Source organism: Elephas maximus, chromosome 3, assembly GCF_024166365.1.
Source record: "Elephas maximus indicus isolate mEleMax1 chromosome 3, mEleMax1 primary haplotype, whole genome shotgun sequence".
NCBI lineage: Eukaryota > Metazoa > Chordata > Mammalia > Proboscidea > Elephantidae > Elephas > Elephas maximus.
The window spans coordinates 103,582,561-103,726,739 of record NC_064821.1 but is presented as its reverse complement, the minus strand read 5'-3'; positions in this window follow the sequence as shown (position 1 = coordinate 103,726,739).

Genomic DNA, 144,179 nt, shown 5'->3' with positions numbered 1-144,179 from the left:
ACTCCTAACCCCTATACCTGTGGATGTAATCCTGTTTGAAAATAGGGTTTTCTTTGTTACATTAATTAGATCATATGCAAGTAGGGTTGGTTCTACATCTAATCACTTCTGACTTATAAAAAGAGTAGAATGGACACCGACACTGTGGGAAGACAGATTCCATTGAGGATCATCTATGAGCGAAGGAATGCCGAAGACTAAGGGACACTGGGCCTAATGACAAGGAAGGAATCAACATGGCTGAGACACTGATTTACATATTTCTGTTCTTTAAAACTGCTCGCTTGTGGTATTTCTTTTATAGCAGCTCTAAACCTATTGTCATCGAGTCAATTCTGACTCATAGCAACCATACAAGACAAAGTAGGACTTCCCATAGGGTTTCCAAAGAGAGGCTAGTGGATTCGAATTGCCAACATTTTGGTTAGCAGCTGAACTCTTAACCACTGTGCCACCTGGGCGCTATAGCATCCTTGGTCAGGTCCTGGTTCTGGTTCTAGTTCTGGTTCTGAGTGTGTATGTGTGAGTGAGATATGAGAAACCAACCTAGTGTCCCCAAATCTTCCCCTTTAGGTTGCATACTTAAAAATTGGTCTTCTGTAACATTGCCTGGCCCCAGTACCGGCTGGAATTTGCAAAAGAGAAGGAAAATGAGATGAAATCTCCTGTGTACAGATCTTTATGTCTCTCTGGCAAAATACAAACCTACAAAAACAGTGTAAACTGGTTGCAGACTATAGGGGAAGACAGAGGCAGAGATAGGAAACCCCCAGTCCTTCTGGACTCAGAGAATGATCCATATCCCTTCAGCCCTTTACCTCCACCTGTGCCCCTCTTCCTTATCCACCTGGAGGTGCAGGACTGATTTCCAGCTTGGCACCGGCTGCTAGAGCCCCACTGGCTGCAAAATAAGCGGCCCCTGCTGCAGCCACTACCCCTTTGGCAGAACCCTCTGCCACCCCTCCAGAAAATTGCTCACCTGTGCCTCGTGAGTCAGAAACTCCTGATCCTGCCCTGTGAGTAGTTTCCCCAGCACACACCTGTAGTGAGGTGCACGTCTCCTCAGGGCAATTTCCTCTGAGACAAATGCCTACCAGACCGGATCACAATGGCGAACCCAGAGGGTTTATCTTGGTCCACAAACTGTTCTCCACTTCTGGCCTATACTATTGGAAGAACAATCTTCCAGTGCATAGAAATGACCCAGAATACACCGAAGGTCTGTTTGTGTCCATTTTTGCTGCACATCACCCTAATCGGGCTGATTGTCAGTCACTTCTAAATAGTCTTAACTCCAGAATAACAGAGGATGGTCTTAGAAAAGGCACATGAAGAGGCTGAGAGGCTACACAATCTCAACCCTCAGAACAATATTCAGCTCCCAGCTGCCCAAGCTATACTTGCCATTGTTCCAAACTGGTACCCAAATGACCAGTTAGGGGAAACGCAACTAGAACATTACTGCAACTGTCTAATAGGTTTGCAACAAGGGACCCCAAAACAAAATAGCCTTAGAAAAGTTCAGGATGTGCTGCAAGGCCCCAAAGAAAATCCCTCTGGTTTCCTAGAACGGGTGTCTGAGGCTTACTGACAGTTCACTGATTTAAACCCTCAGGACTCAGAGAACGGGTTAGGTTAATAAATATGACTTTCATCAACCAGAGTACCCTCAACACCAGGTAAAATCTTCAAAAGTTAGAAGGAGGTTTGGGAATGAATAATTCACAACTTGTCGAGATTGCCTTTAAGGTTTCCAATAATTGAGACCAGGTATGGAAAATGAACGAAAATCGGGAGATGAAACAACAAGCTGCATTCCTGGCAGCAGCTCTTGGAGCTAACCTGCCACTCAGACAAACATCCAGTGGAATAATCCACAGGGTAAGTCCCTGTGGGCCGCAGGGGGATGGGTGGTCAAACCAAGCCCTCCAAAAACTAGGCCCCTGACAGTGCACCTACTGCAAACAAGAAGACCACTGGACACCAGAGTGCCCCTCATAGCTGGCACAACCTGAGCAAGAGCCTAAGAAAAAACCTGTAACGCAGCTCCCACTGTCAGCTGAAGACTCAGACTGACGGCATGCAGGGACTCCCCTACAGCTCACTCAACCAATCCTCATCTCCCACGAGGAGCCCCGGGTTACAGTGATTATGGGGGGACAACTTACTGGATTTTGGTGGACATGGGTGCAAGCTACTCAGTTTTAAACACCCTAAAAGGACCCTTTCTAAAAGAAACATGACCATTACTGGGGTGTCTGGAAAACCTGCCTACTGGTAAGCCATTCCTTTAACCTGTGGACTGTCAGGTCAGAGGTATAGAATTGACTCACAGCTTCTTGTATGTGTCTGAAAGTACTAATCCCCTTTTGGTGAGAGATACATTAACCAAGTTAAATGCTCGAGTCACCTTTTCAGCAGATCATCTCCAAGTAGGAGTGGAATCGAATAAGGTCTGCGCTCTACAGGTGGCCCTTTTGCAGCAGGCTGCCCCCTACAGATTCTCTGCTCCTACCCCAGCACCTCTGGAACCAAATCAATCCCCAGGTTTGGGCCACCAGAATTCCTGGTAAGGCAAAGATGGTGACCCTTGTTCAGGTAACACTTAAACCGAGCCACACTATCCCATGTCTCAAGCAGTACCCTTTGAAGCAAGAGGCTAAACTAGGCTTACAGCTTCTGATAGAAATCTTCTTGGCACATGGACTTATTCATTCCCATGAATCTGCTTACAACACCTCTATTTTGCCCGTAGTTTTTTTTTTTTTTTTTTTTTTTAAAGCCAGGCACTAAGGAGTATAGATTTGTGCAGGACCTATGGGCAGTGAATCAGGTAACAGAAGACATTCACCCAGTGGCACCCAATCCATACACTCTACTGACAGTCTTGTCAGGAGATTATGTGTGTTTTACAGTTTTAGACTTAAAGGGTGCCTTTTATTGTGTCCTTCTGGAGGAAAAGTCCCAAGAGATATTTGCCTTGGGATATTTGCCTGAAGATCCCAACTTAGAAACTAAGACTCAATACTGCTGAGCTGTTTTACCTTAGGGGTTTAAGAATAGCCCCACTCTTTTTGGGGAGGCACTAGCCAGAGACTTTTGGGACATGCACCTCAAGAACAGAATGGTCTTCCAGTACGTAGACAACATTCTCATTGCCAGTTGCACCAAGGAACTCTCTAACAAAAATAGTTATGATACTAAACTTTCTAGGAGACTGGGTATACAAGGTCTCACAGAAAAAGGTCCAGACCTCTGCCCCTAAAGTAAAATACCTAGGGTCCAAAATATCACAAGGAAAAAGAGAGCTGTCACCTGACCGAAAATAGGCAATGCCCGGGAGGCTTCCCCAACCACTAAGAGATAGTTGCGCAGGTTCCTTGGGATGATAGGGTTTTGTAGAATCTGGATCCCTAATTTTGGACTCATTGCCAAACACCAGGCTGTCCAAGGGAGTGATTCAGAACTCTTGGTATGGACACCAGAACGTCAGATAGGTTTTCAACAAATCAAAGACAAGGTGATGTCTGCCCCTGCCCTAGGGTTGCCAGACATCAAGAAATCTTTCCAGCTATACACACAGGAGAGGCAAGGAGTTGCCCTTGGGGATGCTTACTCAGACTCTAGGGCCATGGAAGCAAACAATTGCATACTTCTTCAATCAACTAGACCCTGTGGCCCAGGGCTGGCCCACCTACCTTCAGGTGGTCACAGCTACATGTGAACTCCTGACAAAGACTCTTGGCCAACCTACCGTGGTCCTAATTCCTCCACTGTGTGCTTCCCTTGCTTGAGCAGAAAGGTGGTCTGTGGTTAATGGTGGGATGACTCAGCAAGTACTAGGCTATCCTACTCGACAGTCCTGCTGTGATGCTGAAGACTGTCTCCACCTTCAACCCTGCTACCCTCATTAGAGGATGGGAACCTACAACACGACTGTGTCCAGGTAATTTAAGAAGTGTGTTCTAGCAGACCTGACTTGTCTGACCAGCCTCTCACTAACCCTGATTTAGAGCTGTTCACAGATGGAAGCAGCTTTGTGGAACAAGGAGTCTAAAAACCTGGCTACACCGCAGTCACCCTCCATGAGATCAAAGAAACCAAGGCACTGCTCAAAAGGCAGAACTTATTGCCTTGATCTGGGCCCTCCAACTGACCTCCAACCAATGAGCCAATCTATATGCAAATTCTAGGTATACCTTTTTGGTACTTCATGCCCACGGACTCCTGACTTCAGGTAAAAAGGAAATAAAACACATGGTGGAAATCAGCCCTCCAAGAAGTAGTCACCCTACCAACAGAAGTGGCAGTCATGAACTACACCTGGCACCAGAAGGGAGAGTCACATAATTCAAGGAAACCACACTTTGAAAAAGACGTTGGCCAAGCTTTGCCAAGAAACCAACTTGTCCTGTATCAAACTACTGCCAATTGCCCTGTTGAGAGTCTGGGTGGCCCCTAGAAGCAGAGTCCAATTGAACTCTTATGAAATGTTATATGGGAGGCCTTTCCTTAAGGTAGCCTGGCTGTTAAGTGCTTCAGATGATCCTAAGGTAATCTAAGAACTAAATGTTTCCAGATATCTTAGGTCACTACGGAAACCCTGGTAGCATAGTAGTTAAGTGCTATTGCTGCTAACCAAAATGTCGGCAGTTCGATTCCACCAGGTACTCCGTGGAAACTCTAGGGGGGCAGCTCTGCTCTGTCCTATAGGGTCACTATAAGTGGAAATCGACTTGATGGCAATGTGGTTTTTATTATTTTTAGGTAACTATATGAAACCTTAAAGGCTATTAACCAGCATGCTACTAGTTGTCTGTTCTTTCCCACAGATATCCCTCTTGATCCTTTTGCACCAGGAGACCAGGTCCTTGTAAAAAGGTGGAACAACCATGACCCCACCAGCCAGCTCCAGTCCAAGCAGACTGGCCCCTACCAGGTTCTACTAGCCACCCATTCCTTGAAGATTGCTGGAACAAAGCCTTGGATTCACCACACCAGAGTGAAGTGAGCACCCCTCAATCCAGACAAGCTTTTGAAGACCTCACCTACTGGCACTAGTCAGCAGGCTGTGGTCCATTTGTGGGACTACAAAGACAACTAACCTGCTGAGCCAGAGTGGGAGTGCAAGCCACCAGAGGACTTCAAACTACTCTTCATAAAGATAAGTAACATTCTTTTTCCTCCTGCCCCCACCTGATCCTAAACAGCAATAAACAAAAGATGCTAGGCAATTCCGCAGTCTTGGTCCCTAACTTCACCCCATGTCAGCAGGAAGTAGGCAGCTGAGTCCTAGACCCTCATCCCGTAAGAGTAAGGAATTGCTACAACTCAAGGGAGAATTGTAACCTGGCCCTGCTAACTACCCTACGTATTTTTCTCCTAAGACTTTTCCCTCCCAGTGTGTCTGCCTAGAAAACCACCCCCCACCCCGTATACCTACACAAGAACCCCCCAACCCCGCAAGCCTGCGTGGGACCCCTCCCCCCAGCACCTGTGCGGGGGAAACCCGTCCCAGTGCATCTGCATGACCGCCATCTTGCTGCCTAATCACATAAAAGTCCTGCCTCCCTGCCATTCCAGGAATTAGATCTGAGGAAAATTCTCCTGGCTCCTTGCTCTGCGCATTGCGAACAAAGTTACTTTCTTTTTCTTAAGGGCCAGCGTCCGGGTTATTGGCAGGTCTGAGCACCCCGGACAAGGACCCATCTTCCCAGGTTGGATAACAAAGGTGTGGTGCATATGTCATAAGATTCCTGAATGCCTTTTCTTAGTCAATAACCCATTCCCAAAGATAACTTTGCCTGTTCAAAAACTTCATATAAATTGAATCATACAGTAGGCACTCTTTTCTGTCTGACTTTTTCATTGAGATTAATGTTTATAGTTTATTCATTTTGTTGTGTGTATCAATGGCTTGTTCTTTTTTATTTCTGTGTTCCATTCAATGGTATTAATCTATCACCATTTGTTTATCCATTCTTCTATTGATGGACACTTGTGTTGTTTCCAGTTTGGGGCTATTATGAATAAAGCTGTTATAAACATTCTTGTACATGTCTCTGATGGACACATGCTTTCATTCCTCTTAAGTAACTACCAGGATTGAAATTGTTATGCCATAGTTTTAACTGATATTGCAAAACAGTTTTCCAAAGTACTCTTAATGATTTTTCAATGGCACCAATGTCTTAGGCTGGGTTTTCAGGAGAAACAAAACCAGTGATGCGTATATGTACACAAAGAGAGAGAGAGACAGAGGCAGAGTCTGGCGAGTTCCAAGTCTGTGGGTCAGGCATCAAGTTGGAGGCTTCTCCTGACTCACGTAGCTGCAGGGGCTGACAAATCCAGGATCAGAAGGTAAAAAGGCAAGTTGCTGGCTCACAGGCTGCGGGGACCAATGGATCCCAAGATCAGTAGGCAGTAGGGCAGGCTGCAGGCTCAAGTCCCAAGAACTGGTCAGGTGATGATGAGCCATGTTTATGATCCAGAGCAAGCAAAAGCCAGTGAGCTTTGCCAGAACATCCATGTATATTGGATGCAGGCCACATCCCCAAGGAAACTCCCCTTACAACTGATTGGCTGATCACATCAAATCACATTATGGAGGTGATTACATTATATCACAAAATGGAGGATAAACTACACCATTACATAACTGCCAAATTACATCATTATATAACTGCCAAATTATGTCATTACATAACTGCCAAACCACTGAGAGTCATGGCCCAGCCAAGCTGACACACAATCTTAACCATCAAAAGTAATAATGTATGAGAGTTCCATTTGTCCCAAATCCTTGGTAGTACTTGATATTGTCAGTCTTGTTCATTTTTGCCATTCCAGTGGGCATATGGAAACCCTGGTGGTGTAGTGGTTGAGTGCTATGGCTGCTAACCAAAGGGTTGGCAGTTTGAATCTGCCAGGCGCTCCTTGGAAACTCTATGAGGTAGTTCTGCTCTGTCCTATAGGGTCGCTATGAGTCAGAATTGACTCGATACCACTGGGTTTGGTTTTGGTTTGGAGTGGGCATATAAAACCCTGGTGACACAGTGGTTAAGAGTTCTACTGCTAACCAAAATGTCAGCAGTTTGAATCCACCTGCTGTTCCTTGGAAACACTATGGGGCATTTCTACTCTGTCCTATAGGGTTGCTATAAGTCAGAACTGACTCGATGGCAACAAGTACAGTATGGGTAGTAGGTATATAGTAGTATCTCGTTGTGGCTATCTTGAATATCCCCCCACTGGTCTGTCAGTTTGTCATACTGTGGGGGCTTGCGTGTTGCTGTGATGCTGGAAGCTATGCTACCATTATTCAAATACCAGCAGGGTCACCCATTGTGGACAGGTTTCAGCTAAGTTTCCAGACTAAGGCAGACTAGGAAGAAAGGCCAGTCAGTCTACATCTGAGAAGAATTAGCCAGTGAACACCTTATGAATAGCAGCGGAACTTTGTGCAATACAGTCCCGGAAGATGAGCCCCTCAGGTTGGGAGTCACTCAAATCACGACTGGGGAACAGCTGCCTCCTCAAAGTAGAGTAGACCTTAATGATGTGGATGGAGTCAAGCTTTCAGGACCTTCATTTGCTGACGTGGCATGACTCAAAATGAGAAGAAACAGCTGCAAACATCCATTAATAATAAGAACCTGGAATGTAAGAAGTATGAGCTAGAAAAATTGGAAAACGTCAAAAATGGAATGAATAAACATTGATATCCTTGGTATTAGTGAGCTGAAAGGGACTGGTATTGCCCACTTAATTAATTAATTAATTAATTAATTTTTATGTTCAAAATAGCCAATTTTTATTGGTTCAATAAGTATGAAATTTTACATCTTTCATAATTGTTTGAACTATTACCGATGTCATTGTTAGAGACCTAATTTCTAATATGGCATAGAGTACTTATTCTACAGTTTTGTTCCTGTTTCAGAGTTATGTATTTCTTATAATCTGTGAAGATCTATGTATATGAAACTACTACAAAACTATATCATAATTTATTTCTGTTTTAAAAAATTGAATTTAATCATGGTTCTTTCTCTTGCTCTCCTCTCCACCCCCAATTATTTCTGTACCCTCACTCACTGAACTTTCTGTACCATATTGATCACTCTTGCGATAATATTCTGTAACTCTGCATTCCCCATGTCCTACAAAATAGTTTAAATATAGAAGACACACAATAGTCTTTTCTTTTTTTATATAATGATAAATAAAAGAGGAGAAATTATTAAATTATGTATGATTTGAATTATACTACCAATTTTCTTTTGACTCTTGCTTTGTTCTAACTATAAATTTTTTTTTGGTTCTTGACCTGGCTCTGCCACTAAATATCCATGCACCTTTAAACATATCTCAAAATCTTTATGAAACTTAAATTCTTTTCCTGAAAAGCGATGAGGTTGAATAGCCTAAACTAATCTCTAAGGTTTCCCTAACCTACTCAATTTTATTAATTACAAAAATAAAAATTATAATTATAATTTCGTGAATGGCAACAATATAGCTGGCACTACTACTTACAACAGACGTATCGATTTGGTAGAGGAGAAACTGAGGTTCAAAGAGTTCAAGTAACTTGTCTGAGATAACACATCCATTAAATGGTGACTCCAGGATTTTAACCCAGGTAGGGCTATATGATAACTGTTTCACAATGTCCAATATAAGTTCATTAAAGGTTGTGAAGCCATACTCTTTGGGTCATTGAATATTCTTACTGTAAATACTACTCACCAATCCTTTCATTTGCCTCTTCTCAATTTATTTTACAGTCTTCACCAAAGCTTTTTGACATGCTTTTTTTAAAAAAAATTTTATTGTGCTTTAAGTGAAAGTATACAAATCGAGTCAGACTCTTATACAAAAATTTATATACACCTTACTATATACTCCTAATTGCTCTCCCCCTAATGAGACAGCACACTGCTTCCCTCCACTGTCTATTTCCGTGTCCATTTCCCCAGCTTCTGACCCCCTGTGTCCTCTCATCTCCCCTACAGACAGGAGATGCCAACATAGTCTCATGTGTCTACTTGATCCAAGAAGCTCACTCTTCACCAGTACCATTTTCTATCCCATAGTCCAGTCCAATCCCTGTCTGAAGAGTTGGCTTTGGGAATGGTTCCTGTCGTGGGGGTACTGGCCATTTTAAACCAGACAATCATATGGCCTACTACACCAGGAATGACAACTTGAAGAGAAATGGTGTTGTATTCATTGTCAAAAAGAACATTTCAAGATCTATCCTGAAGTATAGCCCTGTCAGTGATAGGATAATATCCATACACCTACAAGGAAGACCGGTTAATACAACTATTATTTAAATATATGCACCAACCACTAAGGCTAAAGGTTTTTTTTTTATCAACTTCTGCAGTCTGAAAGTGATCAAACATGCAATACAGATGCACTGATGTTACTGGTGAATGGAATGTGAAAGCTGGAAACAAAGAAGGATCAGTAGTTGGAAGATACGGCCTGGGTGATAGAAATGATGCCAGAGATCATATGACTGAATTTTGCAAGACCAACAACTTCTTCATTGCAAATACCTTTTTTTCAACAACGTAAATGGCAACTACACACATGGACCTTGCCAGACGGAATAGACAGGAATCAAATCGACCACATCTGTGGAAAGAGACGATGGAAAAGCTCAATATCATCAATCAGAACAAGGCCAGGGGCCAACTGTGGATCAGACCATCAATTACTCATAGGCCACTTCAAGTTGAAACTGAAGAAAATTAGAACAAGTCCACAAGAGCCAAAGCACAACATTGAGTATATCCTGGCTGAATTTACAGACCATCTCAAGAACAGATGTGATGTGTTGAACACTATGACTGAAGACCAGACAAGCTGTAGAATGACATCGAGGGCATCGTACATAAAGAAAGCAAGAGGTCATTAAAAAGACAGGAGAGAAAGAAAAGACCAAAATGGATATCAGAAAAGACTCTGAAACTTGCTTTAAAATGTCGAGTAGCTAAAGCAAAAGGAATAAATGATGAAGTAACAGAGCAGAACAGAAGATTTCAAAGAGCAGCTTGAGAAGGCAAAGTATTATGATAACATGTGCAAAGACCTGGAGATGGAAAATCAAAATGGAAGAACATACCCAGCATTTCTCAAGCTGAAAGAACTTAAAAAAATCAAGCCTCGAATTGCAATACTGAAGGACTCTACAGGAAAAATATTAAACAATGCAGGAAGCATCAAAAGAAAATGGAAGGAATACACGGAGTCACTATACCAAAGAGAACTGGTCGATGTTCAACCATTTCAGGAGGTAACATAGGATCAGGAACTGATGGTACTGAAGGAAGAAGCCCAAGCTGCACAGAAGGCATTGTAGGAAAACATGCTCTGGGAATTGACAGAAAACCAATTGAGATGTTTCAACAAAAGGATGCAGCACTGGAAGTGCTCACTCGTTTATGCCAAGAAATTTGGAAGACAGCTACCTGGCCAACCAACTGGAAGAGATCCATATTTATGCTTATTCCCAAGAAAGGTGATCCAAATGAATGTGGAAATTATTGAACAATATCATTAATATCACATGCAAGCAAATTTTTGCTGAAGATCATTCAAAAGAGGCTGCAGCAGTATTTTGACAGAGAACTGCCAGAAATTCAAGTCAGATTTAGAAGAGGATGTGGAACCAGGGATACCATTACTAATGTCAGATGGATCCTGGCTGAAAGCAGAGAATACCAGAAAGATGTTTACCTGTGTTTTGACTATGCAAACGCATTGGACTGTGTGGGCCATAACAAACTATGGATAACATTGTGCAGAATGGGAATTCCGGAACACTTAATTGTGCTCATGAGGAATCTGTACATGGATTAAGAGGCAGTCATTGGAACAGATAAAAGAGATCCTGCATGGTTTAAAGTCAGGAAAGGTGTAAGTCAGGGTTGTATCCTTTCACCATACCTATTCAGTCTGTATGCTGAGCAAATAATCCGAGAAGCTAGACTATGTGAAGAAGAACCGAGCATCAGGATTGGAGGAAGACTAATTAACAACCTGTGTTATGCAGATGACACAACCTTCCTTGCTGAAAGTGAAGAGGGCTTGAATACACCTCAATATAAAGAAAACAAAAATCCTCACAACTGGACCAAGAAGAAACATCATGATAAATGAAGAAAAGATTGAAGTTGTCAAGGATTTCATTTTACTTGGATCCACAACCAACACCAATGGAAGCAGCAGTCAAGAAGTCAAAAGATGCATTGCATTGGGCAAATCTGCTGCAAAAAAAAAAAAAAAAAAAAAGACCTCTTTAAAGTTTTGAGAAGGAAAAATATCACCTTGAGGACTAAGCTCTGCCAGACCGAAGCTACAGTATTTTCAATCACATCATATGCATGCAAAAGCTGGACAATGAATAAGGAAGACCAAAGAAGAATTGACAGCTTTGAATTGTGCTGTTGGCAAAGAATGTTGAAAATACCATGGGCTGCCAAAAGAAGGAACAAATATGCATTGGCAGAAGTACAACCAGAATGCTCCTTAGAAGCAAGGATGGTGAGGCTGCGTCTCACATACTTTGGACATGTTTTTCAGGAGGGATCAGTCCCTGGAGAAAAACATCATGCTTGGTAAAGTGGAGGGTCAGCAAAAAAGGGGAAGACCCTCAATGAGATGGATTGACAGTGGCTGCAACAATGGGCTCAAGCATAGCAACAGGATGGCACAGGACCCAGCAGTGTTTCATTCTGCTGTGCATAGGGTCGCTATGAGTCAGAACCAACTTGACGGCATGTAACAACAACAACAATAACATCCATGATTACTAATGAAATTGAGCACACTTTCATACACTTGTCCGCTTGAATATCTTCTTTGGTGCAGTGCCCATTTTAGTCTTTTTGCTCTTTAAAAATTGAGTTGTTTGTGTTTTTCTTATTGATTGGTGCAAGGATTTCTTTACATATTCTGAGTATGAGTTATTTGTTGGGTATGCCTTCCAGTCTGTGGCTTGCTTATTCACTTTTTAATGATGCCTTTTCATGAACAGAAATTCTTAACATTAATAAAGTTCGTTTTATCATTTTTTTTTTCCTTTTAAGGTGTCTTAGTTATCTAGTGCTGCTGTAACAGAAATACCACAAGTGGATGACTTTAACAAACAGAAATTTATTTCCTCACAGTTTAGAAGGCAAGAAGTCCTAATTCAGGGTGCCAGCTCTAGGGGAAGGTTTTCTCTTTTTGTTGGCTCTGAAAGAAGGTCCCTGTCTCTCCTGAGCTTCTGCTCCTGGGCAGTCTTCGTGTGGCTTGGCATTTCTTTTCCCCATCTCTTCTCTTGCTAGCTTGTTTAATGTCTTTTATATCTCAAAAGAGATTGACTCAAGATACAGACTACACTAATCCTGTGTCATTAACACAGTAACAAAGACAACCCATTTCAAAATGGGGTTGTAACCATACGCATAGAGGCTAGGATTTACAACACATTTTTTGGGGACGGGGGGACACAATTCAATCCATAACAGAAGCTCTTTTTTGTGTCCTATTTAATACACTTTTGGATACGTAAAAGCAGGAGATATCCTTCTATAGTTTCTCCTAGAAGATTGATAGTTTTAGCTTTCACATTTAGGTTTTTAATCCACTTCAGATTAATTTTGTACATGGTAGGGATCGAGATTTATTTCTTTCCACATGGATATTCAATTTCTCCAGCATCATTTATTAAAAAGGCTCTCTTTTCCTACTGAATTTCTGGTTTTTAATCAAGTGATGCTATATGTGTGTGTCTATTACTAGACTCTATTCTGCTGTATTGGTCTGTTTTTCTAACAGCATCAATACCATACTGTCTTAATCACTGTAGCTTGATAGTAAGTCTTAAATCTGTTAAAATCTTCCAGCTTTTTTTTTTTCTTAAAGATTACTTTCATGGATATATTTTTTTATGTCTAGCGATAAAGAAATAAACCCACTGCCAATGAATTATACTACCTCCATAAAAACACAGTGTTACACATTCATAAAAATCAAGGTTATAAAAAAAGTCTGAATGATGTGGAAAAAATACATAAGAAATAATACTGAGCAAAAAGAGAAGTATACTACAAGGATAATAATCAACATAAATCAAATCCCCACTTTTCACTTCTCTGTTCAATTCCGACACCAGCCACCCATGTGACACTTCTTTATCATCCTAGACACCTAGAGATAGGTCAGATCTCTCAGATTAAAAGGACACTCTCTGTCAGACTGCCAAACAGACAGACATCAGCTGTAAGCTTGGGAGCCTCCCTGGGCTCCCTAAGTTCTGATCTGCTGGTTTCCACCACTCTCTGGGGTTCAATAATTCACTAGAACAACTCACAGAACTCATGGAAAACACTATACTTACAATTTATTGTAGGAAAAAAGGATACAAACGAAGAGGTACATAGAGTAAGGCCTGGGAGGGTTCCCAATGCGGAGCTTCTATGTCCCAGAAAGGCACATGCTACCCGCTCACATGCATGGATGTCCTTCACCCAAAGGGGAGCTCATGGAACTTCTATGTTCAGAGCTTTTATATGGGGTCTCACGATGTAATCATTCCATGAGTTGGAATCGACTCGATGGGGGAGGGTTTTTTTTGTGTAATGTAAACTCCAGCCCCTCTCACCTGAGGTGGGTTGATATTATGAGGTGATCATAAGGTGTTACTCTGTGGGACTTCCTGGTCTGGGCAGCCCCCACCCCAGAGTCACCTCTTCACCTCATCTGTTAGGTATGGTCTGAAGTCCTTATGAAGACACTTAAAATCCAAGGTTTCTTTTAGAGGTTATCTTTCAGGAACTGAGTTTCAAGACAAAGTTCTTTATGTAAAGTTAATATAAACTTGTATGATCTTAATTTTGCAAATGAAAAAAAATGTAAAGCAAATATGTCAGAATGTTAACTGTGGCTCTCCCTTTGAAGTGAAGCATACATATCTGTTTCTTGCTTGATCTCAGACACATCCATTACTTCCCTTGGTCTTCTTTGTATTGTAGGGAACTAAACCTTGCAAACTATATTTCTCTTGCATTTTTGCTTTTTATCACTCCGTTAGACTTGACCAGTGGGAGGCACTAGCCAGAGATTGTAGAGGGAAGAAGACAGAATGCGGGGCATTTTCACAGTGGTCTTATCTTCTCCATGGTTCAATGTCTCACTGTCAACCTCTCCATGTATATGTGGCTCTTGCTTCTGAGTTCTGATAACACCACTTCTTGCCTTTGTTTTGCCATTCTTAGGAGTGATAGTGGATCCCTGCTGTTGCTATTCTCTGGGTTGCTCCTCCATCCCTTGTTTGCACCTTTAGCTTTCCCAATGCATATGAAATTAGTTCCTCATACTAAGTTTCCTCTATTAAATTTCTTGGTGTGAGTCATATTGCTTCCTTAATTATATTTTTGTATAGTTTTAGAAGTTTGCTCAACCGTACGTGGATGGTTTATATACTTTTTTGTTATTACTTTTAGCTTTTACCCGAGATGCTAGAGAAGGTAACCAAGCATACAGATGATTTAACAGTTATTGAGCATCTACCCTGGGCCAGGTACAATGCTGTCAATGAATGGCTACAACTGACTATACTAAATGCTGTATATATAAAAAAAAACTTTGAACTGACAGAATTAAAACCTTTTCCCGATGACCTGGTGTTTTTTGTTTCTCACTTCTATGATCACAAAGAGCAGAAAGTATATCACAGAGGGAATAGAACATAAAATAAATATTCTTTTAAGCATGTTGTTGTTGTTATGCTATCTAGTTGATTCTGACTTATGGTGACCTCAAGTATTACAGAGTAGAACTTCTCCATAGGATTTTCTTGGCTGTAATCTTTATGAAAACAGGTCACCAAGTTTTTTCTTCTGTGGTGCCACTGAGTGGGTTTGAACTGCCAACCTTTTGGTTACCAGCCAAGTTCAAATCATTTGCCCCACCTAGGGACTTTATTTTTTAGCATAAAAGGGTAGATAAAATTTGTTTTGGAACTCAAAACCATCTAGAAACGGCAGCCTTAAAATGTTCATTCCTGGGAAAGTGTCTAGAGACAAAAGTCCTTTCCAGAAGATAATCCACACACATTTAAGGAAAAAAAAAAAAAAGCATGAGAAAAAATCTGGGTGGTTTTTCTGTCATTGATTGAATTGCTCTTTTAAGGGCAAAGCTGGAGAGAGCAGCCTCTTTTTCCCAGTGCATTTTATTGCCCTTCCTGTCAACATAAACCCTGCAAGGGATAAGGGCAGAGAAAAGAATGGTTGTTTTTGTTTGTTTTTCAGAAGCTAGGGGAAGAGAATCAAAACTGTACAGACCAACAGAAAAAAGCTCTGGGAAGTAAGCACTGCCCAGATTGATATTTCATCAGGGACGGAGCCGACTGGGTCCTCTGTACTTCTCATGATGTGTGTCTTAGGAATGACCCCAGCACTTCATTTCTCCCTTTCAAAAGTGGATGTTCTGAGAGACAGTATGGCGATGTCCAAACAACTTCGAAACTGGGTTCAGAATGCCTGTATCTTGATACAGACCTTTCCACATGTAAGTTGGATGACTAGAGAGTAGTATTTATCTTCTGTGAGCTTCCTAATTTCTCCATCTCTAAAGTGGGGTACAATAATACTCAGAGACAGAGTCAGTCTGTGAATGAAATCTGCTGCTTTCTGGTTTTCATAGTTCCTTACTATGACAGAGAGAGCCCACATTCCTTGGTATGACATACAAAGCCTTCATATAGCTCCTTCTTTTCCAGTCTTTTCTCTTATCATGCCCTTCTGGGTACCTGGTGATCTAGCCTGTCATGGATTGAATTGTGTCCTCCAAAAATATTTGTCAACTTGGCTAGGTCATGAGTCCCAGTATTGTATAATTGCCCACTATTTTGTCATCTGATGTTATTTTCCCCTGTGTTGTAAATCCTACCACTATGATGTTAATGAAGCAGGATTAGAGGCAGTTACGTTAATGAAGCAGGAATCAGTCTAAAAGATTAGGTTGTGTCTTAAGCCAACCTCTTATTATTATTATTATTATTATTATTATTATTATTATTATTATACTTTAGATGAAGGTTTACAGAACAAGCTAGCTTCTCATTAAACAGTTAGTACACATATTGTTTTGTGACATCGGTTGCCAACCTCACGACATGTCAAAACTCTCTCTTTTCCACCTTGGGTTCCCTATTACCAACTTTCCTGTTCTCTCCTGCCTTCTAGTCCTTGCCACTAGGCTGCTGTGCCCTTTTAGCCTTATTTTTGTTTTATGTGCCTGTCTAATCTTTGGCTGAACGGTGACCCTCAGGAGTGACTTCATTACTGAGCTAAAAGAGTGTCGGGGGCCATACTCTCAGGGTTTCTCCAGTCTCTGTCAGGCCAGTAAGTCTGGTCTTTTTTTGTGAGCTAGAATTTTATTGTACATTTTTCTCCAACTCCGTCCAAGACCCTCTATCGTGATCCCTGTCAGAGCAGTCATTGGTGGTAGCCACACACCATCTAGTTGTGCTGAACTCAATCTGGTGGAGACTGTAGTAGTTGTGGTCCATTAGTCCTTTGAACTAACCTTTCCCTTGTGTCTTTAGTTTCCTTCATTCTCGCTTGCTCCCGACGGGGTGAGACCAGTGGAGTATCTTAGATAGACACTGAGAAGTAAGCCAACCTCTTTTGAGATATAAAAAAAAAGTAGCGCCAGGAGAAGAACATGCCCTTTGGACCCAGGGTCACTGCTCTGAGAATCTCCTAGACCAGGGTAAAATTGATGACAAGGACCTTCCCCCATAGCTGACAGAGAAAGCCTTCCCCTGGAGTTGGCACAGTGAATTTGGACTTTTAACCTCATAAAATGTTAGAGAATAAACCTCTGTTTGTCAAAGCCATCCACTTGTTTTTCTGTTATAGCAGCACTAGATGACTAAGACATAGCCATACCTAAGGATTACATGTTCCTTTCAGTGTTTTCTCACAGCTCTGATTTCTTTATACAAATAATTCTCTCTGCAAGCAAAGCCCCTTTCTCCATTGTCTGGTTGACCAAATTCTCTTATTTGAAAACTCAATTATACTTCCTCAATGAAGTCTTTCCTTGTTCCATAAGCTTAATTGGTTGCTCTACTCTCTCTTTGCTTATCCATTTCATCTGTGTAAACCTTCAACATAGTAAGTATAATTGTTTATCTTCTGTACAGGACTAAGGGTTATATTTATAAATCTTTGTTTTCTCCATAAGTAAAACAAGAACTGTCCCATAATAAGGGATGAGTAAATACAGATTGAGTAAATAAATACAGTTTCAAGAGTTTGGAGGGAAAGCATTTTTGATGAAGCATCAGGGAGTAGCAGAAAGGCTGAAAAAGGGGGACATCTGGGTTCTAATCCTGCCTTTTATATCAGCAAGCCACCCCATCTCTCTGGACCTTGGTTTTCTCATCATAAGCAAGACAATAGGGCCAGATGGTTTCTAAGATCCCTCTCAGTTCAAGTATCTTCTTTCCCTTGTGAAACAGCAGAGATTCTAGCTCTTTGGCTGCGGGACCCACATCTGAAGGCATTTAAAAATAATTACAAAATAAGATGCAGACAGACTTCCAGTATAGTGGAAAGAATGTTGGATTTGACACGACAATCTAGGTATAAGTCTTGTCTCTACTACTTCCTAACAGCTATGATTTTGTCGAAACAAACCATTTCCCTTCTGAGAGTTTTATTTTCCTCATTTGTAATTTAGAGAGAATAAAGCCTTAAGAGAGTGCTTATTGGAATTGAATTGGTAATATATTTTAAAGCTCTAATCCTGGTGGTATAGTGGTTAAGAGTTTGGCTGCTAACCAAAAGGTCAGTTCGAATCCACCAGGCACTCTTTGGAAACTACATGGGGCACATCTACTCCGTTCTATAGGGTTGCTATGAGTCAGAATCGACTCGATGGCAGTGGGTTTGTTTTTTTTTTGGTTTTAACCCTCTCTAGTAAAAATGGCTGGTAAAAACAGAGTATTAATTATTTTGATTATTATCTCTCTCACCAATTTGGAGACTTAAGAGAGCCACTGTGAAAATCAGAGGGGCTTTTTGAGATAATTTATTAAAAGGGGTCATTGATGTTAAATTACTGGCCAGGAATTTGCACTCCCAGTTCTGCAGTCAAAGGCTTTACAATGTTCACCCTGCCAACTGCTTGATTGCTCAACTGCAGCCTTCAACTACTTCAGCTTTGATGTTAGGCTCAGATGACATTGTCTCCAGCTTCTACGTTTGGATAGAAATTATTCAGTGGTGAATTGTCTCATAAACTGTGGTCAGATGTACCATAAAACAAACACGACGGACAGTGTAAGCTGTGAAATAACTTCTCAGTGACGCTACGATGGAGTACCAGGGCTCCCAGACCTCAGAGGAGTTGATACATATTTGTTCAAATAAAGCAATGTTTTCTCTTTGAGTCTTTAGTGGAAATAAGCTAACATGCCAATTGGGTATATCCGTACATACATATATGTATGTATGCTAGTTCATGACTCATATGATCCAGGCACCAAATAAATTATTTCATAACGTTCTTATGATAAAGAAGAATGTGGCTGTCTTCTTTTGTTCTTCTCCAGATTTTTCCACACTCCATCTACGAACCTACAGCTGACATCTCTGGATAATATAAAGGAGAGAAGCAACCACCCAACTGTCTACATGGCCCTTAGTACTACTCACTCCTGCTGTCCCTGCTAAGGACACCGGAAAGCAGCAAGCCCAATGGTTCAGCAAGCCAAAAGAATTCCTGCTGAGACTATAGAATTGTAGGGCAGCCAGTGTGGTTGGCTCTGGAATAACTCCCCAGGCATCAGAGAGGAGTTGGATTCCAATGAAGGTCACCACCTTAGTTCTTCACTCACTTCCCCCCTTAGATAAGTTTCCAGAGACGTGGGGGAGGACACAGGCAAAAGCGGAAGGTGTGAGAGTCACTTTGTAATTTTTTCAAGATATGGTTTTGTGTTACTAATCTTTTTGGCATAAAAGGACCGAATTTATTGTCTACTCTGTTCAATGGTTGTTCAGCAGATACTGCTTTCTGTTAGCGACTATGTTTTCATATACAAAATACGAGTAGTATGGTGTGATAGGGAAGGGCTCAGACCTTAAGATCAGAGAGTTTGAAGTTAACACTGGGTCTGCCATTTAGTAACTGTGTGACTTGGACAGGTTACAAAAGCTCACTGGTCTCAATGTCCTCATCCTTAAAGGAAGATAATCCTAACACTTACCTCATAGGGATGCTGGCATGATTAATAGGATGGTACCTGTAAGGCACTTAGAAGAGTGCTTGGCACCTAGACTTTTTCAATGTATGTTAAACCAACCAAAATCCAGACCCTTTGCCGTTGAGTCAATGCTGACTCATAGCGACCCTACAGGACAGAGTAGAACTGCCCTATAGGGTTTCCATGGCTGTAATCTATATGGAAGCAGACTGGCACATCTTTCTCCCTCGAAGTGGCTGGTTGGTTCAAACTGCAGCTATAACAGCAGCCAAATGCTTTTACCACTGCTACCAGGGCTCCTCAATGCATGTTAGCTGCTTATTCTTTCATCTTGTGACCTCTTTAAGGGCTGGTACTATGGATTTATTCATCCAACAAGAAATGACCAACTATGTACTATGTGCCGCCATGACCTGTCTGTTAGTTTGTTGTACTGTGGTGGCTTGACAGTTGCTAAGTGGTGGCTAGAAGCTATTCCACTGGTATTTAAATACCAGCAGGGTCACCATGGTGGACAGGTTTCAGAAGAGCTTCCAAACTAACGGAGAAGACTAGGAAGAAAGGCCTGGCTATGTACTCCTGAAAATTAGTCTATGAAAAATATGTATCACATACTGTCAGAGTGCTGGAAGATGAATACCCTGGGTTAGAAGTCGCTTAAAGTACACTGTGGCTGCAACAATGCACTCAAGCATAGCAATAATTGTAAAGATCGCGTAGGGTCAGGCAATGTTTTGTTCTGATGTACGGGGCACATGAATCAGAGTCAACTCAATGGCAACTAACAACAACAACTGTGGCCGAGCTTTTGTGTTACAGAGATGGTTAGGATACTAGTGCCTGACAACAAGGCACTGGAGGCAAGCAAATTACTAAAAATATTGAGATAAGGGTTATATGAGGTATATGGAATATAAGAAAGGAGCCTTGAGTTGAAATGACTAATTCTGCCTAAGAGATCCAGGCATGATTTAGTCTAAAAGTTTGAGACACATATTCCAGATTAACAAGGCAGGGAGAGGTTGCTGTTGTTGTTAGGTACCCTTGGATCAGTTCCAACTCATAGTGACCCTATATACAACAGAAAGAAACACTGTCTTGTCCTGTGCCATCCTCACAATCTTTGCTATTGTGAGGCCCATCATTGCAGCCACTGTGTCAATCTATCTTATTGAGGATTTTCCCCTCTTTCTCTGACTTTACCAAGCATGATGTCCTTCTCCAGGGACTGGTTCCTCCTGATAACATGTCCAAACATGAGACAAAGTATTGCCACCCTAACTTCTAAGGAACATTCTGGCTGTACTTCTTCCAAGACAGATTTGCTCGTTCTTCTGGCAGTCCATGGTACATTCAGTATTCTTTGCCAACACCATAGTTCAAGGGCATTAATTCTTCTTCAGTTTCCCTTACTCATTGTCCAGCTTTTGCATGGGTATGAGGCTATTGAGAATACCTTGGCTTGGGTCAGGTGCACCTTAGTCCTCAAGGTAACATTTTTGCTTTTTAATACTTTAAAGAGGTATTTTGCTTCAAATTTGCCCAATGCAATACATCATTTCATTTCTTGACTGCTGCTTCTATGGGTGTTGATTATGGGTCCAAGTAAAAGGAAATCCTTGACAATGTCAATTGTTTCTGTGTTTATCATGATGTGACTTATTGGTCCAGTTGTGAGGATTTATGTTTTCTTTATGGTAAGATGTAATCCATACTGAAGGCTGTGGTCTTTTATCTTCATTAGTAAGTGCTTCAAGTCCTCCTCACAGCAAGCAAGGTTGTATCACAGGCTGTTAATTAGTCTTCCTCCAATTCTAATGCCCCGTTCTTCTTCATATAGTCCAGCTCCTCACATTATTTGCTTAGTATACAGATTGAATAAGTGTAGTGAAAGGACATAACCCTGATGCACACCTTTCCTGATTTTAAACCATGCAGTATTCCTTTGTTCTGTTCAAATGCCTACCTCTTGGTCTATGTACAGGCCCACAAGAACATAATTGTTTTGGAATTCTCATTCTTTCTTTGCAATGTTACCCATTATTTGTTATGATCCACACAGTCAAATATTTTTGCATAGTCAGTAAAACACAGGTAAACCTCTTTCTGGTATTCTCTGCTTTCAGCCGTGATCCAACTGACATCAGCAATGATATCCCTTGTTGTATGTCCTCTTCTGAATCGGGCTTGTATTTCTCGGAGTTCCCTGTCAATGTACTGCCACAATCACTTTTGAATGATCATCAGCAAAATTTAATTTGTGCGTTATATTAATGATATTTTTCGATAATTTCCATATTTTGATGGATCACCTTTCTTTGGATCTGTTCCAGTCAGTTGACCAGGTAGTAGTCTTCCAAATTTTTTGGCAGAGATGAGTGAGTGCTTCCAGTGCTGTTTGTTGAAACATTGCAATTGGGATTCCTTCAGTTCCTGGAGCCTTGTTTTTCACTAAGCTTGGACTTCTTCCTTCAGTGCCATTGGTTCTTGATCATATGCTACCTCCTGAAATGGTTGAATATTGACTAATTCTTTACGGTACAGTGACTCCACGTATTCCTTCCAACATTTTTTTTGATGCTTTCTGCATCGTTTAACATTTTGCCTGTAGAGCTGTCAATATTGTAACTCGAGGCTTGAATTTTTTCTTCAGTTCTTTCGGCTTGAGAAATACTGAGAGTGTTCTTCCCTTTTGTTTTTCTAACTCCAGGTCTTTGCACATGTCATTATAATACTTTACTTTATCTTCTTGAGCCACCCTTTGAAATCTTCTGTTCAGCTCTTTTACTTCATCATTTCTTCAGTTTGCTTCAGCTACTTAATATTCAAAAGCAAGTTTCAGAGTCTCTTCTGACATCCATTTTGGTATTTTCTTTCTTTCCTGTCCTTTACTGACTTTTGGCTTTATTCATGTATGATATCCTTGATGTCATCCCACCACTCATGTGGTCTTCCATCATTAGTGTTCAGTGAGTCAAATCTATTCTTGAAATAGCCTCTAAATTCAAGTGTCAGGTACTCAAAGTCATAAATTGGTTTTTGTAGACTTTTTTTTTTTTCTTCAGCTTCAACTTGAACTTGCAGATGAGCAACTGATGGTTTGTTCTGCAGTTGGCCCCTGGCCTTGTTCTGACTGATAACGTTGGGATTCTCCATCTTTTCTTCCCACAGATGTAGACAATTTGATTCCTGTGCATTCCATCTGGGGAGTCACTATTTATGTTGTTGAAAAAAGGTATTTGCAATGAATAAGTTGTTGGTCTTGCAAAATTCTATCATGCGATCTCCAGCGTCATTTCTAGCACCAAGGCCATATTTTCTAATTACCAACCCTTCTTTGCTTCTAACTTTTGCATTCCAATTATCAGTAATTATCAATGCAACTTGATCACATGTTTGATCAATTTCAGATTGCAGAAGCTGATAAAAATCTTCAATTTCTTCATTTTGGCATTAGTGGTTGGTGGGTAAATTTGAATAATAGTTGTATTAACTGGTCTTCCTTGTAGGTATATGTATATTATCCTATCACTGACAGTATTGTACTTCAGGATAAATCTTGAAATGTTGTTTTTCACTGTCAGTGTGATGCTATTCCTCTTCAACTTGTTATTCCCAGTATAGTAGACCAAATTATTGTCTGATTCAGAATGGCCAATACCAGTCCATTTTAGCTCAGTAATGCGTATGATATGTATCTTCAAGCATACCATTTAATTTTTGACAACTTCCAATTTTCTTAGATTTGTATTTCATACATTCCACTTTCCTATTATTAATAGATGTATGCAGCTGTTTCTTCTCATTTGAGTCATGCTACATCATCAAATGAAGATCAGGAGAGCTTGACTCCATCCACGTGATTAGGGTTGACTCTACTTTGAGTAGGCAGCTCTCCCCCAGTCATATTTTGAGTGCCTTCCAACCTGAGAGCCTCATCTTCCAGGACTATATCAAACAATGTTTCTCTGCTATTCATAAGGCTTTCACTGGCCAATTTTTTCAGAAGTAGACCACCAGGGCCTTCCTCCTCAACTATCTTAATCTGGAATCTCCTATGAAACCCGTCCATCATGGATGACCCTGCTGGTATTTGAATACCGATGGCACAGCTTCCAGCAACACAGCAACATGCAAGCCCCCACGGTAGGACAAACTAACAGATGAGTGGTGGGAAAGCTTTCTAGGTAAGGCATATGTATTCTCTATGTTAGATGCATACATGTGTCTATCTGTGTGTATCTGTGTATATTTACATGTATATATGCTCAAGACTATTAAATTATCTTCGAAAAAGATTTTAAATTTCTCATCATTATTAAATTTTTGCTGATCTCCTGGTGATTCCTTCAGTGTTTGTATACTATATTTTTAGCCAATGTTAGGTAAATACAAGTTTATGATTATTATGTCTTCTTTAAAGAGGTTCTTTTAATTATTATCTGTATCTTTTGTTTCTACTAATGGTTTTTGCCTTGCATTGCTTTTGGTCTAATACTGATATAGCTGTGCCAGCTTTATTGATTTATATGTGGACACTATATCTTGTTTTATTCATTTAGTTTTGATCTCTTGTGCAATTTTGTTTTGGATGTGCCTCTTTTAAGAAATGTATAGCTGGGTGAGTTAAAAAACTCAGTATGATAATTAGTAGCTTTTAATGGATGAATTTAATTTGTTTGCAGTTAATTCAATTACTACTTTTTGAATGTGTTCCTATCATTTTGTTTTGTGTTTTCTCTTTACAGATGAACAGCTTTTGTAGTTCTTGCAGCAAGTATCTACCCAAACCCAGTGCCGTCGAGTATCTACAGGTAGTAAATGCTCTAATTTTTTTTGTGCATCTGAATATGTCTTTCTCTCACTCTTTTTTTTTTTTTTTTCTCTCACTCTTGAATGATAGTTATACTGGGTTCTGAAGTCTAAGTCATCTACTCCCCCCCCCCTCAGAACTTTGAATTTGTCTACTGTATTTTCGCATGTAACATGCCCACATAAATAACACACACATATAATGTGCATAGCGTGCCTAGGAAAATAATGTGTGAGGGGGTTGTCTGGTTGACAAAAATCATATAGCACGTGCATTATTTTCATAAAAACACATTATTGTCTTCTGGCAGAGATTACTGCTGATGAGTTACCTGTTATCGGCCTAATTGTTGTTCTGTTGTTGTTCTGTGCTAGGTAATATACCACTTTTCTCTAGTAGCTTTGAAGATTTTCTTTGTAGCCATGATTTTCTGTACTTTTAGGTAAGTATAGTTCTATTTTTATTTATCTTTTGGGTCTCCTGTTGATTTCAATCTGAGTCTGATGGTCTACCTTCCATATACTGAAAAATTTTCATCCATTATCTTTTCAAATATTGCTTCTCCACTCTCTTCTAGAAGGGAGCCGATAGTAGACAGCTTGGTCCAAGTCTTAGTTGCACAGCTGCTTTGCTCCCTCATGGGGCGTTATTACAAACCATGGCTCTAGACAACAGGTGGTGCAATTTTAAGCCTACTTCCATCTATAGGAGAGCCCCACCACAGACTCTCAGCTTTAGTAAGTGAGGTTCACTGTGGTTCACTGCCACATTTGGTTCCCATTTCCCCAGAAATTCAACTGCCAGCTGTCTTGGCCTGATAGATAACTCTGGCCCTTGATTATGCTTTAAATTTTTTTTGAAATAAACTTATGCTTTAAAAAAATTTTTTTTTAATAGACCTACAGAAGAATTGTGGCGATCATACAGAAAGTTCCTGTGTAACTTTCACCCAGATCCTTTATGCTACCTTAAGCAACACCTTACATAACTCTGTTAGGTTTTAGTATTTTTCTTTTTGTGGTTTATCTGTTATTGTTGGGTATCTGGAGCTGAGACATAGTGGTAGCATGAACCCATAGAGCCATCTTGACCAGAAGTTCTGAGACACAAATCCTCACATTGACTAACTATTTAATCGTCCATCCATTCATTCATGAAATAGTTATTAAGCACTTACTATGTTCCAAACTCTGTTCTAGTCATAAGGATGTAGTAGTAATCAAAACAGGCAAAAATCCATGCCCTTATGTTGTTTAAATTTTTGTGTTGGAGATAGAGAATAAGATAAAAACGTAATGTATATTACCACTTTATATACCAAAAAGAAAAAAAAAAAATCCAAGCCCATTGCCATGGAGTCAATTCTGACTCATAGTGACCTAAAGGACAGGGTAGAACTGCCCATAGTGTTTCCAAGGAGTGCCTGGTGGATTCAAACTGCTGACCTTTTGGTTAGCAGCCATAACCCTTAACCACTAAACCACAAGGGTTTCCACCATTTTATATAGTGTATATTATGTAGTTATAAGTACTGAGGAGAAAAATAAAGCATGGAAAGAGGATAAAAAGTGTTGGGGAGGGGATCTTATTTGCAGTATTAAATATGAAGGTCAGGAAGGCCTCACTGAAAAGTAACAATTGAAAGAAGACCCAAAGAGAGGTGATCATTAGCCATGCAGATACTGGGGGAAAGAACAACCTTCAAAATAATCTGGAGAGCTAGGCATTATGTTGTTGTCAGGTGCTATCAAGTCGCTTCCAACTCGTAGTGACCGTTTGTACAACAGAACGAAACACTTCTGGGTCCTGCATCATCCTCACAACCACTGTTATGCTTGAGCACATTGTTGCAGCCACTGTGCCAATCTATCTCATTGAGGGTCTGTCTCTTTTTCACTGACCCTCTACTTTACCAAGCAAAACGCTCTTCTCCAGAGACTGATCCCTCCTGATAACACGTCCAAAGTATGTCAGATGAAACCTCACCATCCTTGCTTCTAAGGAGCATTCTGGCTGTACTTCTGCCAAGACAGATTCGTTCATTCTTTTGACAGTCCATGGTATATTCAATATTCTTCGCCAATGCCATAATTCAAAGGCATCAATTCTTCTTTGGTCTTCCTTATTCATTGCTCAGGTTTCTCATGCATATGAGGTGATAGAAAATATCATGGCTCGAGTCAGGCTAGTTTCGTCAGTTGAGGAAACTAAGGCATTAAGTGATTTGCCTCCACATACAACCAGTAAGTGAAAGAACTATGGTTTGGACCCAGGTCTTTTTGACCCCAGAGCTTGTGCTCTTATCTGGGTGGTTAAGCACAGATTTACAAAGAGACACACACACCCCTCTGAAGGGTGCATTCTGGTTCTTTTACTCACCTAACTTAGCACTAAGTCATGGTGTTCTCATAAACCTTTCAAGAAAACCCTAGAAGCATATTTACCAAGTACATGAGGTTTTTTAACAAAATGTTTTCGTTGAACTCGCTGAACTTAATAAAATATGACTTTGACCTTTCCAGCCAGTAGTCCAGGAGCTTGAGTGGTCATGGCCAGTCTGGACGGTGGCCAGTGCCTCCTTGCTGGGCAGCTCATTATCTGCTCACACACCAGTAGGGAAGCTAATAATTCTCCCCAAGAGTATTTGTTCTTATTTTGCTACCTTTGGGCACTTGTCTCATTCACTTTCATCAAAATATAACATGGAAAATGAGTCATTATGAACAAACACTACTGAATCTTACAAAACAGAGGGTCAATTAGTTCATATTATAAAAAGTTTGAATTACAGGCAATCTTATTTCTTTTTCTTTTTTTTATATAATTCGTTCTTTAAAATGGAATGCAATAATATCAACCTGTGTCCAAATGGGGCATTTTAGTGTTTGTAAGATTCTTGGAGAGTTTATTTAAATGCAGATTTCTGAGCCTGGTCTTCAGGAATTGGATTTAGCCAGTTTAGCATGATGACACGAGATCTGCTTATTAAACACTTACCCCTCCTTCAAGTGACCATTCTTCGATAATTATTGGTCCAGAAGGTCAAATGCAGACTCCTTCCAAGGTCAGCCCCCAGCCTTCCTCTGTAGCCTCGTCACTCCTATCCCTCCCCCATTGTGCCTTACCCCCAGCATGTATGCTGTGTCCAGTTCACACTAGTTCTTATTTTCTTGAACTTTCCCACCAGAACAGCTTTGTTCCAGAGAGCTCTTTGCCTGTTTCTTTCAGCCTTGCATATCAAAATCTTTCCTCTTGTTCAAGATGCTACTCAGGGGTTCTCCACTCTATATCAACAAACAAACAAACAAACAAACAAACAAACAAACAAACAAAAAACCCCACTGCCGTCAAGTCAATTCTGACTCATAGCGACCCCATAGGGTTTCCAAGGCTGTAAATCTCTATGGGAACAGACTGCTGCATCTTTCTCCCACGGAGCCACTGATGGTTTTAAACCACTGACCTTTAGGTAGCAGTCAATCACTTTAACCACTGCACCACCACCCTATACCAAACACACACACACACACACACCACTGCCGTGGAGTCGATTCTGACTCATAGCGACTCTATAGGACAGTGTAGAACTGCCCCACAGGGTTTACAAGGAGTGGCTGGTGGATTTGAACTGCCGACCTTTTGGGTAGCAGCCACAACTCTTAACCACTGAGCCACCAGCGGCTCTCCATCACTCTATAAGTCTTCCTAAATCTTCCCGTTAAAATGATTTCTTCCCATTCCTGTGTTTTCATAATTTGAAAAAAGAATGAGGAGGAGGAGGAGAAGGGGAATGAAGAAAGGCAAATGGCTATAGCAGCTATAGTGGACCTTAACATGGGTTGTGGTCACTAGGTCCAATGAGTGACTAAAATCTTTCTATCTCCCAAAAGCCTGGCACTACTTTTTTTTTTGCACAAGAAGATGTTCGCTAGATCCTTGTTGACTCAAAAGAACAGATGAGGACCACTAGCAATTAGCATGGTAATGGCAGTTGTTGTTAAGTGCCATAAAGTTGATTTTTGACTCACTGTGACCCCACGTGATAGAGTAGAAGATGTGGCAGTCTGCTTCAGTAAAGAGTTGTTGTTGTTATGTGCAATCAAGTCAGTTATGACTCATAACAACCCTATGCACAAGAGAACAAAACACTGCCCAGACCTGTGCCATCCTCACAATCATTATGTTTGAGCCCGTTCTTACAACCACTGTGTCAATCCATCTCATGGAGGGTCTTCCTCTTTTTCACTGATCCTCGACTTTACTGAACATGATATCCTTCTCCAGGGACTTGTCTCTCCTCATAACATGTCCAAACAGCCTTGGAAACCCTATGAGGCAGTTCTACTCTGTCCTAGGGGGTCGCTATGAGTCAGAGTCAATTTGATGGCAATGGGTTTGGTTGTTGAATCGTTATCGGAGCAGATCGTCAGGTCTTTCATCCATGGAGCCACTACGTGGGTTAGAACTGTCAACTTTTCTGTTAACAACTGAGCGCTTAACTGTTGTGCCACCAGGGCTCCTTACCTTAATGGCTAGTGGGAAATAAGCGAAGTCAATTTGATGACTAAGCACAAGCAATCATCGGTCTCCTAAGTAGATTAAATGGCCCTGAGAAAATCTTGCTTATATACTTGTTTAATTGACTCAGAAATTCTTCTTTTTTTTTCCTTTCCATTTCCCATAACAACATTCACACTATGCTATAGCTCAGACCTAGCTGAATTTTTAAAAGTCACTGATAGGTGGGCTCTGTACTCTAGTTTTGGCTGTGCAGTATATACCATGGTTAAGAGTAACAAGCACGGACTCTGGAGTCATTGATTCCACCCGTTGCCAAGTTGCTAAATCTCTGTTTTAGAAAACGTCTGTTTTCTCTCCATTTTTCAAAATAGGAAAATACCTCTTTCAGAGGATTTTATAAGTTTGAAATTAGATAATACGTTAAGGAGATTAGGACAAAGACTAACTCAAAGTACGTGCAAAATAAATGGTATAATTATAATTGTGAGTAATGATTCCCTCCTCCTGAGGCATTGTCAGAAAAGAGCTGCTTGTTCCCAGTGGGCTCCTGTGCAGCCCCTGTACTCAACCCATGTGGGCAGTTCAGGCAAAGCTGTTTGGTGGCTGGTCATGCCTCTTATGCTATCTGGCACTGTTTTTGATGAATTTGGTTAGAAGTGATCACATTAACCTCTTACTGTTCCTGATTCCTTCCTTTCCCAATTGAGTGAAGACATCCTGGCTTCGGTGGTGGCTCTTCCACCTCTGAGGAGAACAGATCTTGTAACAATTAAGCTAGGTATGGGTCTTCAAAGAAAGCACAAAAAAACGACATTCTATGTATTAAATTTTTTTGATTTGCATTTTGAAATAATTTCATACTTAAAAAAATTATGCTAGACTTGACTAATCATCCTAGACTTGCAAAAATAGAACAAAGAATGCTTATCTAACTTTTTTCCCAAATTCTCCAAATTTTAACTTTTATTTATATATAACCACAGTACAATTATTAAATTCGGGAAAGAAATATTGATACAATATTAATATCTAATTTACATCTGTTATGCAAATTTGTCCAGTTGTCCCACAAATGTCTTTTTCTTTTTTTTTTTCCTGCTCTAGCATTCAATACAGGGTCACAGGTTGTATTTCTTTGTATTTTCACAATCCCTTTAGTCTCCTTTAGTCTGGAATAATTACTGAGTCATTCTTTGTCTTGATACTTGACCTTAATGCTTTTAAGGAGAACTGGTGAGTTATTTTATAGAGTGTTCCACAATTTGTCTGGTATTTCCCTATTATTAAATTCAGGTTCTGTATTTTTGGAAAAACATCACAGAAATTGTGTGTATCCTTCTCAGTGTATTACATCAGGGGCACATGGTGTCAGTTTGTCCCATTACTGATATGTTAAGTATGATCCCTTGGTCAAGGTGTCCTCAGAATGGATATACTATGGAAACATGTAAATGTTTTGTTTCTCTTTCTCTCTTTTTTTTTTTTCACACTAATTTTAGTATCTATTGATGATTCTTACCTGAAATAATTACTACTTTGCTGGTTGCCAATGATGATCTTCTATTTTCCTCATTTCTTATATGCTTATTAGTTATAATTCTACTTAATGAAGAGACTTCCTTTCTCCATATTCATTAAACTATTCATTAATTCTTTTATATTGGTATGAACTCATTGGTTCTTATTTTGGTCTATGGTTATAATTTATTACATTCACTACTTTGTAATTAAATTTATCCTCGATTTGTCCATCAGAAGTCCTTTTAAGTTGGTTCCTGATTCCTTTTGACATGTTCTTATATTGTTTGCCTGTTTTTCCTTCTGAGGGTTGTATTGAGGTTGTTGCAGATCAAGAAAATAAAGCCTCTCTGATCCACCCCAGTGAATTTAAGCAATTCTGTTGGTGACCCTCCCCTTTCAAAAATGACTGTGATAGAAGGAAAGACAACACACAATACAGGGGAAGTCAGCACAACTTGACCAAGGCAAAGTCATAGAAACTTCCTAGACACATCCAAACACCTTGAGGAACCAGGTTACTCGGGCGGAGGGCAGGGGCCCATGGTCTCAGAGGACATCTAGCTCAATTGGCGTAACATGGTTCATAAAGAAAATGGTCTACATCCTACTTTGGTGAGTAGTGTCTGGGATCTTAAAAACTTGTAAGTGGCCATCTAAAATAGATTTATTTGTCCTATCACATTCAGAGCAAGGGAGAGTGAAGAAAACAAAAGACACAAGGAAAATGGCAATCCGAAGGACTAATGGACCACAACTACCACAGCCTCCACCAGTCTAAGCCCAGAAGAAATAGATGATGTCTGGCTACCATCACCTACTGCTCTGACAGGGATCACAATGGAGGGTTCTGGACAGAGCAGGGGGACGTGTAGAACAAAATTCAAATTCACAAAAAAAGACCAGACTTACTGGTTTTACGGAGACTGGAGAACCTCCAATACTATGGCCCCCGGATACCCTGCTAACTCTGAACTGAAGCCGCTTTCGAGGTCCACATTTCAGCCAAAGATTAGACAGGCCTATTAAACAAACAATAGCACACCTGAGAAATGTGCTTCTTTAGTTCAGTCAAGTATTCAAGAACAAATGGGTAACACCTGCCCAAAAGCAAAGATAAGCAGGCAGGAAGGGACAGAAAAACTGGACAAATGGACATGGGGAACCCAGGGTGGAAAAAGAAAGGGAAGAGTGTGGACACAATGTGGGGATTGCAGCTTCAAAAAACAATTTGTGTATAATTTTTTTTTTAATTGTTCTTTGGGTGAAAATTTACGGAGCAAATTAGTTTCTCATTAACAATTAATACACATATTGTTTTGTGATACTGGTTGCCAGCTCCAAGAGGCGTCAACACTCTCCCTTTCTCCAACGTGATTTCCCCATTTTCATTCATCCAGCTTTCCTGTCCCCCCCCCCCACCGACTTCTCACCCTTTCCCCTGGGCTGGTGTGCCCATTTAGCCTTGTTTACATGGTTGAGCTACATGTATTATTGTTTGTTTTATGGGCTTGTCTAATCTTTGGCTGAAGGGTAAACCTCAGGAGTGACTTCAATACTGAGCTAAAAGGGTGTCCAGGGGCCATACTCTCGGAGTTTCTCCAGTCTCCATCAGAACAGTAAATCTGGTCTTTTTTTGTGAACTTGAATTTTGTTCTACTTTTTTCACTGGCTCTGTCTGGGACCCTCTATTGTGATCCCTGTCAGAGCAGTCAGTGATGGTAGCTGGGCACCATCTAGTTGTACTGACCTCAGTCTGGTGAAAGCTGTGGTACTTGTGGTCCATTAGTCCTTTGGACTAATCTTTCCCTTGTGTTTTTGGTTTTCTTCATTATCCCTTTCTTCCGATAGGTGGGGCCAGTAGGTGTACCTTAGGTGGCCTCTCACAGGCTTTTAAGACCCCAGATGCTATCACCGAAGTTGGGTGTAGAACATTTTCCTTATAAATTATATTATGCTAATTGAGCTAAATGTCCCCCAAGACTATGGTCCCCAGCCCTCAGCCCAGTAACTTGATCCCTATGGGAGTTTGAATGTGTCTATGAGGCTTCTATGACTTTGCCTTATGCTGACTTCCCCCAGTATTATGTACTGTCTTACCTTTCACCAAAGTTACCATTTATCTGTTGTCTAGTCAGTGTTTTTGCCTCCCCTTGAATGTAAATTTTTGAATACCAAACTAATTTGCATTATAAACTATAAACTTTCACCTGAAGCACAATAAAATAAAAAAATATATATTACTATGATTTAGCTGTACCCATGTGCTACTCTATATAACCTGTATGTAGGTGTTATCCAGATGGTATTTGTGTACACATTTGATTTTTCAGTGACTTCTATATTATCTGCTGTTACTCCCTCTTCACTGGTAATTTCTTGGAAACATTTTGTAGGAACCTTGACAACACAATTCCCAACGGCCTCTTGAGCTCTAAAACATGCTCCTTCTGAATTGTTCCTACACTGGATTCTATTTAATTAACATTTGATTTTGCATTGCAAGACCCTGATATACATTAGAAGGTCACCACCCAACCATTAATCTTTTAAAGTAACTGGGCTGGTTATTTTTTTAAAGTTCCATCAGGTTAAAACTGTTAGCAATTTTTCTCCTTGCAATGTCCCTTCAGCCTGAACCAGACGGATAATAGATCAGTGTAGGTTCAGACGCATTACAACATTAGTCATCAATTAGGTTTAAACCAGCATTGTAATATATCATCTATCTTGCCTACCACGGCTCTTTTAAACATTTAATTTTTTAAGGCCTCTCAGGGTGTTTTTTTTTTTTCCTAACTTGTCTCCTGCCTTTCTCCTTTGTCTCCAACATAGCCATCTCCTTAAGGAACAATAAAAATTAGATTTGTTTGACCTGCTCTCAGGGTTCATTTCAGTGAGATGGATTTTAATAGCTTTGACTGGTTGGGCAGACAGCTTTTATGTAATATTCCAGACATTTACGCACTGTCTTTTGCTGAGCCCTGAGCTGGTGTGTATGTGAGAGGATATGTCTGTGTACCACTAAGGAGCTTCTTACTATTCCTTTCACATCAAAGAACCCCCTGGGAAATTGCTTACTTCTAGACACTGTGGGCATCTCATTAAGAACTCAAGAAGCCATTGGCACAACTTTCTCCTAATAACTTTGTTTTAATCTCCTGCATTCAGTGTTTATTGCATTGTTAATGCTAAAAGAATGCTCTTTGCTCAGCGTGATCTTTCTAAGTTAAGGCTTGGATTGGAATAGGTTCTATCTATTCTCTTCTTCCACAGATATTTCAGTGTGGGGACTGGTCATTTTCTCATTGTAAAGTGGCATGAGGTCATGGGAAGAGCGAGAGTTTTGGAGCCACACTGCCCAGGGTTTGAATTGTGGCTCAGCCCTTTATTAGATGAACTGCTCTTTGACTTTGAGCTGGTGACCCCACCATCTTCCTGATCCTCAGTGTTCACCTCACTAGAATGAGAATAATGATACTGCCTCACAATGTGGTTACCAGTTTGTAACAAAAGAATGGAAAACTATGCAGTGCCCATTATAAGATCAGGGGTTTTTCTTAGCATCTCTAAATTCAGCCTTTTCTTTGCAAGGTGGGGATAATGATATTCACTCAATATTCATGCCACAAATATTTACTGAGCATTTATTTGGTACTTTTCTGGGTACAGAAGAAACAGCAGTAAACAAACAAAAAAATCTTTGCCCTCATGAAGGTTAAATTTAGTGACTGACTATAACGAAGGTGTGTAAGTAAAACATATGGTATGTTAGATAGCGGTAAGCACTAAGGAGAAAAAAGTAAAGGAGTTTTGTTGCTATGATTTGAATTGTGCCCCCCCCCCCAAAAAAAAAGACATGTTGAAGTCCTAGCCCCTGGTACTTGTCAATGTGACTTTGTTTGGAAATAGGGTCTTTGACGTTGTTATCAGTTAACCTTGGGTCATATTGGAATAGGATGGTTTCTAATCCAATTTGAGTGGTGTCCTTATAAAGGAAGAAACACAGAGAAAGAGAGGAAGTATAGCCATGTAAATATGCATTTAAGTCAAGGAACACCTGGGGCTACCAGCAGCTGTGAGGGACGAGAAAGGATCTTTCCCTAGAGACTGCAGATGGAGCATGCTCCAGCCAACATGTTGATTTGGACTTCTAGCCTCCACAACTGTGAGACAATACATTTCCGCTATTTAAAGCCATCCACTTTGTGTACTTAGTTAAGGCAGCTCTTCATTATTTTTTATTAACATTTACTTTGTTAATCATAAACTAATAATCCTTATTCAAAGGATTAAGTAAGATAGCACATGAAACATTCCTACGTAGGGTCTGGCACACAATTAATAGCTCATTAATGGGTATTCACATCAACCATTTATTCATTATTTCAGACATTTATTCAACATATGTTGAAATCATACTTTAGGCTAAGCATAGATGCTATAATTCTTGAATACTTCTTGAACTTTGAAGCATAAAATTCATTCATTCATTCATGTCTTCATTTAATTGAGCTCCTTCTTTATACCAGGCATTTCAGTAAGTGCTAGGATACATAGATGAATAGAGACAGGTCCTTGCTCTCAAGTTCCTCATAGTCTCACGGAATCTCAACCTTGACAGAAGCCAAAAAATCATTGCAACTAGAAGAGAATTTGACTGAGGACCAGAAGCAGATTGTATTTGGGAAAGTCAAAGTGGGAGAAAGACCAGAACGTAGATGAAAGTTCCAGTTCCTTTAGTCAGGCTTCTGGCAAAACAAATTTACAATTTCCTGATGTTGATGGTAATATCTGTGAATCATCCAGGCTGCTGGATGACCTCCTCCAGCTTTGCCAGCTTTTTCTTCAAAGCTACCTCAAGATACCATAACTGGGCGAGAGCGGAACCAGGCAGGTGGTGAGACTCAACCCAGATAGCTTTGCTGTTAGAGAAGTCTTGGGCTTCTATTGAAGGAAGAGCTGTAGGAAGCTAGTTGAATTAAAGTTTCTTGTGCCAGGAAAAGGATTCTGTAGAAAAAATGGGTAAAATGAGTTATGAGATTTTTTCATTTTTTTAATGTGTTCAGATGACCCAATTTTAACTGTAATTCATGCCAAGAATTTGCTGTTTAATGTTGTCTCTGAAAAACGTAGGGGTTGGATTAAACTTCTGGCTCTGAAAATAATCCTACAAAATTGGTTAATTATTTAATCAATTTATACTCATTCATTTATTTGTTCTTTTATTCATTTGGTCATTTTAAAAATCATCTTCTGATCACCAGGCATTGTACTATGTACTGTACTACAAAAAGACACGGTTCCAGTCTTCAAGAAGCTGACACTCTGAATTTAGTTTTCAGAAAAAATTCAGAGACTGTTTAATTCTCTTCTATTTTCCCAGAAGTCTGTGATGGTTAATTAATATGTGCCAATTGTATGTTTCTGCCTGGAAAGAGGCACAGCCACACCTGCCTCAACACCTTTGGAAAGACCTAGGAGATAAATGGCACCTTCTCCCCTCTTGTGAAATGCCCTCAACTCCAGGAAGGAGGTCTAGGTTGTCTTCACTCCATGAAGAGACTGTGCCATTTTCATCAAGAAAGACTCCTGACCCTGGCACTAAATCTTTTATGACCTTGGATAAGTTTCTTCATCTAGAAATTGTTGTTGTTTTTGTTGTGTGTTGTCGAATAGATTCTGACTCATAGTGACCCACTAAGACAGAGTAGAACTGCCCCTCAGGGTTTTTTAGGGGTCACTATGAGTCAGAATCGACTGGATGGCAATGGGTTTGGTTTTTTTGGAATCTTTACAGAAGCAGATCGCTAGGTCTTTTCTCCTGCAGAGCAGCTGGTGGGTTCGAACTGCCTGGCTTCCAATGCCAAGAGCTTAACCATTGTACCATCAGAACTCCTTATCTACAAATTAAAACAAACAAAAACTGAAACCCATTGCCATCTGTTGATTCTGACTCAAAGCGACCCTGTAGGACAGAGTAGAACTGCCCCATAGGGTTTCCAAGGAGCGGTTAGTGGATTCCAACTGCTGATCTTTTGGTTATTTTAATAACAATTATATCTACATTGATGAATCAAAAACCTTTCTGGAGTAAACTATTCATATAGTTTACTTTTTTGATTAAATATCTATCCAGCGCAGTTCATGATTCCCCATTTTAATATTTATTAGAACTAAATATTTCTTTGTAAATTGCATAAGTAATATCCTATCAATCAGTGGCTTTTCTGTCCATGTCAAGTTTAACTAATTAATGTTTCTGCCACTGCAAATTTTCTTTTGTGGACACTAATTCTACAAAGTTTAGTTTGAAAAATCTACTCTTTGTTTACATAGATTTGATGCTTTTGTTAATTTGTAGCCAATAACACATTGGACTGTGTGCAGTGTTATCCACTGCCAATTTTATTTTATGGCGAATATTTCCACCAGTGGTGTTCACTGAGAATCAAATAGTCACTGAACATAAAAGATGAGAAAATAAATGGTACCTGAATTTTTTTTTTAATAAAAAGAAAGAAGAGCTTTGGTATAGTAAGGGATAGTATGTCACAAGTCAACCAAAATGATGGGGTGAACACATCCTTCACTCCCAGTCCATCCCTTGCCCTCTCTCACTCTGGCCTGGGCTCCTGACATTTGTGTTCACCTGAGCCCCATCTGCGCACCCGTTATTTTTTGGACATGATTTATTGGAGAGAAGGGCTTTATAGCCTTGTCAGTTTTTCCTGCTCTTTTCCTGCTCAGGGCTTGTCTCCTTTTTCTCCTTGCCAGCTTGTTATGGACCGAATTGTGCCCCCCAAAATATATGTTGGGACCCTAAACCTCATTCCTGTGGATGTAATCTCTCTTGAAAATAGTTTTTTTTTTTTTTTTATATAATCACATCAGAGTTATAAAAAGGGCAGATTAGACACAGAGGGGACATATACTAAGTAAGATAAATGCCTTGTGAAGATTGCCAAGGAACCAAGGAATACCCAGGGGTATCCAACAAGGAAGGAATCTGCATGGCTGAGGCCCTGATTTGAACTTTTAGCCTCCCGTTTGTGGTATTTCTCTTACAGTAGCACTAGGAAACTAAGACAGCTCATTCTAACAAGGATTGTATCTGAGTTCACACACAAAAAAATTGTTTTAGCAAAAATCTTGTTTTGAACACACATTTATGGTAAAGACTAAAGGAAATGATGATGATAAAGAACCTCAGCATAGTACCCAACATAGTGGATCTTAATATAGAAGAGTTCATTCCTCTATCTTTCTAAGAAGACAGTGTAGCCCAGGTGGAGGGCCATGGGGTTAGGAATCAGGCTGACCTGGATAAAAATCATAGTTTTCCCATTTTTTTAGCTGTGTGTCCTTAGATGAGTTAGTTTATTTGAGCTTCGGTTTCATCACCAATAAAATTGGAACAAAAATATTTCTTATAATCTAAAGCTGTTTCGAAGACTAAATGCCACTGCATCTAAAACATTCACCTGTTGTTTTTAGGTGTCATTGAGTCAATTTTGACTCCAAGTGACCCCAGGTGACAGAGTAGACTTGCCCTATGGGTGTTCTAGGCTATAATCTTTACAGGAGCAGATTACCAGGTCTTTCCCCTGAGGAGTGGTTGGGTAGATTCAAATTGCCAACCTTTCAGTTGGCAGCTGAGAGCTGAACCATTGCACTACCAAAGCTCCTTAAAACATTCAGGCACTATAAATACAGACATAACCCCTGCCCTCATACTGTTAGGGAGGGATTCAGACAGTAGCAAATAATAATAAAATTTAAAAAATTACTACATTCATGATAATTGCAATGAAAGAGTGTTATAAAGGCAAATAATAAGGGACTATAATCTCATTGGGATGTGGAAGTGTCACTCAAATCATGATATGCGTGACAAACATGCCATATTTTCATATGTATGTGTGTAAACAGTGGTTACAAGTACAACCAAAAAAAAAACCCAAACCCAGTGTCGTCCAGTCGATTCTGACTCGTAGCGACCCTATACAGCCTTTGCAACTAAGCAGACAGGAGTTTGAATCCTGACTCTTTTGCTTACAAGCAAATTTAGGCAAAATACATTTTCTAAATCTGCTTTTCACTATAAAATGGGGAACATAACAATATCTACCACATGGAGCCCTCCTGAGGATTTTCCTCCTCCTATTTAACCTGAATTGAATGCTTACTATGTGCCAGGCACCATGTACTCAGTGCTTCACATCTATGAATTTTTTAAATCCTCACAGCAACCCCATGAAATCGGGACGACAGTATTATCCGGAGGAATCTGAGGCAACCAGAGACTAGGTTACTTGTTCAAGGACATATAATTCATAAGGGGTAGAATAAGAATTTCAACCCAAAAATCTGGCTCCCAAAGCCACATGTTTTACACAGGCTAGGTGCAAGAGAAAGAGCTCACGACCTTGGCCTTTTCTCATTGTGAGGACTCATCATTGGGTTTGCTCTTCCCAAAAAGGGCATTTGTTGTTATCAGATATCGTCAAATCAGTTCCAATTCAGAAACCCTGTGTACAACAGAAGAAAATGCTGCCCAGTCATGTACCATCCTCACAATCATTGCTAGGTCTGAGTCCATTATTCCAGCCACTGTGTCAATCTGTCTCATCTATCTCACCTCTTTTTTACTGACCCCCTACCAAGCATGATCTCCTTCTCCAGGGACGATCCCTCCTGATAACAAGTCTAAAGTATGTGAGATGAAGTCTCACCCGTCTTGCTTTTAAGGAGCACTCTGGCTGTACTTTCCAGACAGGTTCGTTTGTTCTTCTGGCAGTCGGTGGTATATTCAATATTCTTTGCCAACACCATAATTCAAAGGCATCAATTCTTCTTTCATCTTTCTTATTCATTGTCCAGCTTTTACATTCATATGAGGTGATTGGAAATACCATGGATTGGGTCAGGCACACCTTAGTCATCAAAGTGACATCTTTGCTTTTTAACACTTTAAAGAGGTCTTTTGCAGCATATTTGCCCAATGCAATACGTCAGTTGATTTGTTGACTACTGCTTCCAGGGGGATTGATTGTGGATCCAAGGAAAATGAAATCCTTGACAACTTCAATATTTTCTCAGTTTATCATGATGTTCCTTATTGGTCCAGTTGTGAGAATAGGACATAGAAATCTGCATTATTGCCATCCATCTCTGTAAGACCTATAGCATACGGTAGGTGCACTCTAAGTGCACCCTGAGTAGGTGGATGTAGTGTACCCATCAAAGAAAACCATGTTTTGGCGGGGTTAGGAGAGGTGGGAAGCCCCACACCCCTCCTCCGTACCTTCAGAAAGGCTTTCAACACCCTTGACTGCTATGCACACCAACAAATACATAAAATATGGGCCCCTTCCAGCTGCTGTCTCAGTCCATTTTTGGAGAGGTGCCGGCCACCTATTTGATCAGCTTTGAGCAGCAGTGAGGTAGTTAAGGCCAAGCAGAGGGCAGCCAGCTGAGAAAATGAGTAAATATTTTATAGACTGAACGGTAAATAATGTATACATTCAGAGAAACAAGGTGAATCTTTTATAGGTCTGAGCCTCTGTTAGGTCTGCAATTAAATGTGGGAGCTGGAAGAAATAAAAACGAGTCCTAAATCTCCCTGCATTCTGGAGAGTCAAAGGCCTTCCCTTAAGCTCTGGGTAAGAAATTCAGTCTCTGTTCTCCGCTGCCGAGTTGCTCAAATTTCAGTATCTTTCTGGAGGGAAAAGGTCATTTTCCTTACCCCAGTTCTATTTGTAAATGTGTATTTAACAGGCATTTCTTTTATTTCTATTTTTATACCGTTTACTTGTATTGAACATCTACTATGAGCTAGATATTTTCACATATGGAATTTACTTCTGTCCTCACAGTAATTCCAGCGAGGTGCACATAGTAGGTGCTCAATATATATTTGGTATTTCATTTCTATCTGTAGGGCACTGTCTTAGTCATCTAGTGTTGCCATAGCAGAAATACCACAGGTGGATGGCTTTAAGAAAGAGAAATTTATTTTCTCACAGTCCAGTAGGTTACAAGTCCAAATTCAGGGCGTGGACTACAGGGGAAGGCTTTCTCTCTCTGTCGGCTCTGGAGGAAGGTCCTTGTCCTCAATCTTCCCCTGGTCAAGGATCTTCTCAGGTGCAGGGACCTCGGTTCAAAGGATGTTCTCTGCTCCTGGTGCCACTTTCCTGGTGGTATGAAGTCCCCAACTCTTTCCTTGCTTCCCTTTTATCTCTTGAGAGATAAAAGGTGGTACAGGCCATACCCCAGGGTAACTCCCTTTACCTTGGATCAGGGAGGTGGCCTGAGTAAAGGTGGTATTACAATCCCACCCTAATCCTCTCAACAGAAAATTACAATCACAAAATGGAGAACAACCACACATGGCCTAACCAAGTTGCCACATACATTTTTAGGGGGAGATAATTCAACCCATGACAGGCACCTACCTATGCCAGGCTCTCTTCTAGGTAATGTGGATACAGAAAGTTTGGAACTTACAATCCAATGGCAGGAGATAAATAATTAACAAAAATTTAAAGAGTTTCAGGTGGAGATCAGTGCTGGGGAGAGAAATAAAGCAGAGTTAGGTGAATACGGAGCGCCAGGGAAGGCCTTACTGGAAAGATGACATTTGAACAGACACTTGCAGGGTGGATGGTGGTGGTAAGATGTCCCTGTAACTGAAAATGTATTGTAGATGATGTGTCATGTGGCCTTGATCAGGACCAAGGCAGCTGGAAGCTGCAGACAGCTTTCATCTGTGTCCTTCCCCTGAACTGTAGGAGCTGCTTTGGCCAAATTTTGTCCCATCTTTCCAGAAGCAGCCCACATCCAATGACTGGTTGGTTGATGCAGGGGCACAAAAACCTGATCCCCTGGCCTCAGTGGGGGATAACTCTGAATGGGCAGCCTGGCTGTCAATGAGGACACTATCGCTGGCGGTTTGTGAGGCACTGATAGCCCCTGGCATGCTCTAGCTGTACAGTTAGAACTTCAATTAATGTTGAATAGGAGTGGGATATCAGGGAAAGGGAATGCACTAGCTGTGATGTTTAAGGCTGTGCCAGCTTGGTTGGGCCATGGTTCTCAGTGATTTGGCAGTTATGTAATGATGGATGTAGTTTGGCAGTTATGTGATGATGTAGTTTAGCAGTTGTGTAATCATATAGTCATTCTCCCTGATGTGATCTGATGTTATCAGCCAATCAATTAGAAGGGTAGTTTCTTTGGGGGTGTGGTCTGCATCCAATATATATAGGAACATTCTGGCAAAGCTTGCTTGCTTGCTTTGGAGCCTGCTTCAGCTCATCATCATCTGACCTCCAGTTCTTGGAACTTGAGCCAGTTGCCTGGTGTATTGCCTGCCGATCTTGGGATTCATCAGCCTCTACAGCCCATGAACCAGTGGCCTGCCGTCTGACTTGCCAATCTTGGCTTTGTCAGCCCTGCAGCTGAGTGAGTGAGGAGAAACCTCCAACCCAGTATCTGACCCACAGACTTGGGACTTGCCAGTCTCTACAACCGCTTGAGCCATTTTCTTGCAATAAATCTCTCTCTCTCTCTATAAGTGCATATATGTATATGTGTGTGTATATATATATATATATATATATATATATATATGCTTCACTGGTTTTTCTCTAGACAACCCAGCCTAAGATACTAGCCATTGCAATACTTCAGGATTTTTAGAGATCTGAGGAAAACTAATTATAAAACCACCTGAAAACCCATTGCCGTCAAATAGATTCTGACCCATAGCAACCCTATAGGACAAGTAGAACTGTCCCATAGAGTTTCCAAGGAGTACCTGGTAGATTTGAACTATTGACCTTTTGGTTAACGGCCTTAGCTCTTAACCACTGTGCCACCAGGGTTTCCAACTAGTTATAAGGACAATGGAATTGGACGGCTGAGTGTAATTAATGCATTGCAAAAAGGTAAAGAAAGGCTGGGGGTGATTAATCATTGATTTATGGCAAAACGTGAAAGTCAGAGGGTCTCTTTGGCAGAGTATGAAGAGACTTTTATCTCTTACAGTCATGGGGCAGGAAAAACTGAGGCTCAGGCCTAGGGATTAATTATAAGGGTAGCAGAGCTCTAGAGAAGATTGAATTTCTCAATCATAAAAGTTCAGAGCCCAGATGGGGAAGGAGTAGAACCATGAGACTTAGGGGAGGACTCCCAGATAGATTGTGTGTGAAAATCCCCAAACCCCAGATGTCTCTGAATCTTCTGGGTCTGCAAATTGGCCCACTCTTTCTTATTAAAGGATAGTACTCCATTTTTTCTTGAAGATTATACAAAGGCCTTCTGCTTTTACAAAACAAAGTTTCCTCTCTCCTACCCCATTGCTAAGGATCCACTCAACCTCCCTTACTGGCTCCCAGATCAATAATTATGTCAAGTCACAGGACAACATAACCAAGCTGAGAAAGTGCTGGACCTGCTCAGGGATTAAATAGATTATATTCAAAGGAGCTAAAGGACCTAGCCAACATGAGCCAGCAGGAGCTAGAATAATATGTTTCGACTTGGATCCAAAGAGTGCTAGATCAAGGAAAGCAGGACATAGAGTGGTGTAAAGGATAGTTGTTGGTATCACTCTCCTGTGATATAGGATCTAACATTCTTGACAGGACCCCAAGAGATGGTCCTAACACCATGCTACAATGGCTCCCGGAAGCTTTGAAAAAGTGTAGCCAATACTAAGTAAATAGAAATGACAGAACAGCATGGCAGATGATGGAAGAAGGGATCAAAAAGAAGTGAGTGTATTAGAGTGAACATACAAGTAAGGCCAGAAAACTCACCAGTTAAGGTCAAAAAACCCAATAGGCAATTACATTTTGTAGGAGGGCCCAGAGGACATTCTGTTTACCAAAGCAATAAGAAATGAGATGTATGGAGGAGAACAAGCACTACTGAGAAGCTCACCTGGTTGTTCTGTATGGATCTATGGATCTGAGGTAATGGTAGGAGATGGTATTATAGAACTAAACTCCCTCATGACAATGGGGATAATAGAATCATCCCCCAACAAGTGTTACTTGGCAGCACTTAACCATCAGAAGCAAGGTGGGTGTAACAAAGTCAGGATGTCCTGACCCACAGAGAGCCATGGAGATTTTTAATAGAGCACAGCCTCTCTAAGGACAAGATGAATGCACAGTCAATAATGGTATTGCTCAATCTATATAATAAAAAGAATCAAGGATAGAAGATTAGGAGGCTGAGAGCAGGCTAATAAAACGTCAGTGTCCCTTGTTTAGTTTCGGGAACTGAGCGAATATTCAGACACAAAACCCACTGAGTGAAGAAGGGGTCAGGTCCTTGGTAGGAAGAACCCTGCAATATCAAAGAAGTGTATTTGGTAATGATTCTCCCAGCACCTCTCTAAAGGACCCTACAGCCTTTTATTTCAGTAACTGTATATTGGGTACAGAGGAATATGCAGACAATTCAGCTACTGCTGATCATGGGGTCTGGGTTGACATCTTTACCTAGGGATCAGAAGCAACATCAAGGTCTCTGTGTTAAAGCAGAGGCATATGGAGACCACAGAGTAATTGAAGTCCTGGCCCAGTTTCATCTCACTGTGTTTCCCTGGGTCTATAAACCCATCTGTTGCATATTTTCCTGGTTTCTGAATGTATAATTGGAATGGGTATAATTGGTAATTGGCAAAACTACCTCTCCTCTAGATGTTGGGTCCTCGACCCATGAAGTAAGAGCTCTTGAAGTGGGAAAAGCTACATGAAAGCCTCTGAAACTAACCTCCAACTGGCTGAGATAGTAAATTAAAAACAACAGTTGATCCTGAGAAGACAGCAGGATGGGGGAAATTAAAAAAAAAAAAAAAGAGTCCCCTTAAAGACCTAAAGGATGTAAGGGTTGTGGTCCCCCATCATATCCCCGTTTAATTCTCCAAACTGGCCTCTACAAACAAACAGAAACATCCTGGAGGATGATGGTGGACTGCGACAAACTCAACCAAGTAGCAGTGCAATGTGGCTGCTGTGACTTACGAGTTATTTTTCTAGACCAGATTTACTTGGCCTCAGTTACATGGTATGCAGCCATTTATCTAACAAATGCACTCTTTTCCATACCTATGAGAGAGAGAACTAGAAGAAGTTCAAATTCATGTGAGATGGACGAGAGTATATATTTACGTTCATTCCTCAAGGCTATGTTAAGTATCTATCTGTCAGAATACAATCCAAAGGGACCAGGACATTCTGCAGAACATCACATTGATCTACCATATCAATGATACCATGTTAATAAGATCAGATAAGCAAGAAGCAGCTAGTAATTTGGAGGCCTTGTTAAGACACATACATTTCAGAGAATGAGATTCAGGGGACCACATCAGTGAAACTTTTAGGGTCCTGTTGGTCTCGGGCATACTAGTCATCTCCTCCAAGGTATTATGTCTTGGACTTAACATCACTAAGAAGAAAGCAAATTGCCTGCTGGGCCTCTTTGGGTTTTAGAGGCAGCATATTTCACACTTGGGAATACTGCTCCAATGCATTCACTGGGTGATACAAAAGTCTACCAACTTTGAGTATGGCCCAGAACAGGAAAAAGCTCCTTAAATGATCCAGGCTGCAGTACCAGCATCCCTTCCACTTGCATCATATTACCCAGCAGACTCCATGGTATGGCAGTATCACTCATGGGAAATGATACCAGGTGGATTATAGAGTTATAAAGCAAGGTCATACCAGCTGTAGTAATTATTCACCATTCAAAACGCAGCTCCTGGAATACTACTGGGTCCTAGTAGATAATAGGGCCCATCTTATCATGGGTCATTAAGTTACCATGCAGCCAGAATTGCACATCATGGGTTGGGTTTTGTCAGAGTTCCTCTCCCCCATCTAAGTCAATCCATCATAAAATGAAAGTGATACATCCAAGATTGAGCACATGACCCATATACCACGTCATTCCTCACTACTGCAGAAGCGCCTCTTCCTCAGCTCACACCTATGACTCTGCAGATGGAGAAAGGCTTCCTCGTGACCAGCTAATGAAGGAGAAAAAAATGCCAAGTTTCCTTCACGATGGGTCAGTTTTCTATGTGGGTGCAAACCAAAAATGGACCACTGCTGAACTACAATTCCACTCATGGGTGGCCCTGAAAGACAGTGATGAGGGAAAATCTACCCAATGGGCAGAGTATCGAGTGTTACAGCTGGTCATCCACTTTGGTGGAAAGAGAGAGAGCCTGAGGTAAGAGTATATATAGACTTATAGTTAGTGATGAATGCTTGGTGATTGGCCTTGGGTGTGAAAGAAAAGAGATTGGGGACAAGAAAACCTGGGAAAGAAGCATGTTGATGGACCAATGAGAGTGGGCTTGAAGTTTGAAAATCTTTGTGTCACATGTTAATGCCCACCAAATAGCATCATCTATAAAAAGAGGCACTAAATAACCACGTAGACAGAATGACTTGGCAGTTGAAGTCAATCACCACACCACTGGTCACCAGAGGGTTGGCGCAATAAGATATATAAACCAAGTAGTCATGGTGGTAAAGATTGAGCTGTGCATGGGCTTAAAATTATGGGATCCCATTCACAAGGGCTGATCTAAATACTGCTGCTGTTGAGTGTCTAACCACAAAGCCCCTGATATGGCATCATCTTTTGAAAAGACCAACCAGCCACTTGGTGGAAAGTTTGAAGAGGCAGTGATTTATCTACACTGAAATCAATACAATGGGTTTGCTCTTATGATTGCAGGTCTTTGGATGGAACCAGCATTCAAGGATTTATTGAGTGTTTGATCCACCCACAAGGGATTCTGCCTAATATATTATACCAAGGCACCTACTACAGAGCAAAGGAGATAAGGCAGTGGGCACATAATGGGATCATTTGCCCTATCATATATTGCCCACAAAGAATCTGTCACCCTGATAAAGTGATGGAATGAATGGTCTTTCTAAGAATCATCTGAAGTGCCACCCTTGAGAGGGTGCCCTGAAAAGATGAGATACTACCTTCCAGGATGCAGTAACCATGCTAAATCAATGACCATTATAGGGTGCTGTGTCCAGTAGATAGAATCCATGGATCCAGGAACCAAGGAGTGGAAGTAGGAGTGTCCTGTTTACTATTACTTCTTGGAGAATTTATTTATTTATTTATTTTATCTCTGCTACTCCAGACTCTGCAGATTTAGAGGTCCTGACTACCAAATGAAGAAAGCTTCCACCAGGGTATGCTTCAAAAATCCCATTAAATTTTAAGCTATAGCTACTTCTGGCATATATATATATATATATATATATATATATATACATATATATATATATAGCTACATCTTGGTCACTTGGGCTCCTTATGCCAAAAGATAAGCAAAGGTATCATCATCTTGGTTGGGGCTGACCCTGATCGCCAGCAGGAGGGAGGTAATGCTGCCCTTACAAATGAAAAAAAAAAAAAAACTACAAATGAAGGCAGGGAGGAATTGCCTGACACCCAGGTGATCTACTGGGCCATCTTTTTGTACTCTCTTCCCAATTTTGACAGTAAATGTAGAAGAAGAGCAAGAGGACCAGGGCCTCAGACTCATCATTGATGAAGGTCTGGATTACCCAGGCCCTCTCATATAAACAACCCAGATAAGCAGAGATATTAGAGGGTAAGGGGGTTATAAGTCGGATGTGGTAGGGGACAGGGAGAGAAGATGAGTATCTGATGCAGCTGGGAGACCACCTGCAGTGGCGGGGACTAGTTTATTCCATTTATCTCCCTCTTTTAAGTTTCCCTGGGAAAAGAAAACAATCAGAATCTGAGAGGAACAGATGGATTGAATTTATATTAAGTAAGTGGATCTCCGTGATGTAACGGTAGTGATGTGCTGCATCGCCCAGATCCCCTTGTTAGGACTGAGACACTCATTCTCCCAGCTTCCAGGTGTCTGATATCATGAGCTTCCAAGCAGGGAAATTTTTGAAGAATGGAGGGGCAATGGGCTGGATGCAAGAAGAAGGACGCCTAACACGTGTCTCAGGCCCAGTGATTCAAGGCGTGTGGGAGAGAAATCAGCCATCGCTTGAGAACCTTGTTGAATGTTGGATGAATTAATTTTCCCTGATTAACAAAGAGACCAAGGATGTGGGATGGGGTGGGGCTGGGGGGCTGACTCACCAAAGTCACAGAGTTGGTTTGCTGTAGAAGTGGGATTTGAGCTCAAAGATTTTAATTCAACCCCCAATGTCACTTTGTCATCCCAGAAGTATCTTTTTTAAACTTCTAGTACTGAGCCCTAGTTTTGCCAATGAGGAAGCTGTGGCTCTGGCAGGCTAAGTGACTTGTCCAAGACCTATAACCAGATCTTCTGACTCAGAGACCCATACTCTTTCTGTGACAACTTCAGTGCAATTCAATCTGCCTAAACATGTGCTAGGTGTCGTTTGAGGTGGTTTTGAGGTAACTGAGTGTCAATAATTGCCCAGTGTCACCTCACTAGTCACCCAGATCTGCCTGACTCCTGAGGCAGAGGTCTTTCAATTGTGCTATTCTCCTCTCTATATTACTAAGAGTAATTGAGAACTCCAGGATAGTACAGCCCATTAAGCAGCTGCCACAAGGCGATACTTAATAAACACTTGTCACTTGAATTAGGTTACCAATACAAGGGAGGTCAGGGTGGGTTTGGCAAAGAGCAAGATGGTGTTATGGCTGAGAACACGGCCTTTGGAGTTGGGTAGATCTGTATTCAAATTCAGACTCGATCCCATTTACTGACTGGTTGACTTTAGGTAATTTATAATCTCTTTAAGTCTTAATTTCCTTATTCGTAATATGAAGGCTAGTCATACCCACAACAGAGATCTGTTGTTTTAAATGTCATCATAACCTTCACTTACATAGGGCTTGGCACAAAGAAAGTGTTCAGTTAGGATGAGCCACTGCTCGCAACTCTTTAGCTTGAATCTCCACTTTCTCTGTACTTCAGGTTGTCTGTGAGTTCTTTATGTTTGCTCAACTGCCAAAAGTGCCCAGTTTCCACATTTGGCATTGACCACAGGAATTTAACTTTCCTCTCCGCTTTCTCTTCCATCCTTGAGTGCTCCCTGCCTTCCCTGACTCATCTTTGAACCCAGTACTGGGCTTCTGCCATAGTCATGGAGTCCTGGTCATGCACCCAGTCTTTTCCTGGAACCCTCATCTAGTGATGAACATGCATGCTCTGGTCATGCTTATTAATAGTGCAATAGCAATAATAGTTAATAGTTAACACTTATTGAGAGTTTACTCTGAGCCAGGTGCTTTGCTAAGCGTTTTGATGTTATCTTACTTAAGCCTCATACCAACTCCAGAGGTAAATTGCATTCTATTCTCTTTTACAAAACAGGAGAATAAAGCTCTGAGAGGTTACATAACACACCCACTGCTGATAATTGAAATTGAAATCTGTGCCTCCAACCGCAGGAACTGGAATTGTCCCTGATACCAGTCCTGCCACCTACCCAGAGGCAGATTTCCTGGAGGCCACTGCCTACCTGCTGCTCCCTGACACATCTTCTGCCCTGCTGCCTCCTTTCAGACGCTTGGCATTGACTTGTCAGAATCATGGAAATCAGTGTAACCTGAAAGGTATCAGCTATTTATTTATTGTTTAATTTTTGCTCCCTCACTAGAAAGTCAGCTCTAAGAAAGCAAGGACAATGACTTGTTCTCTACTGTATCTTCAGGTTCCAAAGCCAGTGAGACACACAGTAGGTGTATGGTATAGAGTTGTTGATAATTACTGAATGAATCCCACAGAGCTTGCCTCACTCCTCTGACCAGCTGTATTTCTACAACAAGGTTCAGTAGCCAGATCTGCTCCCCTGGCCACTTTGCCTCTTAGAACCTCCCTTTTTTGTCTTATGTTCCTCGAAGAAGGGGAAGAAGTCTGTATGTCTCTCTCTTCACAGCCTCGTTATTGTTTTGGTTAAGTGCTGTTGAGTAGATTTTGACTCATACTTACAACCTTAGAGGTTACCAGGTCTGTGGTTGGACAAAGCCTAGCCTCGTGATTTGGATATATCCATTGGAATCCAGGGTGATTCAGAGGGGGCTTAGCTGTTCACGGAGCATGTGGCCAGTGCACCCATTTCCCCGCCTCAACATATCAGTTGTCATTGATGTAGGCCCTACTAGGATGATAGGCTAAAGTCTTCATTACATTATTTCATTGAATTCTTAAAAAAAAAAAAATCTTGGGGAAATATATATTAGTGTCCCTGTTTGGTAGGTGAGGAAATTAAAGCTCAGAGAAATAATTTAACTTGCCAAAATCACACAGTAAGTAGCAGAACTGGGTTTGGAATCCAGATCCGTTTGATTCCAAAGATAATTGTCTCAACTACTAAGCAGAAGTTGGGGAGCGTGTCAATTCGCTTGCTCTAGGAAAGAACTTTCATGTCTAGAAGGCAGGGAGAGAAAGAAGGGGAGAGAAGACTCACTTTGGCATTACACCATAGTCCTTCTTTGTAATCTGGGCTGGAGGCTGCACATGGCTCAGCATGTGGCAATTCCAGATGTTCTCCTCTCCCACTCCCCCTGGGGGTCCCTCAGGGTATGTCATATTTCTCTCTGGCATTCTTGGAATATTTTATGATTCATTCTTGGAGTGTGAACTTAACTCTTTTCCGGTGGAAGAATTTCTCCTTCCTTAGCTGCAGGCCTGGATGGAAACTCACAGAACTTATGTGAACAGATAAAGAGGGACGCCCTTCTGTGCTCAGTTTCCTGTTTCCCTAATAAATCTGACTGATTGGAGTCTAATAGTTTATTAAATTGTTTTGGAGACCACCAACACCGGAAGGGTCCTTACTTTTCAGAGAAGTAACTGGGCCAAAAGCACACACAGAGACAGGAGTCCAGGTATTGCTACTTCGAGTCCTGGGCTCTTTGCATCCCAGCTTCATACGTCTATGTTACCTAACCTAGGTATGATTTACTAAAATAAATGCAGAGATGAGCCACGTTTTTAATGAGGTCAATGACTTTCACTTTTTTTTACATAACCCTTCCCTGATTATATTACTGAAGAAGGAAAGTGAACTGAGTGGACCATGTGCTGCCCAAGAAGGTTAATGTTATGTTCTTATAAGACAGAAAGCCCCACAAGAAGAGGATTCTCTGGGGGCGGGACTAATACACTAATAGTGCCAAAGATTTATCAATATTTTCTCCTTTGATGCTCTTAACAACCCTGTGAGATAGACATTATCATCTCTATCTCATATGCAAGGGAACCGAGGCTCAGAGAAAGTAATTAAATTGGCCAAAGCCTCAACAGCTTGTAAGTAACAGGACCAGGGTTCATATCTAGATCTGCTTGAAGCTAAAGCTCCAGGTCTTTTCGCAACCCTATAATCTCCAGGAGTAATTTGGGTCTTATGAAAGGTTGAACTTCCCCAGAAGTGCCAGGACTCTTTGCTCAGCAGCCTGGGAGTGGTCTGTATTTTCTCAGAAGGGAAGAGGGGAAGGCGGTGGCAGCTGTTACCCGCCCCCCCCCACTCCATTCCCCATGCCCCACCCCTCTGACATCATGGGTGTCAGCTCATTTCTGGAAGGCCCCACCTATACAGGCTCCACCCAGTGGCCCAATACCATGGAAATAAGCCCATCTTCTGGGCCAGGGGAGTCAGTCTCTGGCCCCAAAGCAGAGAATGAAACAAAAACTATGAATTTCAGGCGAGACATCAGAGCCTAGGACCCAGAGGTAAGCTGTTGGAGGCATCCAAGAAATTCCAGTGGTTCCATCTCAGTGACTTAAAATCAAAATTCTGTGAAATATTCTCCAAATGGCTCCCCATAGCATTCAGAATGAAGTTTAAACTCTTAACCAGGCATACAAAGTCCTCCATGATCTAGTCCTTTCCTTAGCCCCTGTCTTTCCTTCCTACTTATACTTACAGCTCCAATAACACTGAACTATCACATAGTTTCCGTGCTCCTAGTTCTTCTCATGAGTGGATCCTTCTGCCAGGAACACTTTTTAACCTTTAACTCTGACCTATATTTCAAAACTCAACTCCTCATTTGCCACAACTCCTCTAGGAAGTCTTCCTGAAAGTCCAAGTATAGGTGAGGTTAACAACGGTTTTATCCTCCTACACTTCTGTCTGCATGTCTGACACTTTCCTTAGGCTGTGAGTGACTCTAGAGCAGGAGCTGAGTCTTAAACTATGTTTGTGTCCCCACTGCCCAGGTCATATTGGTTTTATGAACAAAGTATCTGGAAGGGCTTATGGGCACTACCCATCACCACAATGAACATCCTTTTTATAGCCAACCATACACGAGATAGTGTGAACAATCTGTTTTCCTATCACAACATCTGCTCCAGAATCCAATTCACATAGACATCTGGGGGTTTTCGTCCTCCTCTGTCTCCCCCCTCTTTTTTTTTCCACCCCTGCTTCCCACCTCCCCCTCGCTTTTCCTGCATGTTAGCTTCAACCTGGAGTGACAGCATTAGACCTTCCAGTCCTTCAGAGTGGAGCATCAATAAGCCAAGTCAACATTTCTCTTCCCAATACTGACTGATTTTCTTAGCAAACCTTCCATGTTTTTATGCTGATACAATCTCTATGTCTTTAATCTGTCTAATAATTACCTCTTTGGAAAGGATTAGTGGCAAGAGAAAGAAAGAAGTGGGGAGAAGTAAAATGCTATCTTTCATGTAAATATTGAATATACAAATGGACGGATGAGTGGAAGGATGGAGGGAGGGAGGGCTGAACAAATAAAGGGAAAGATGTGTGAACAAATAAATGAATTAAATGCTTCTGACTCCAACCCTAACCATGACCCCTGGCAATGCAAACCTTAGTATGTTTCTGCTTGCTCCCTATAGCTTGCCACTATCTTGAACCCCAGGACCCTGAGCTCAGATAAGGATTTGGATTCAGTATTTGCAGAAACTTCTATCAGATGCTGACCACTGACCCTGAATTTCTAATATCTCCCGACCCTGTATTCCATATCCCTAGGCTCAACTGCCTGTCAGTGAAATTCCCTCCTTGTCAAGGAATTCACAAAGTGAACATCAATTCATTCAACACATGGTTATTATGTACCATATACCAGGCCTTGTTTCCTTGTTTTTTCTAGACTATAGCCTACGCTTGGAAACCCTGGTGGCATAGTGGTTAAGTGCTACGGCTGTTAACCAAGAGGTTTGCAGTTCAAATCCACCAGGCATTCCTTGGAAACACTACAGGGCAGTTCTACCCTGTCCTATAGGGTCGCTATGAGTTGGAATCGACTCAAAGGCGGTGGTGTGTTGTGTATAGCCTACTCTTACCATAGCCTCTCATTGTCTCATTGTCCCACTCAGTAGATTGAGCCTCCCCTTAGAATTCTCAGCTGCCCTGTTTCCTGGCACCTGTTACCCAGAAAGGGCCCACCCTAAGTCTGGACTCCTCCCTGTCTGCCCAACTTGCTGCATTTTGTCAGGCACACATGCATGAGGCTTTCATTGTGCAGGACTGGCTGTCCCTTTGTAAGTCCCCAAGGGATCACTTAGGGGACCCTGATGGAAATGCATTTAGTGAGGAGGGGGCAGCAACACAAACAGTAAACCTTATATCTTGCCTGGATTGTAGGGACAAGAGAAAGCACAGGAGTCTACGAATGTGAAGAAGTGCAGGTGTAACTATTCTCCTTACTCACTTCCTACTCCTTTGTTTCCTCTTCTGATTGTAGCTCTCAGCTTGGAATGCCCTGTTCCCACCCTGCAGGCAAACTCCTTTAAGATTCAGTGTCACCTCCTCCGAGAAGTCCTTCCTCTGCCCCTGAGTCTGCGCTATGTGCCCACCTTTGTGATAGACACGCAGTCCCATCAAGAAAGGACTTGCCCAGCTGTTGGGAGTGAGGGCAGCAGCAGCCTCCAGCTGTCAGCAGCCCACGGTCAGCCATAGCTGCAGGGAAGTGTTTCTCTCAAGGTCACACACCTACAGTCATTGGCGACTGAGCAAGAACAGGGTATAAAGGCCTGGCCATTTCAGTCTGATGGAAGACCTCTCTGATGGGCAGTTAGCTCCAGAGTCCCCTGCCATGTTGGCTGAGACTTGGCCAAGCCTGCATCAAGTTCAACTTCTCTCTCTGTCCAATCCTGCTCCCGCCTCCTTCCTTTCACAGGTATTATCACTAATAAATAGCTTGCACTCCAAAATCCATCTCAGTGCCTGCTCCTTGAGGCCCCAGTCGTGACATCCATTCAAAGAGAGCATAGCATATTAGCAAAAAGTGAGGGCTTTGAGATATAAATCAGAATTTGAATCTGGTTTCTTCACTTATTACTTGTGTGACCTTGGGTAAGTTACTCAGCTTCTCTGAGCCTCAACTTGTTCATCTGTAATAATAGTTTGTACCTCGTAGGACTGCTGTGGTAATTAAAGAAAAAGTACATCTAAAGTGTCTTGTACACGGTAAATGCTCAACACACATGAGCTGTTCTTGGTCCCTTGTGCACTTTTCATCACTGTACTTACCACACTCTACAGCACTTCCACGTTCTACGACTTGTTTCTGTTTCTTGAAGGTAGAGAACCTTTCTTATTCATTATTGTTTCCTGGGCACCTGGCACAGATTCTGTACATAACAAGTTTTCAGTAAAGTTTGCTTAGTACCCCCGTTTTACAGATGAGGGAATTGAGACACAGAGGTCACACTAACAGGAAGTATAGAGTCAGAATTTGAATCCCAGTTCTGTCTTCGTCAAAGCAAATGTTCTATGAAAACGCTTTGAAACCACAGGTAGACAGGGCCTGGCAATGATAAAGAATCTGGATTTTAACCTGAAATCCCTGGGGAACCACAGCAGGACTACTATATTTGAGAAAAATGTTACTTTTGATCGTAATTGGTATACTTTTACCATACCAATTACGATCAAAAGTAACATTTTCAGACTATCTTTATACACATAAGCAGGAAATTAAAGAAAACCAACAGAATAGTATGATTTACCTGTAATATGGAAAGATGGGTGAATGAGGCTGAAATTCACTTCTGGAAATATCAGGAGACATGCATGGTATATGCCTGGGTGCTCTATGCCAGGACAGTTTTTACTTAATTTCATCATTTCCAAGTGTTATATGTGTGGGTGCATTATTTGTAGAAAATATAGTATAACGGGGCAAATTACTAAGTCATATTTACATTTTAGAGAGGTTACAAGCTTGTGGGATAGAGGCAGATAGAGAGGGTTCCAGTCCAAGGGGATGGAGACTATATTAGTTGTCTATTGCTGCACAACAAGTTACCCCAAAACTTAGCGGTTTAAGACAACGACATTCTGGTCAGGAATCTGGGTGTGGCTTGGCACAGTCCTCTGTCTCAGGGTCTCTTACAGGGCTGCAGACAAGTCTTGGCTGGGGTTGCAGTCATTGCAAAGCTCAGTTTGAGGGAGTGGCTCCTAAGCTCACTACTTGGTTGGTAGTGGGATTCAGTTTCTCTCTGAATGTTGGCTGGAAGCTGCCTTCAGTTCCATGGCATGTGGCTTCCCTATAGACCAGCTTATAATATGGCATATTGCTTCATCAGAGCAAGCAAGTGAGAAGAATCAGAAAGACAGAGAACAAGAGAGAGCATACTAGTAAGGCAAAAGTCACGTTCTTTGGTAACCTAATCTTGGAAGTACTATCCCATCACTTTTGTTGTATTCTACTCATTAGAAGCAAGTCAGTAGGTCCAGCCTACACTCAAGGGGAGGGGATTACACAAAGGCAAGAATACCAGGAGGGGAGGTGGTCACTGGGAGCCATTTCAGAGAGATAGCCTGTGCCTATCACAGAGACCTAGTCAGGTGAAAAAAGCCTAATGCTGAGGAAGGGGTTGATCTGGAAGATAAACAGTTAGATGGAAATCACAGGACTTGTTGACTGATGGACAGAGAGCGGAAGGGAAAGAAAGGGTGTCTGTTGAGCCCACCCTTATTTGCGTGTGGTCTTGGTACCACTAGTGACAGCCAAGGAATGGGTATCAATTAAGCACCGCTTTAAATGCAGTTCAAGTTGTTAAAGACAAGGACTGCCCGTAGTTCTGATCCCACCAGGAGAAAGTGACTGCTCCTCCCAAGGGAGAGGTGCCTAGTCTGTCAGATCCTGGAGAGTCTTTAGACTGGTGGGATATTTTAATTCAATATCAAATGTTTATTTAGCTTCTACTCTTCTTGGCCCTGGGAAAAAAGAGGTGAATAATCTTCCTAACTCACAAATCTGACTAAACCCAACAAACCAAACCCAATGCTGTTGAGTTGATTCCAACACATAGAGGACCCTCAAAAGTCTGCAACAACATCCTGTTACTGACTCCATAAAGTAAGATTTCCCTAACATGGTGGGCACAGCCCTTCCCTTGTTTTATGGCCCCACCTCATTCTCTTCCCAGCTCACCCCGCCCCCTCTGCCGTACCCTCATTCTCTGTTCAGTGATAGTGAGTTACCTCTAAGTTGCTAAAATGGATGGGCCACCTCAGGCTTCTGGGTCTTGGCTGCTACTCACTCTGCCTAGGTCTATCTTTCTTTCTTTCTCCTTCCCTTCCTTCCTTCTAATTTTTTAATTTTTTTTTTAATCTGCTTGGCTAAATGCTACCTTCTATTCACCACCAAGCTGAAATGAAGTCTTCTTACATAAGGCTTTCTTGTTTCCGTAGGCAGATTCTTTTCCTAAACTCTGTTTTAAGGAAAAGAAATATTTACTAGTTTTTTTTTTTTTTTTTAATTAGTCAGCAAGCTCTTTGAGGGGAGAATCTATGTCTTTTCCTCTTTCTACCCCCAGCATCCAATACCTGGCCTGTAGAGAAAAAAGAAAAGAAACCAACAAACCAAAAGCAGCTGCTGTTGAGTCAACTCCAATTCATGGCAACTCCATGTATCTCAGAATAGGACTGAGCTCCACAAGGTTTTCAATGGCTGTGATCTTTTGGAATTAGATCTCCAGCCCTTTCTTCTCAGGCACCCTGGGTGGGTTTGAACCACCAAACTTTATGGTTAATAGCTGAGTCCTTAGCCATTTGTATCACCCAGATACTCCTAGTGCCTGGCAACGGTCCCAAATAAAAGAATTCTGCAAAAAGCAATGCACCTAATTTCCTTTGTTTTGTATATATAAGTCCCATGCCTGGTTCTGTGAAAGTTCCCATTTCTCAATTATTCTGTCCCTTGGGTGTCACCTGTGCAGTAAGGTCAGGCACTCAGGATAAGTTCAGTGACTGTGTGAAAGGGTGCAAGCCTGAACAGCCCCACCAACTCCAATGGCAGCATCCCATGGGGCCTACTAGAATGTGTGTGATGTAGCCACATTTCTAGCCCTGGTAGTAGGCCCTTCTAATTTGGTTTTGAAAACATGTGGTTTTGTCCTTGTTCAAATATTGATTTTAGGTAACTTGAGCCTGGCAGAAAAGGCCTCTGCCTAGGCCAGTGGGCTGTTTGTTGCTTTAATGACATTTCTGTGTGTTTGTATAACACGGGTTGGCAGTCGTGTCATTGCTCCCAGGGAGGATTTATGGGACTTTACACTTTAGAAGATATTGAGGCAAACTGTTGATGAAGGCCCAGGGCATAAATCAGACCCACTCAGACCAACAAAGGACATTTTGGAACCTTTGCCAACTGCTTTCTCCCCTCGTGTGTAGTGAGGGGTTTGGCCTCGGTCAGCTGAGTTTATAGCTTACTTCCTACAGCCCTTGGACTTCGTGGAGCAGTTGGAGGGAGCAGGGAAGAGGAGTGCTTTTGAATGGATGCTGGGCAGGCAGCATTCCAAGGCCTTCAAGAGCTTTATCTGTTTTATAATTAGGGTTCTTACAAGATTTCTGAAGGTTAAAAAAAAAAAGAAAAAAGTTTGAAAACCACTGAAGTAGGAGACCTTTGACATCCCTTCTAGACCCAAAACTCTAGCACTGAATTAGCCAGGGTCCTAACAGGAAACAGATGGCTCACTTGAATGGGGTTATTGAGGAGAATTTAATGAAGGGGCTACTTACAAAGGTATGAAGCAGAGTTAAGGGAAACAAACAAGGGATGGAAAAGCACCTGAGACTGGTGAGAGTGGGGCACCTTCACCAACCTTAGGGAGAGCCTGAACTGTAGCTACAGTTGCACGAGAGGCTGCCTAATAGCAGTATGGCCTTTGGTAGGGGGACACAGCTACTGCCAACCTATGGCCTAGCAGGAAGGAGCCAGGGAAGAAATACTCTGACATCTATGTCTTACCCTTGGGAATCCTAAAGGTACCTCCCATTGACTGAAATCTACTGGAAGCCAAAGGATTAATGTAGTCCACAGAGGCCAGGATCCTGGGGCTGAGAGGCTGAGGGTGGAAAGTGGATTTGCAGAAGTGAATAGAAACCACCAGGCCCAGATCAGGAGCTCTGCAGACCACTGAAGTGGGGGCAGAAAGTGGAAGGCCTTGTTTCTTCTCCCCCACCATTCATCAATCATTAGTCTTCAGCCAGATGCCTCGTGTCTTCGGTGGCCTTTTTTTTTTTTTTTAAATCAGTGGGGGTTTGGAATTTCTTCAAGTCTCTCCTTGCTCTGTGAGGAATAATTCCTTATCTACCTGAATAGGGAAATGCTGGTTAGCAGAGTTCAAAGGGAAATAGTAAAGGGTATTGGCTAAGAACATGGACCTTGAGGTTGTATATAACTGGATCTTAGTATTGGCTCTATCTCTTACTACCTGGATAACTCTGGGCAAGTTACTTTACCTTTTAAAGCCTCGGTTTCTCATCTGTAAAATGGAGACGATCATATTGCCTACCTTATAATGTTGAAGCAATGACATGAGTTTAAACATGCAATGCACTTAGAATAGGATTAAGCACATGGTTAGCAATCAGTTGGCAGCAGTTATCATTCCCAGATGAGAGCACACAAAAAAACATACTCATATAAATGGCATTATGAAAGTCCTCATTCTGTCCTGATCTTTGCATGCGTGTCTCCTCTCTAATCTTCTGTCTTAAGGTTTCCTGGTTAAAACCCAGCAGTTTGGAGGGAGTTCTCTGGAGTTACCACCAAAAGACATTTAATGATATGACCTGTAGTCCTTTTCTAGGGTAGCTCAAACTTTGATGTCTGCCATTGGGAGAATCACTGTACCCACCCAGGACTCAGGTCCTCCAGCTCTGCCATTCTTGGTCATCACAACAAACCTTGGCATCTTCAGGGAAGACCAAGTGTCCTGCAACCCCAGCTGAGCTCAGCGGATCCCCGCTTTCTCTCTTTGGGCATGCCAGGTTCAGCCAGGCCAGGCTGGCCTCAGCTGTGCTTCTTGGCACATAAAATCTCAGCTCCTGTTGAGAGAAATGGGTACTGGTGACCCAAGACAACAGCTTCCTCTTCGTTGTTCTACTAAGCACTACTCCCTTGTGGTCAGGGGAGATAAATAACCAGTTCACATCTCAGCAGCTGGCTCTGGCCGTAAGTCTGCACAATTTACCTCTGCTCTCACTGGCACTGAGAATGAGGTCATTGAAGGAGAGAGACAGTGGAGAAGACCCCTAGGAGGGCTGTCGTAAAACATGCTGTCCGGAGGCAGAAGAGGACCCTTGAGTCATGGGGTCCTTTGCAGCTGACTTGAGAGGTAAATAACTTCAGAAAAATCCTCTCCTCAAAGATAAAGTGTGTTCTTTTATGCGTACCAAAGGCCATCTCTAGACTCTTCTCTCAATTTTGTTATTTTTATAAAATCATTTTCCTTAAGGTTTAGGAGTATGGTGTGGTAAAATGAGCAAGAACTGGGATGATGAGTAGAAGGATCATGAATTTCCAGAGCCAGAAAAGGCCTATAGTGGGCTGGCGAATCCAGTCCACATCCACCTCTCTAATATACTTCTCCTCACTCTCCACATGGCAACCTCTCAGGACTCTTCTGAGTTTCCCCTCCCACCAAACTTTTTCTGCCTTAGAGCTTGAGATGCACACCCTCATAGAAAGCTTTTCTTTACCACTCTTCTCTTGGCAAATTCCTACCAAAAAAAAAAAAAAAAACCAACCCATTGCCCAAGAGTTGATTCTGACTCATGAAGACTCTGCTCCACAGAGTTTTCTTTGCTGTAATATTTTAAAAAGCAGTTCACCAGGCCTTTTTTTCTGTGGAGCTGCTGGGTAGGTTCAAACCACCAACCTTTAGGTTAGCAGCCAACAGCAAACTGCTTGTGCTATACAGGGACAATTCTTACACATTCTTCAAATCTCAATCTACCCATCATTTCCTCAGAGGCCTTCCCTTGTTCCCCTTACATGGTGTTTCCTCCTTCCTGTTGGCTGGAATGCAGTGGTGATAACTGGAGTTTAAGCAGCCATTTTGGACCACAAGGTAGAAGCTAAAATCTGCAGATGGCAGAATTGTAAAATAGAAGGAGGCTGGGTCCCTAAAATTTTTATAAGCTGCCTACTAGTTCAGGATTTTCCACCTCTGGATTTCTTTTACTCAAGACAGAAATAAATTTCTGTTTAACCCACTGTTACTTGGGTTTTCAGTAACCGTCAGCTGATCATGACTTTAGCTGATGCAAGAGATCAAGCAATTACAATAAAAAACAATTGTATTTGCTCTTTATCTATCCTGTCTAGAAGTATAGAGTATTAAGAAGCAGAACTATGTTATCATTTTCTCTCTACTACAGTTTCCTGTGTGTCTTTGGGTCTCAGCAACCTTATCTATAAAATGTGGATAACTAGGCCCTGAAAGGCAGTGGGGTCTAAACCAGATAATCTCTCAAGGTCTCTTGTATTCGATCCTTCAAAGTGTGTTTTGAAAAGTCTAGAGTTTGCAGAAACAGTGTATAACTCCATTGAAATGTCAGATCATTTTCTTTGGAACACTTTTCCTAACTCATCTTTCCTTTGTCCTCCAGCTGAAAGTTTTACTTTCTCTCCATGCCTGTAGCACTTCTAAAACTGTACTTTTCACAGTCCATCTTAGAGCATTCAATTCTTGAAGATGAGTTCTTGAAATGCAACTTGCTGTCCCAAATGGAGGAAGCATATAAAATCCAATCACAGCAATAACACATATCCTAGGTGTTTCTTTTCACCCAACTTTTTGCCATCCCAATGTCCCTCTGATCCCTTGGGCCTTGATATCTAAGTCTGGGAGTTTCTTTAAGTTCTCCTTGATGAAGATATTATTCTTCCAGCTTCCAATGGTGTCTTTACTAAACTTGATCCTATCACTTGAGCCACAACTGTGCCTTAGACTCTTGACATACAGCAGCCTTGGACCCTTAGAGCTCATCATGGCTAGTCCAGTCTGTCTTAGTTTGCTAGTGCTGTTGTAATACCGCAAGTGGGTGGCATTAAAGCACAGAAGTTTATTTTCTTACAGTTCTAAAGGCTAGAATTTCAAGTCAAGGTCTTGCCTTGTAGATTCCTTCCTCGTTGGTAGCCCCTCTTTGGCGATCCTCATAGGGCATGTGTCTTCCCCAATGTGTGTATGCATCTCACAGTCTAATCTGCTCATTTTATAACTCACAAATGATTAGGTTTAGGATCCACCATACACTAATATGATCTCTTTAATATAACAAAATAGAAACCTTATTTTCAAACAGGCTTATATCTACAGGTACAAAGGTCAAGAATTCAACACATATTTTAAGGGTACACAGTTCAATCCATAACACTGTTTGCCTCACTCACCCAACTTCAGATGGTTCTTGGTCATAGGTGCTCAGAAGATGGTTACTGAAAGAATTACTAAGAGAAAGAAATAAAGACCTCAAAGTTTCTAACCAAGAAATAAAATGTAGGGGCGAATCCCAATCCTGGCTCTTGTGGGAATCTGAGTTGAGTATGGGCAGAAAAAAAATATTAATTAGAATTCTTTAGTGTAAGTCCAAAGAGCCCTGGTGGTACAACAGTTAAAGAGCTTGGCTACTAACTGAAAGGTCCACGGTTCAAACCCACCTAGTAGCTCTGTGGGAGAAAAGACCTGGTGATAGGCTCCCAGTAAAGATTTCAATGTTAAAACCTGCTGCCATTGAGTCGATTCCAAATCACAGCAACCCCATAGGGCTTCCAAGGCTGTAAATCTCTACAGAAGTAGATAGTCTTTAAATTCAGGTGGGATACACTTAAGGTCGTACTTTGGCTTTTTGACGACTTCCAATTTTCCAAGATTCATACTTGAACATTCCACATTCCGATTATTAACAGATGTTTGCAGCTGTTTCTTCTCATTTTGAGTCATGCCATATCAGCAAATGAAGGTCCCGAAGGCTTGGCTCCATCCACGCCATCAAGGTCGACTTCTCTTTGAGGAGGCAGCTCTTCCCCAGTCATATTTTGAGTGCCTTCCAACCTGAGGGGCTCATCTTCTGGCACTATATCAGACAATGTTCTACGGCTGTTCATAAGCTTTTCACTAGCCAGTTTTTTCAGAAACAACTGCCAGGTCCCTCTTCCTAGTGTGCCTTAGTCTGGAGGCTCAGCTGAAACCTGTTCACCAAGGGTGACCCTGCTGGTATTTGAAATACCAGTGGCAAAGTTTCCACTATCACAGCAACATGCAAGCCACCGCAGTACGACGAACTGACAGACATGTAGTGGAATCAATCCATACATACATTTATTTCTTAAGCTTGTATTGACATCTCCACGAGGTCACTTAATCAGGATAAACAGAAAACAAAGTTGGGGTTTTATACAGGATAGAGTAACATGAACAACAGTAGAAATGGCATGGCGGGGATGTCTGATCCTTATAACTTCATGAAGAGGAGAGAGAATCACCATCAGCATTGATTACTATGAGATGGAGATCAGACACACCTCCTCTCTCCAACTTTTTTTTCCAGTTCTAACACTAGTTGCCCGTCCCACAACACTCTTTACTTCTCTGCTGGGTTTAGTAATTCGTTACAATGGCCACACAGAATTCACAGACAATACTCACAATTATAAAATTTCTTTTTATTTACTCACAATTATAGGGTTTATTAGGGAAGTAACAGGTTATAATTCAGGGTCAGGAAGGACTCAGGGTACAGTTCTTTGGTCAGGACAGCTTCTTGGTTGTGCCCACAGGCAGGCCTTAACCTGGCGCTTGGCCTCCCGAACCCTCAGGCCTTTTGGGCCTTTTGGGCTGGCCAAGCCTCTGCCTACTCAGGCAAGAGTTATGAAGCTCTTTAGCTCCACCGGCAAGTGCCCAGAGGCACCCAAAGCTGCCAGTAAGCCTCAGCCCAAAAGTGCTCAGCTCTCCAGTTCCTTGGGTAGGCAAGCCTAGCTCCATAGACAAGTGCTTGGAGGCACCCCACTCCACAAGCAAGCCTCCCACTTGAAGATGCTGAGCTCTCATGCTCTGTGGGTTTGCAAGCCTAGCTCCTCCAGAGGCACCCCACTCCACCAGCAAGTCTCCTGCTTGAAAGTGCTCAACTTTTTCATTCTGTGGGCCAGGAAGTCTACTGCACTGTCTTTTGCCAGTCTCTTGGTCCTGCTGCCTCTGCTACTGCTGTTTCTCTGCCACTGCTCCTTACTGTCTTTGGTTTTACAGCTCTCTCTTTCTGTGCAGGGTCCAGGAAGTTCTCAGTACAGGAATCCTGGGTCCAAAGGATGTGCTCCACTCCTAGCCCTTTTTTCTTGGTGGTAGTGTGTCTCCCAGTCTCTGCTCACTTCTCTCTCCTTTTATCTCTCGTAAGATAAAAGATGTTACTCAAGTAAGAATATGACTTGAATAAGGGTGGTAAATGTGGTGACTGGAGTAAGGGTGGTGACTTAAGTCACACCCTCTAATAAGGCAGTGACTCAAGATAGAGCCCACCCTAATCCTGCCTCATTAACGTAATGGACAACTCACTCCCAAATGGGACCATAACCACAGACATAGAGGCTGGGACTTACAAGATATTACAAAATGGAGGTTAATACATCAGATCACAAAATGGAGGTTGACTACATCATTATATAGCTACCAAATTACATCATTACATAACTGCCAAACCACTGAAAATCATGGCCCAGCCATGCTGACACATAGCCTTAACCATCATAGGTTCCATACACCTTATTTGCATTGACAGCAAGCAGGCCAATCCCTTGATGGACCATAAGTACCTTATTTGCATAGGTATGTCCAATCATTGTCCAGGAGTCACAAAGACTATGGCTAGAAGGACCACATTAAATAATTCACTGCACCGCACATTATTATTTTCAGCATGCCTCAGTAGTTCCTAATTCTCAGCTTCAATTACAAGATATTTTTAATGGTGGGGCCCTTCAGAGACTCTCCATCTCTTTAACAATCAAGGAGTAGTTACCAAGTGTAGTAGAGTGTATAATGGCCTCCAAGATTCTAATCCCTGGAACCTGGAAATATTACCTTATAGAGCAAGACTTTGTAGATGTGTTTAAATTAAGAACCTTGACATGAGGAGATTACCCTGGACTATCTGAGTGGGCCCTAAACGTAATCACATTTATCTTTATAAGGATTATACATGGTCATCTTTATAATCACATGTATCCTCATAAGAGGAAGGCAGAAGATTTGACCACAAACAGACGAGAAGGCAATGTGACAACAGAGGAAGAGATTGGAGTGATGAAGCCACAAGACAAGGAATACAGCAGCCACCAGAGGTGGAAGAGGCAAGGAATGGATTCGTCCACAGAGCCTTCAGAGGGAACCCTGACGAAAACACCTTGATTTTGGGTCAGTGAAACTGACTTTGAATTTTTGGTCTCCAGAATAAATTTCTCTTGTTTTAAGCCATCAAGTGTGTGGTTATTTGGTACAGCTGTTATTGGAAAATAATATACAAAGTTACCCTACTTTGTTGCTTAGATGGCCCCTTGTTGTTGTTAGGTGCTGTCGAGTTGTTTCCAACTCATAGTAACCTCACGTGACAGAGTAGAACTGCCCCATAGTGGTTCCTAGGCTGTAATTTTTACGGAAACAGATCATCAGGTCTTTTCTCCAGTGTTGCTGCTGGGTGGGTTCTAACCACTGAACTTTCAGGTGGTAGCCAAGGGCTTAACAATTGCTCCATCAGGGCTTCTGAAATTATTAAAAATACAGAATAGGAATGAATACATACAAAGTAAGAAACTGAGTGTCAGAAAAATACATTGACTTCTCCAAGGTCACTATGACTAGCAGGCAGTGGGGCTAAAATTAAAAGGTAATTGGGACAGACTCCAAAGCTGATGCATTTCAAGTTTTGCAGTCGCTTTATAGTTTATAACCACATTAACATAACTACCTCTTGGAGTTTTCATGGGAACCAAAAGCAAATTTTATTCCTTTTAGATAGAGAGAGAGAGAGAGAGAGATGGATGATAGAGAAACTGAGGTACATCAAAGTAGAGGGACATACCTTGGGTCACAACTGAGGCCAAGTAAGGAGCTGAGATGGGAGCCCAGGCTGGGTCTTTGGATTCCCTACCCCTGTACCCACAACTCCTGGCCTATTTATTGCCTGTGGAGGGTTCAAATGTTGGATGAGGAGCTCCAGTCGCAAGCCTCCTGCCAGCCTGGCTTCAGGCACCCCCAGCTTATCTGTTAGACCTTTGGTTTTCCATAGCTAACCCCTGTGTCGAGGAAACTGCTGACAGGCAGCCAAGGCCCTGGCTCCATACAGCTGTATTGTCCTTATTTAGAATTGCTTTCACTTAAACCCTGCAGCTGCAAAACATGTTTATTCTGGTTTCCTCTCCCTCCTGGCTGCCTAACCATTGGGAGTCCAGAGAATAATAGCTCCAGCTCTCAGAACTGGGTCAGACAGGGCAGGGCAAGGAGGAAAACATAAGGCATCAGAGAACGGACCTGGGAGGGCACAACCTTTCTCCCCAAGGTGTGTGCCAGATGGGAAGTTGTTATGGATTGAATTATGTCCCCCCAAAATATGTATTGTAAATCATAACCTCTATGCCTGTGATTACAATCACATTTGGAAATGGGCTGTCTTTGTTACGTTAATGAGGCAGGATTAGTATAGGATGTATCTTGAGTCAATCTCTTTTGAGATATAAAAGAGATTAAAAAAGAAGCTAGGAAGCAAGGTGGGGCCAAGAGAATGGAATAGTCAGAGGCTCCCAGTGAACCCTCTTACAACAAAGACCCCCAAAAGCAAGTGAAGCAATTACATTTATGACAAGCGAGAAGCCCTGAACACCAAAGGCAAAGTTAGAAAACGGGTTGAGTGGCAGGGGGAGGTAGAGACGATTCAGAAGCAGAGAGGAGTTGCCAGACCTGAATTGCTGGAAACACTCAGGCTGCGGTGGGCTGGTGGTAGCAATTGGCTGCAGTTCTCTCAGGGAGAAACAGCCAGCTACACAGCCTACTCACACCTCTGAAACCAGAGAAGAACAGCGCTTTCAGCAAAAGCTAAGTACTTGGGTATATTTTACTGCATCCCCAGCCCCCAAGCCAGTTTCAGGGGTTGTCGATTTCCCAGGGCCTGAGATAGGTCCTGTTTTGTGCTCTGAGCCATTCTCCTGGCCTTGGAGAAGGAATAAATTCACAACTGGGGAAAAGATAATCTGCCAGCTCCACTAACCTGGGGAGCTCAGGACAGAAGCAGCTCCTGTCCAGGAATAAATGGTCCATGGACTTTGAACAACTTTGCCTCTTGGATGAACCTGTGTGGGCCTATTTCAGGAGTATAGGCCCTTGTTGTCAGGCTACAACTGTTTCAGCTGTGTGGTGGAGAGGTGGGTGTTTGACGTTTGACACCACTTTGCCTATTAAACAGGGTCCTCACCTACCCACATCAGAGGCCTAAGGACTGGTGGCTCCACTCAGGTCACCCAGCCACCCATGACAGGGGTCCAAGGATAACTGATACCTCTCAGTCCTTACAACCAAAAGGATTGGGTGCCCAAGTTCCATCTGCAGAACCCACCCACCTGTGTGCTCTAGGGAACAGGGATGCGCTTTCCTCACAGACACTCAGGGGACAGTGGTCAGACCTTTGCCTTGTACAGAGCATGACCCCCTGCTGCAACCAGATACTGGTACCTACACCAATCACCCCTGCCCCTCTAAGACTGTAGCCCAGAGCCTGTACCACACACTTGATGACCAACTACCTGGACACCTTAGCTGAATCCATACAAGAAAAGTGAATGGACTCCTAGGCTCATATACCTGGTAACAGCTCTAGCCATCTGGTGACAGGATGTTAGAGCTTCAAATGCAAAAATAATCAAGCTAGCTCACTCAAGCAACCTATCTGGACATATCAAAACAAAATAAAGCAAGAAGCCAGGATATAATAAGCAAATATAAAATAAACTAGCACAAAAACTTATGGATGGCTCGGAGACAAGAGTCAATATCAAATCACATAAAGAAGCAGACCCTGATTGCTGCAACAAGATCTCAAAACAAAGAATCAAGGGATCTTCTGGATGAAGGTGCCTTTCCAGAATTACCAGATGCAAAATACAAAAGGTTAACATACAGAACTCTTCAAGACATTAGGAAAGAAATCAGGAGGGAGATCAGGCAATATGCAAGACAGGCCAAGGAACACACAGATGAAGCAGATGAAGAAATTAAAAAGGTTTTTTAAGAACATAACGAAAAATTTAATAAACCGCAAGAAACCATACAGAGACAGCAATCAGAAATTCAGAAAATTAACAATAAAATTACAGAATTAGACAACTCAATAGCAAGTCAGAGGAGCAGAACTGAGCAAGTAGAAGGCAAAATTGGTGAACTTGAAGATAAAGCACTTGGCACCAACATATTTGAAGAAAAATCAGATAAAAGAATTTTGAAGAAAAATCAGACAAAAGAATTTAAAAAATAAAGAAACCTTAAGAATCATGTGGTACTCTATCAAGATAAATAATCTACAAGTGGGGACTGGAATACCAGAACAGGGAGGGATAACAGAAAATACAGAGAGAATTGTTGAAGATTTGTTGGCAGAAAATGGAAAGATGAGAAGATATCTATCCAAGATGCTCACTGAACTCCACATAAGGTATCTCTTAAAAGAAAGTCACCAAGACATATGATCAAACTTGCCAAAACAAAAGATAAAGACAGAATTTTAAGAGCAGCTAGGGATAAACAAAGTCGCCTACAAAGGACAATCAATAAGAATAAGCTCAGACTACTCGGCAGAAACCATGCAGGCAAGAAGGCAATGGGATGACTTATATAAAGCATTGAAGGAAAAAAATTGCCAGCCAAGAATCATATGTCCGACAAAACTGTGTCTCAAATATGAAGGCGAAATTAGGATATTTCCAGATAAACAAAAGTTTATTAATATCAAGTTATCAATACCATTTACAGTAGCCCCCAAGAAGATAATTATACTTAGGAATGAATCTTACCAGAGATGTAAAAGACCTATACATAGAAAACTACAAGACATTACTGCAAGAAACCAAAGGAGACCTACATAACTGGAAAAACATACCAGGATACAAATACTTAACACTAAAAATATCTATTCTACCAAAAGCAATCTATAGATACAATGCAATTCCAGTCCAAATTCCAACAACGTTTTTTGACAAGATGGAGAAACAGATCACCAACTTCATATGGAAGGGAAAGAGGCCATGGATAAGTAAAGCATTACTGAAAAAGAAGAAAAAAGTAGGAGGCTGCACGCTACCTGATTTTAGAACCTATTACACCACCACAGTAGTCAAAACAGCCTGGTGCTGGCACAACAACAAATACATAGACCAATGGAACAGAATTGAGAACCCAGATATAAATCCAACCACATATCAGCAGCTGATATTTGACAAAGGCCCAAAGTCAGTTAGATGGGGAAAAGACAGTCTCTTTAACAAATGGTGCTGGCATAGCTGGATATCCATCAGCAAAAAAATGAAACAAGACCCATACCTCACACCATGCACAAAAACAAACTCAAAATGGATCAAAGACCTAAATATAAAATCTAAAACAATAAAGATCATGGAAGAAAATATAGGGATAACATTAGGAGCCCTAATACATGACATAAACATTATACAAAACATTACTAACAATGCAGAAGAGAAACTAGATAACTGGGTAAAAAAAAAAAACTGGGAGCTCCTAAAAATCAAACACCTACGCTCATCCGAAAACTTCACCAAAAGAGTAAAAAGATTACCTACAGGCTGGGAAAAAGTTTTTAGCTATGACATTTATGATCAGCATCTGATCCCTAAAGTCTACTCTATACTGTAAAAACTCAACTACAAAAAGACAAATAACCCAATTAAAAAATGGGCAAAGGATATGAAGAGAGACTTCACTAAAGAAGACATTCATGTGGCTAACAGATACATGAGGAAATGCTCACAATCATTAGCCATTGGAGAAATGCAAACCAAAACTACAATGAGATTTCATCTCACTCCAACAAGGCTGGCATTAATCCAAAAAACACAAAATAATAAATGTTGGAGAGGTTGTGGAGAGACTGGAACACTTATACACTGCTGGTGGGAATGTAAAATGGTACAACCACTTCGGAAATCGATTTGGCGCTTCCTTAAAAAGCTAGAAATAGAACTACCATACAATCTAGCAATCCCATTCTTTGGAATATATCCTAGAGAAATAAGAGCTTTTACATGACCAGATATATGCGCACCCATGTTCATTGCGGCACTGTTTACGATAGCAAAAAATGGAAGTAACCAAGGTGCCCATCAACAGAAGAATAGATAAATAAATTATGGTATATTCACACAATGGAATACTACACATTGAAAAAGAACAATGATGAATCCTTGAAACATTTCAGAACATGGAGGAATCTGCAAGGCATTATGCTGAGTGAAATGAGTCAGTTGCAAAAGGACAAATATTGTACAGGACAACTGTTATAAGAACTCAAAAAATAGTTTAAACAGAGAAGAAAATATTGTTTGACAGTTATGAGAGCGGGGAGGGAGGGAGGGAGAGGGGTTTTTACTAGTAAGATAGTAGAGAACTATTTTAGGTGAAGGGAAAGACAGTACACAGTACAGGAGAGGTCAGCACAACTGGACTAAACCAAAAGCAAAGAAGTTTCCTAAATAAACTGAACACTTCGAAGGCTAGTGTAGCAGGGGTGGGGGTTTGGGGACCCTCGTTTCAGGGGACATCTAAGCCTAATTTGCATAATCAAATCTCTGAAAAAAAACATTCTGCATCCTACTTTGGAGAGTGGTGTCTGGGATCTTAAACGCTAGCAAGTGGCCATCTAAGATGCATCAATTGGCCTCAACCCACCTAGAACAAAGGAGAACGAAGAACACCGAAGACAGAAGGTAATTATGATCCCAAGAGACAGAAAGAGCCACATAAACCAGAGACTCCATCAGCCTGAGACCAGAAGAAGTAGATGGTGCCCAGCTACAACCGATGACTGCCCTGACAGGGAACACAACAGAGAACCCCTGAGGGGGCAGGAGAGTGGTGGAATGCAGACCTCAAATTCTCATAAAAGGACCAGACTTAATGATCTGACTGAGACTAGAAGGACCCTGGAGGTCATGGTCCCCAGACCTTCTGTTAGCCAATGACAGGAACCATTCCCGAAGCCAACTCCTCAGATAGGGATTGGACCGTTCTATGGGATAGAAAATGATACTGGTGAAGAGTAAGCTTCTTGGATCAAGTAGACACATGAGACTATGTGGCAAGCTCCTGTCTGGAGAAGAGATGAGAGGGCAGAGGGGGTCAGAAACTGGCCGAATGGACACGAAAATAGAGAGTGGAGGGAAAGAGGGTGGTGTCTCATTAGAGGGAGATCAATTAGGGGTATATAAACCCAGTGCCGTCGAGTCGATTCCGACTCATAGCGACCATATAGGACAGAGTAGAACTGCTCCATAGAGTTTCCAAGGAGTGCCTGGAGGATTCGAACTTCTGACCCTTTGGTTAGCAGCCATACCACTTAACCACTATGCCACCAGGGTTCCCCGGGGGTATATAGCAAGGTGTATATAAGTTTGTGTATGAGAGACTGACTTGGTTTGTAAACTTTCACTTAAAGCACAATAAAAATTAAAAAAAAAAAAAAAGCTAGGAAGCAGAGACAGGGGAAGAGAGATGCCAAGCCACAAGAAGATCACCCAGCAGCAGAAGCTCAAAAGAGACAAGGACATTCCTCCAGAGGCGACAGAAAGAAAGCCTTCCCCTAGAGCCAGCACCCTGGATTCGGACTTCGAGCCCCCTGAACTGTGAGAAAATAAATTTCTCTTTGTTAAAGCTACACATCTGTGGAATTTCTGTTATAACAGCACTAGATAACTAAGACAGAAGGATACCCTCTCTTTGGGATATTGCTGTGGACCCTGGGAGAATGTAGCCATTTAAAACACTTGCCTACTGAGAGTGACCTCAACTTAAAGGGCACAAAGAACTTAGGAGTAGCACTTCACACTCCTGAAGTTCAAACTGTTTTAGGGAAATAATAATGATGATGATAGTGATTTTAATAATAACGGCTTCCTTTTACTAAGGCAATGAGTTTGTTTTTTTGTTTCAGTTTAATTATAAACCAATTGTTGTCCCTGAGTGGTACCAACAGTTAACATGCTCAGCTGCTAGGTAGGAGGTTCGAGTCCACCACAGATACCTTGGAAGAAAGGCCTACTGATCTACTTCTGAAAAGTCAGCCATTGAAAATCCTGTGGACACAGTTCTGCTCTGATACACAGGGGTTGCCATGAGGTGGAGTCGACTCAAAGGCTACTGGTTTTTTAAAAGCCAAGCACTGTGTTAAAGCCCTAATGTAGTTTGTCATTTAATTCTCAGAATAACCATATCAAGTAGGTATTAACTGTGCTTTAGAGATGAGGAAACCATGACTTAGACAAGTTTAATGACAACCTCAAGGTCATATATAGGTAGAAAGCCCCTTACCAAGCAAGCCAAAACTGAGATTTGAAGCCAGACCTGCCTGAATCTAGAATGTATTCTTTTATACAACATTGTCTTTTAAGGCACTACCTAGTCTAATCCCTGTGCTAGAGGTTTAGAGAGGGGGGTGGCTTGCCCAAGTTCATGCATCAAGTTACTGCAGAGCTCGTTTTCCAAGATTTCAGGACAGTGTTCTCTCCAGTAGGTTACTCCAACATGACCTGTGATTTAAAAAAAAAAAAAAAGTAGTTCAAGACTGCTCTTTATTTTCTCCTCTCACCTCATTCCTTCAAATCCTATTTTAGAGATGTTATTGTCTTTGGGATCAACACAGTTCTTCTATGGGATGGATGGATATTAATTAGCAGCGGAAGGAGAGAGAAAGCCTTACCAAGTTACGTGTGATAACTTTATATGGAGAGCATTTTATATTTTACATGTAAAACATAGTCACTGGTGATCATCTCATGGAATCCTCCCTCTCTTCTGAGCTGTATCCTCATTTTACAGGGGAGGAATGTGAAAATCAGAGACAATAAGTCATTTGTCCAAGACAAACAGCTTGTAAGAGGGTAGAGCTGGTCCTTAAAGTTGGATCTTCTGACTGACTGGTTACAGTGCACAGAAATCCTTCTTGCACGTCAGAGGCACCCTCACCTGGCTGCCATTTTTACTTTTTGGAAATACTAATGTTTTGAAAATGGTAATCTTGCTTTGTGAAGGGAGAGGGAGGGGAGAAGGAAGATTCTCAAATGAATGTTACTGGTAGTTTAGGGGAGTAGGTAATAGTTTAAGAGGAAACCCCCCCGCCCCCCAAAAAATCAACAAAAAAATATTTTTCATCTCAAGTCATTCTCTCATGGGACTTAGAATACATTTCTCCAAATAACCTTTCTAAAACCTGTGCCGTACACAGATGGGTGTAGCCTTTTTCCCCACGACAGGCCCCACACTGAGTCAGAAGCAGATATAAGCAACCCAACATCTGTGTGAAGAACAGGGTCAGAAATTAAAAGGGGTGGGTATGCAGGCGGGTGAGTAGGTGGGCGACAGGGGTGTGCTCTTTCCCTGTCCAGTGGATTGTGAAGGGAGGGGTCATTTTGGGGGCCACCAGTCTGTCCTTTGGATAGCTGGCTCCCTTCGCCTTCTCCATGATTTCTGTCTCATACTTGTTATAATTACCCACAATTTATGATGTCCTTCAAGTGATGTCACAGTTTTGACAAGGCTCACAGTTGACCTTACAAAAGATGATTATGACATTAGTTTAATAAGCTTGAAAGGGTTATTTATATTCACAGTCTGGGGGGATACTTCTAATTTTTCTTTGCCTATTTATCCAATGGCTAACAATATGATTGGCATACTTTCCCTGGAATATGAAGGGAAGCCTTGGTCATTTTGCCAAAAGTAAGCTTTGTTTTTCTCATTATGTAATGTTGTTTTTGTTAGGTGACTTCTAGTCCATTCTGACTCAAAGTGACCCTATGTACAACAGAACAAAACATTGCCTGGTCCTGCACCATCCTCACAATCATTGTTATGTTTGAGCCTATTTTTGCAGCTGCTGTGTCAATCCATTTTGTTGAGGGTCTTCCTCTTTTTCGCTCACCCTCTACTTTATCAAGCATGATGTCCTTCTCCAGAAACTGGTCCCTCTTGATAACATATCCAAAGTATGTGAGGCAAAGTCTCTCCATCCTCCCTTCTAAGGAGCATTCTGGCTATACTTCCTCCAAGGCAGATTTGTTTGTTCTTCTAGCAGTCCAAGATATATTTAATATTCTTCTGCAACACTGTAATTCAAATGCATCAATTTTTCTTCAGTCTTCCTTATTCATTATCCAGCTTTCGCATGTATACAAGGCCACTGAAAATACCATGGCTTAAGTCAGGAACACCTTAGTCCTCAAAGTACCATCTTTGCCAATACAATCAATCTTTTGGTTTTTGACTACTGCTTCCATGGACATTGGTTGTGGATCCAAGTAAAATAAAATCCTTAACAACTTCCATCTTTTCTCTGTTTATCATGATGTTGCTTATTGGTCAGGTTGTGAGGATTTTTGTTTTCTTTATGTTGAGGCATAATCCATACTGAAGGCTGTGGTCTTTGATCTTCATGAGTAAGTGCTTTATCAGTAAGAGCTGAACAGCAGATTTCAAAGGGTGGCTTGAGAAGGCCTAGTAAAGTATTATAATGAAATGTGTGAAGAACCGTAGTTAGAAAACCAAAAAGGAAAAACACACTTGGCATTACTCAAGCTGAAAGAACTGATGAAAAAACTCAAGCCTTAAGTTGCAATATTGAAGGATTTTATGGGTAAAATATTGAATCACAAAGGAAACATCAAAACAAGATGGAAGAAATACACACAGTCTTTGTACCAAAAAGATTTGGTCAATGTTCAACCATTTCAGGAGGTAGTATATGAGCAAGAATGGATGGTATTGAAGGAAGAAGTCCAAGCTGCACTGAAGGCATTGGCAAAAAATAAGGCTCCAAGAATTGGCGGAATACCATTTGAGATGTTTCAATAAACAGATGCAGTGCTGGAAGTGCTCACTTGTCTATGCTAAGAAATTTGGAAGACAGCTACCTGGCCAACTGACTGGAAGAGATCCATATTTGTGCCCATTCCAAAGAAAGGTGATAATGTGGAAATAATTGAACAATATCATTAATATCACATGCAAGTAAAATTTTGCTGAAGATAATTCAAAAGTAGTTGCAGCAGTACATTGACAGGGAACTTCCAGAAATTCAAGGCAGATTCAGAAGATGTCGTGGAATGAGGGATAGCATTGCTGATGTCAGATGGATCTTGGCTGAAAGCAGAGAATACCAGAAAGATGTTTACTTGTGTTTTACTCACTATGCAAGGCATTCAACTGTGTGGATTATAACAAATTATGGATAATATTGAGAAGAATGGGAATTCTAGAACACTTAGTTGTGATCATGAGGAACCTGTACTTAGACCAAGAGGCAGTCATTTGAACAAAACAAGGGGATACTGCTTGGCTTAAAATCAGGAAAGATATATGTCAGGGTTGTATTCTTTCATCATACTTATTCAATCTGTATTCTGAGCAAATAATCCGAGAAGCTGGACTATATGAAGAAGAAGGCAGAATCAGGATTGGAGAGAGACTCATTTATAACCTGTGATATGCAGATGATACAACCTTGCTTGCTGAAAGGGAAGAGGACTTGAACCACATCTATATAATAGGCATAATAATCTTTGCCATTCCTATCATATGTGCTATTAAAGAATCATGGAAACATTAAAGACTTTAAAATACTAGACAAGGTGCTAGATCATTGGGCAGTCTATGATATTTGAAGATCTCTATTCTCCCCTTGCCCCCCCCCCTAAAAATCTAAGTAGTCTTTAGCAAATTGTTGCAGCCCGAGACTTCCTGCTCTACCTTTTAGAGTAGACCATGAAGGACGGCTGTGTGAGCAGTAAGCGTGGAGGTGATGGGTAGCAAGGTGCTTCCTACAAAGCTGATTTTCAACCCTCAGAGCTTCCATTTGCTGGCTGAAAACTACTCACTCTCTCTGAGGCTCAGTCTTCCAATCTATATACTGGGACTGCAATGCCTACCGCACAGGGTTTTCACGAACCTTGATAAGAAACAAATATGGTTGCCAAATACTGAGCACCTGGTGTGTATCAGGTTCTTTACATAAATGACCTCAGCACTCTTTGTGTCCTGGTAAGCTTTGCTTTATTAGCTCTTCTTTAGAGTTAAGGGAATTTAGGCTCTGAGTAGTTAAGCACTTTTCCCAAAAACATAAAGCAAGTTAAGCAGAAGTGCTGGAATTCTAGCACAGATTTATTCATTCCAAAATCTGGGAACTTTCCACTGCCTCACGTAGCCTCTTAGTGTATATGTGGAAATAATTTAAAAACAGTAAGCCAACATGGAGAACCATTTGTTTTGTTTTGTTAAAATCTCACTAAGGATGTATTCTGTTGAGGCCCTGGGGATGCAGTCTAGGGTCAGAGGTAATAGGTTCAGCATTTCCCTCCTTTGGGCCTTGGCTTCTCCATCTGTAGAATAAGAGAAAAATTGCTTAGATTATTTTGCTCAGCACTGATTTTCTAGAAGTGTATGTTAAAAGAATTAAAAAAAAATAATAATGGGTCAAAGTGAAAATAAGTAGGAGAGAACTGATATTCATTGAATACCTATAATATGCCATATACTTTGTAGTTGATCGTCTCCAAAGATGGCTGCCCTCAAATATTTTCTTCGCTGTATACCCACGCTGCTCCTCACATCAAGAGGCAAAGTCCACGTGACTCTATCCTTGAATTTGGGCTAGGTTCAGACTTGCTTGAACAACGGAATGCAACATAAATAATGGCCTGAAACTGCCAAAGCAAGGTTGAAAAAATCTTATGCCGAAGTCATTATGTAATGCTGGCCCTTAGGGTGCTCCCTCCTGGAGTACAGTCCTAGGGCTATGAGAAATCCATGCTACACTGAAAGGTCATGTTTAGGTGCTCCAGTTGACAGGCCTAGGTGGGCTCCCAGCTAACAAAAGCTGCCAGCCATATGAGTGCACCCTCATGAGTGTCCAGCCCAGTTGAGCCTTCTGATGACTCCAGTCCCAGCCAACATATGACTGCAACTATGTGACAGACTCTAAGCAAGAACTGCCTGATTGAGCCCAGCCAACCCACCTAACTGTGAGATATATAAAACAATATTGTTCTAAGCCACTAAATTTTGGAGTTGTTTGATAGGGAGCAATAAAAAAAAACAAAAAACAAAAAACTAGACCCAGTGCCATCAAGTTGATTCCGACTCATAGCGACCCTATAGGACAGAGTAGAACTGCCCCATAGAGTTTCCAAAGAGCGCCTGGTGGATTCGAACTGCTGACCCTTTGGTTAGCAGCCGTAGCACTTAACCACTACGCCACCAGGGTTTCCAGGCAGCAATAGATCATCGAAATATACATCAACGAATTGCCTCAATAACTCCTATATTTTTATGGAAAGGAAGCTCAGAGAGGTTAGGTTAATTGCCTAAGGTCACTTAGTAGGTAGCAAAGCTATATTTAGAAACTGTATCTGTTTGACTCTAAATCCTGTACTTTTAATCAGTAAGATACTTTTCTTACCAAAGGATACTTTTTTTTTTCATTTAATAATTTGTTGTTGTTAGGTGCAGTTGAGTCAGTTCCAACTCATAGCGACTATATGCCCAGCAGAATGATACAATCCCCAGTCATGGCACCATTCTCACAATTGTTTTTATGCTTGAGTCCATTGTTGTAGCAACTACGTCAATCCATCTCATTGAGAGTCTTCCTCTTTTTCATTGACCCTCTACTTTACCAACCATCGTGCCCTTCTCCAGGGACTGATTCTTCCTAATAACATGTCCAAAATGAAATGTTGCCATCCTTGCATATAAGGGGTGTCCTGGCTGTACTTCTTCCAAGACAGATTTGTTTGTTCTTCTGGCAGTCCATGGCATATTCCATATTCTTCACCAACACTATTATTAAAAGGCATCAATTCTTCTTCCATCTTCCTTATTCATTGCCCAGCTTTCACATGCATGTGAGGCAATTGAAAACACCATGGCTTGGGTCAGGAGTACCTTAGTCTTCAAAGTGACATCTTTGCTTTTTTAACACTTTAAAGAAGTCTCTAGCAGCAGATTTGCCCAATGCAATGCATTTTTTGATTTTTTGACTGCTGCTTTTTTCCACGGGTGTTGATTGTGGATCCAAATAAAATGAAATCTGAGACAACTTCAATATTTGCTCTGTTTATCATGATGTGGTCTATTGGTTCAGTTTTGGAATTCCCATTCTTTGTAATGTTATCCATAATTTGTTGTGGTCCACACAGCTGAATGCTTTTGCATAGTCAATAAAACACAAGTAAACATCTTTCTGGTATTCTTTGCTTTCAGCCAGGATCCATCTGACATCAGCAATGATATCCCTGATTCCATGTCTTCTGAATCCAGCTTGAAGTTCTGGTAGTTCCCTGTTGATGTACCACTGCAACCACTTTTGAATGATCTTCAGCAGAATTTTACTTCAGTGTGTTATTAATGATATTGTTCGATAATTTCCACATTTGATTGGATCACCTTTCTTTGGAATAAGAATAAATATGGATCTTTTCCAGTTGGTTGGCCAAGTAGCTGTCTTCCAAATTTCTTGGCATAGATGAGTGAACACTTCCAGGATTGTGTCTATTTATTAAAACATCTCAATTGGTATTCTGTCAATTCCTGGAGCCTTACTTTTCACCAATGCCTTCAGTGCAGCTTGAACTTCTTCCTTCAGTACTATTGGTTCTGGATCATATGCTACCTTCTGAAATGGTTGAACATCGACCAATTCTTTTTGCTACAGTGACTGTATGTATTCCTTCCATCTTCTTTTGATGCTTTCTTCATCATTCAATATTTTGCCCATAGAATCCTTCACTATTGTAACTCGAGATTTGAATTTTTTCTTCAGTTTTTTCAGCTTGAGAAATGCCAAGAGTGTTCTTCCTTTTTGATTTTCTAACTCCAGGTCTTTGCATATGTTTTTACAATACTTTACTTTGTCTTCTAGAGCCACCCTTTAAAATCTTCTTTTTAGCTCTTTTACTTCATCATTTCTACCATTCACTTTAGCTATTTGATGTTCAAGAGCAAGTTTCAGAGTCTCTTCTGACATCCATTTTGGTCTTTTCTTTCTTTCCTGACTTTTTAATGACCTCTTGCTTTCTTCATGTATGATGTCCTTAGTTCATTCCACAACTTGTCTGGTCTTTGGTCATTAGTGTTCAATGCATTAAATCTATTCTTGAGATGGTCCCTAAATTCAGGTGAGATATATTCAAGGTTGTACTTTGGCTCTCGTGGACCAGTTCTAATTTTCTTCAGCTTCAACTTGAACTTGCATATGAGCAATTGATGGTCTGTTGCACAGTTGACCCCTGGCCTTTTTCTGACTGATGATTTTGATCTTTTCCATTGTCTCTCTCCAGAGATGTAGTCAGTTTGATTTCTGCGTATTCCCTCATCTGGTGAGGTCCATGTGTAGTTCCCATATCTGTTGTTGAAAAAAGGTATTTGTAGTGAGGAAGTCATTGGTCTTGCAAAACTCTATCATCTGATCTCCAGAGTCATTTCTCTCACCAAGGCCATATCTTCCAACTATCAATCCTTCTTCTTTGTTTCCAACTCTTGCATTCCAATCATCAGTAATTATCAGTGCATCCCGATTGCATGTTCTATCAGTTTCAGACTGCAGAAGTTGGTAAAAATCTTCAAATTCTTCATCTTTGGCCTTAGTGGTTGGTGCATAAATTTGAATGATAGTCATATTAACTGGTTTTCCTTGTAGTCATAAGAGATTATCCTATCATTGACTTCATTGTACTTCAGGATAGCTCTGGAAATGTTCTTTTTGACGATGAATGTGTGGTCTTTCCTCTTCAATTTGTCGCGTACTAGACCATATGATTGTCTGAATCAAAATGGCCAATACCAGCCCATTTCAGCTCACTAATGCCTGGGATATCAATGTTCATGCATTCTATTTCATTTCTGACGATTTCCAATTTTCCTAGATTCACACTTCTTACATTCCACCTTCTGATTATTAGTGGATGTTTGCAGCTGTTTCTTCTCATTTTGCATCATGCCACATCAGTAAATGAAGGTCCCCAAAGCTTGACTCCATCCACATCACTAAGGTCAACTCTAGTTTGAAGAGGCAGCTCTTCTCCATTTGTCTTTTGAGTACCTTCCTACCTGAGAGGCTAATCTTCTAGCACTGTATCAGATACTGTTTCACTGGTATTCATAAGATTTTCACTGGCTAATTTTTTTCAGAATAATTTGTTAGTAAAGCTATGAAGCTGGGGTAGTCAGCAACCTAGTGAGATTTTGGGGAAATTATAAAATAATAACTCTAACTTTCCTTTATTGGGCACTAATACCTATCAGATTTTAATGATACCTGGCTATAGAATTGCTGGGGAAAATCAAATTCCACTTCTTGTGACCTTAATACTTCACAACATGTTTTCTCCTTTTCAAAATGGGCAGTTGAGAGCTTGACATAATTAACACCATGATGAACCTGTAAGTTTTTTTTCTGCCTGCCTTCTCCTTTGCTCATACTTTTGTTACTGACTTTGTTTTATTCTGTCTGGCCACCTGTGACTTATGACTCCCCACATGAAGATTCAAGCCCAGATGTCTGGCATGTATATCTTTAGCCTGATAAGGAGATGTGCAGCATGTATCTTTTTAGTCTGATAAAGAATCTCTTGTAATTATCTTGTAATGAATAACTCATCTGGCCATGCCATCTATGGGCTACTTGCCAAAAGACACTTCATATCCCTTGTAACAGCAATATATAAGCTCTAATGTGAATTGCCTTTTGGGACTCCATAAAGACAGCCTGTGCTGCTGCCAGACTCTCTGTAGGTGTCACCTCCTAAATAAACTTTCTCTCTGTTTCTGACTTGGAGTATGTTTCATTGGCTCCACTGCTGTTGTCCTCTGTTTCACTTCTGTTCTGACACCAGTTGCACATGCAGGACTTCTTCCTCTGACCCTAACCACCAGAGCTAAGTCAGAGCTCACAAGTTAAAGGGCATAGCCTTCCAGACTGCCAAGTCTGCCCAAGACCTCAGGCCCCAGCTGTGAGCTTGGGGTCCCCACAACACCCTCATTTCTGATATGCTGGCTACAAATTTGTGGCTTATCTCTATCCCCTCCGCAAAGTATAAGCTCAGGGGTTCACAGTGCCCACTCACTTCTGACCTGCTGACTCCTACTACTACCTTGGATTCGATAATTCACTTGAATAACTCACAGAACTCACTGAAAGCACAATGCTTATGCTTACAGCTTCATTATAGCAAAAAGGATAAAATGAAGAGACAAATTGGGTAAGGTCTGGGAAGGTTCTCAATGCAGAGCTTTCATGTGTAAAAAAGGGATGTACACATTGCAAGATTGATTTTCTAGGTTTGAAGGCTTAGGAATTTAGTCTCATGGAACAACTCAGTCCACTGGCATAACGTAGTTCACAAAGTTCACGTTTGGCATCCTAAATGAAGTGAGTAGTGTCAGGGGTCTTAAAAGCTTGCGAGCAGTCATCTGAGATACAGTATTGGTCTTTAGTCATCAGGAGCAGAAGATAAGAAGGAAATCAAAGTCTCATGGAATAGTCTACAGAGCTAATAGCCTACATAAGCCACAGCCTCCTCTAACATGAGACCAGAAGTAGATAGTGCCTGGCTACCACTACCAACTGTTCTGATCAACTCCACAATAGACAGACCCTGATAAAAGGGGAGAAAAACATGGAACAAATCTCAAATTCTTAAAAACTACAAATTTACTGGACCAGTTGAGACCAGAGGACTCACTGAGACTATTGCCCTGAGATACTCTTTAAACCTTGAACCAAAACTAATGCATGAGATCACCTTAGCAAAATAACAGAGCGGCACACAAAATAAAGGATATTACCCATAAGTACAGTGCTCTACTAAAAAACCATCCATATGAGAACAAAAAGTGTATATTTACTCTAAAACAAAGATGAGAAGATAGGGGGCAGGGAACCTAGAACACTGGAAACAAAACTACCAGAACACAAAGAGAATGTTGATGCGTTTTGAAAAATTTAACTAATGTCACTGAACAACTTGTATAGAAATTGTCAGATGAGAACCTAATTTACTGTGAAAACTTTCACCAAAAACACAATAAAATATTATTAAAATAAATAATTAAAAAATGGATGCACTATGCTGCCATGTGCCTTTCACTAACCAGGAAGCCCGTGGAGCTTCTGGGTCTAGTCTTTATTGCGGCCCATTACATGGGCTTGATTGATGGAACTCAACCTTCAGCTCCATCCCAAGATCAGGCTGATATCACATGGCGGGTCTTTCCGGCCTGGCCAGCCTCCACCAATGAGGTACCCCATTAGCATAAGCCCTCAAGTATGGTCTAGAGGCTCATCAAAGACACTTCAGTCACTGGGGAAATTCCAAAGTTTTAGAGATTATCTCTCAGGAACCAAGGACAAAGAACAAATTCTTTGGGTAAAATTAAATTTTTTTACCATACAGGCATGTAAAGCTAGGGTTATATTCCCCAAATTTTAATGCTATTTTGGCCAAATTGCTGGGCCAAGCCTTTGTGAAATATCTCCACATCAATCATAGTGCAGGTTCCCATCTTTTCTTCCCAGTTTGTTTGTCCCAGCCTCCTTCTTTGCAGAGGCATCCTGGCTACTTCCATCATACCTGTGCCCTGAACTCTGAGAACCCAGCCCCTTATTCAAAGTTTATTCAATAAAGAATAACTGAGTGTTGACTCTGGGCAGGCACTGTGCTTGGCACTAGGGATTCAGAGCCCAGGATTCTGGCTTTGCACTCAAGTAACTCAAAGTCTAACCAGGGAGATAGGTAAGTAAGCAAACAGCCATACCCCACCATAAGGATGGAAGATGGTGGGGCACAAAGTGTGGTGATGTGAACTGGCTCCTGACAATCTCTCCAAGCCTATTCCTCTCCACTTCCATCCATGCACACTCCTCCTACACCCAGCTAGTAGACATCCTGAAGCCCTGGTGGTGCAATGGTTAAGTGCTTGGCTGATAACCACAAGTTTGGTTGCTCACCAGTGGCTCTGTGGCACAAAGACCTGGCAATCTGCTCCTGTAAAGATTATAGCCTAGGAAACTCTAAGGGGCAATTCTACTCTGTCATGTGGAGTTGCTATGAGTAGGAATTGACTCAATGGCACTTAACAACAATTCCCTTTGCTCATGCTATTTTTCTTCCCTTCTTCACCTTGAAGTTTTATTACTTCTATCAGTAAACTCACCAAATCGCCCTGTAATTGCCTGCTACTTTGTCTATCTCTCACCTTAGACTGAGTTCCTTAAAAGCAGACATTGTCTTTTCCATTTTGTTTTCTCTATTTTTTTGTTTCGTTTTTAAACAATAGATCAAATTTATAACATATAATGGCTATCAATATAAACAATAAAGCTAGGTTATTGAATATAAACATTTTAAATCAGGGGTCACCCTCAGCACCTAGTTTACTTCTGCGCTTCGTTTTGGTTGTTCATTTTGAAAAACGTAATTTGCCCAGATAAGCAGTCATAAGACACAGTTTTATAGAAAAGACCTTGTAACCTCAGGGTAGTAGAGTTAACAGAGGGCACAGGCAACTTTTCATTCAGAAGGTAGCACAAAACCAACTTAACCAGGCAGCACATAAGACATCGGATAACAATCATACAATTGGAAAAAACAAAAAAGGTAGGTATAGATTGTGTTTTATGCTGAGGAAAATATTAAGAGGGTGATATTCCAAGAGATTAATTGGAGCACAGAGAGGAAAAGGAAGAACCATAGATAAGGAAATTGGGGACAGCCTCTTTGAGCACTCCGTGTCTGAGGAATTAACCAAAGAGTGAAAATAATCCAGGCCTGCAAAAGGCTGAAGGAAGAACATACTGGACAGGTGTTATGGCTTAAATTGTGTCCCCTCTGCCCCCAAAAATATGTGCTTGAATCCTAACCACTATACCCGTGGATGTAATATAATATAATCTTCTTTCCATAATGTAATGAAATCAATCAGTTTAGGTCATACCAGTGTAGGGAGGATTCTAAACCTAATCACTTTTCAGATGTATAAGAAGCAACATAGACACAGAGGCACACACGCAGACACAGGGAAAACAGACATTATCTGATGGTGATGGAAGCAGATTAAACTACAAACCCAGGAACTTCAAGGATTGTTGGCTACTACAGGCTGAAAGAGGAGCCCTGGTGGTACAGTAGTGAACGCTCAGCTCCTAACCGAAAAGTAGGTGGTTTGAACCCACCAACTGCTCTGTGGAAGAAAAGACCTGCCAATCTGCTCCCATAAAGATTACAGCCTAGGAAACCCTATCGGGCAGTCCTACTTTGTCCTATAGGGTAACTATGAGTTAGAATCAACTTGACAGTACACACCAGCAAGAAAGAGGCTAAAAGAGACAAGGAATTGACATGGTCGAGACCCTGACTTGGACTTTTAGTCTCTAAACAGTGAAAAAATAAATTTCTATGCTTTAAAGTCACCCACTTGTGATATTTCTGTGACAGCAGCGCTAGAAAACTTAGACAACATAGAAAGAGTAAGCGCAAAGCCTCCAGGGTGGGAAATAGCCTTGGATTCACTATATACTTTCCTTTTAGGAAACCAAACCTGGGATTTCAGAGAAACCTAGCTATGCTCAACACACTCAGTGGCCCCTTATAGATGGAAAACCTCTTTTCTCAAAAAAGATGTCCCTCGCGCAACCCTTAGGAGGTACTGTGGCCATTGTACAGCAGAGGAGCAGACTGCAGGGTGTGCAGGTCACACACAGCTGGTTCTTGACAGGCCCTAGTGAGATCCCAGCAACACTCTGCCTTCAGGTCTAGAGTCCTAACCACAACATCACACAGCCTCACAAAGAAAAGGTAGAGTCATTCCTAAAACCAAATCCCATTCCACAAGAAACCTGGGACTCAGGGCCAGGGCAGGATTTATGACCTAGTAACTGAGGACAGAAATAATTGGTCGCATTAGTGCCTGGCGAGCCCAGTCTGGGCTCCACTCCGGAGGGGCGGCATGGATTGAAATAGCTGAGGCAAGTTTACTTTTCTCAGCCCAGGTGCTCTACTGTGGCCAATACAGCCCTAATGAGCTCTGCATATTCAGGGCACATGTGATTGATGGGGCAATTTAAAGTGTGCGGAGGCCACTTTTCTTTCCAGGCTCTGAAGGAAAAACACCAGATGAGGAAAAAACGAAGAACTGCCTGTTCTAAGCTATTCTCCTTCTGCGGTCATTCGATCCCCAGAAGAACATGTCTACCCCTCTGAGTGACTGGAGAAAGGAGGCAATTACCTAGAGAAGTCAAGCAAAAAGGAAAGGGAAAATTAAAAACCACGCGCTAGGATAGAGGTGCCAGGCTCCAAGCAGGGATGGAAAATGCCTTCAACATACCCTGAATCTCATAGAAGCCTGAGTTAAGGGGCTGGACGTGGGGGTCAGACAGACCGGGATTTGAACACTAATTCAACTATTATTTACATGACCTAGGCAAGATTTAGCCTCTCTGTGCCTCAGTTTACTCATTTGTTGAATGGGTATTAGGAGCACAGACTTTGGGGCAATCAGGCTTAGATTTTGATCCCAGCGCTGCTACTACATGTGTAAAAAGGGCAAGCAAGTTACTGAGCCTCCACTGTTTGTTCCTCATCTTTAAAGATGAGACTTATCAAGGAGCATGGGAAAAGCATCTTCACATATCTGTAGGCTATTAGGAATCCTTGACTGGTGCAAATGGTTAACACACTTGGCTGCTAAGTGGAAGGTTGGTGGTTTGAGTACACACAGAGGCACTTTGGAAGAAAGGCCTGGTGATCTACTTCCAAAAAATCAGTCATTGAAGCCCCTATGAAGCACAGTTCTACCCTGACACACATGGGGTCATCATAAGTCAGAATTGACTCCATGGCAACTTATTTGGAAGGCTATTAGGGTCAAAAGAGTCAACCAGCTTGATGCTCCAAGCTGCAGAGTATAAGACCAGTGGGTAAAAAATCACAGGGAGACAGATTATGGCTCCATAGAAGAAAGAATTTTCTAATAGTCTGAATTGTCCAGAACTGCTTCCCTCATGATATAATGAGCCCCCTGTAATTGGGGATGTGTGAGCATAAACTGGGTGAACACCTGTCAAGATGTCATAGAAAGAGAATTAGGGCTTTCCCTCCTCATGATGCTTTAAATGAGAGGAAATTAGTAAGCAATCATCCCTACCGAGTGGTTAAAACTTTGATGTTCGTGAAGGAGTTGGAGATACTTGATTGAACAGAAAGGAGACTCAAGTGAGCTCCTTGGGTTGGGGAAGCAAGAATCCACTTTACTGTGGTCCCAATCAGCACCTTTCCTGATCCTCTTAGCCAGAAGGAATCTGTCCTTCCTTTGAACTCCCATAACATATTATACTGACAGCTCTTTTATATTGTTGAGCCCTGTCCCCACTGCATTATAGCCATTTATGAGTGGCTGCATTTCTGTTACAGAAACATCAAGGTATGCATGCATGGCGGTTGATAGATCCATGGGATCATGAGCAACACTCTTAACCTTTCTGAGTCTCCTTATTTATGTAAAGGGGATGATAGAGGATTCCTTACAGAGGCTTGAAGGATTTAAGGAGCTTGGGATATGGTGAGCCACACCTCCAACCCCCCTATGAATTATGAAATGTCTTCAGGGAATTGTATTTCTGATTCATCTAGGTAGTCTTTCTACTGAGCTCCACTAATGTCTAACCCTGCCTTCCAACCTGAAACATAGATGTTGTTCAACACGTGGCATATGATAGGCACTTACATATTTATTCAAAACATAAAATGAAAACAGAAGGAGAGAAATAAGCAAGGAAGGAAGTAAGGGAGAGAACAATTTGACAAATGAATGCTCTTCCTCATTTTCTGCCAACCATCTGATAAGAACTCTACCTGGGTGGACATTTTTCTTGTACACGCTGTTGTTCCCCTGTGTGTGTGTGTGTGTGTGTGGGTAGGTGTGTGTGTGTGTGGGTGCAAATATGCATATGGAATTTACAAATAATCTACAACATGACAGAGTGTGAAGGGACCTATGGGACAAGAGATTTAACAGAAAAGAAAGATCTGAATGAATATTTCTATAGACAACTAACTGCAGTTATGTGGTTACTTGGGGATGCTTGTTTACTGCAGGAGGAACTGGCCTCTGGGATAACCAAGCCTCATACATGCTGGTATCCATCTTAAACCCCTTTGATAAGAGCAGAATGTTTCAGGTTCAGGTTCTAGAAGACTTAAAAGTGGGTCTGTTTTTAAGCACACTACATATTGAACTTTCTTCACTATGGGAGGCAGGCCAAGTAGTGGTTTTGAAGCTTTTAAAGGCTCACTGGCCCTTCTAAAAAAAATGGCTGTTGTGAACATCTGGTTTTAGAAGCTTTTTAAAAAGCCTTGTGGGCTTATTTTTAGAGCAAACCTTAACCTTGTAAAGCTTCTTAAAGGAGCCACAGAGGGCCTAATCTTAGAGCCCCATCAGAGTTCCAGGCAACTGCTCCCAGAGTTTCTAACACAACTTTTACTTGTGCTTGATGTGAGTCTCAGGATGCTAGCTGAGCCTGAGGTAGGCTGCCCATGAGAAGGGATGTCCTAGGAGCTAAAGGACCTGGGCCATAGCGGACTTACCCAAGGAGGCAGAGTTTACTTGAGAGTGAGTGAAGAACCTAGAATCACAGATTCATGGAAACTCAAAGAATCTCCTGAAAGTAAAAAAAACTTTAAAGGCCACACATGCAACCCCAATCCATTGCTAGAATTTCTCCTCAAGCGTGCTAATACAGAGTTTGTTCCATCTGTGTTTGCACATCTCCAGCTATGAGAAGATCATTGTCTGGCCATTCTTCCTTCCATTGACCCATCCATCCACCCATCCATCTACCCATCCAGCACATTTTTACTGAGCATATACACTGTACTGGAGATACAATGGTGAACAAAACAAACGCAATCTTAATGAGAACTGAAAATCGGTGAGACAGAGGCACATGGATAAATAATCATACCCATACATAATTACAAATTAAAAAGTGTGATTACAAAAACTCAAGGATTTATAACAGCTTCTGAAAGGGTCTGATCTGGGCTGAGAGATCAGAGATGGTTTCATAAAGAGGAGATCTTTTTTTTTTTTTCTTTTTATTGTACTTTAGATGAAGTTTTACAGAACTAGTTTCTCATCAAACAATTAGTACATATATTGTTTCATGACATTGGTAAACAACCCCACGACATATCAACACTCTCCCTTCACAAAACTGGGTTCCCTATTACCAGCTCTTCTGTTCCCTCCTGCCTTCCAGTCCCTGCCCCAGAGCTGGTGTGCCCCTTTCACACGTCTTGTTTTATTCCATGGGCCTGTTCAATCTTTGGGTGAAGGGTGAACCTCAGGAGTGGCCTCATTACTGAGCTGAAAGGGTGTCAGGGGCCATACTCCCAGGGTTTCTGCAGTCTCTGTCAGGCCAGTAAGTCTGGTCTTTCTTTTTGAGTTAGAGTTTTGTTCTCCATTTTTCTCCAGCTCTGTCTAGGACCCTCTATTGTGATTCCTGTCAGGGCAGTCAGTGGTGGTAGCTAGGCACCATCTAGTTGTACTGGACTCAGTCTGGTGGAGGCCGTGGTAGTTGTGGTCTATTAGTCCTTTGGATTAATCTTTCCCTTGTATCTTTAGTTTTCCTCATTCTTCCTTGCTCCTGAAGGGGTGAGACCAGTGAAGTATCCGAAATGGCCGCTAACAGGCTTTTAAGACCCCAGACGCTACTCACGGAAGTGGAATGTAGAACATATTCTTTATAAACTGTGTTATAACAACTGAGCTGGATGTTCCCCGAGATCATGGTCCCCACAGCTCACAGCCCAGCAATTCGGTCCCTCATGGAGTTTGGATGTGTCTGTGGAGCTACCATGACCTTGCCTTGTACAGGTTGTACTGGCTTCCCCAGCATTGTGTGCCGTCTTACCCTTCACCAAAGCTTCCACTTATCAATTGTTTATTAAGTGCTTTTCCATCCCTATCCCTCGCCTCCCTCGTAACCATCAAAGATTGTTTCTTTTTGTATGTAAACCTTTTCATGAGTATTTACAGTAGTGGTCTCATAACAATATTTGTCCTTTTATAACTGACTTATTTCGCTCAGCATAATGCCCTCCAGATTCATCCATGTTATGAGATGCTTCACAGATTCATCATTGTTTTTTTATCGTTGTGTAATATTCCATTGTGTGTATGTACCACAGTTTCTTTTATCCATTCATCTGTTGATGGACATCTAGGTTGTTTCCATTTTTTGCTACTGTGAACAATGCTGCAATGAATATGGGTGCACATATATCTGTCTATGTGACAATTCTTATTTTTCTAGGATATATTCCTACGAGTGGGATTGCTGGATCATATGGTATTTCTATTTCTAGCTTTCTGAGGAAACACCATATCATTTTCCAAAATGGTTGTATCATTTTGCATTTCCACCAGCAGTGCATAAGAGTTCGAGTCTCCCCGCAGCCTCTCCAACATTTGTTATTTCCTGTTTTATTGATTCGTGCCAGTAATGCTGGGGTAAGATGGTATCTCCTTGTGGTTTTGATTTGCATTCCTCAAATAGCTAGAGATCATGAGCATTTTCCTCCTGTGTCTGTTGGAGGCTTAAATGTCTTCTTTGGTGAAACATCTGTTCATTTTCCTAGCCCATTTTTTAATTGGATTATTTATCTTTTTGTTGTAGAGGTGTTGGATTTTCTTATAGATTTTAGAGATTCGACTTTTGTCTGATTTGTAATACCCAAGTTTTTTTTTCCTAGTCTATAGCTTCTCTTTTTACTCTTTTGGTGAGGTCTTTTGATGAGCATAAGTGTTTAATTTTCAGAATATCCCAGTTCTGAAGCTAGTCCAAAGAGTCGATCTTTAACCAAGATCTAAAGGGTGAATGAACTTTCACAAGATAAGAGAAGGTTGAGGAAGTGCATACAGAATCAAGGGAACATGTCTTCAAGGCTTTCAGGCAGGAGGGAGCATGGAATTTTTGAGGAACTAAAAGCAGAAAATTAGATGAGGTGGAAAATTAGATGAGGTGAAACCTGAGTGGAGGCTGGAAGCATGCAGAGCACAGGGCACCTATGGCATTTTCAGCCATGTTGAGGACTTTGATGTTTAACCCGAGAAGTACTGGAAACTCTGGCTCATTTTAAGCAGAGGCTAGGCAACTCATACCAGAGCTGTGATTCCTTCTCACGTTGCTAAGTGTGCTGGTCTTCTGTGCACTGAATTACTTAATATGGGCCTTTTAGCAATTCATGAAGATGGAAGGAATACACAGAGTCACTATACCAAAAAGTTGGTCAATGTTCAACCATTTCAGGAGGTGCCATAGGAACAGGAGCCAATGGTACTGAAGGAAGAAATCCAAGCTGCGCTGAAGACATTATTGGTGGAAAAAAAAAAGTTCCAGGAATTGACAGAATACCAATTAAGATGTTTCAACAAATGAATGCAGTATTGGAAGTACTCACTCATCTATGCCAAGAAATTTGGCAGACAGTTACCTGGTCAACGTACTGGAAGAGATTCATATTTACGCCTATTTCCAAGAAAGGCAATCCCACCAAATGCGGAAATTATTGAACAATATCATCAATATCATACGCAAGCAAAATTTTGCTGACGGTCATTCAAAAGTGGCTGTAGCAGTATATCAACAGGGAACTGCCAGAAATTCAAGCCAGATTCAGAAGAGGACACAGAACCAGGGATATCATTGCTGATGTCAAATGGATCCTGGCTGAAAGCAGAGAATACCAGAAAGATGTATACCTGTTTTCTATTGACTATGCAAAGGCATTCAACTGTGTGGATCATAAAAATTATGAATAACATTGCTAAGAATGGTAATTCCAGAACACTTAATTGTGCTCATGAAGAACCCGTACATAGATCAAGAAGCAGTCTTTCGAACAGAAGAAGGGGATACTGCATGGTATAAAGTCAGGAAAGGTGTGTGTCAGGGTTGTATTCTTTCATCATACCTATTCAATCTATATGCTGAGCAAATAATCCGAGAAACTGGACTACACGAAGAAGAACGGGGCATCAGGATTGGAAGAAGACTCATTTACAACCTGTGTTGTGCAGATAGCTTGCTTGCTGAAAGTGAAGAGGACTCAAAGCACTTACTAATGAAGATAAAAGACCACAACCTTCAGTATGGATTACATGTCATCATAAAGAAAACAAAAATCCTCACAACTGGACCAATAAGCAACATCATGATCAAAGGGGAAAAGATTGAAGTCCTCAAGGATTTCATTTACTTGGATCCACAATGAACAGCCATGGAAGCAGAAGTCAAGAAATCAAAAGACATATTGCATGGGGCAAATCTGCTACAAAAGACCTCTTTAAAGTGTTGAATAACAAAGATGTCACTTTGAGGACTAAGGTGCATCTGACCCAAGCAGTGTTGTTTTCAATTTTTTTCTATGCATGTGAAAGCTGGATGATGAATAAGGATTTTTTGAAGAAGAATTGATGCCTTTGAATTGTGGTGTTGGAGAAGAATATTAAATATACCATGGACTGTCAAAAGAATGAACAATTCTGTCTTACAAGAAATACAGCCAGAGTGCTCCAGAGAAGCAAGGATGGAGAGACTATGTCTCACGTACTTTGGACATGTTGTCAGAAGGGATCAGTTCCTGAAGAAGGACATCATGTTTGGTAAAGCAGAAGGTCAGTGAAAAAGAGGAAGACCCTCAATGAGATGGAGTGACACAGTGGCTGCAACAATAGGCTTAAGCATAACAACGATTGTGAGGGTGGTGCAGGACCGGGCAGTGTTTCATTCTGCTGTACAAAGGGTCGCTATGAGTAGGGACTGACTGATGGCACCTAACAACAACACCTGCCATTCATGGTTTTGTAATGATTGGGTGAGACTATGCAAATAAGGTTCTTGTGGCCCAATAAGGGGATTGCACAGTCTGCTAATAATTCAGATAAGGTGTATTGAACCCTAACAAGGGGATTAGTCAGTTTTGCCACCCCATTAGGCTTAAAAAGAGAGCTAATCCTAAAGCAGAGGGGAGACCTCACTACTATCAAGAGGAAGGGCTTGGAGTGGAGTAAGTCCTTTGGACTTGGAGTCCCTGTGCTGAGAATCTCCTAGACCCAGGAGACAAAGAGCTATAACACCAGAGATGACACAAGATGGCAAGAAGTGGCAGTAGAGAAAAGGCAGCAGTAGAATCAGGAGACTAACACAAGATGGGGTGATGGGCTTCCTGGCCCATGGAGCAAGGTGACTACAGTGAGTATGCCGACCCACGGAGTGAGAGAGCTGAATGCCTTTGGACAGGCAGATTACTGGCAGAGGGGGGTGCCTGAGGGCACTTTGCAGAGCTAGGCTTGCCAATCTGTGGAGCAAGAGAGAGCTGAGCACCTTCAGGCTGAGCTTACTGGCGGGGGGTGCCTCTGGGCGCTTATTGCAATATTAATGGGATTTGTAATACTTGCCTGAGCAGAGTAGAGTTGAGGCCAAGGGCAGAGAGAGGCATGCCGTGGCATGGCTGAGAAGAAGCTGTCCTGGTGGAAGAACTGTATCCTAAGTCTTTGCTGATCCTGAATTGTAATCTGTTACTTCCCTAATAAACCCCATAACTGTGAGTGTGGCCTGTGAGTTCTATGTGGCCATTGCACTGAATTATCAAAACCAGCAGAGAAGAACAGAGTGCCATGGGAGGGACGGCTGGTGTCAGACTTGTTAAAAAAGTTGAAGAAAGGAGGTATGTCTGACTTCTGCCTCATTTGAATCAGCCTTGAGCTGTTGATCTTGACTCTGCTTTTTGCGTCTGAAGTTAGAGGAGGTTAGACGCCCTCGTCATGCCATTTTTACATGGTCTTAAAATATGTCCATGATTTTTTGACACTCCTCCCTTCAAAAGGTAAAGCCTAATTTTCTTCCTTTCGATGTGAGTTGGTTTTAGAGACTTACTTCTAATGAACAGAATGTGGTGAATACGCTAAGTGACATCAAAGGATAGTTTCTATCTGGCACTCTTGCTCTTGGGTCACTTGCTCTGGGTGAAGCCAGCTGCCATCTTGTAAGGACCCTCAAGCAACCTGTGGAGAGATCTACATGGGGACGACTAAGCCTTCCTGCCTACAACTAGCATCAACTTGCCAGTCATGAGAGTGAGCAACCTTGAAAGCAGGTTCTCCACCCCTAGTCAAGCCTTCAGAAGACTGCAGTCTCTTGCAGCCCCAAGCTGATATGTGACAGCAACCTCATGTAAAACCTCGAACCAAACTACCTAGCCAAGCTGCTCTTGAATTCCAGGCCCACAGAAACTATGAGACATAATAAATGTTTATTGTTGTTTCAAATTACTTACTCTGGATAATTTGTTAAGCAATAATAGGTAACATATAGTAATGCATCTCAAGAAGTCCTGATGGTGCACTGGTTAAGAGCTTGGCTGCTAACCAAAAAGTCAGCAGTTTGAATCCACCAGCCACTCTTTGGAAACCCTATGGAGCAATTCTACTCCATCCTATAGGGTTGCTATGAGCCGGAATTGACTTGAATGCAACGGGTTTGGTTTTTGATTATGGCATCTAAAGGCATGGAGGGATAAAGCAGGGATTTTGAGGTCAGAAAGACTTATATTTGAAATGTGACTCTTGCACTTACTGGCTATTGGACTGCAGGCAAGTTACCACTTCACCTCTTGGAGTTCCCGTTTTCCATCTGTGTTATGAATGGAATTGTGTCCCCTCTAAACATATGTTGGAATACTAACCCCTATATCTGTGGATGTAATCCCATTTGGGAATAGGGTTTTGTTTGTCATGTTAATCAATGCAGAGTGTGTTTTAAACCAATCACTTCTAAGATATAAAAGAGTAGATTAGGCACAGAAGCAAGAAAGTACAAATGGAGGGACAGAGATGCCACACCACATGAAGATCATCAAGGACCTGAGGAACAGAAGCTAGAAAGAGTCAAGGACATCCCCAAGAGTCAACAGAGAAAGAAAACCTTCCCCTAGAGCCCGTGCCCTAAGTTCAGACTCCTAGCCTCTTCAATGATGAGAAAATAAGATTCTGTTTGTTAAAACCACCCACTTGTGGTATTTCTGTTACAGTAACACTAAGAAATTAAGACAGTCTGTAGCATAAGATGATGTTCGAAGAGCCCCCAATATATCCTACCATTTAATAGATATAAGTTTCTTTGCCTTCTTCCACTTCATATGGAACTGAGACATACCAGTCTGAAAGCCAAGAGAAAAAAAGTAGGTTGTATTATCAATGGGTACTTGTAGACTGTATCTTTATTCCCCTAGAAAGAGTGGTCTAGAGAACTGTCTGAGGGTACCTTAGCCCATGATTCATTATAAACACTGAAACTTTCAAGTCCATTTCCCACTTGGGCTAGTAAGTTTTCTGAGTCCATCTCCTGCTGTGTAAACAAAAATCCTTTTATTTATTTGAAATTTACCTCTTTATAGTTTCATGTTTTATTTTCTTTGTCTGAAATGCAATAGAAAAATAGATTCATGATGAATATTCTTATGAAAGAAAGAAATGATCTTTTACTTTGGGCCTCATACATCATGAAGAAGATTTTAGTTAATTCTCAAAACACCACCCTGGGGTATCTACCATTTATTCCATTCTACAGATGAGGAAATGGATAGGCAAGCCAAGAATATTACTTGACAAGTTAGTAAACCTTCTTTACATCTTCATTTCTTCATCTGTAAAAAGAGGATAAATACACAACCCAAACAGAATAAAATTGATGTGAGGGTTAAAAGAGTTAATATATCAGAATAGCCTAATGTATTCTGATATATTCCTGAAAGCCTGACATAAAGACAACAGAAGCGATGTCACTACTACTCCTTAGAAAAAAATTAGGGAATTTGGCTCCTGAGAAGGAGCCCAGGTGGCACAGTGGTTAGGTGCTTGGCTGCTAATCGAAAGGTCTGCAGTTCAAACCCACCATTAGCTCCGAGGAAAACAGATGTGGTGGTTTCCTTCCATAAAGATTACAGCCTTGGAAACCCTATAGGGCAGTTCTACTCTATCCTATAGGGTTGCTGTGAGTTGGAATTGACTCGACAGCAATGAGTTGGCCCCTGAGAGGGTCGTGAAGAAAGGAGAGAGACCAAGGAGGAGAAGTGGGGGGAGATGGGTTATAGTAGGGAATACTTGGGGTGAGGGGCAAGTGAAAAATTTCCATTACTGTGTGGTCAAAGAACAGAGAAGGAGGTTGTTTTGCTCCACCCCTTCTACTCAGCACATTTTGGGAAAATCCACACATAGATGTTCTGTGTGAGTTGTATTTTGGTGGAAACTGAAGAAGGAATCCAGTTTCATATCTGGGTTGATATGGAACAGACAGAGAGAACAAGCAAGGGAGGTAAAACAAGGTCTTAACTCTCCTACACAGGGAAATCAGCTGCTCCAGGGTCACCAGAGGTGACCAGGAGAATGTGAGCTCCCTAAGAATCCACAGGCATTTTTGGAGGGATTTGAATTTCTGTAGAACATGCACTGGAGCTTTGGGCTTCCATGGAACATAGCTAAGAGATCAGTGCTGCTCTAACTCTAACCAACCCCCCCCCCCCGCACCGTTGCCTTCGAGTCTATCGAGAAATCGTAGTATGCTAAAAATCACCCGAGGGGCTTGCTGAAATGCACATTTTGATTCAGTCAGGTTGAGGTGGGGCCTAAGATTTTGTATTTCAAACAAACTCCTGGGTAATAGTGGTGCTGTTTGTCTGTGAACCACACCCACACTTTGAGTCACAAGGATATAGATTTCCAAGGCATGGAAAACTCCATGGCATCAGATTCCTCTCTCTCTCTCTCTCTCTTTCTGTCTCTTTCTCTCTCCCCCTTTCTATCTCTTTCCCTTGTTTCTCTCTCCTCTCTCTCTCACACACCATGTCCCAGTGTTCCTGAGGAAATAAGGCTCGTCAATATTCTCAGAGTGAAGCTGTGACAGGGAAAACTGTCAAGGAGTTCACTCATTGCCCTTTACCTCAGTCCCTCTTTCTGTCCCCATACGAGCAGTGTGGAGGTCACCCCAGGGTACACTGAGTGGCCCATTCTGCATGCTTTGGCACAGGGTGTTAGAATAACAATCTGCAGGGGGGAAACCAAAGACTCTTTCTCCATGGCTGGCCTCAGAACTCCCTCTCTCAGAAAGACAGAGAGAGGTGGGGAAATTTTTTAAATGGTATTTTTCTTTAGAACGGTCGCTCTGGGGAGCCAAGTATTAATTGAATGCTTGATTGTGAGAGGGCTGAGTGGTCAACTCCCTTGTTTTCAACAGATGTTGAAGGAGTTGGAGCCAGAGTTCAGGAAAAATGTTTTCTCCGCACATCCACCCCTGCCCCAGAGGCTGTGATAAAGTTGGCAAACTACATTCAGGTCAAGTCGGGCTTTGGCAGTCTCACGAAAACTCCAGAGTTCATAGAATCTGAAGTGGAAGGGTGGCTAAAAAACCAAACCCATTGCTATTGAATTGATTCTAAGTTATCATGACTCTATAGGACAGAGTAGAACTGTCCCCATAGGGTTTCCAAGGAGCAGCTGGTGGATTCAAACTGCTAACCTTTTAGTTAGTAGCCAAGCGCTTAACCACTATGCCAGCAGGGCTCCAGAAGAGTGGTTAGAGATCATCCAACATAAGGGTAAGAGGAGAGTAATCTCTTTGAACTGAGTACCTACCCTGGGTTGAGCCCTGTGCTAAGAGCTTCAGTTAAAGTTTGATGAATGAAGTCCCCTGACAATTTTCAAGTGCTTGTTTTGCTGGCGGGAGGGGGAAGGGAGAGAGCTTACTGCCTCAAGATTCTTTTGAGTGGTGCAAACATAGAAAGGCCTACCTGTTTCCAAAAGGTCACAGCCTCCAGAGTACAGTCTTATGGAGTACAATCCTACTTTGCACATATGGGATCTCCATGAGTTGGAATCAATTTGATGGCAACTGGTTTGGGGTTTTTTTTTTGGTTTGTTTTTTACTTCCTCATAGTCACCCAACTCACTTGGTAGCACTCTAATCATTGGAAAGATTGTCCTCACTTTGAGATAAAATCTGCCTTTCTGAAACATCCATGCCAAGTACTTTTGGGCTGATGTTTTTCCAAGCCACAGTAAGTAGGACAACATCACATCTCTGTGATAGAATTAAGCATTAACAAAGTAGATCACAGTCACATCCATCGGCACATCTAATCCTCAGAGCTGGGGTGTAGGGGACACTCTCCCAGGGTTTCAGATAAGCAAATGAAAGCCTAGAGATGCTATCTGTGCTCACCTTGGAGATTAAGAGCACAGGCTCTGGAGTCTGACTGCCCAGGTACAAGGCCCAGCCACTCACTAGCTGTGTGCCTTTGGACAAGCTTCTCAACCCCTTTAAGCCTGGATTTCCTCATCTATAAAATGGGGATAATGCTATTACATACCAGAGAGGGTTGTGGTAAGGATTAAAAGAAAGTAAAGTGCTGAACATTTGGCTTATAGGAAATTCCCCTATAAATTCTATTGAGGAAAAAAAGAAGATGAAGGTTAAATGACTTGCCTAAGTCTACAAAATGGTGGCACCAGATCAAAAACCCAGATATTCTTTTGCCAAATACAACAGACTTTCTATTACATTAAATATATTGCAGTCCTACCCTCTTCTGGTCCTTCAGAGACTGAAACTCTCCAGTGACCCCACACTGGCAGAGCCTGACCTCACAGTGCAATGCATGCCATAGGTGTTATGTGTGCTCGGGGAATATCCTCTCTTCCCCTGACTCCCTAATGCCAACAACTTCTGTAGTAATATCTCATACCTTGAAGTTAGGCACTGCCCTTTCCATTCAGCTTCTTTTAAATTCAAAACACTCTAGTGAGAGCGGGGGAAATAGAAGGCAACCCACATGAGCTGAAAGCATGTCATGGTCCAATCACTTCACAATTGTGCAAAGCAGTGTTATCCTCACCTTACTTGTGAAGAGAGAAAAGCCCAGAGATGTAAAGCAACTTACCCAGGGTCACACAACTAGCTCTAGATGAGACCAGGTTTTGAACCATAGATGTCTGATTCTACTGTCTGCTCATAGCCACTAGGGTATACTCCCTAATATGATGCTGTGTATCACTTTTATACTTATAACAGAAGGGGACGAGCAATAGTCATAGAGGGCCCACTACTGTGTATATCTTATAAATACATGTATTATCTCATCTGATCTTGCCAATAACACTACCAGATAAGCACTATTGCCCTTTGTTTTATAGATGAAGAACCTCAGAGAGGTTAAGTAGCTTGCTGAGAGGATACATATTTATTAAGTAGGGACTCAGCTAGCTCTTTCCTCTACACCACTCTGCCTCCAAGCTTGTAGACAGTGTCTAACACTCTAAAAAAAAAAAAAAAAAAAAAAACACTCTAGGGGGCCTTAATCAGATTCTTTTAGAATGTCACAACAGACACTTGGGGTTGGGCAGGCAATAAGTCCAGCCCCTCCAGAAACAAGCCTCATTCATCAGGGTGGGAAGGTCACTGGGGAGAATGGGAGGTAACAGGAGGTGATAGTGGGGGGGTGTCCAGGGAAGCAGGCAGAGCAGGTTTCCAGAGAGTTTGGGAGGGGCAAGAGTGAGTGGTCCAGGCAGGCTATTCATGTTAGGAGCTCCAGCTGTTATCCCAGGGGTAAGTCTGAGCCACAGTGGATTGATGGAATCTGGCCACATGTATATCCACACAAACTAGAGAATTAACAGGATCTGGGCTGGGAGAAGGCAGGAGTGTGCTACCAGGGTCAAGTGCTGTGGGTTCAGAGATAGGATTAGGCCCTGTGGAGAATTAAAGTAGGGCCCTCATCATGGAATGCCCAGAGAGGGGAAATATCATAGTGGTTAAGAGGGAAGGTTTCTGAGGCCATACTACCTGAGTTCTAGTCCTAGCTTCTACTTGTCAGCTGTGTGACCTTGGCAAGTTTTGTAAATTCTGTGTCTCATGTTCCTCATCCGTAAGATGGGGATACTCACAGAATCTACCTCATCCAGTTGCTGTGATGGTTAAGCAAATAAGAAAGAGAAAAGCAGCCCCTGACATCTGTGAACTGGCCCAGTACTAAAAGCTAGGCCTCGGTGTTGTTAGGTGCTGGCCTGGCACTCACAGCTAGGCTGTGGTGTTCTCCTGTTGGACGTAAATAATCTCACAGGTGACACACCCACACAGGAAAAAAATAAAAGACCATTTCATAATTTTGTCTAAGCACAGAAGAAGCAAGTTCACAAAAATACCAAACTTATCCCTCTCCCAGCTAAAATGAGTGTTTGCTGCTTCTTTATTAACTACCCCTTTAACCAACCAGTTGCTGTTGAGCCGATTTCAATTCATGGCAACTTCATGTGTATCAGAGTAGAACTGTGCTTTGTAGGATTTCCAGTGGCTGACTTCGTGGAAACAAATCCCCAGGGCTTTCTTCTGAGGTGCCTCTGAATGGGCTCAAACCAATAAACTTTAGGTTAGCTGCTGGGCACTTAACCATTCGGGACTCTAATTACCTCTTTCAAAATCAAACCAAATCTGTTGTCATTGAGTTGACTACGACTCACGGTGGCCCTATAGGACAGAGTAGAACTGCCCCATAGGATTTTCAAGGAGCAGCTGGTGGATTTGAACTGCTGAGTTTTTGGTTAGCAGCCGAGCTCTTAAACACTGCACTGCCAGGGCTCTTTGGCCTCCCTCTATTCATCCCTTCTTCTAGAAAAGACTCATTAAGTACCCAATCGTAAAATTACCCTGGCTTCCTGTCAGTACCCAACACAAAGCAAACCCCTACTTCTTGAACTCTTCCCCAAATCACCTAACATAAGCCCACATCCTATAATAAGTCCTTTCTAATACCTTTTCAGTGAGACATTTGATGATTCCCTATGATGTGTGTTCTCTCTTCTTGCAATGAGTCAACACACTGAATTTTCTTTGACTACAGAAATGTTCCTGGTGGTCTTTGGCTGGAGAGCATTGACATAAATGGAAAGCATGTGGAACAGTTCTTGGCACAGAGTAAGCACCATATAAACGATGCCAACATACGTAATTACTAGATGGGTTAGTAAGGCAGACTTAGTACAGGGATACCCGAGAGGGAAAACTACAGAACAAAGGCCAGTGTACCAGTGGACTTAGAGCCAGAAGACTTACACCTAAGGCCTGACCTACCACTCAAAATAGTAGCTAACATTTGACTGAGCACTTAAGCCAGATATGGTGCTCAGTGTTTGATGTGGATAATCTCACTTATTAACTGTGGTGTCATGGACAAGTTGCTTAACTTCTCAGAACCTCAGGTTTTTCCGTCTGTAAAAAATGGGAAAAATAAAAATACCTTGCAGGTTTGTTGTGAGGCTCCAATAAGAACAAAAGTGTGCTATAGGTCACGTAATTTTATTGAAATGTGCCTTATATGAGAAAAGTCTTGTTTACAGTCATAAGATTGCCTGGTTATTCCAATTAAAACCTAAAATGAATATAAGACATTATCTAGCTCCCCATCCTCTCTTCAGCATAATCATGGCATTGTGGAAAAAGCAAAGTTTTTGGAGCCAGAGATCTGGGCTTAAATGCAGATCAATCTCTGCATTTGCATCAATGTATCAATATGACATTAATACAAGCTATAACTCTGGGCAAAGTACTCAGTTTCCCCTGACTGCATTTTCAAAATGAGTGTATTACTTGGTTTGAAAGATGATTTGAGAATTAAATAAAATATTGTACTCACTTGTTTGGCATAATGCTTAAAGTATTGTTGTATACCTTATAATAAATACGATATAATTTAGTATTTTAACATAACAATGTGTAAATAATACATATTAACTACTATTAGTAGTAGGCACTGAGGCCCAGAGAATGTTAATTATATACCAAGAATTTCCCATCCCCACCCTACTCCTTAATATGAAAAAAGATCTTTTTATACTTGTGCTGCTGTTAGGTACAAATATTTCTTTTAAAAAAATTGTCTGAGTAAAATTTTTAAAAGTAAATTGTTTATTAAAAAAATAATTACTGGTGATTTGAATGTGAAAGTTGGAAACAAAGAAGAATCAATAGCTGGAAAATAAAGCCTTGATGCTAGAGATCACATGATAGAGTTTTGCAAGATCAACTACTTCTTCATTGCAGATATTTTTTTTCAACAACATAGACAGTGACTATACACATGGACCTCACCAGATGGAATACGCAGGAATCAAATCCACTACACCTGTGGAAAGAGACGATGGAAAAGCTCAATATCATCAATTCAGAACAAGTCCAGGTGCCAACTGTGAAATAGACCACCAATTGCTCATATGCAATTTCAAGTTGAAGCTGAAGAAAATTAGAACAAGGTTCACAAAGAGCCCAAGTATGATCTTGAGTATTGTCTTAGTCATCTAGTGCTGCTATAACGGAAATATCGTAAGTGGATGGCTTTAACAAAGGGAAGTTTATTTCTTCACAATGAAGTAGGCTAAAAGTCCAAATTCAGGGCATCAGCTCCTGGGGAAGACTTTCTCTCTCTGTCGGCCTTCTCATCAATCTTCCCCCTGGACTAGGAGCTTCTCTGTGCAGGGACCCTGGGTCCAAAGGACACACTCTGCTCTTGGCACTGCTTTCTTGGTGGTATGAGGCCCCTCTCTCTGCTTGCTTCCTTTTCCTTTTGTCTCTTGTAACATAAAAGATACTCATAGTGTCGCTAGGAGTCAGAATCGACTCAACGTCACTGGGTTTGTTTTTTTTTGGAACATAAAAGGTGTTGTAGGCTACACCCCCAGGAAACTCCCTTTACATTGGATCAGGGATGTGACCTTAGTAAGGGTGTTAAAATCCCTAATCCTCTTTAGGATAAAATTACAATCACAAAATGGAGGACAACCACATAATACTGGGAGTCATGGCCCAGCCAAGTTGATACACACATTTTTTGGGGGACAGTATTCAATCCATGACAACTATATTCCACCTGAATTTAGAGACCATCTCAAGAATAGATTTGACGCATTGAACACTAATGAGTAAGACCAGACAAGTTGTGGAATGACATCAAGGATATCATACATGAAGAAAGAAAGAGGTCATTAAAAAGACAGGAAAAAAAGAAAAGACCAAAATGAATGTCAGAAGAAACTCTGAAACTTGCTCTTGAATGTCAAGCAGCTAAAGCAAATGGAAATGATGAAGTAAAAGAGCTGAACAGAAGATTTCAAAGGCTGGCTCAAGAAGACAAAGTATTTTAACTACATGTGCAAAGACCTGGAGTTAGAAAACCAAAAGGGAAGAACACACTTGGCATTTCTCAAGCTGAAAAAACTGAAGAAAAAATTCAAGCCTTGAGTTACAATACTGAAGAATTCTATGGGCAAAGTACTAAACAACACAGGAAGTGTCGATAGAAGATGGAAGGAATACACAGAGTCACTGTACCAAAAAGTATTGGTCACTTTCAGTCATTTCAGGAGGTAGCATATGATCAAGAACCGATAGTGCTGAAGGAAGAAGTCCAAGCTGCACTGAAGACTTTGACAAAAAATAAGGCTCCAGGAATTGACAGAATATGGACTGAGATGTTTCAACAAATGGATGCAGCGCAGGAAGTGCTCACTCATCTATGCCAGGAAATTTGGAAGACAGCTACGTCACCAATTGACCAGAAGAGATCCATATTTATACCTATTCCAAAGAAAGGTGATCCAACTGAATGTGGAAATTATCAAACAATATCATTAATATCACAACAAAGTAAAATTTTGCTGAAGATCATTCAAAAGCAGTTGTAGCAGTACTTTGACAGGGAAGTGCCAGGAATTCAAGCCAGATTCAGAAGAGGACCAGGGATATCATTGTTGATGTCACATGGATCCTGGTTGAAAGCAAAAAATACCAGGAAGATGTTTACTGTGTTTTATTGACTACACAAAGGCATTTGATTGTGTGGATCATAAGAAATTTTTTTTAAAAAGTTCAAATCAGGGTCTTGGCCCTGTTGGTTCCTTCCTTGTCAGTAGTGGGGGCCTTTCTTGGTTCACGGCTTCTACAGGATCCTCAGATGGCATCTGTCTTCCCAGTATGTGCTTGCTTCTGTGCCTAATCTGCTCTTTTTATAACTCAGGCATGATAAGGTTTAGGACCCACCCTCAATAACATAACAAGGAAAACCCTATTCCTGAAACGGGGTTATATCCACAGGTATGTTGGTGTTGTTAGGTGCCCTCTAGTAGATTTATGGGTTAGGATTCCAACACATATTCTGGGAGGTCACAATTCAATCCATAACTCATACATATGGAAAAGTGCACAAATCCTAAGTGTATTTAAAAAAAAATTAAAACAAGCCTGTTGCCATTGAGTCAATTCTGACTCATGGAAACCACATGTGTTATAGGATAGAACTGCTCTATAGGGTTTTCTTGGCTATAATCTTTATGGAAGCAGACCGCTGGGCCTTTCTTTGGTGCTGCTGGGTAGATTCGAACTGCTGAGCTTTAGGTTAGCAGCTGATTGCAAACCGCTGGTGCCGCCTGGAGCCTCCTTCCAGGTTAAAACCAAAAGCAAAACTAGTTGTCATGGAGTTGATTCTGTCTAACTCATGGTGACTCTGTGAGTTTCAGAGTAGAACTGTGTTCCATAGGATTTTCAACAGGTGACTTTTGGAAGCAAATCTCCAGGCTTTCTGTGGAGGCACTTCTGGGTGGGTTTTAACTGCCAACGTTTTGGTTCCTGTTGCTGTTGTTGTTAGTTGCTGTCAAATCAATTCCAACTAATGGCAAGCCTATGTGACAGAGTAAATCTGCTTCATAAGGTTTTCAAGGGTGTGACCTTTCAGAAGCACATTGCCAGGCCTGTCTTCTGAGGTACCTCTGGGTGGGTTTGAATCATGACTTTTCTGCTATGGTTGAGTGCTCAAGCTCTTAACCAACACCACCAATAAATGATGAAGTCCTGATTCTCAACTCTTTCAGGGCCAAGAGTAGGGTGAGGCAAGAGAGGTACCCAGGGTACAAAATTTAAGGAGGCATTTACCCTCAGGAGCATGCAAACGCTGATCCTGCTCTTGTATGACCCTGACAGTGTCCCCTTAAACTTTGCACTCCAGGCACAAATGCCAGGTGCTGTTCTAGAGAGTGATGGGGGAAGGCAGAAAGGAGCATACACACAGCTCTGACATGGGGCAGGGTGGTGAGGGAACAAATATTTATTATGCACCTACTATGTTCCACTACTGTCACATTTATTGTCTTCAGTAATTCTCCTAACTACTCTAGATGTTGGCATTATGGTTCCCACTTTGCATATGAATAAACTGAAACTGGAGGGTTTGACTTGCTCAGAGCCAGAGCTGAAAAGTAGTTAAGCTAGAAGCTCTACAGATAATTATGGTACAAAGTAGAAACTGATTAATTGCCAGAGAAATAGAAAAGTCATAGGTGTAGTACAATGGCAGTACAGAGGATTGAGTGAGAGCTCTTGCTTGCGGAGGTCAGGGAGGGTTCAATGAAACAGGTGTCACTTTAGCTGGGTCTTGACAGGTGAGTAGGAGGTGATGAGAAAAGGCCATGTGTCGGGAGTAAAGAACATCAAGAACACAGGCAGGAAGGTGGCGATGGATATTTATGAGAACACACACACGGATATGCATAGTCATGTACAACTAATGTGGTTAGAGAAATACGCAGGAAGGAAAAAGCTGTCAGAGAGGAATGAATAAAATGGATTGAATCCAGACAGATATCAGACCTCTTAGTTCTTCAATACAACAGGGAGCCAGAGAAGGCTAGATCATCATTTTTACTGAATTCCTTTCAGTTCACTTGGATAACATCTTCAAGGTTGTTAATAATTAAATTACAAGTGCACCTTCACACACAGCCAAAAATGTATATTGACAAACCATATAAGAGCATGTGAATACTGAATAAAAAATAAGGCCTGGCAAAACTGATCTGAAACAATGCCCAACAACAGCAATAAGAACCTCAGAATGAGGAGGCCAAAGGGGTGGGATTTTAGTTTTAGACATATGACAGACTAACAAAAGGGACAGCATGGTAGCCTGATGGTGAGGTCTGCTGCTAGTCAAAGATCAGAGGAGAACTCCTGGAAGAGACAAAGGGCTGGGGAAAATCAGTTTGGGCTGCAGGCCTCCCAGAAAATCCAGTGCTATCGAGTTGATTCCAACTCATAGCGACCCTATAGGACAGAGTAGAACTGCCCCATAGAGTTTCCAAGGAGCGCCTGGTGGCCTCAGGGTTATTGATTTCCCAGAAAAATCCTAGGATCTCAATGTTGGTGGTGATCTCAAGAATTCTTTACTCTAACTTCATAGTTTACAGATGGGAAAACAGTGGTCAGGATGTAGAATGGCCTGTTCTTCTACAGCAGAGCTCCTTGTAATGCGCCTCAGTCTTGTAAGAACGGGACACAATCCCTGACCTCAAGAAGGTTCTGAGGGTTGAGAGAGCTCTGCACGTTATTAGCTGTAAAACATGGTTGGAAGAAGGAAAATTTATACTGGAGCCACAGGAGGTAGGCGGTGTGAAGGAAAGAGCATTGCATTAATGAAATAATTAATCCATGCATCAAATCAAACTCTGAGTGTTTGCTAAGCACCATGCTGCGCCCTGGAGCAGATACCTGTAGAATAAGGCTCTCCCTGCCCTTCTGTGCTGTTAGTTGCCATCAAGTCAATTATGATTCATGGTGACCCCATGTGTTGCTGAGTAGAACTTCTCTATAGGATTTTCTTTGCTGTAATCTTAATGAAAACAGATCTCTGGCCCTTTCTTCCATGGTACTGCTGGGTGGGTTTGAATCGCCAACCTTTCGTTAGGTTAGCAGTCAATCACAAACCATTTGTACCACCTTAGAAGCTCAAAATGTGGTACTCTCAGGTACATACCAGAAGCAAATGTTATAGAACCACAGAGTGAAAAAGGGAAAGGTTTGGAGGCAGAAGGTGACATCTGAGCTGTGCCTGGATGGATGAGTGTGTTTGCTTGCTGGCTGCTTAATGGAGCTATCTATTTCTGCCCCTGACAAGAGCCTCCTAAATTCTCCTCTTTGCTTCATGCAGCCATCAAAGTGGCAAAATCACAGACTTGCTAAGTTTATTCAATTCAGCAGGTTAGACAAACAGCTCCAACCACCCAGGCCAGTTGTCTCTATCCCCTGCCCTAGTTGGCCTGCCGTTCACAGGAAAAACAGGAACAGAGAGGCTAACCTCTGGCTGCTCAGGCACAAGTCCCTTCAGAGTTGCAGGCTCGTGCAAGAACTGATTTCATAAATTCACCCTGGTGGGGGGTCTTCCTATCCTGGCTGCCCAGACCTCTCTGCAGTGCTGAAAAGTCAGATTGTGTTATTTATGAATAAAAACAACAACAAAAATAACCTTTTCTTTCCAAATGTCCCAGGCATGGGAAGCCAAGCCTTCAGCAGGTCATTAATATGTTGATGTTTTGAAGGACTGCACTTACAGACCCTGAAATGAGAGCCAGGCCTGCTAGCCTTGGCCTTGGGATCTCTTGGCTCTCCCATATGAAGGCCCCCCAGGCTCACAAGCTTTAGCTCCTGGCGGCCACTGCTCTGAGCTTTGCTGCTAAGGAGCACAGCAAAGAACAGAGCCAAGTCCAGCTGGAGCCACATCTGCCTCTGGAGTGATGTCAAGCGTGCTGGGGGCGGTGTCTCCTGCCTTCAATTACCTCCCCACTGGTTTGCCACGCTCCTTGAAATTCCATTATGATGACGGAATCTTTAGGTACACAAGGGAGGATAATGGGGGCGGAGGGCTGGAGAGGGTGAGGGCAGGGCAAGGACAGGGGTCAGGAGATCTAGAGTTGTACACATCATCTTCTAATGGCTGGCTATGTGACCTCAGACCAGGCAAGTCCCATCTCTGAGACCCTCTTTCCTCATCTGAAAAAGAACTCTGAGGCCCCATCCTACCCTGCGATTCCAAACCAAAATCTAAGAAACATAATCTATGAAAATGCAAGATAATTCAATTGCCTACAGCACACATTGTAGATTCCTGGGCAAGACATTCAAACCTCTCACAAGCTGACCTGCATCTGCCTTTCCAGAGGCTGGAACACCACTCCTGTTACTCTTTTCCTCCTTCTCTTGGTCATCCTCCATCACAGCAACACCAGATACTTGCATTTTAATTTTCCTAGGCCTTTGTGCATGGTCTTCCTCCACCTGGCATGATTTCCCGCCTTGATGGTTCAGCCAATTTCTACTCACTTTTGAAGACCTAAATCACACACCCACGTTGATTGTTCATTAAAAAAAATATCTCCTTGCACTTATAACATGTGTTACAGATCCTTCTGTGGTGTCTTGGTTGCTTCGTTTGTCCATTCTCCCAAACTATTTTTCCGAAGCTCTCTAGCCTGAGAGCCATCATGCTTATCAGATTATCTCTAAAACCGAAATCAAAACCAAAAAACCCATCGCTGTTGAGCCTGATACCGACTCATAGTGCTCTTACAGAACAGAGTAGAAATGCCCTACAGGATTTTCAAGGCTGTAATCTTTATGGAAGCAGACTGTCACATCTTTCTCCCATAGAGGGGCTGGTGGGTTTGAACCACTGACCTTTCAGTTAGCAGCCTAGAAGCTGAGCTCTTTAACCATTGCACCACCAGGGCTCCTTATCAGATTATCTCACTTCTCCCTTAATTGAGAAAAAGAAGAAATCAGGGGTACTCATTTTTCTCTTTATACTGTGTACCCACACACTCATTTCTGTCCCCTCCCACCTGTGTTCCTCTCCTCCAGGCTAAGGGGACCCCCTCTCCATCCTCCTATAGATAGAGCTTCTGACCCTATGCCCTTGGCACACTCACTCCCATCTTTTCTCAGAATGTACTCCAGCAGTCTTCCAAATACTTTCCTTTATTATCAATCCCTCCATTCTTATTGGCTTTTCTCCTCAGTCTATAATGAAGCACATCCTTAATGAATAATAAAAAAAAAAAGACAATTCCTCTTCTTGACCCTGAGTGCTTTATACTTAACTCTCTATCTCTTTATTCTTCTAAAGCCAAGCTTTATCTAAGAATAGTTTACACTCATGTTTACAAATCTGTACCTCTCATTAGCCCACATCTTATACAGTCTATCTCTCATCCTCAATTATTCTATTGAAACTACTCTCGTCAAAATCACTTCTGACCTCCCAGCTGACAATTGCAATAACCAATTGTCACCAATGATCAGGCCTTACTTTTGAAATTTTCACTTAGTTTCCATGATACCACCGTTTCTTGGGCTCTGTCTTAATCTCTGAGTATATATTCTCATTTCCTCTTCTAATTCTTGTTTTTACCATAAATGTTGATATTTACCTCCAGGATCACTGTTGTTAGCTGCCGTTGAGTTGCCCTTGACTCACGGTGACCCCATGCACAATGGGTTCAGACCAGGGCTTGGAAGTGGTTCGTTCTGGTTCAAACTCTGGCTGAGAATTTGCATTTCTAACAAGCTCCCAGGTGATGCTAATGCTGCTGGTTAGGAACATAGAAGAATCAACTGAGGTTCTTGTTAAACTGTAGATTCTGATTCAGTATAGCTGGGGTTGTTGTTATTGTTAGGTGCCAGTCAAGTTGGTTCTGACTCATAGAGACCCTATGCACAACTGCCCAGTCCTGCACCATGCTCGTGATCATTGTTATGGGGTAGAAACGAAAATTCTCAGCAGTTCGAACCAGAATGAACTGGTTCAAAGACCTGGTTCAGACTGCTGTGATCCATTGTGGTTTTCACTGGCCCATTTTCAGAAGTATGATCATGACTTCCTTCCTAGTCCTTCTTAGTCTGGAGGCTCTGCTGAAACCTGTTCACCATCACAGCAACATGCAACCCTCCACAGATAGGCAGTGGTGACTGTGCAGAGGTGCATTGGTTGGAAATCAAATTCAAGTCTCCCACATAGAAAGTGAAAACTCTACTAATAAACAACCACTGCCTCTCTCGTTGTTGTTGATGTTGTGAGGTACTGTTGAGCTGGTTCCGACTCATAGCAATCCTATAGATCCCTGCCCCCCTCAGATCCCTGCTATTCTCTTTTCTAGAGAAACTAGCCCCAGGCCCTAGAGCTCCCTTAGGGTATTCTTCTGGCCCCATTCACTATGGTTGTTACCTGCCTGGCCCATCTTGGTATCTGTTCAGCAATACTTGCCCTGTTCATTCATACGTATGGTTTTGACCATCACCTGGCTGGAAATATTTTAAAACTTCCATCTTCCATGCCTTGCTCTTCAAGCTTCAGGCTCTTTATTTTTAACTGCCTGTCTCTGAATGCCTCATCCTCAACTAACTCATCATCTTTTCCTCTGCTGGGTTCCCTTTATCCAGTTTCCCAAGTTAGAAACCTAGAAAGCATCCTTGACTCTTCCCTTTCTCTCACCTCCAGTCAATCGTTGTTGGGTACCGTTGAGTTGATTCCAACTCATAATGACCCCAACTGCCCCATAAGGTTTTCTTGACTATAATCTTTACAGAAGCAGATTACCAGGTCTGTCTCCCACAGAGCCACTAGGTAGGTTCGAACCTCTGACCTTTCAGGTAGCAGCTGAGTGTTTAACTGTTTTGCTACCAGGGCTCCATAGTTAATCACTAAGATCTACTAATATTACTTCTTAGAAGCTTCTTATAACTGTTTCCTCCTTTTTATTCTTTCTGATACTTCCCTAATTCGGGACTACATATCTTTGGCTTAAATGACTCCAACAGCTTCTAAAAGGGTCTACCTGCTACCAGCCTCATGCTTACCCAGTCCATTCTCCACCTAGCAGCCAAAATGGCCTTTTTTTTTTAATGTAAATCTGTTTGTGATGTTCCCCTGTTTAAAACCGTTTAATGTTGCCCCATCACCTTTGGGGTCACCCTCTTTAACATCACAAACAGGGACTTTCTTCATCTGACCTCATCTGTATCTCCATCTCATAATACTTCCTACCTTGCCTTTTTGCTCCAGTAAGAAAGTTGCCCAAAAAGAAAGGTGATTCAGCCACCCCGACTGCACACTGAAATCAACTGGGGAACTAAACAATAATGCTCGGGTACCACTCAAGACCAAATAAATTAGGAACTCCTTGGGATGACGGTATTTTTTTTTAAAGCTCCCTAGATGATTTGAATGGGCAACCACTGGCCTAGAACACAATTCCTCACTTGCCGGGGCCTGGTTAATTCATTTATTCTTCAAACTTCAGCTCAGGCATCATCTCCTCCAAGAACTCTTCCTTGAGGCAGCTGTGAGCCTAGAGCAGGTGCCTATGCTCTGTACCCCCTCCAGCCCCTGTGGTGGTTCTCACACTGAATATCCCAGTGTCACTACTTCTCAGTCTCTCCCTCTAGGCTGAAGTCACTGAGCAGGTGCTGTGTTTTGTTCATCCTTCTTCTCTCAGTTCCCAGCACAGAATAAGTGTCCTCTATAGCCCTGGTGGTACAATAGTTAAGAGCTGAGTTGCTAACCAAAAAGGTGGCAGCTGGAATCCACCAGCCGCTCCTTGGAAACTATATTGGGCAGTTCTACTCTGTCCTAAAGGATTGCTATGAGTTGGAATTGACTCAATGGCCATGGTTTTTTTTTTTTTTTTTTTTTTTGGTTTTATAGCCCTGGTAGCGCAATGGCTAAATGCTCAGCTGCTAACTGAAAGGGCAAGTGTTCTAACCTATCAGCCACTCTTTGGGAGAAAGGACCTGGTGATCTGCTCCAGTAAAGATTAACAAAACCCATTGACGATGAGTCGAGTCCGACTCAAAGCTACCCTATAGGACAGAGTAGAACCGCCCCATAGAGTTTCCAAGGAGCACCTGGTGGATTCGAACTGCCAAACTCTTGGTTTGCAGCTGAAGCACTTAACCACTACACCATCAGGGTTTCCCCAGTAAAGATTACAGCTTAGAAAATACTACGGGGCAGGTCTGCTCTATCCTGTGGGGTGGCTATGAGTTGGAATCGACTTGAGACAAACAACAACAGTGCTACTTATCATCCCTTTCTTTCACTCTCTTCTGCTTGAAAAAGATCCTCACATACATTTTCTCCTTCAACAAAGATCCCAAAAAGTGACTCACACTTTTGCCCAGTGACTCACAGCAGTGTGGCAAAGGCAGAATTAGAACAAGTTCCTTCAGGAAGCCAGCCCAGGGCTCTTCTTACTTAATAGTCTAATATCTGTGAAGATCAATCAAGGGCTTGCACTCCTTAATACTTCTTTCCAAGCTCTCCTTGAAGCCACATCTGGGTGACTCATGATCAGAATTCCTAAGGTGGCTTATCTTGGGGGTGCAGAGGGAACGTCTGCACGTCTACTGGAATTTTCTCAATGGTTAAAAGCAAATGATTTGAGAACTGGGATTTAGAAGTTAGGAGGCACAAGTCCTGGGTTTGGCCCTACTGTTAACTACTTATTTGAATTTTCCTGAACAAGAGAAATTGCCTCTATGAGCTTCCATTTCCTCATCTATTAAGTGAGTATAGTTGTACTTTGCTTTCTACCCCACAAAGGTGTTTAGAAAAGCAAATCAATCTATGAAGAATAGAGTGGGTAGAAATATGCATTGGAGTATTACATAAGGACATGAACAAACGAACTACAATTATACACAAGGCTATGACTAAATCTCACAATCATAGCATTGTGTGAAAGAAGTCAGACCCCAAACGATATAATACTGTATCATTACACATACATAAAGTACAGAAGTACGTAGCTGATATACAGAGCTAGAAGCCAGGAGAGTGACTTGGGACAGTGATTTCGTGGGGTGAGTAGTAACTGGAAGGAGTATAAAGGAGAGCCTGGGGTATTGACAGTATTCTTCATCTGAGGGCTTGTTACTAGGGTTTGTTCAGTTTGTGAAAATTCATCAAGCCATACCTGTAGATATGTGCACCTTTCTGTAATTAAAAAAAAAAAATCTAAAACAATGAAACTTACAGAAGGTAAAATTGCTACATAATGATCTATAATAATTATATATAATATGCAAATATTATGTAAATATAAATAGATGTATATGTGTATATAAACATAACATATACACATACACACACGTGTATATGTACACATAGATGTATCAATAAAAGTAGAATATATAGAAAAACCAAACCAAAACCATTGCTGTTCAGCCAGTTCAGACTCACTGTGACCCTACAGGAAGGACACAGTAGAACTGCTCCACAGGGTTTCCGAGGAGCTTCTGGTAGATTCCAACTGCCCATCTTTTCGTTAGCAGCCACGGTGGTAATCACTGTACCACCAGGGCTCCAGGATATATAGAACATGTTCCATATATTCTTAAGTGTAGAATATATTCCCTATGTATTCTACCTTTATTTGATGTCTTCTACTCTGGGCATGGCGGCAAGCACTTGACGCACATTACCTCATTTAATCTGCATAGAAATTTCACTTTACAGACAGAAGAAACAGACCAGGAAAGATAAGAAACTTGCTTAAAATCCCATCTCGTGTTCCACTGATGATTGTCAGAGCCTGTTCTCAAAATCAGACCTCTGGCCAACTCAAAGTAAAGCATTAGAAAGAGTGCAGGCTCTGAAATCAGAAAGCCCGACGAATTCTGTGACCTTGGATGAGGTACTTAACCTTTCTGTGACCCAGCTTCCTCATCTTTATTATGATGATAATAATACCCGACCTTTTGCAAGTCACAGGTGGTGAGGACTAATTAAAAGAAAGTGGGAACAAGAAAGAAAAACGATGGATGACTTAGTCATTTAGGCTCTCTAAGGCAGTAGATATGTAGATGTATCTAAACACATAGGAAGGTGGGGTGATGAGCTGCTTGGAGAGGTGAAACCTGCTCTGGAAAATGGAAGAGAGAAATAAGAGAGACAGAAGATCAAAGTGAAGGTGAACTCTGTAAGAAACTGCTATTTGAGAAAATATTTTGGAAAATCTTTAGTCTCATTTATTGATGGGAAAGGAATGATAGATATGTATACTGTGTAAGTTATTTAAAAAAAATTTTTTTTGAGTGATTCGCAAAATCACAATGGTACAGTAAGGAAAGTACCCTGAGTTCCAGCTCTGCATCCACAACTTCATATCCATGTAACGTTTGGACAAGTCAACTAACTGATCTAAATCTCTAGTTCCTATCCACAGGGATATTAATACCCACCTGGCATCCTGGAAAGAACAAAATAAGAAAACAGATATGTGTATTATTTGAAAAGTTAAAATACCATTTGTTGGTGGAATAATTTGGAAAAGGATGGTGATAATGGCTGCAGAACATGACAATCATAACCAATGCCACTAAGTTATACATATAAAAATGACTGAATTGGTGAATGTTTTGTACTATATATTTTTTACAACAATTAAAAAAAAATACCATCTAGGTCCAGGTTAAAGTGGCTTTTACAAGCCTTCTGACCCAAATGGCTTTAACTTTTCTGAACCTGTTTACTTATCTGCAAAAGGGATTAAAAAAAAAAAAAAAAAAGAACCTAAATTAAGTAATGTAGGTAAGCATATTATACTCATTGGTGAAGGATGGCACGACTACTTCTCACGTACTTCGGACATGTTATCAGGAGGGACCAGTCCCTGGAGAAGGACATCATGCTTGGTAAAGTAGAGGGTCAGTGAAAAAGGAAGACCCTCGATGAGATGGATTGACACAGTGGCTTCAACAATGGGCTCAAGCACAGCAACAATTGTGAGGATGGCGCAGGACCGGCCACTGTTCTGTTGCACGTAGGGTTGCTATGAGCCGGAACTGACTGGACAGCTCCTAACAGCAACGATGTAGGTAAAATGCTTCGCACGGTGTCTGGCACATGTTAAGGGTTCAATAAATGGCTGTGTTTATGGAGACATCAACAACAACCACCACAGAAACATAACTGCTGGGAATTAAAAACAGTAGGATGTTTTGGCTTTTTAGGAAAAGAAAAATTAATGGAAGTGTTAAATATCCAGGTTTCTTAGTCTTCTTAATTTGCCCTTAGCCTGAGAAAATACAACAGAATGGTATGCCTGAAATAGCGTGCTTGGAGATTTTTCTTCAACTCTACAAGGTTAGAAGGCTTCAGTCTTCAGTGATTGAGCACTCCCAAGACACTAGATCATTTCCTGAACTTCATTTATTTAATAACTAATCTTTTATTGCCTTTCCTCTCTTAAAGCTGGCTAGTCTTGTTCCCACCCCCATCTCTTTTCAAGGTTTCACCTCTTTAATCATTTGGATACTGCTGGGACACACTACAAACCATTTTAATGGAGGACTGATAAGTGGAGGCCATTTTTCCTCCCGTCTGCTTCTCAATCTGGCAGTATTTCGGATGATTTTCAATAATCCCAGCAAATCACTCATGTCATTCTCCCACTGTCACCTAGTTAATATCCTCAGTCAACAGGTTTCTTTTGGCTCTTTTGTCTGGGAAAGCCTGCTATGCAGGGCTCCAGAACTCCAGAGGAATGAGTCTGTACCTGGAGTTTGTACAAACTAAGCCCTTAACTGCAAGATTAACATTTTCCCAAGTTAATATAATCATTACCATCTCTGAGCCATAATTCTGTGCCAGGTGCTGTGCCAAGCACTGTACCTGCATTATCATCTGTAATCCTCACAAAACCTACTAGAGAATGCTCTCACACTCATTGTATGGACAGAGAAACTTAGGTCTAAGACTTTATTACTCCAAGTGTGGCCTTCAGGGCAACAGCATCACCTGGGAACTTGTTAGACATGCAGATTTTGGGGCTCCAATACAAACTTACAGAATAAGAATGTCTGGGGACGGGGTTCAGGGATCTGTGTTTTAATAAGACTTCCAGGCATTTCTGATGCCAGTGAAAATTTGAGAAGCACTGGACTAGAAAAGGTGAGTAACGTCCCAAGTTCACAGAGCTAAAAAGTGGCAGAGCTAAGCTTGAAATAAAAAAATCCTAAACCGAAGTCAGATGGGCTTGCAACTAGAAGTGAGATGGCTCAGAGAGGTTTTAGAGTTTGAAGTAAAATTGGCTTGTACAACAAAGACATTTATTATTTCGTATAGTAAGATGTGGAGATAGTCCAGTTCCAAGATTGGTTTAATTCAGTGGTTGGGTGGCTTTATGTCTCCAGCTCAGCAACATCTCTGTGATTCTCTTGGCTTTCTCCTCATGGCCACAAGATGGCTGCAGCAATTTTAGGCATTGCATGTTATTCCTCAATGCCCAAAATTCTGGGGGTGAGATGAGAGGAAAGGGTCTGTGTCTTCTTCCGTGTCTCTTTTTATAAGCAATAATATTTTTTCAAGAAGAACTTTTCCTCAACAGACCCCTCCTCTCATGCCTTGCAGTCCAGAATTTCATTACATGCTCATTCTTAAACCAATCATTGGCAAGAAAAATGGAATAATGATGACTGGATAAGACTAATCCAGATTCGCCTCACCTGGAATGCATGGCCACCTGAATAAACAACCATGTGGATGGGAGTCTAGATCAGAGCAATGGGCACAAATTACAGGATGGTGAAAAACAAGTTTGGAGTCACAGGATGATATCAGATGATGGGAATCCAGATAGAAAAATTAAGAATTTATTCCATAAGAAATATAGAGACTGTAAATTTTTGAACAGGGGGCAGTAACATGTTTACAAACACATGGAAAGAGTCTGCTGGTGGTGTGTAGGATAGATGGGTCTTGGATGGGTTAAGGGAATGATGTGAGGCTACAGGAGAAGACCAGATGTTGCTTTAACCCTGGTGAATGTGCCAAGGTCTTGGTCTAGGTAAATGCTGGTGGGTATGAAGGATGGATGAAGGTAAGAGTCATTTGGAAGGAAAATTGGCAAGAGTGGGTGACTGGCCATGGGGAGATAAAGAAGGGGATGAGTCAGGGATTAGGAGCCATCTTCATGTCTGTGATCAGTTGTTCTCTGGCTTGTCTGAGGTCAGGATGGAAAGAAAAGTGTCAGTTTCTGCAAAAGGAATTTAGGCTAGCTAAAGGGAAATTGTCAGATGTGTGTGGCTTAATTACGGGTATATACTTAAATTCTTAAATGTGGTGCTTGGCTCAGTGACATAGTGATAACAATAGCGCCATTTATGGCCAATTTTTAGGTCCTGCTGTTACACTTATTTATTTAGCTTCACTTTTCATTATGGAAAATTTTAAACATATATAAAAGTAGAAAGATTAGTATAAAGAATCCCCATATACATATTAATCAGTTTCAAGAAGATCACACCACAGAAAATCGATTTTATTTTCCCCATTCTTCCACCCACTCTCTCCCTTCTCATCCCACTCCTTGGTTATTATTATTTTTAATAATAGCTTTATTGCACCGTAATTCGCATAGCTTTCAATTCACTCATTTAAAGTATATCATGCAATTGTTTTTAGTATATTCACAGAGTTATGCAACCATCATCATAATAAACTTTAGAACACTTTCATCACCCCCAGAATAATCCCTGTACCCAATAGTAGTCACTCCCATTCACCTCACCCCATCCCCAGCCCTAGATAGTCATTAATCTTCTTTCTGTCTCCATTGTTGTTAGGTGCCTTCGAGTCAATTCCAACTCATAGGGACCCTATAGGACAGAGCCGAACGGCCCTATAAGGTTTCCAGGAAGCAGCTGGTGGGTTTGAACCGCTGCCCTTTTGGTTAGCAGCCGAACTCTTAACCACTATGCCACCAGGGCTTTCTTCCTCCATAGATTTGCTTATTATGGACATTTCGTATAGATGGAATCATAAGAGATGTGATCTTTTGTGACTGGCTCCTTTCACGTAGTATAATGTTTTTGAGGTTCATCCATGTTGTCGCAGGTCTCGGTACTTCATTCCTTTATATTGTCAAATAGTATTCCGTTGTATGGATACACCACATTTTATTTCTCTAGTCATCATTTGGAAACCTAGGTGATGTAGTGATTAAGAGCTATGGCTGCTCACCAAAAGGTCGGCAGTTCGAATCCACCAGGCACTCCTTGGAAACTCTATGGGGCAGTTCTACTACGTCCTATAGGGTCACTATGAGTTGGAATCAACTGGACGGCAACAAAAACTGTTTCCACTTTTTGTCTGTTATGACTAATGTAGCTATGAATACCCATGTACCAATTTTTATATGGATATGTTTTCATTTCCCTTGGGTATATACCTAGGAGTGGAATTGCTGCGTCATATGGTAACTTTTTAAGGAAATGCCGGACTGTTCTGAAGCGGCTGCTGCACCTTTTTACGTTTCCACTAGCAGTGTATGTGGGTTCCAGTTTCTCCACATCCTTAGCAGCACTTGTTATAATCTGACTTTTTGATTATAGCCATCCTAGTGGGGGTGAAGTGGTATCTCATTTTTGCTTTGATTTGCATTTCCCAATGGCTAACGATGTTAAGCATTTTTTCATGTACTTATTGGCTACTTGATATTCTTCTTTGGAGAACTATCTATTCAAATCATTTTTAAATTTTTGTCTTTTTATTATTGAGATATAAAAGCTCTTGTGTTCCAGATACAAGTTCCTTATCATATATGAAATTTGCAAATAGTTCCCCCATTCTGTGGGTTATCTTTCATTTTCTTTCATTGTGCTTTAGATGAACATTTACAGAGCAAATTAGTTTCTCATTAAACAATTAATACACATTTTGTTATGTGACACTGGTTGCCAACCCTGCAGTGTGTCAACACTCTCTCCTTCTTGACCTTGGTTTCCCCATTTTTTTTTGTCCAGCTTTCCTGCCTTCTCATCCTTGCCCCTGGGCTGGCGTGCCCATTTCATTTCATATATGTGGTTGAGCTACATGCGTTATTGTTTGTTTTATGGGCCTGACTAATCTTTTGGAAACCATGGTGGTGTAGTGGTTTAGTGCTATGGCTAGTAACCAAGATGTCAGCAGTTCAAATCCACCAGGCGCTCCCTGGAAACTCTATGGGGGCGGTTCTACTTTGTCCTATAGGGTCGCTATGAGTTGGAATCGCCTCGACGGCAGTGGGTTTTTTAGGTGGGTCTAATCTTTGGCTGACGGGTGAACCTCAAGAGTGACTTCAATACTGAGCTAAAAGGGTGTCCAGGGGCCATACTCTCGGGGTTTCTCCAGTCTCCATCAGAACAGTAAATCTGGTCTTTTCTTGTGAGTTTGAATCTTGTTCTACATTTTTCTCCAGCTCTGTCTGGGACCCTCTGTTGTGATCCCTGTCAGAGCAGTCAGTGGTGGTAGCTGGGCACCATCTCTTTGTGCTGGACTCAGTCTGGTGAAGGCTGTGGTAGTTGTTGTCCTTTAGTCCTTTGGACTAATCTTTCCTTTGTGTCTGGCTTTCTTCATTCTCCATTGCTCCAGATGGGGTGGGACCAGTGGAGTATCTTAGATGGCAGCTCACCAACTTTTAAGACTCCAGATGCTACTCACCAAAGTAGGATGTAGAACATTTTCTTTATAAACTATGTTATGCCAATTGACCTAGATGCCCCCAAGACCATGCTCCCTAGCCCTTAGCCCAGTAATTCAGTCCCTCAAGGAGTGTCTTTCATTTTACTGATGTGTCTTTGAAGCACAAAAGTTTTTTGATGACGTTCATCTATTTTTTCCTTTGTTGCTTATACTTGTGGTGTTATATCTAAGAAGCTGTTGCCTAATCCACGGTCACAAAGATTTATACCTATGTTTTCTTCTAAGAGTTTTGTAGTTCTGATCCATTTTGAGTTAATTTTTGTATATGGTATGAGGTAGGGTTCCAATTTCATTCTTTTGCATGTGGATATCCAGTTGTCCCAGCATCATTTGTTGAAAAGACTATTTGTCCCCCAACAAATTGTCTTGGTTTCCTTGTCAAGATCAATTGACCATAACCTCCAATTATTTTGAAACAAATCACAGATATTATGTCACCTTATCTGTAAAAATTTCAAAATGTATCTCTAAACTTCAGTGCCATGGTGTTTTATCATCCCTGATCCTCACACAACAATCATCAAGTTACCATTATCCACTTTTAACAGATAAGGATACTGAGGCTCAGAAGGGTTGGGTGACTTGCCCAAGATCATGCAGCTACTTAAGTGACACAGCCAGATCCACCGGCGGTGCCCTTGCCATCAGATCATCAACCCCTGTAGCCAAAGCACAGTGAAATATAGTAATATGAGGGCAGCATGACCCAGGCAACCCTTGCCTGAAATTCCTTAAAAGTATCAGTTAACTTGTTTACTTTCTTCACTGCCATCATAACCATCTCGATTTGTCCTTCATCCAGTGTTCTGCCCAACAGGAGGTAGAAAGACAGCTCTCTAAAAAGCTCTTAAATTGCCACCTCGGAACTTAGAGGAAGAGTAAGGTGGGAAAATTGAAAGCTCAGGACAAAGAGTCTGTAAATTTGCATCAGTCTGTGAGGTGACACTATCCATTCTGAAGTGAGGAGAAGATTGGGCAATTTTAACTTTCAAATGGAATTTGAAACTTTGTTTACTAAAAGGAAAACTTGAATTACCAAATCTTAGAATTGAAAGACACCTTCAGCGTTAGTTTGTCTGACTAATGTCTTATTTCATACATCGAAAGACGTCTAGTGACTTCCCAAAGGTTAAAAACTAGTCGTCGTTGATTCTGACTCATAGTGATACCGTACGTGTCAGAGTAAAACAGTGCTCTATAGGGTTTTAAATGGTTGGTTTTTCAGGATTAGAACACGAGGCCTTTCTTCTGTGATGCCTGTGGGTGGACTTGAGCCTCCAAACTTTCAGTTAGCAGCCAGTTACCTTAACCATTCATACCACTCAGGGACTCCTTCCAAAGGTTACAGGACTAGTAAGAGGTGGAAAGGAAACTTAAAGGCAGATCCCCTGATTCCCATACTAGGGAATATGAGAATTTCCTGTTTCTAGAACCTTCTGGGCATGAAAGGCCAGATAACTTGCCCTCACCAAGCAAAGAGTCTATATTAATCTCATGAGACATCAAAAGACTTCAAGTAACAGGAATGTGAAGAAGAGGCAAAAAGATTGAGATTTCTCTGAACATGCCTGGGGAACAGGAATTTTCCCAAAAATGTATAAGCTAACAAACAATCCAACTTCTGAGTCAGAGGGTAGATATATGATACAGGAATTGGAAAGCATAATGTAGATTCTGTCATCTTTTCAATAAGAAAAGAAAGTGAGAGAGTTGGGCTCAGACCCAATTATAATATACTGCCTAGGGCACAATGGAAATACCATAGACAGCACACGAGTTTAAAATAAGTGGTGCTAGAAAGAGATGTACAGCCTATGCTAAAATGGCTTAGGGTCTACACCAGAGGATAGAATCCCACCAAGGTGAGTAATGTGGGGGAGGGAACATCAACCAATGAGATCACCTTCAGGACTGGTGCCATCTTACCTTCCACCCAGCCCTGACTTCCACCTTCAGCAGAAACTGCTCTCAGGGAAACTCTTAATGGTAGAATCAGGATTGTAGCAAAGCTTTAGAGTTAGCTAGTTGTTGTCATTGTTGTTAGTTGCCATTGGGTTGGCTCTGATTCATGGCAACCTTATGTATAACAGAACAAAATGTTGCTTGGTTTTGTACCATCTTCATGATTGTTGCTATGTTTGAGTCCATTTTTTCAGCTACTGTCTCAATCCATCTCACTGAGGGCCTCCCTTGCCTTCACCTATCCTCCGTTTTACCAACCATGATGTCCTTTTAGAGCAATTGATCTTTCCTGATGATGTGCAAGTAAGCAAGCCAAAGTCTTATCATCTTCGCTTCTGAACTGCATTCTGGCTGTATTTTTTCTAAGACTGATTTGTTTGTTTTTCTGGCAGTTCATGGTATCTTCAATATCCAATAGAGTCAGTTGGACAAAGGTTCAAATTCTGACTTCTTTACTGTTTAGCTGGGCAAGTCATTTTACCTCTCCAAGCCTCAGTTTCTTCCACTGTCCAGTGGGGCTAAGCATAAGTCTCTCAAGGATGTTATGAGAATTAACTGACACAATAGTATAAAACATATAGCACAGTTCCTGGCACACAGTAGATGTTTCACTCACGATTTTTTGTGCCTACCTCATTTAATCTTTCTCATCTTAGTATGAATTTTGGTCCCTGTGTTCTTCAGGTGCTGTTTGGGTCTTGGGAGCTATACCTTTCACTATGAAATTAAATATTTCATTCTCCTACTGACTGAACTTCAGACATAAAGGAGCAGAGGCCCTACTGAGAAACCTGAGGCCAGAGCATCCATGGCAGAGTGGATGTTGGACTCTTCATTCGGTGCTCCCCCTTCTACCCTCACTGTGGTGTGCCTGTGATGCTGGTTGCCATGATCACCTAATTATTTCCTCTAGGCCTGACCACCACAACTAATTGAAATGCTTGCCAATCTCCCAGCCAAACAAGCAACAGATGTCCAATTTGAAAACACGCAAGTTCCTGAACAATAGTGTTTGGGTTCCCATCAATCTCATGGACCATCCGCAGAAGTGGGGGCAGGGAAGGGCAACGGTGGGGAAGCCAGAAGTCAGAGCTGGGGCACAGAAAGGGGCCAGCCCAGCTGTATGGTCTTGTGCCTTTCCGTGATTAAAATGTGCAGGCGGTACTTCTTACCCAATACTGGTTAAATTATGGAGTCACTAAGTTTTTAAGTATAGGGTCGCTATGAGTCGGAATCGACTCGATGGCACTGGGTTCTGGGTAAGTATGTTCAGTTGGTCTTAGGACAAACTCTAAACAGCCACCCAGCAGCAATGGTGGGCAAAGAGAATGGCTTTTAGAGTCAGACAAACCTGGATTTCAATATTACTTCTGCCTGTGACTACCTGGGTGCCTTTGACCAAATCTGAATGTAATAATACCTGCCTCATAGAGTCGTTGTAAGTATTAAAGGGGAAAGTGTAAGGATTTAGTACAGGGCTTGAACCTAGTAATTCTTGATCAATGTTAGCTACACAGTTGTTTTAAATCATCACACAGTCGAATATACCCACTCTACCACAATATATCAAGATTCGTGACTGATTCTGAGAAATACAGAATCTCATCCAAATGAAAGGTGCTTTATAAATTGTTTAGTACAGCACTTTTATTTTATAGAGGAGGAAATTGAGACTCAGAGGGGTTAAAGCATTTGCCTGAAATCACACAACTAGTTACACCAGGGCCAGGACTAGTATGCCAAGGTTGTAACCTCCAGTCTGGTGCTTTTTCTGGCATCCCATGCTTCCTAAGAAAGGGAAGGAGGTAAGATAATTAGCATTTAGTATCTACTATTCACAAATGGTTAAGGTTGGAGGTTCAAGTCCATCCAGAGGCACCTTAGAAGAAAGGCCTGGTGATCTACTTCTGAAAACGTAGCCATTGAAAACCCTGTGGAGCACAGTTCTACTCTGACACACGTGGAGTCACCATGAGTCTGAGTTCTTCACAAACTGTTTCATTTAATCCTTGTAACAACACTAGAATTGCATGTTCATATATATTATCTCATTTGTTTTTTACAACCACCAAACAACAAAACCTACTACCACTGAGTCAATTCCAACTCATAGTGACCCTATAGGAGAGAGGAGAACTGTCCCATAGGGTTTCCAAGGAGCACCTGGTGAGTTTGAACTGCCGACCTTCTGATTAGCAGCCGTAGCTTTTAACCACTACACCACCAGGGTTTCCTTCACAACCACGGAGGATAACTATTTTTCTTTTTCTTTTTTTTTGACATATGGGAAAATTGAGATGTAGAAAGGTTCAGTAACTTCCAAAGTAACATGGTGAGTAGGTAAAACAAGGGCTCAAACCCCAGTCCCAGACTTTCACCTCCATCCTGGTTTTCTTCACAGAATATCACAGCTGCTTCTAGCTTGTGTCCAGAAGAGGCTGAGAAGGGGTCAGCAGATGTTATCAGACCTGTCATACAATAGGATGGGGGAACGAGAATAGCCCCCTCAGGTCTGCCGCTGAACATTGGTCAGGATGCTCTGAGCTGTGGTGGCTGTCTGTGACCACAAGCACAAAACAGACAAGTTGAGGATAGCTAGGTCCTTGGTGACACTACTGAAGCTTGCAACCTAGTTAAGTTAGATAACCAAATAGCTTTGTTACTTTAGCTGTTATTAGTTGGCAATCTGCTCTCTATAGCCCAAAGCTCTTCTGACTGATACGCTGTTTCTCGGGTGTGAGTGGGCAGTAAAGGCCACAGCACATACCGCCTATTCTCTGATGGGCAGGAAAGTCTACTTACGTCCAGAATTCTCAGTGTCCATATCTTTATGTATGGGAGAAATTTGTTGGTTAAAAGCATTAGAAATGAACTGGAGCTAGTTTATGTGAGTGAAGAGAATTTGTTATAGAAATAAGACGTGTCTCATGGAACCCAATACAAGGGTGCTGCTGAGCCTGGCAGTAACCTGGAACTGGGACCTAAATAGGGCTCTTTGAAAAACAGCCTCCAACAGTGTCCACATTTATGTGTAACCAATTCAACCACTGGCAATGAGACTGAATCTCAGGCCCAGTTAAAATTTCTTGGAGAGGAGATGCTGATTGGCCACACTTGGATCTTGTGCCCAATGCTGTGACAATGAGCTATGGCCAGGAGGAAGGGCCACATAGTAGAACTTGGCTTCCTGGGCTTGATCGCTGTATACCATGTAGAGGATGGACCAGGTAAGTTCTAAGAATAGAGGGTCTGGGAAGACAACCCCAAAAGTGTCTATTACAAGATCCTACCTTCTCTTGCTTTCCAAAGCATTAAGTCACCAGTTTCATCTGTTACTGAGGCCAAGTGGCATCCCGACCCTCTCTGCAGTTTGGGTTTTGTTCATTTAACATTGAACAGGCTCTGTTCCAGGCACTAACATGGAGCAGTGAACAAAGGTGGCAAAGTCCCTGCCCTCAGAGGTCCTATACTATCCCTGTTCAATTGTATGAGATATCCTATATTGTTCCAATAAGGTATTCTTTAGCCTAAGCTTATTGGAGATGGGTTTTTCTCAGTTCTGATACAGAAATGGGTACTGGAAGTGAAATGCTACAACTGGCATATCTTCAAATGTAAAACTGGCTGAATCAGGATAAAGTAGGGAGTTGTGAGTGCCATATGTTGTTGTCGTTAGGCGCCATTGAGTCAGTTCCAGCTCATACTGACCCCATGCACAACAGAATGAAACACTGCCTGGTCCTGAGCCATCCTTACAATCGTTGTTATGCTTGAGCTCATTGAAGCAGCCACTGTGTCAGTCCACCTCACTGAGGGTCTTCCTCTTTTCTGCTGACCCTGTACTCTGCCAAGCATGATGTCCTTCTCCAGGGACTGATCTCTCCTGACAATATGTCCAAAGTGTGTAAGATGCAGTCTCGCCATCCTTGCCTCTAAGGAGCATTCTGGCTGTACTTCTTCTGAGGTAGATTTGTTTGTTCTTTTGGCAGTCCATGGTATACTCAATATTCTTCGCCTACACCACAATTCAAAGACGTCAATTCTCCTTTGGTCTTCCTTATTCATAGTCCAGCTTTCGCATGCATATGATTCAATTGAAAATACCATGGCTCAGGTCAGGCGTACCTTAGTCTTCAAGGTGACATCTTTGCTCTTCAATACTTCGAAGAGGTCCTCTGAAGCAGATTTGCCCAATGCGGTGCATCTTTTGATTTCTTGACTGCTGCTTCCATGGCTGTTGATTGTAGATCCAAGTAAAATGAAATCCTTGACAACTTCAATCTTTTCTCCGTTTATTATGATGTTGCTCACTGGTCCATTTGTAAGAATTTTTGTTTTCTTTATGTTGAGGTGGAATCCATACTGAAGGCTGTGGTCTTTGATCTTCATTAGTAAGTGCTTCAAGTCCTCTTCACTTTCAGCAAGCAAGGTTGTGTCATCTGCATAACACAGGTTGTTAATGAATCTTCCTCCAATCATGATGCCCTGTTCTTCTTCATATAGACCAGCTTCTCGTATTATTTGCTCAGCATACAGATTGAATAGGTATGGTGAAAGAATACAACCCTGACGCACACCTTTCCTGACTTTAAACCAATCAGTATCCCCTTGTTCTGTCCAAACAACTGCCTCTTGATCTATGTAAAGGTTCCTCATGAGCACAATTAAGTGTTCTGGAACTCCCATCCTTCACAATATTATCCATAGTTTTATGATCCACACAGTCGAATGCCTTCGCATAGTCAATAAAACACAGGTAAACATCCTTCTGGTATTCTCTGCTTTCAGGCAGGATACATCTGACATCAGCAATGATATCCCTGGTTCCACATCCTCTTTTGGAGCCGGCCTGAATTTCTGGCAGTTCCCTGTCAATATACTGCTGCAGCCATTTTTGAGTGATCTTCAGCAAAATTTTGCTTGGTGTGATGTTAATGATATTGTTCTACAATTTCCACATTCGATTGGATCACCTTTCTTGGGAATAGGCATAAATATGGATCTCTTCCAGTCAGTTGGCCACGTAGCTCTGTTCCATATTTCTTGGCATAGATGAATGAGCACCTCCAGAGTTTCATCTGTTTGTTGAAACATCTCAGTTGATACTCCATCAATTCCTGGAGCCTTGTTTTTCACCAATGCCTTCAGAGCAGCTTGGACTTCTTCCTTCAGTACCATCAGTTCCTGATCATATGCCACTGCTTGAAATGGTTGAACATCGACTAATTCTTTTTGGTATAATGACTGTGTATTCCTTCCATCTTCTTTTGATGTTTCCTGCGTCATTTAATATTTTCCCCATGGAATCCTTCACTATTGCAACTTGAGGTTTGAATTTTTTCTTCAGTTCTTTCAGCTTGAGAAACGCCGAGCGTGTTCTTCCCTTTTGGTTTTCTATCTCCAGCTCTTTGCACATGTCATTATAATACTTTGCTTTGTCTTCTCGAGATGCCCTTTGAAGTCTTCTGTTCAGTTCTTTAACTTCATCAATTCTTCCTTTTGCTTTAGCTGTTTGACGTTCGAGAGCAAGTTTCAGAGTCTCCTCTGACATCCATCTTGGTCTTTTCTTTCTTTCCTGTCTTTTCAATGACCTCTTGCTTTCTTCATGGATGATGTCCTTGATGTCATTCCACAACTCGTCTGGTCTTCGGTCGCTAGTGTTCAGCGGGTCAAATCTATTCTTCAGATGGTCTCTAAATTCAGGTGGAATATAATCAAGGTCATATTTTGGCTCTCGTGGACTTGCTCTGATTTTGTTCAGTTTCGGCTTGAACTTGCATATGAGCAATTGGTGGTCCGTTCCACAGTCAGCCCCTGGCCTTGTTCTGACTGATGATATTGAGCTTTTCCATCATCTCTTTCCACAGATGTAGTCAATTTGATTTCTGTGTGTTCTGTCTGGGAGGTCCATGTGTATAGTCGCTGTTTGTGATGGTGAAAGAAGGTATTAGCAATGAAGAAGGCACAGGTCTTGCAAATTCTATTGCTCGATCTCCGGCTCCGGCATTGTTTCTATCACCAAGGCCATATTTTCCAACTACTGATCCTTCTTTGTTTCCAACTTTCGCATCCCAATCACCAGTAATTACCAATGCATCTTGATTGGATGTTCGATCAATTTCAGACTGTAGCAGCTGAAAAAAATCTATTTCTTCATCTTTGGCCCTAGCAGTTGGTGCATAAATTTGAATAATAGTCATATTAAACTGGTCTTCCTTGTAGGCGTATGGATATTATCCTATCGCTGACAGCATTGTTCTTCAGGATACATCTTGAAACGTTCTTTTTGATGATGAATGCAACACCATTCCTCTTCAAGTTGTCATTTCCAGCATTTTAGACTATATGATTGTCCAATTCAAAATGGCCAACACCAGTCCATTTCAGCTCACTAATTCCTAGGATATCGATGTTTATGCGTTCCATTTCATTTTTGATGATTTCCAATTTTCCTAGATTCATACTTCATACATTGGAGGTTCTGATTATTAATGGATGTTTACAGCTGTTTCTTCTCATTTTGAGTCATGGCACATCAGCAAATGAAGGTCCCGAAAGCTTGACTCCATGCACGTCATTAAGGTCGACTCTAATTTGAGGAGGCAGCTCTTCCCCATTCATCTTTTGAGTGCCTTCCAAACTGCAGGGCTCATCTTCCAGCACTATATTAGACAGTGTTCCCCTGCTATTCATAAGGTTATCACTGGCTGATGCCTTTCAGAAGTAGACTGCCGGGTCCTTCTTCCTAGTCTGTCTTAGTCTGGAAGCTCAGCTGAAACCTGTCCTCCATGGGTGACCCTGTTGGTATCTGAATACCAGTGGCATAGCTTCCAGCATCACAGCAACACGCAAGCCCCCACAGTATGGCAAACTGACAGACACGTGGGGGGAGTGCTATATGGGGCTGATATACTAGCCATCCTCGTTAGGTAATAGAAAATCAATTGGTTAAAGGATTATCAGTTGTCTGCTAAAACTCAGAGCATTGTCTACAAAATGGTAGCTTTAGGTGACCTGGTAGAAAAATGTCAAAATATTGCAATGTGTGGCTACTTCTTCCAGTATGTTATTGATTCTGGCCCATCTGAAAGCAGACCTAGAATAGCTGGACAGGTATACAGCTCTATTAAAAGAATTCATTTCTTCCTACCTGTAGTAAGCAGTCTGAACCTGCATAATCAGATAATCAAGCACCTTAATAATTACAAAAGTTTTGCCTTAGAGTTAGTACAGTGATTAGGACACTGGATATCTGGGAGGATTCAGAAAAATCAGAAGCCAAATGTTGCAGATTGTTTCTGAGCAACTTCACTGTGTATCTCTGCCCAGAAACATTGGAAATGCACATTTGAATGGGTAGTGAAGCAGCGACAGGAGCCATATAGTAGGAAAGAGGAGCCTTGCCTTCTACTTCAGCCTATTATTCTTCAAGTTTGTAGGCAGAGGCCAATAAGCTGAGATATAGCAGAAGTGTGAAGTCCCCAAGTTTGATATTAAGAAAATGATGTTATAAAAGTGAGGTCAAAACTCAAAAATGAAAGTTTGGCAAAATTTCTGGTGTTGGTTACTAGAAAACTGAGTCACCTTCATCCCTTTCATGCAATCAATAGGCCCAGCTAACAAAGGACTTCAAAGACTTGTACTTCAAGAAATACCCAAGCCTGGTAAACAGAGACCTGTGCTTGCTCAGTTCTTAAAGCAACCCCTAGCTGAACAGACACAACCCAAACAGAAATGAACTGCTAAGGTGGTAACCAAAAACCAAACCAGCTGCTGTTGAGTCGACCCCTACTCATGGTGACCTTATGTGTGTCAGAGTAGAACTATGCTCCATAGAGCTTTCAATGGCTGATTTTTCAGAAGTAGATCTCCAGGCCTTTCTTCCAAGGTGCCTCTGGGCAGACTTGAACTGCCAGCTTTCTGGCTAGCAACCACATGCGGTAACCATTTGCACCAACCAATACAGCCCCCTATGATAGAACCCTCCTCATTCTCCTCTCAGATGTGGCATTGATTAACATTGGCCAAAGGAAGTCCTCCCAGTATGTAGAACCCAGGGCAACTGGAATGACTGGTCAAGGAACAAACAATAAGTGGCCGAACAGGCTCCAGATAATGCGCTACCCTTGTAACTTAGTGTCTTGTTTCCTCTCAAACTCACTAAATGGGAATCTTTTTATGTGGTTATCCTTTATTTCCCTGATCATTAGATAATAGGTGTATTGTGTGGTTAAATACATTATTTAGCCCTTAGGTTGCAAAATCTCAAAAAGCCACACCTAGATATGTTCAAGAGGAGTAATGGGCCTTCACCAGAAAAAATGGACTTGAAAATCAGCAGTCCATGGTTTCATCTCTAGATTCATCAGCTGGACAGGACCTTGAGTTTTCCCCTATTGGGAAAATATTGGCTTAGGATGAAATGAGAATTTATGAATTTATGTAATCATAATAACTAGCATTTATTGAATCCCTTCTCTGTGCCAGGCACTGTTCTAGTTGTCTTATACACATGAATTCATTTAATTGTTCCAACTATCCTATGAGGTAGTTACTGCTCTTCTCAGCATTTGGCAGAGGAGGTAACTGAAGCAAAAATAAGTACTTTGCCTAGAATTGAGCTAGGATTTGAATCAATGGTTTGTGTTCTAACCATTTGTTATGGATTGAATTATGTCCCCCCAAAATATATGTTGTAAATCCTAACTTCTATACCTGTGGTTATAATCCCATTAGGGAATGAGTTGTCTTTGTTATGTTAATAAGGCAGAGTTAGTATAGGGTGTATTTTGAGTCAATCTCAATTGAGATACAGAAGAGAATAAGCAAGCAAGCAGTGAATGGGCAGAGATGGGGTAAGATAGATGGCAGGACATATAGAGACCTCCAAGGTACAAGGAATCTGAAGCTGAAGAGATAGGGATCTTCCTCCAGAACCAACAGAGAAAGCCTTCCTCTAGAGCCGGTACTTTGCATTTGAACTTACAGCTTCCTAAAGTGTGAGAAAATAAATTTCTGTTTGTTAAAGCCATCCACTTTTTGTATTTCTCTTAGAGCGGCACTAGATAACTAAGACAGAATTTGGTACCAGAAGAGTGGAGTGCTGCTCTAACAGGTGCCTAAAATGTAGAAACGGTTTTAGAATCAGGTAACAGGTAAAGCCTGGAAGAGTTTTAAGATCCTTAATAATTTTAAGGTACCTAAAAGCCTAGGTTGCCTTGAAGAGACTGTTGATAGAATTATGGATATCAAAGGTAATTCTGCTTAGGGCTCAGGAGGAAGTGAAGAGAGCTGTAGAGAAAGCCTCTGTTGTCTTAAAGAATACATATGGAGCCAGCACAGAATGTTGCTAGAAATGTGGACATTAAAGGTGCTTCTGGTGAGGCTTTAAAGAAAATGATGAACATAGGAATGGACAATGGAGGATGGGTGATGCTTTTTATGCAGTGGCAAAGAGCTTGTCTAAACCGTGTTCAAATTTGTGGAAGGTAGAACTTGTAAGTGATGAACTTGAATATCTGGCTGAGGAGATTTCTCAGCAAGATCTTATAGTGGCCACATAGTTTCTCCTTGGCACTTATAGAAAAATGTGAGAGGAAAGAGATGGACTTAAAAATGAACTGTGCAAAATGAAAACAGAACTTAAAGATTTGGAAAACTCTGTTGTACAAACTAAGGACACATATCCTAGAATGTTCACTATACTATGTTGCTACAAAATCTTTTGTTAAAGAGATTAAGCCTGTGACTGATAGAGCTAACCCATCAGCTTAGATTGAAGGGGTCAGAGACAGGATGAAAGGATAGAAAACTGTCTGCCTCTTGGAATTTGTCATGGATTGAATTATGTCCCCCCAAAAATGTGTGTATCAATTTGTCTGGGCCATGATTCCTGGTATTGTGTGATTTTCCTATTGTTGTAAATCCTGCCTCTATGATGTTAATGAGGGAGGGTGGGTAGCAGTTACATTAGTGAGGAAGGACTCAATCTGCAAGAGTGGATTGTGTATTGAGGCAATCTCTTGAGATATGAAAGAGAGAAGCAAGCAGAGAGGTAGAGAGACCTCATACCACCAAGAAAGCAGTGCTGGGAGCAGAGCACATGCTTTGGACCCACGGTCCCTGCAAGAAAAAGCTCCTAGTTCAGGGGAAGATTGATGAGAAGGCTGACAGAGAGAGAAAATCTTCCCCTGGAGCTGACACCCTGAATTTGGGCTTTTAGCCTGCTTTACTGTGAGGAATAAACTTCTCTTTGTTAAAGCCATCCACTTGTGGTATTTCTGTTATAGCAGCACTGGATAACCAAGACAGAATTCTACAGGCAGGAACAGGCCAAAGGAGCCACATCCATTGTCCTCCAAAAAAAGAAAAGAACCATCTCTGGAGCAGAGATCAGCAGAACTGTTGAAAGGAGCACAGGAAGAAGGGCCTTCTCAGTTTCAGTGGGTGGGGCCACAGTCTCCTAGATTTCAAAGAGTTGGATCTTTACCAACTGGCCTCCAGAGTGTGGGGACATTCTTAAAATATACCGGGGGTACAAAGCCACTGCCCAAAGCTGAGGGAGCAGGGCTGCCCTGCCCAAGAAACAGAAGAATGGGGCCTGCCAGGGCCAAGGGAGTGGGTTGTCACCCAGATGGACTAGGAGAATGGGGCAGCCCAAAGCCAAGGGAGTAGAGTTGCCATCCCAGTGGGCCTGGAAGGTGTAGCTGAAGCCCAGGTCTGAGGGGCCTCTACCCAGAATCCAGAGGGTGTGGCCAACACCCAGAGTCTGGAGGGCAGAGCCATTGCCCAGATGGGCTCAGAGAACAGAGGATTATTTTCAAGCTTTGAGAGCAAATGCAATTTGTTCTGCTGAGTTTTGAACTTGCTTGAAGCCTGTTATCCCTTCTTTCCTTTCTATATTGAATATACCATGGACTGCCAGAAGAAGGAACAAATCTTTCTTGGAAGAAGAACAGCCAGAGTGTTCTTTGAAAGAGAAGATGGAGAGGCTTCCTCTCACATACTTTGGATTGGAGGGACCAATCACTGGAGAAAGACATCAAGGTAGAGGGTCAGCCAAAAAGAGGAAGACCCTTGATGAGAGGGATTGACACAGTGGCTACAACAATGGGCTCAAATATAGCAATAATTGAGAGAGTGGTGCAGGACAAGGCAGTGTTTTTTTTAGGTTGTACACAGAGTCGCTATGAGTCAGAGCTGACTTGAGGGCACCTAACTATAACAATACTTGTGGTTATAATACCATTTGGGAATGGGTTGTCTTTGTTGACCATCTTTCCACATGCTTGTTTGCCCTCCACATCTCTTATCTGTTGAAGTGTTTGTTAAAATCTTCCATCCCTTTTATTTTTGTAGGATTTTTGTCTTCTTACTGTTAGTGGCATAGTGGTTAAGAGCTACGGCTGCTAGCCAAAATGTTGGCTGTTCAAATCCACCAGGTGCTCGTTGGAAACTTTATGGGGCAGTTCTTGATGAGTCAGAATTGCTTCAAAGGCAATGGGTTATTGTTAGTGCTATCTAGTTCTTCTCTCTGGAGTCCACTTCCTTTTCTCTAAGAAGACATTCCATAAATTAGAGTACAAATAAAGAAAACTCACATGGTTTAGTGGAAAAGGCACATGTTTGGAAATTAGGCATACTTGGGCTTGAATTCTATCTCTGCCTCTTGATGAGTTATGAGACATTGGAAAACTCAGTTAATGTCCCTGAACCTTAGTTCATTTGTCTACAGAATGGACCTAATGTATTTACCTCCTATTGTTTCTGTGATGGATACATAAAAAATCCTTACTTAAAAGAATAACATACAACAATGAGAATAACCCTCGCAAAGGCCATGTTCTCAAAGGCAGGCTACATATGAAAATTTTGATTGTAATCCCCTCAATACCATATATTCATGTAAAATGACATCTGGAGTGGCATCTTGCTAATATTTCCCCTTTTCCTCTTTTCCATTGGTTCATTCTTCCCTCTGTACTTATTTACTGTTCACAAAAGAAGTTTATCGTACACGCACATACCTGACACACCCCAATAATACTTACTGTAGTATTCATCTATCAGCAGGGACTGGGGTAACCTTCTGATCTGGAGGCTCCTCTTCTGTGGTCATTCTGTTCTTACGTTGCCTTCATCCCTTTCTGAGTTCTTTGTTTATATCTTACACCGTGGTCACATCCCTGTGGGTTATTTTTTAAAGTCATGAAAGAAGATTCCCAATCTCTCTATCTGCAATGGTATAAATGTGCAAATTTCTGTCAATAGCTTATGAGGAGGTTTGTTTTCTTCTCTGTAAACAGTGGTAGTTCTCTGATCTTTGCTCTGTGCTCCGAAGAGTCTCCCTGGGAGCTGAGCTGTGGTGCTGTTTGTGCTGAGTGCTTGGTGGGAGAAGGTGGGGTGGGAGAGCAGGGCATAGCTATTGCTCCTGGCTTTCTGACAAGAAAAGAACAGCTTCCAGACAGGGTTCAACCTGAAAAAAAGGTTCCCCTGCTGTGCACGAATTATTCACTCTAGGATATGCTTCCTGTGCTATAACATCAAATATCCCCACTGGCTGCAGAAGCTCAGGATTTGGCAGCTTAACTGTTTCCTGTCCAGTCTGCATGAATTACAAAAGCCCCTGCCACAATGCCGTGCACATAATACCAGTAGACATCCCAGTTGCCATTGAGTTGATTCCAATTCATGGTGACCCCATGTGCGTCAGAATACAACTGTACCCCCTAGGGTTTTCGATCTGGTTTTTTTTTGGGGGGGAGTAGATCGCCAGGCCTTTCTTCTGAAGTGCCTCTGGGTGTACTCAAACCTCCAACCTTTTGGTTAGCAGCTGAGCATGTTAACTGTATCAGCCAAGGACTCCTGTGCACATAATAGGCACCCAGTAATGGTAGTTTTCTTCCCAATGCTAATTCCCACTCCCAAACAGGTATAGGGATATCTTTCCAAGTTTTCCTGTAGTTAGATGTCACTGAGTATTATGAATTATGTCCTCCAAAAATATATGTTGTAAATCCTAACCTCTATGCCTGTGGTTATAATCCTGTTTGGGAACAGGTTGTCTTTGTTATAATAATGAGGCAGGATTAGTGTAGCTGTATCTTGAGTCAATCTCTCTCGAGATATAAAACAGATTAAACAAGCAAATGAAAGAGCAGAACCCACCAAAAAAGAAAGAGCAGAAATGGGGGAAAACAGATGTCAAGAGACATGAAGATCTCCAAGGTACCAGTAAGCAGAAGCTGAAGAGACAAGGACGTTACTCTACAGCCAACAGAGAGAGAAAGCCTTTCCCTAGAGCCAGTGCTCTGAATTTGAGCTTCTTGCCTTCTAAACTGTGAGAAAATAAATTTCTGTTGTTAAAGCCGTTCACTTGTGGTGTTTCTGTTAGAACAACTCTAAATAACTAAGACACCTGAGCTCTATGTAAGTGTCAATACTACCACTCTCCCAAGGGCCCCATCTTCATGCCTTTAATTCCTACAAGACTTGCTCCCTCAGTTCTACCTGTCTTTGATGAACACAACAACTGGCTTTGTAAAAGGTGCAAAGGGGCCCAAGGAACATCACAGACCGGTTATAAAACATACACAACATTCCCAGTGTTTTAACATTCAAAACTTCCTTGAAGAACTTCTGATATTCTCTACCATGAGAAAATACTACAATATTTAAGTGAAAAGGCGGGTGGGGCATCTGAGACAACCATCTCACTGAGCAGAAACCTTCTAATTGCTTTCATGGAGAAATTAATAAAAATAAACCTGCAGTAGTTTACAAAGGGCACTTGGAAGAAGTTGCATTAAACCCAGAATCCTGTGGGATGCCACAGAAAGACTGGCTCAGACTCAAATACTAATAGCCCTGCTGATGAGCATGGACAACGTGATTACAGAGGAACAGCAAGGCCAAGTTCTCCACTCTCTCCCCAGCTGGCAAGAGCAATCTTCCTGGAATGGCTCCCTCCTACCTCCCATCCTCTCCATGCTTAAAAAACTTCCGGGAATCTTACTTCCTGCTCCAGGCTTTTTCAGACAAAATGAATGGATCAAGAAATCACCCTTCACAGAAACCTCAGTGCCTTACCTTCAGGCATCTAAATTAGAAAACAAAACAAAAAGTTAAATTAATTAGTAGAATCCCCTCAATGCCAGATAATCATGTAAAATGATTATTTTATTTTATGGAGCAAAGTGTTAACACTAGAAAGAACATCAGGCAGGGTCGAAGACACACCCAGAGAGAGAGGATAGGGTAAGGGGCTTGCTGAGAGCTATGTCCAGTCCTAGTGCCGGATGGCTTAGTCTCACGTTTTCCCCTTCGATCCTCATGATAGTCCCTTGCAATAAGGATTATTATCTCTAGTTTGTGAGTGTGAGAATGGAAGTTTATGGAGTTTCAAGAATCTGTCCGGGGTCACACAGTGATTAACAACTGTTATGGGTTGAATTGTGTCCCCCCAAAAGATACGCTGAAGTTCTAGCCCCTAGTACCTGTGAATACGATGAGACCTTTTTTTGGAAATAGAGTCTTTGCAGATGTAATCAGTTAATATGAGATCATATTGGAGTAGGGTGGGTCTTAGTCCAATATGTTGGTTGAATTTACACAAGTGTAGTGGGCCCTGAAATTATAAGCAAGTTTTTACCCTCTTCCTTTTTTTTTTTTTTTTTAGCATGTGTGCATTATTTTTCTGAGAAGTGGAAGCAAAGCTTTCAACAGATTCTCAAACAGGTTTTGAGTTAAAAAAAAAAAAAAGTTTAAGAACCTTAGAGCAGTGGTTCTTAAACCTTATAAAGAGAGATGAGACCTAAGAACAGACAGACACAGAAAGAATATGGCCATGTGAAAATGGAGGCAGAGATGGGAATGATGCACCTACAAGCCAAGGAATGCCAAGGATTGCCAGGAACCTCCAGAAACTAGGAAGAGGCAAGGAAGGATTCTTCTCTAGACCTTTCAGAGAGGGCATGGCCTTCCTGATTTCAGACTCCTAACCTCCAGAACTGTGCAAGTATAGATTTCTGTTGTTTTAAGCCATTTTCTTTGTGGTACTTTGTTACGGCAGGCTTGGGATTCGATTACAAGTCAATCTGATTTCCAAAGCTTATATATTTCTCATTATACTCTTTTCAGATTTTTGCATGGCCTATATCTGTCATTCCATGCTCAAACAACCAGCCTGTCTGGTCTCAGGACATGTTTTGCCTCCGACCCTGAGGCTCTGCTAGGATCACTGGAACTTCTTTTCTTTTTTCTATTCTGCACAATGTTCCTGAAGCACATTAATAAATTGGCTAAAACTACCTTTGGGGGAGTGCTGTCTCTTCCTCATCATTCTCTCCTTTCTTCTCAACTAGGTCTTCTGAAGGGCCATAGGCCTTTGTGGAAAAGAGCACCACTTTGCCCAAGCTGCCACAGTGAGGAGCCTGGTTGAGTCTTCCTGCCTCAAAGATTTACTACTGTTTCTGCAATTCATCCAACCTCTATTTTTTATTGTTTTGGTGGTGATATGTCTGTTTCTTTGTTGGTTGGTTGGTCTGAGAGCAGCTCTGCACTCAAAGCTCATTTGGTGAACACAAATAAATGACCTGCCCTAAGCCCGTTGACAATCAAGCCTTTCCTCAACTCAAGTTAGTGTCTCCACCCTCTTCTTTTAGAGGTTCAGTTTCCGCAAGCTTCTCTTGATAGTCTTAGACACTGAGGATACAAAGATGAGTAAGACCTGGTCTTGGCCTATAATAGCTTACAACAGGGTGAGGGGGTGAATTCTATCAATTTTCAGTGGAAACCATTCTAGGCATTTTAAGCAGAAAGGATTTAATATTGGGATTAGATGTGTGAAAAATTAGGTAAGTGGATTGTAGGCTCCAGCAATGTCTTCTAAAAAGAGCTGCTACCTCTGCCACCTCACAGAAATAGGAACTCAGGAAGCCCCAGGTTGAACTATTGAGTTCTAGATTCCAGAATCTAGAATACCCCTCATTCGTGCAATCTAGGGATCAGAAAGTCAGCACTGAGAAACTGTTATCACTGTTGCTGAAACTGACTCTTGACAACCATGAAACTGTTGACTAGTTACTGGAATATCATGCAAAAAAACTTCATGTCTCCACAACTTTTTTGCCCATAGAAGCTATCTAAAGCAACAGGAATATTTCCTTTGTTTCATTTCTACTTTTCAAATCTTATTCAAGTGCGTCTATTGATGGAAATTAATTTGAATCCAGAACTCTATCTGCAGGGAAGTCTGGAAAATGGGCTTGCACTATAGAAGGTGAAAGTGCATATTGGGGAAATAACTAGCAGTCTCTGCACAGACTCATGAAAGTATATGTGCCTACTGTATATGACATATGTATATATATAAAGCATTAGAGAAAGCACTCTATACAAGGTATGGTAGGTCAAAAAGAAAGGAGAGGTCACTCTACCTGGGGGTTCAGGGAAAGTGGCAGAGAAGTGACTCCTTCAGCTGGGTCTTAAAGAATACCTCAGAGATGTTTGCCTCAAAGAGGGCGAAGGGCATTTGGGGCGAGTAAGCCTTAAGCCTTATGTGTCAAGGCAGCACTTGGAATCAACCTGTACTTCCTTTGGATGGAACAGAAGGGAGAAAGTTATGCAGTGTGCAACAAGGCCCAGAGGTGGCAAGGTCCAGACCCTATGTCATACTCTCCCGGAAGTGATGGAGAGTCAGTGGAAGGTCTTATGTATGGGAATGACAAAATGAGAGGGGTTTTAGAAAGATCACTCTGGATGCTGTGTGGAGGATGCTTTGGAAGAGAAAGAAAATCCGATTAAAGAGAAGAGTTGCGAGGGTATTGCAATATGCTAGGCTAGAAGCAGGAGCCCTGGTGGTACAATTGTTAAGCACTCTGATGCTAATTGAAAGGTTGACGATTCGAACCCACTAGCTGTCCACGGGAGAAAGATGTGTCAGTCTGCTTCCATAAAGATTTATAGCCTTGGAAACCCTATGGGGGCAGTTCTACTCTGTCTTATAGGATCTGTATGAGTAGGAGCTGACTCCATGGCAACAGGCTAGGCTAGAAATGGTTAGAGCCTAAACTAGGACTGTAGCTATTAGGATGGGTTAGAAGAGGGCTTGGAACATATCAGGAAGTTGAACCAATAGGATTTGGTTGAGCTAAACTAAATTAGGCACAATTATTGAGCTGTTCCTTGGAAACCCCATGGGACAGTTCTACTCTGTCCTATGGGGTTGCTATGACTTGGAATCGACTTGACGGCAATGAGTTGGTTTGGTTTTTTGTTTTTTATTGAGTGTATATACTATGTACCAGGTTCTAGTGTATGCACTTTACATATACGAACTCATTCAATCCTTACAAAACTCTATGAAGTAGGTTCTATCATCAACTCAGGTCTACAGATGTGGAGCCTGAAGCACAGCCGGTAAATGGCAGAGCCAGCATTTGAAGCCAGGCAGTCTAGTTTTAGAAAACAGATGCTCAATTTGCCATAACACTCCTTTGCTCTTTGTGATAAAATCTGCTTTCCTGTACCTTGTTAATCTGCACCTGACTCTTGAATCCTGGACTGATCCCTAAATCAGGAGTTATTTTGAGTTAGGAGTTCATGGATGAACTTATGCAAGTCTAGTGGGCCCTGAAATTATAAGCAAGTTCCCCACAACCTTCCTTTTTTTTTTTTAGGATGTGTGCGTTGTTTTTCTGGGAAGTGGTAGCAAAGCTTTCAACAGATTCTCAAGTGAATTTTGAGTTAAAAAAAAAGTGTTTAAGAACTTAGTCTTGGAGCAGTGGTTTTCCAAGTGTGATCCCTGAACCAGCAGCATCAGTGGCACGTAGGGACTTGTTAGAAATGCACATTCCCAGGCACCATCGCAGGTCTATTGAATCAGAAAGTCTGAGGGTAAGGCCCAGAATTCTGTGTTAATGAGCCTTCCAGGCAATTCTGATGCAGGCTCCATTTTGAAAATTATTACCCTAGAGCAAGCAGAAGCATTGGTGACGTGGCCATATGTCTGTTCTTTGGCAGAGATAAAAAAAATTCACAGTGTTTATGGTGCCAGGGCTGCTAACTGAAAGGTTGGTTGTTCGAGTACACCCAGAGGTACTTTGGAAGAAAGGTCTAGTGAGCTACTTCTGAAAATTCAGCAAGTGAAAACCCTATGGAGCACAGTTCTACTATGACACACACGGGCTAACCATGAGTCAGAACCAACTCAAAGGCAACTGATTTGTGTCTGTGTGTGGTGCCAGGAAGGGTGGAACAAAATCTTAGAAGCCTGAGATCTTTGGGTACTCTCAGGAAGAAAGCATTAAGCTATAACCTCTGCACCGTGCTGAAGTTTTGGACTAGGCATTCACTGAGGGCTTTGGTGGAGCTCAGAATGGGCATTTCTGGATGATTTCCAAAGTGGGTCTCTGGACTTGCAGCTGAGAAGATGCAACCTGAAGACTCATGCACCAATTCTACAATGCCCTGGGCACCAGCCTCTTCCCCTCTTCCACATGGTTTCTTCTAGGCCTGGTATTTGTATATCCTGTTTCATCCAAGGTACACAGACCTCTAATGACATTTCAGCAGAAGATAACTTGCCTGGGCTCCCGGGGCATTTAGTATCCACTGAAACCCTAACCACTCACCGCAAGGCGCCAGGGCCTCTCGCCCACACCTCACCCAGTTGACACAACAGCTGAGAAGTCTGTGCAGAATTCATCCCTGCAATGCCAGTCTTTTTCCACATCTTCCTGGAAACTTGAAAAGATCCAGAAACAATCTGCAGGTGATGGCAATGGCAAGGATCCCTGTGCCCCTCTTCCCTCCAGGAACCCACACCCAGCCTCTTCCTCCTTTCTGCTAAGTCACAAAGCTAGAAGTGCTTAGGGTATGGACAGAGCATGTGCCTGCTGGTTGGCTTGGAGAGCTTCTGAGAATTCATTATGATCTAAACAACTATTCCAGTTATTCATGTGACTCAGCCCCTGAAATCGGGATCTTCCTGTGTCCACAGGGCTGGGTGTTGCTGACTCAGTGCTGAAGAGGGCACCTTGTCAGCCCTCCTGGGCTTTCAGCTCCTCTCCCCGCTCCCCTCCATCCCCAGAGGACAGCAGAGGGAAAGCAGATGGTGCGGGTGAGCCTCTTGGCTTGCTCAGTTTCATTTCTAAACAAGCAGCCGGGCTCCTCCCATCACAGAGCCTCACCACACACATCTGTCCATCTTCTTTGGTATCATTTGGAGAGGAAATAACAGAAACATTCGCTCATGCATCATGCACTCACATATGCATTTAGCACATTTATCCAGTATTTACTATGTGCTGGGCAAGTTGCTAAGGGCTGGAGGCCCAGAGAGAATTGGTCATTTCTGCCCATCAGTTCAGGTCTCTTTGCTAGCTGCTCTCAAGTCACTTCCACTCTTTGTGACACCATGTGTGCAGAGCAGAACTGCTCCATAGGCTGTGACCTTTCGGAAGCAGATCGCCAGGTCTGTCTTCCAAGATGCCTCTGGGTGGATTCAAACCATCAACCTTTTGGCTAGTTGTCGAGTGCTTAACCATTCGTGCCACCCAGGGACTCAGTCCAGGTCTGGTAGGAAAGGATGCACCAACAGACAGTTCGGAAGCAATGGGAAAAGTAGCAGAGGTAGAGGAAGCTCTCAGAGCACTGAGCAGCAAGCAGCAAGCCTTTCTAGGTGCCTGGAAATCCTCTTTAAAGTGCAGTAAAACTCATAGGGTGTGGATGGGAATTAGTTTCATTTCTAGACTGGATGGCAACAGGTTTGTTTTTTTAATGGGAGCTGGAGAGAGAAGAAAATGGCTAGGAACCAGCATTACACAAAAAGGAGGGCTTTTTGGAAGAAGGGAAAGCTGAAGGAGGAGGCAAAAGAGCAGTGAGAATAAAGCGGCAGTTTTCACAGTTTTGCCAGAGGGCCTTTTCTTAATTTGAACCTGTTACGCCCTATTAGGCAGGATGGCTCAAATTCACTTGAAGAGAAAAGGGAAGAGGAAAGAAAAGTCACATGTTGCTGGGTGAAAATTAAATAAAAAATAGAGTATCTACTGTGTTTTAAGCCTTCTTCGTACACGAAATATCACATCCTGTTTAATGCCAAGAGGACACACACGCAAACACAGTATTTTATTTAGCCCTAGTTTGCAGAAAGGGAAATTGAGACATAGAGAGTTTAGTCAGAGTGGCCGAGTGGAAATTTGGACCTGTGTTACCTGTGTTATTGCCTCTTACAAACTTATTGTCCACTAGATAACCAAGAAACATGGTAAAAGTCAAAGGCCCGCTGAGCCCTGAATATCTTCCCACCTGCCCTCTTCCCTCTCTGACCTCATCCACTTGAGTCGCCCTGGCCTTGTTGCTGAGCCTCAAATACACCAAGCATGCTCCTGCCTCAGGGCCTTTGCACTGCCTGTTCCCCTATCTAGAACACTCTTTCTCTAGCTGTCAATTGTTTCCTGGTTCAAATACCACCTTCATAATAAGGCCTGTCCTGACTGTCTTATTTAAAATTGTAACGCCTGTTCAAACTCCCTTACCCTACTCTTGTTTTGTTTTTCCATAGCTTTTATTACCTTCTAACATACTTAATATGGATGGCAAGACTTTGTCTCACATACTTTGGACATGTTATTAGGAGGGATCAGTTCCTGGAGAAGGGCATCATGCTTGGTAAAGTGAAGGGTCAGTGAAGAAGAGGAAGGCCCTCAATGACATGGATTGACACAGTGGCTGCAACAATGAGCTCATGCATAGCAGCAATCGTGAGGATGGCACAGGACCGGCCAGTGTTTCATTCTGTTGTACCTAGGGTCGCTATGAGTCAGAACCAACTTGACGGCATCTAACAGCAATGACATACTTAATAAGGAGCCCTGGTGGTGCACCAGTTAAGGGCTTGGCTGTTAACGAAAGGTTCAAACACACCCAGTGGCTCTGTGGGAGAAAGACCTGACAATCTGCTTCCAAAAAGATGACGGCCTAGAAAACCCTTTGGGGCAGTTCTACTCTGTTGCACGGGGTCACTGTGAGTTGAAAATTGACTCGAGGGCACCTGAAAACAACAGCATACTTATTAGTTTACTCTTTTATTACGTTTACTGTTCATCTCCTTACTAGAGAGCATGCTCCCCAAGGAAAGGGATTGTTTCCTGCATTATCCGTAGTTTCCAAAACAGTGCCTAGCAGAGAGTAGCTGCTCAGTTAGTATCCTTTACATGAATTTAAGTGTTGAAGGTGCTGCTCAGGGCAGATTTGATTGATGAAACCAAACTCCCGTGCATCCTGTCTTCTCTCTGGAAGAAAATGACCCATTTCTCCCTATGCTTCAGCCAGGTTTGACTAACCCTGCTTCCCACTCAACTTTTACTACTCAGGGTTCCACCCTGTTGAGGATCCCACACATACGCCTCCCAAAACAGTAAGGAAGCAGCTGGTGCAGTAATGCACTCCGCACTGGGAGCTGGGATTCCCAGGTGGCCATCCTGGCTTTGCTGGCACGCTAGTTCCCTCTCCAGCACCTGTTTCCCCAGCTGTCAGGGTTCCCGGCTCAGTGGAGGCTGAACAATATACCTTTTGCATTAAGAAGGAAAAGGAAGGGCTGGGGTGCCTTAAACCAGATGCAACAGCTTCACCTGGGAGCTTGTTAAATATGCAAACTCTTGGGCCTCACCGCAGACGCACAGAATGAAAAACACTGGAGGTGGGGCCCAGCAAAGTGTCTTAACAAGGCACCCAGTTGATTCTGATGCACTAAGATTTGAGACTCCTGGGCTAGGGGCAGGAGCACTGGAAGTGCAATGGTTAAGAGCGGGCTGCTAACCAAAGGTCGGCAGCTGGAATAGAGTGAGGGCAATTTTTTTTTTTTTCAGTCGGGGGACTCAGGGCAAGGAGAAAGTTTGTCAGAGCTTTGATGGCAGAGATGGAGTTAAAAGGTCAGGCAAGAGGTCAAGTCCTGTGAGGTCTGGCTAGCACTGGGTTTGGTTTCCTTGTCAAAGGCACTGCTCTCCCCTACTGAGACCTCAGCGCTGGGTGGTCCCAGATCAGGTCAGGCCTGGGAAGTTTAAAAGGCCAGGGCTCTGAAGTTTCCCCACCCCAGGAAAGTCCCTGTGGGGAGGCTGTGACCTTCTGCAGGGGTGTGTCAGGCTCCAGGACTGCCTCCAGGCGGAAGGTGGCTGCACTCAGGAAGGTGGGTGGGAGCTGGTCCACCCTCGCCTCCCAAGGTCTCTCACCTCATGTCCCAGTCCTCTCATCTTCCCTGCCCCCGTTGGGAACTCTGGAGGGGCTTGGCCAAAGGAAGAGGTCCAACCCTTCACCCGCCCCCACATCCCTTCACCCGCCCCCCCCATCCCCCACCCCATTCCTCTCCACCCCTGCCAACAACACCCATCCTTTTCTGCCCTTGGTCCTTTCCTTGCCTTCTTTCCTTGGCCCTGCCATCTATCTGTTGCCATCACTTTGTCCCTCTGCCTGTCTTTCTCAGCATCTCCCTTTGTTGTAACCTGTCTCTCCCCTCCCTATTTCATCCTCCCCACTTCCTTTCCCTTGCTCATTTTCATTCATTCTTTTGACAAATAGTTATTAAGCACCCACCATATACCCTGGGCTCTGAGTAGTTGGCGGTGAAACAAGGTACCTGTTATGGAGCTTATGGGGTCCTTTGTTGTTCCTCGCCTATCTCATCCATCCTTTATTCCCTTCCCTCAGTTCTCCCAGTCTCCCCTTCCCTCCTAGCATTTTTGGTGGTAGCGATGGTTCTTTCTTCTCCCTTTTGTAGTATCTAAAGGAACTTTCTTCTGAAAGACCCCATGACAGTATTAAAAAGCCTACTTGTCTGACTCCTGGAAAATTGTGATTAAAATATAAATTTTACCTTGACTTATCAACAGTTTAAGCTGTTACCAGCTATTAACAACTTTAATCAAAATTAGTTTATAAACTTATACCAGAGAGCCATACCCTAAACACGAGGCGTCCTAGTTGAGGGAAACTTATATTTATCTACTTGAGCCATTAAGCTAGACATTCGTTCAAGAAAATGCTTGCATTCATTCAGCTATACATTGAACATCTACTACCTACCAGACATTGTTCTAGATGAGTGCCGTTCAATAGAAATATAATAAGAACCACACACAAAAATTTCAAACTCTCTGGTAGCTGCAGTAAAAAGTAAAAAGAAACAGGTAAAATTTACTTTAATAATGTATTTTATTTAACCCAATATACCCAAAATATCATTTCAACATGTAATCAACATAAAAATTATTAACAAAATATTTTACATTACATTGTTTCTTCATTCTGAGTCTTTGAAATTCCATGTGTGTGTTATACTTACAAGAAGCCCTAGTGGTGCAGTGGTTAAGCACTTGGATGCTAACCAAGAGGTCAGTGGTTTAAATCCACCAGCCACTCTGCAGCATAAAGAGGTCGCAGTTTGCTTCTGTAAAGATTTACAGCCGTGCAGTTCTACTCTGTCCTATAGAGTGGCTATGAGTTGGAATCCACTCAACGGCAATGGGTTTTTTTTTTTTTTTTTTTTTTGGTTGCACTTATAGCACATCTCTGTTTGGACTGGCCCATTTCTAGTGCTCAGTAGCCACATTGGCTAATGGCTATCATACTGGACTGAGGAATTAATTATAGACACTTGGGAAACAGCTATGAATAAGACAAGGGGGGGGCATAGGAAGAAACATTGAATAAACTTGTGAACAAATTAAGATGATAATATTAAATAGTGCTAAATGCTATGAAGAAATTTAAAAAAATTTTTTATTGTGCTTTAAGTGAAAGTTTACAAATTAAGTCAGTCCCTCATACGAAAATTTGTATACACCTTGCTATTTACTCCTAGTTACTCTCCTCCTAATGAGACAGCACCCTCCTTCTCACCACCCTGTATTCCCTGTGTCCATCCAGCCAGCTTCTGTCCCCCTCTGCCTTCTCATCTCCCCTCCAGACAGGGGATAACCACATAGTATCACATGTCCACTTGAGCCAAAAAGCTTACTCCTCACCAGTATCATTTTCTATCCCACAGTCCAGTCCAATCCCTGTCTCAAGAGTTGGCTTTGGGAATGGTTCCAGTCTTGGGCCAACAGAAGATCTGAGGACCATGACCTCCGGGATTCCTTTAGTCTTAGTCAGACTATTAAGTCTGGCCTTTTTATGAGATTTTGAGATCTGCATCCCACTGCTTTCCTGCTCCATAAGGGATTCTCTGTTGTGTTCCCTGTCAGGGCAGTCATCGGTTATAGCCAGGCACCACCTAGTTCTTCTGGTCTCAGGCTGATGTAGTCTCTGATATATGGGCTCTTTTTGTCTGTTGGGCTCGTAATTACCTTGTGTCTTTGGTGTTCTTCATTCTCCTTTGCTCCAGGTGAGTTGAGACCAATTGATACATCTTAGATGGTTGCTTGCTAGTGTTTAAGACCCCAGACGCCAGCTATGAAGAAATTAAAACAAAATAATGACAGAGAATGACAGGACATTCCATCCTGCAGACTCGTTGGCGGAGCCCAGAAACACCTTGCCCCGTAGCCCAAGCTTGTCTGATACCTGGCTCATGCCCGGTCTAAGCTCTTTCTTTCCAGAAGCAACTGGGATCCTGATCCCAATTCCTGATTATGAAGGTATCAAGGGAATTTGGGAGTCTTAGAACTTGGTAGATTTGCATTCAAGGACCTTTCTAACTGGGCTGCCCTTAGAAGGGGATAAAGAGCTTTATATGGAACAGTTAGAAACTTTTCATCATCAAATGTATCTGCTTTCACAGAGGATTTGGGCAAAGCTCAAAGCATTTTTCCTTAATTCAGGTGGGCTAGACTAGGATCCAAAAACCTCAAGGACAGTATCACATGGTGCTAAAGAACAGAGGTTTTGAGTGGCAGTTGGTCATCTTATCTGTGAGACCTTAACTGTTTTGAGTCCCATTTGGCTTAATTTTAGAATGGACTTAATAGCAGCATCTATCTCATTGCATAGTTATAGAAATTAAATGATATACACAAGCACTTAACACTGTAGCTAGTGCAGAGT